The sequence below is a fragment of the Oryza brachyantha genome, chromosome 7 (assembly GCF_000231095.2).
Source record: "Oryza brachyantha chromosome 7, ObraRS2, whole genome shotgun sequence".
Taxonomy (NCBI): domain Eukaryota; kingdom Viridiplantae; phylum Streptophyta; class Magnoliopsida; order Poales; family Poaceae; genus Oryza; species Oryza brachyantha.
The window spans coordinates 7,731,757-7,875,935 of record NC_023169.2 but is presented as its reverse complement, the minus strand read 5'-3'; the positions used below and the strand labels follow the sequence as shown (position 1 = coordinate 7,875,935).

Here is a 144,179-nt window from a genome sequence, read left to right as displayed (position 1 = left end):
ACCCACTGTGGTCTGACCGGTTTCCTCGAGGAAAAAGCAGATTTTTGCAGCTTAGATTTTGCAAAAGCAATTTCTCTCTCCTTTTTCTGCTTACGAGCTAATCTGAAACAAAAACCAACAAGATGTCCATCTTTACCACAAAAAGAGCAATTATACTTTTCTTTAGATGGTTTTGAAATATTTGTTTTTGTTTCTTTTACTTTGAAGAAGGAGACTTAAAAACTGTTTTTTCATTATTTAGTTTTGTCAAGGTTTTGAAACCAACACGCCTGTTACAGCTAGTCACTTTAGATTGATCCAAAATTATGTTAAGTTGTTTCTTACTATCAGAAAATCTTTTCAAAGAGCTTTTCAAATAAGAAACCTCTTTTTCAAGACTAGCACAATTTTTGCAATCAACCTTGACACTTTTGCTATTGCGATATTTGGGGCAAGAAAGCACTTCATTAGTTTTCACAATTTCTTCCATGTACTTAACACGAGCTAAAGAAAATTTTAGCTTCATCTTGTTTGATGTGCATGTTGAGCAATCCAAAACGTCACGGTGTTGTTTTAACTTTTTAGTACAAAACATGTTAAACATCGAACTAGCATGAAAAGCAGTTTGAAACATCTTTCTAGTTAAAAACAACACATCACAAGTGTGGGTTAGCAAAGCAAAACCAAGAGCAAGAGAAGATCTAGTTTTCAAATCATGTGAAACATTGGCATCTCTAATTTTTGAAATTTCATGCATTAAAACCTCACAATTTTTGCAATCATCATCATTAGGAATCAGAGATTTTAATCTAGCAATTTCACCATTCAGAGATTCAATGATAAATTCTTATTTTTTATACATCTTCTTACACTTCTTATTTTTTGCACTCAAGACATGAAACGCTTCTTCAAAGGAACTCACCTTATTGTCGTCATACTCTGAATCTGATTCACCACGCGACATGAGGCAGACACCAGAGATGTTCTTTGCTTTATCTTCATCTTCACTCCATCTACATCGCTTAGAGGCTCAAAAGCGGCGTAGACTTGATTCAACATCTTCTTGAGGATCTCTTTGATCCTCCAACCCTAAAAAGTGCTCTTGAACTTGGGCTTTTCGTCCTTGGTCTTGTCTCCGTCATTATCTTCCTTCTTGCCTCTCCCAAGCTTAGGACAATACGAGCGGATGTGATCAAGCGCACCACACTCGAAGCAACGAGCTGGTTCTCCTCTTCTCTTGTACCTTCTCTTGTTAGCAGCCAAAGTCAAATCCTCCTCCTCAAATTGTTTGAGTTGCTCATCGGCCATGGCATTAATTAAAGCAAGAATGGTAGAGTTCGATGGTGAAGCACCAACATCAAAAGAAGTTGAGGGAGAAACCAAAGCACTAGATTTAGAATCAATTTTACGAGAGAGGATATTCATCTCGTGTATTTTGAGTTTTGTGTAAAGAGAATCCAAAGTCAAAGTAGACATATCAGCAGATTCTTGAATGGTTGTAACTTTTATCTCCCAAACAGTCATGTTGAGACCATTCAAAAAGTGGCGAGAGATCTTATATTGAGAATAATTAACATCATAAGCAGAGTCAACAGATCTAAGATTACTCAAAATTTTATTAAACCTAGCCAAATAATCATCCAGAGCTTCTTTAGGTTTCATCTCAAATTTGATATAATCTTTTTTGAAAAGATCTCGACGAAGTTCCTCAAGGTTAGTTGTTCCTTGATGAAAATTTTTCAAAACATTCCAAATCTCATTGGTAGTTTTAAGATGCAACCCCACTAGTGATCAATTCTTGCATGAATAGCTAAAGATCCAGTAAGTCCAACGTTGATTCCTTCGGACGTGTCAATTGGACAAATACGCCCATAGTGGCTCGGATGGATATCTCGGCTCCAAAAACTTGCAGTTCTCCCTGTCAATCCTCCAGGACCCAAACAACTCACTTTTTGCCCATGAACAGCTTGTGTCAATGGATTGGTTTGATCAAAAACTTGAGATAAAGGGTATGTACCAAAGAAGGTCTCATAAGTAGTTATTAATAAAATCGAGGTTGAAGTTGGAGTTACCAAAGTTTGTGGAGTCGGTTTCGATTGACGTATGAATACTCTACGGATAGTTTTTTGAACCGCATGTTGTAAATGACCAAGAGCCAGTCCGAATTGATCTTGTACGCGATCAAAATCCGAACGAGAAATCCCAGTCAATAAAATATTTCGAGCTTTGCAATTGTTGCTAAACTCGATTTTCAAAGTAGGAGTATTAATCTGTTCGGCAATCTCATATGGATGAGCAACTTTTTATCAAATATTATAATCTTCAGCTATAATATAAGATTGCATCTTATCACACCAATAAGGAAAATTCAATCCATAAAAAATATGAGGCTTTGTTGTGAATTTGTGTGCCATGGCAAGAAAACTCTAGATCGGTTGCAATAAAAAAAATCTCTAGATCGGTTAAAATCCAAAGAAGAAAACGAGGCTCTGATACCAGTTGTAGGATTGCAACAGAGTAAAACAACTACCAGTGGGGGGTGAATGGTAGGTAGATCAAAAACCCAAATCTTTTCGCGGAAATAAAAGATTACCTTCACAAAAGCCTTACCGAAGCGTCCGGTCGCACTACGAATGCACCACTGGTCAGACCACTATTATGTGGCCGGTGAGACCGCTCGCATAACCTCGGTCAGACCGACGTTGAGTGGCCGGTCAGGCCGCCAGCCTATCTGCGGTTAGACCGTCGGGAACCTTGAAAAATGCCGATCGACAAAGCTTCTAGATGTAGATTGAATCTCTTGACTTTGATTGATCAACCAGTGTTTACGAAGTGCATAGAAAGCACTCCTAACAAAAAGTTTCGATCTAATACCAAAATAGAGTCGAAACCCTAATTTTCTCTCGCAAACGACACACAAAAAAGCTCACCGGGTGCATACCCCTCGGTACCTATTTATAACGTCGATGTGGGTATGCAAGGCGCACGTATCTAGCACGAATTTGGACACCCAATCTCGTGGAAAACCAATCCTCATCCGCCACTAACCAGATCTCTATCTCTATTACAACAAATCTTCTCAAATCCGGACTCTATCCGAACTCAACTTCCATATCCCATACGCACACAATATCTCCATTGTATGCCATATGGAATCTTCACCAACCACGTGCTTTAAACTCTAGCCTAAGTATCCCGCATGATATCTTGACCGCTGATCATCACCTTATCTTCAAGTTGACAACCGATCCATCACCGGCAATACTCTCCCGAGGCATCAAGTCACCTACACATGAATTAAACAAAGAAACAATATTCCGAGACCAAGCTATCTCCAACTTGACTCATGATTAGCAAAACAACAGTACCCATACGTATAGAAACCAACTAGAAGTCGAATTCATGATGAACAAATCCGAAACCGAAAAGAAAGCTGAAAGCTGAAACTTTTGGGGCTGCCTTGTCGGTCTAACCGCCCAGATACCTGCGGTCTGACCGTAGTTATCTGAATGGTCTGACCACCCATATACCTGCGGTCTGACCACCCGGTCAATTTTCACAAAAATATTTAACTCGCAAACCACCAATTTGTTCATCACAAAAACATGTAGATCACTCGTTTATCTTATAGGTCCATCATGCCTGATGCCAACCCAAGCTTCTTCCCTGTTTGCCTCTCCTGAATAATGCAGTTCCCACGATCAACAGTGACCCGACAGTCCATATGGTCAACAAGAGAACTTATTGAGACCAAATTGACTAGAAAAGAAGGAACATATAACACTAATGGTAAAGTGATTGAAGGGGTTCATTGTACTGTACCCTCTCGCTTAATAGAGCATGACGTTCCATCAGTAGATTGAATTGTTTCTTTTCATGTTAATGGGTATGGTTTATATGATGCAAATTCTTCACACATACCAGTGACATGTCTAGATGCATCTGAATCCAATATCCAATTTGAATGTGAGCTATTGATAAACATAAATGCTTGGTTTGAGTTACTTGTGGTGGAATGAACAACATTGGCAACATTAACATTTGCAAGTCTATTAGAACCCTCTTCCAGAGTGACCACATTAGCTTTGTTATCACTTCTATAGTCATAGTTCCTTTCTTAGTTACTTCTACCTGTAAAACCTCTTCCATCTCTCACTCCACCTCTATCACCATAGCTTTCTCTCCCATATATAGCTAGGCTTGTGTGGAGCGCGACAATCACGCATAAGGTGCCCCATTTCACCACAACTAAAGCACTCCCTGGTCTCCTTACCTTGTGCAACTACATAGATGGAATTTGGTGAAGATGGTGTGGCATTAGGTAAAACTTTCTTCTTAAGCTCTTCCTATGCCATGGCTGCAATATCTTCATCCAAGATAGAAAGAGTAGTCTGATGAAACATCGCATCTCTTCTCCCTTCAAACTCCGGATTTAGGCCTTTCAAGAGCTCAATGATCCTTCTGGGCTCAATCCATTTCCTCATTTTTGCTATGCAATCAGGGTGCTCTAACCCATGAGGATCATAATGATCGAAATCAGACGACAAGTGCTTCAACTCTGCAACATATTCTGCAACAGAATACTCCCCCTGTCTCAAAGCGCTTATCTTCTCCTATGGCTCCACCACTAGCATCACATTTTCTTCTCCTGAGTAAAGATTAGTGAATGTTTTCCACATCTCACTTGCACTGGAGATGGTTTCAACAGTTGTAGCTACAGCAGGAATAAGTGAAGTTAGCAACTATGCTACCACCAACGAATTTGTAATGCTCCAATTCTTCCATTCTGCACTTGTGCTCTCAGGATCCTTCACTCCTCCTGTGACATACCCTTCTAATCCGTTAGTCTTTAAGATCAATAGTGCTCTTCTTGATCAACTCAAATTATTTTTTACACCCTCCAACTTGATAACATTTTGCATCAACTCAATTTTTTGCACTATTTCATTATGAGTAACCACTGCATTGCTTGAAGTTGGGGCCTCACCAAGTTTCTTTGCAAGCATATCCACCAATTTACCCATCGTTTGTTCAAGTCCCTGATTTTCCGCCATTTCAATCAAGTAACAGAGATGAAAACACCACTGACTGCCTCAGTTTGAGTAAGAAAACACCGCAACAGCCACAAAACAGCAGGTAAATTCCACCCAAGGATCCAATAGAACCTTCTCCTTTGTCACTGAAATACCCTTCCTCAGATGCTCTCCAGTATTGGCAGCAACAGAGATATGATTCACCGCTGGGCCGAGCTCACTCCTCTTCACCTCCCACGTCTCTCCTCTGCTCAATCCTCTTCGCTAAGAGCAGCAAACAGCAGCGCTGCCTCCTCTTCCCCACGAGCAGCAAGGAGCAACTCTGCCTCCCTTTCAGCAAGCAAGCAACATCCCTTCTGCACGAACAACAGCATGCAGCAACCGCAGCACAGCCACACTAGTTGCAGCGCGCTCTGCCACCTCTCCTCACGCCGCCTCGCTTGCTTCCGTTGGCCCCAGGCAAACCGCCGCTTTTCCTGGCCTCGCCTCTGCCTGGACTAGCCCCAAGCTGCACCGTCCTGGCCGGACCCGCATGCTACACGAGCTAGCTAGGGTTTCAGCCTAGCTCTAATACCATGAAGGTTTGTGTGAAGATTTCTGGAAGGTTGTATTTTCTCTCTTGTTTCCTCTATACATATACAAGCATATGGAAGTATGAGCCTCCTGGGCCATAACACACACTACACAGCCCAACAACATGCATTTACATTTTTTAATACATATGTTAAATTCTTAATGTATAATACCTCGTCATACAACAATGTCAGAGATATACATTATGCACAAACAAGTTACTATGTAAATTTTACAAACTTTCTATTTTCTTAGGTGGCCAAGGGTAAAAATGGTTTTTACACTTATTTAATGATTAACTAACACTAAAGGAAAAGGACAGAGAAGGAGATCAAAATCAAAATTGAGTGATCGCCCCTGTTGTCTGGGCGCGCGGGAACGTGGGATGCATAGGGAAATTTAACTATTTGTCACTTTTAGGTTTGTCACTTAACCAAATACCCCTTTTAGGTTTGAGCTTAATAATTTGTCACTGGAGAGAGGTTATTTCTTAACTATTTACCATTTTTGCCTATGTGTCGAGCCAAGGTGGCGTGTCCACAAGGAAAACGACGTGGACCCCCACCCGTCAGCCCCTCCCCTCTCCTTTTCTCCACCTCCGGCCAGCACCGGGGCCTCTCAGAACGGCATGGCAAAGAAGAGCCCCGCGGCGACCCCATACCGTCGTCTTTGACACTCTCTCCCACTTTTTTTATTTGACACATTTAATTTTTTAGATATTATTTTTCTTATTCAATATTTTTAGCAAAGGTGTAAAATTACAAGTCGTACTTAAAGTTTTTAAGTAATAAATCAAATAAAAATAATTAATATTTATATAACTTTTAAATATACCAATGATTCAAAAATCAATGATGTTAAAATAAAAAAATTAGAGGTACTCCCGTAAAATCCGTACATGTACGCATGTATATACACGGTAGCATTTGACGTTACTTTTGGAGATGCTGGCTTGGCCGAGCCGACCGATATATTGATGACAGCCACTAGCGCTTTAAGAGGAATATACTCCCTTATTTTGTAAAGTTGACTTTTGTTTTGAATATTCGTTCTATTTAAAAAATTAACATAATTATTAGTTGTTTTGTTATGATTTAATTGTTAAAAACACTTTAACGATGATTCATAACTTTGTATATTTGAAAAAAAAAGTTAAATAAAACAAATGCTTAAATATAATTCAGAAGTCAGCAAGACGAAATACATCATCCACTTTTTTCTTTGACTTTGTTTACTTTTAGATACCGTAAGTCTTTTTTTTAAAATATGTAAAACTTTAACTCATACTTAAAGTACTTTTACTAAATAAACAAAATCATAAGAAAAAACATAATAATTACTTAAAATTTTGGATTAAGACGAACGCTGAAAAGTAATGCCAATAAAGAAACCGAGGGAGTTGAAAAAAATATAATGGATCATATCGACGGTGCCGTTCATACATACGTACATATGTGACTGTGCATGCACGCGCGCGCGCGAGAGAGTAATCGATATTCAGAAACTCGCGTTCAATAGGGCTAGGCGTGAGAATGTGAGGTCAATCAGTCGCTATACATTCAATATTTTTTCGAGAAGGATTTTTTTATCCGTTCTCTATATCTACTCACATATATTTAGCTATTTTTTTATTTTGAAAACTTTGAAAACATAGCCCAAGCAGGGAGATTTAACCCCTCGAATACCTAATCTAAAATTTATTTTGCTACGAAGATTTAAACTCACAACCTTACAACCACTAGGCTACCGGATACATGCCGGGCCCGTTTGGTAGAGCTCTGAACCTATATCCTAGCTCCAAACTCCAACTCCAGTGAGTGTTGCTTCTGTGAGAGCTAGAGAGTACATCAAAACTGTTTGGCTAGCTTGTGTCACGCCCAGAAATTCCTCACACGAATTTCTGAACTTAATTGTGTACTAAATCCCTGTCTAGGACCAGCCAGGGTACACAAAAAGACAATATTGATTACATAACCATCGTTCTTAGAAACAACTGAAAATTACACTTAATCTAGCGGAAATGCAGCGGAAAGAAAAAACAAAGGGGTAGACTAGCTCCAGCGGGTACGGCTCCAGTCCACAGGCAACGCTTCAACGGCGGAACAGCTCACTCCTGAGAGGCACCTCCATCGGACTCGACTTCTAGCTCTGGGGTGGGAAAGTTAAGCAAGGCTGAGTACAAACCACCGTACTCAACAAGTAACACGGACAAGGGGAAGAAGTAAATGATGCATAGGGATTAACAAGGACAGGCTAGGGTTAGTTGCGATAAAGCAGCAGTTTAAACAAATAACAGAGCTTAAAAGAACAAAGGTAATTAAGTACAGTAAAGCATAAATAAATAGGCAGTTGTAAAATACCAAAACACTGTCCAACGTTACACCACGTTGCAACAGGCCCAACCACTACTCAACGTTACACCACGTCGCAGTAGTCCCGAGTGATAACCAGTTTACTCAAATTATTAAGGTTCACTAATCACAGTGAAGCTGGGAGTTCGCCCGTAACCGTGGGCATGGCTATTCGAATAGTTTATACTCTGATTAGAGGTGTACTACTGTACCCACAAGACACGACTCCACTACACTTGAACGTGCGCCGACATACCACCATGGTATACCGGAAAGGAGACCGTGATAGGACCCGTTACACAACCCTCCCTATTTAATCGTACCACACTTCAGGTTTCACCCCCTCCTTTACACCAAGTCGGGCAGTACCCTCTTGTGCCTTGATAGATCCGGAAGCAGGAGAAGCTTTCGTTACACCACGATTGCCCGTCCATACTCCATCACGCCTACCCTTGCCTGGGTACGTCAAATAGTTCGAAGTCATGCTCCAAATCCCACCTTACCCATTTCGGCATGTGGTTAGCACTTATTTACTTCCAGGGTTTCCTGTGAACCGGTCCTTAATCGCCATGGGTGAGACTCTCAAAACCATGCACCCACAGCCCACCATTATCAATATTTTAGTTGGCATTAACCCGAACCGGGTAATGAGTCATTATCTCAGCTATCCAGAACTAAGCATGATTAAATGTGATCCCATGAGCTATTTGTTCTAAGCATGGCTAAGCATTAACCTAGGCCTAACTCTAATCAAGTTACCCCTGGTCCAGCAATGAATAAAGTTGGATAAACAACGGCATAATAATAAGGTTTACCCGAAAATAACATAAAGTAAGTACTTTGATTAAAACAATGCATATTTGAAACAAATAAGCGGGGAATTTGCAATAATGGGTTCAATATGTTCAAGGATGAGTGTCACTTGCCTTGCTCTGGCCCTTGGGGAACTTCGGCGACGATCTCGAAGTAAACCGACTCTTCTGCGGGGTCCGAATCTAAGCGACAAAGCACAAAAATAAATAAAACAGACACAAACTCTACTGAAACAGCAAAAGAAACTATTTTTAATGGATTCTTGACAATTTTATGAATTTAATGAAATTTGAATGGACCTAAACGGAGACTAGATGAATTACTTATGAATTTTAGAAGTTTTCTGGGTTTTTAGCTAAACACAAAAGTCCTAAATCAATTATTGCGCAATTAATGGGGCTGCTGACGTCAGCGAGGAGAGAGGAAGCTGACGGCTGACAGGTGGGGACCACCTGTCGGTGAGAGAGGGGAAGAGGGAGAGACTGACACGCGGGTCCGGGGAGGAGAGAGAGGAGGCGGGCACGGGAGACGACTGACGGGTGGGGCCCACTCGTCAGCGGGAGGGGAACAGAGAGGAGCAGAGCGCGCGGGCTCGGGCGGACGGTGGCGACCGGCGGGAGCGGCGGGCGACGCGGCGGCGGAGGCGCACGGCGATGGCGGCGCGACGGCGACGACCGGCGAGCGGCGACGGCGCGACGGCGACGACGGCCGAGGCGGCGACGCACGGGCGCAACCCGGCAGAACAGCGGCGACGGCGACTGGCGAGCGGCGACGGCGACTGGCGAGCGGCGACGGCGCGGCACGCGCGGCGCAAGCGACGGCGGCTGGAAGACGGCGACGTGAAGGCGACGACGACCGCGGCGGCCGGCGGGAGCGGCGAGCTTCGCACTCGTCCGGCGACGGCGCGCGACTCGGCGGCGGTCGGCCGGAAAGGGGGAAAGAGAGGGGAGGAGGGTGCGGGTGCTCACCGGCGGCGGCGAGAGCGCGGGCGGGTCGGCGAGACCGAGGCGGAGGTGGCGACGCGAGTGGGAGCGGGAGATCGGCAACGGCGGCGGAGATCGACGGATGACGGCGACGTGCGAGACACGGCGGCGGCCGGGCGGCGAGGGAACGCGCGGCACCGAGGACGCTCCCTGGCGACGGCGAGGGCGGCAGCAAGTCGGCGACAGCGGGACGGAGGTGGTGACGCAATAGGGCGGCGGCGAGAGGCGGCAGCGCGGCGGCGGCACAAGCGACGGCGGAAAGTGGGCGACGGCGCGCGGCGGCTCGGGATTTATAGGGTGGCGGCACCGGCTAGGGCGGGCGGAGGTTGGAGACCGAGTCGGGGACGACGCGGTCTCGGCGGCGGCCGTTGCGGCGGCGGCGGTTGCGGCGGCGGCGCAGAGTCGGACTCGGCCGGTGCGGCGCGGGCTGGCGAAACGGTCACTGACAGGTGGGCCCCCTGTCAGTGGCGCGAGAGGGGAGGGAGTGGCGATGGACTTCGCGGCGCGAGTGAGCGGGCGATCGGCGAGCTGGGCCGGAGCTGCGGCCCAGGCGGGGGCGCGCGAAGAGGGGGAGGGAGGCCGGTCGGCTGGGCCGGCCGAGGAGGAGGCGGTGGGCCGGCTCGGCTGGGCCGGCCCGGGAAGAAAAAGAAAAAGAAAAAGAAAGAGGGAGGAAAATTGGACTTCGGCCCAATTTGAGAAGGAAGGGAAAAAGAAAGGAAAAAGGAGGGAAAAAGGAAAACCTCACTTTTGCCGAGTTTTAAATTAGTTTGTTTGGCCAAATTTTATACTTCTGCAATTTAAATTTAAATCCTGTTAGTCGATTTGCGAGCCTCGATTTAATTGAATTAATTCCTTTTAGAGGGATTTTTCCTGAGTTAATTAAGCCAATTGTTGCTTACGAATTTCTTTTTACGATTTAAGGCTTAGGACGGACTCCGGGTGTGACAGCTTGTCTGCTCAGAATTCCTAAAAAAGAGGATGCAGACTATATTGATAATAATACCCTTGTGGATCATATGGAGTCACAATTAAGCCACAATTTAATTAAGTTTCTTTTCATATAATTAAATACCAATTATTTTTTAATTTAAACAACATAACTATATGGTTACAAAATCTTACGTGACAGTTAATATATAATATAAGTTTAGTAATAATATATAGTACTACATGAGTGGCAAGTTCGAGTAATTATAACAAAATAACAGAGGGTAGTGGGTCTTTTGACGTAGAGTGGAGCTGTGGAGCAGCAAAAACCTACCTCAACCCCTAAAGTTTATTTTTTAGTAGCAGCTCCACCAGCTCTGCTTTAAAAAAAGTAGAATCTATACAGTTTGGCACCATTCTGGCTGTAGGTAAGTTGGAGTTAGAAGTTGAAGCTTTGTCAAACAGGCCTACCATTTCACTGTATACATTCAATATAGCTGCATCTGTATGCGGATCGATCAGCTGAGGTTGCGTACGGGGCTAATTAATGAAGTACATATACGTATATTATATACACGACGTGGTAGTACAACGATAGGAACCAATCAATCCAAGCGCGCGCGTTCGTAACATGCACGTATATATATACACACACGTACGAGCCGAACGACCGAACCTGGTCGTCGTGGGGCGGCCGGCATGCGAGCGAGAATGGATCCAAACAGGCTGGACTGGTGGAGTTGATCTCGATCGGACGCCGGACCGCGGGCTTGGTCGAATACTCTGTGAGTCCTAAATATTTGACACTCCTAATATTTTTTATATAGGTTTGACCGTTTGTTTTATTTATATATATGCATAAAAATATATTGAACAATAAATAAAATGATATAAAAATAATTAAAAATAATGTAAATTTTTAAGTAAGAGAATAATAAAACGTGTATAAAAAATTTAACGGCGTTAAATATTTAAGTACGGAGGGTACAGCTGCATATGCAGCGTTAACGTCAATTATGCGGCTGCTCCTTTACGACCTTTTCCAATTATGGGGTTGTTTAGTTTGAAATTTTTTTTTGCAAAAACATCACATCAAAACTTTAAACACACATTTAAAGTATTAAACTTAGTCTAATTACAAAGCAAATTTCAGATTCTGCCTGAAAATCACGAGACTAATCTTTTGAGTCTAATTAATCCGTCATTAGCACATGTTGGTTACTGTAGCACTTATGGCTAATAACGTCCTAATTAGACTCAAAAGATTCGTCTCACTATTTACTCTATAACTGTGTAATTAGTTTTTATAGTTATATATATTTAATACTTCATTTAGATGTCCAAAGATTCGATGTTATATTTTTACAAAAAATCTTAGGAACTAAATAGCCCCTATATTTCAATGCCTCCTGGGAGTTAGGACTTTTGGTCTGGCACTCTATGAGGGCTACCTGTGCCCGGTCTGATGTGAGAGTAATGGCTACTCCGTCTATACCACAATAAATAACTATTTATTTATATAGTTTTGTTTTAAAATAGGCATTTACTTTGGTACCTTAAAGAAAACGAAAAGAAACCAGCGATCTATATAATTATTGTACATATTTTCATCACCAAAATGACAAATAAATAGAAATATATAAGTTATTTTTACTAAAGCACTAATTTATCTAAAATTGGTTAGAGTGGCTATTTCTTTTGGGACAGAGGAAGGACAATATGTGTTGACTTCACCATGGCATTAGTATTTTCTCCGTTGCAAAGATATGGTAAAAACGGAAGGCGATGCGTTTACGATGGAGACTTTGGGGTAAGGCTGATGTTTTCCAAAAGTGTGTCTCACATGAATTTGGAATGCTGATTTGCACATGGGAAGGTGTCTGGAAAAAAAAATTGGCGGTTTGTAAATCAGATACATAATATGTTTCTTAAGAGCAAGTTTAATAGTATAGCCAACTACTGGCTCCAATTTATCTATAGTCAATCTAATAGTCAATTCATATAACAGTTAGCTACAAAACATCAATACATGGTCCCACATGTCATACACACATTTTGTCTTAGAGCCCGTGTGCAGCTGGTTACAAATTAGTAGCCCACATCTCTTCTCTCCCCTCTTATCTCTTTAAAATATACTTATAACTGGCTTATAGTCTACTATTATACCTGCTCTAATAGCTTTAGTTTCTATTTCTTTTATAGATAGAATTCTGGTCACTTGCCTATAACAAAGTTAGACTCTAGTACAATTGAATTCTGATCACTTGCCTATAACCAAGTTAGACTCTACCTCTGCCCGATGGTATAAAGGACAGATTAATCTCAATATACATTTGGCGTATCACCAACTTAATTATATTTTCTGTCGGAGCGAGCTCTTGGCCGAGCTGTATTCGTTTAAGTTTGATAAGTTTTCGATGATGTATAGTAGTTGTATCCTTTAGATCAAGTCTTTTTTTAGTCCAGTCTAATATTTTGGTCAGTCTTATACAACTGATGTGAATCAGATTAGTTTTAATCCAAGTTATCTTTATCTTTTTAATCTTTATACTTGGTTGATGTGTGATTTTATAGGTTAGATTAAGACTTTCTTGGTTATCTTATGTTTTAATTAAAGCCTATATTATTTCTATTAATCTTATTTGTTCAATTTAAGTTATACTTATTCCATAGATTGTACTTATCAATCACTTTGACTATTTGTCATTCTCAGTCCTATACTATCTCGGTAGGTCTGATCTATAGGATTGTTTTGATCAAATAGTAGTTATCGGATTGCTTTTTCTTACTACATAAACACTCTTCATTGATGGATAAATATACAACTACTCATGTTATCTATCTGTTTTGATTAAGTATGATATTGTATAGTCTCGGTTTAGTTCGATCGATCAAAATTGTATTTCATCACACAATTGATTACTACAATAGTTATATATTTATAATAGGCCATAACCAATGATTACCAGTGTAGTTTCATTAACTAATCTTGTCTTATTGAATTGCTGGTGTATCATTACTATCATAATCTTATAATCTCGACTCAATCCGATCTATCAAGATTATCAAGATTATTCATAGTAAAGTAGATTGGGTATTTAATATGTTGAAGTCAATTACTAATTGGTCGTACCGACTCAATCCGATCTATCAAGATTATTTATTATTACTATTTCTGCAATAAAACTGATCAATCTATGACATGTGAGTTTAATGGCAAATCTGTTATGAACATCTGTAAGAGTGACAAAAAGTTAAATGCCACTTGAACCAAAGATTTAAGGACCTTCACTGAAGTTAAGCAATTCTCCTAGACCTTCGCGTGTGCTCCTACCGTAATTTTCGCATCACACTGGTGAAAATTTTGCCTAAACACGCTTTTTGGCACACCACGTAGGGTCATCATGTCACAAACAACATTCGTCGGTTTTTCAGGTGACTCTTTTTAATCAGTCCTTGTCATGTCCTACTGAAAGATTCTAAACATAGCCTCCAGTAGTCAATGACACTTTTGTGTCAATTTCTCAAAATTCATTCATTTACGTATGGGACACACACACACACACACACATATATATATATATATATATATATATATATATATATATATATATATATGCGCGTGTAGATATATATGTATGTATGTATGTGTGTGTATATATAGAACTAATATACAACGCTTTGAGCGCTACGTAATAAACAACACGTGATATAATAACCATATCCCCGACCCCACACACTGTCTATTGGCCTCCCTCTTCACCTCCACACCTCCAGTTAAATTTTATCTTTTTGAACAACACATCGCATATATCGATTCGGGCACACCAAAAGTCTAAACAAACTCGAGTTAATTTTTAACTTCTTCTTTTACAACGCAGACATTCACATTAAGTGCAGTTAAAAACTACGGAAGAACACACAGACAGTAAGCAAAAGCGCATCATCTAACTATAACCTACAGTTAAATTTTAACTAACACACAAGCATCAATTAACATTTTTCGCTTGTGTCCAGTTAATTTTTAACTCTTAGGTGCATCCTGCAAGCGGAGTATAAGTTAAATTTAACTCAACAACATCGTGGGGGTATTAAAATATAGCTATTTTGATATGTCAGTTACCGTGATTCGTGGCAACGAATCTTCCGGTGGTTGGCACATCAATACTGGCGCGGTTATTGTCGTACATGCTTTTCCTGGCCTACTCATTTTCCATTTTTCCGTTGTGTGAGATTGACTCCCCTATTTTTCTCACGGCGTTTGTTCTTGAAGCGATTTCCGACGACGGTGTAGCGCTTTCCTGGCGATGTTTTTCTCCTCAATCTCACGTGGCCAGTAGGTAAGTCCAAACATCATTGTCTTCACAATATATTACACATATCATCCCGTCCATAATACATAGGGTTCATCGCTAACTGTATTTTACATAGCATACAAGCCCGATCATGAAGGTCTCCAGAAAAATGTCTAAAAGGTTAAGAAGATTAGGCTCTCAGACTCCCAAAACCGGTGCGGTTATCACCGTGCACACCTTTCCTAGTCTGTTCATTTTCCATTTTTTCGTTGTGTGAGAACGACTCCCCTATTTTTCTCACAGCCTTTGATCTTGAAGTGATATCCGGCAACGGCGCAACGCTTTCCGGATGATCTTTTTCTCCTCAATCTCAGGTGGCTAGCAGGTAAGTACAAGCATCATCGTCCTCACAATATAATACACATATTATCCTGTCCATAATACCTAGGGTTTATTGCTAACTGCATTTTACACAGCGCACAGGCCCAATCATGGAGGTCTCCGAAATAATGCCGTCAAATGTGGTCATCTGGTGGGTTTAGGTCGTCGACGACCAACGATGGAGAAGGGCATAGTGTAGAAACGTAGCACATATCCTCGGCTGTGACAACAACGTCCTCTTTCATTGACGGTGATAGCGGGAATAGATTTGACGACGTCGGAGGAAGAGGACCCAACACACGAAACTCTTCTGGCATCTCATAATACATTCTAAACTCTTTCAGCAACTCAACTTCAGACACAGCATCAGCGACCACAACGGGTTTTTCACACACCTCGCTAGGGTTCTTGGTGGTACATGTTTGAGTTTTTTGGTCAATGAATCTGATTGGTGTAGATGAAACCGACTATAATGCGTGTTTTTTGTGAAATGTCTAATGTGTCATAAACATCTGGAAGAAATGTTCGGACTCAATAGTATACTACGCGTGTGCACAGTAACAATTAGGTTTATGTGTATTTTGTAATGTAAGATAAATGTATATATTTTTACTATTAATTATAGGGGTGATAAACTTCATATTATGCGATGTGATAAGTGAATGGTCTATCATATTTTGATGTTTTTTGCTTACTTGATGTTTTCCAGCTATGTTTGTAATCAAACACGGCATAGGGACAGTATGACTTATTTTTTAACTCAAATATGTTGATAAGGTTTCGGTCATCATTGACAATAGCATATTTTTTTACTTATCACCTACTAAGCTATGTAATTGTTGATTTGGTGCCGAGTGGCATGTATGTTAGTTATTTTTTTTAACTCAAATAGATGTTAAGCGTGGACAAAAGTACTTTTGCCATTACCATCAGCAAGTTATTTTTTAACTTAACAAGTACAACATCGCAATAACTACATCATTTTCGAAGGTAGCAAACTCACGTAGACATTCTGAATGATAGTTAAAATTTAACTACACATCGAACGACTACAAATGAACAGTAAAAGAACACATTCTTTTCGCGTTGTCATTAGTTAATTTTTAACTCCGTAAACCTTCGTGGGAGCTAAAAGCTATGGAGGTCATGAATTAATTTTTAACTCCTCAACCAGTAAACGTACACATTCCTTTCATATTGTTATCAGTTAAATTTTAACTCCATAACATATCGTTAAATCATATAATGGTATTTTAATTAGATGGACGTACGGCCCTCGTGTCTGGATATATTTTTTATAAGGTCTATCAGACCGTTATTTTGATTGAATCATCAATTTGCTATGTGGTGATGACTATATATTGGCACTCCTAAGAGCAGGTACAATAGTAGGCTAAGCCAACTATAAGCATATTTTAAAGAGATAAGAAAGAGAAAGAAGAGAAATTTGCTACTAATTTGTTGACAGCTGCAACACGTGCTCCAAGACACAATGTATGTATGACATGTGGGACCATAATGTTTTATAGGCAACTATTCTATAAATTGGCTATTAGATTGACTATAGATAAATTGGAGCTAGTAGGTGGCTATACTATTAAACTTGCTCTAAGATACTATTGAACTTGCTCTAAGTCCAGTGATTATGCGTGCGCGCACGAAATATCGGTTTATTTTACACGCCTAATTAATTGTCATGGGGACAAGCGCATGAATTATATCACAGTGTATACCTCACATATTTTATTTTGTACTAGCAAATATACAAGACTTTTTCTTATTTCTCAACTGATGACCTGCATATATATTTCAAATACAAGATTTTATGTATTGGGTCTGGCTTATATATTATATAGTCGACATATTTTCCTCCTTTTATCGTAGCATACTATTATACATAGGGATATCAACTATTACTCAATATATATTATATATATATTATGATTCTATGCGTCGATGATATTTCGGTGAAGATCTTTTTTTAATTGTTTATATAGCAATCGTGTACTGCACAATTTTACCTGCACCGTGAAGATTTCGGTGCAAGTATTTCACACCATCCAGATAGATTTTAATATATTTCACGACCACTTCTTTTTCGACGTTATTTTACTTATCATTTCAATCATTTCTATTATTTAGTATGGATTATTATTTGATTATTAATTTCACAGTGCATCTACGATTATATATTATTTTATTATAGTATATCAGGACATGAACTCAATGAGCTAATTTATAGTTGGCCCTTTTACTTAGAAGTACTGCTATTAATGAATGAACATGGTAATCATGCATGCATGCAGTGGAAAAAATTACAAGTGGACCCTTATAATATTTTGAATGAACGTGCTAGCTAGCTAGCTAATCATGCATGCATGGTGTTAATGGGTGAAGACTTGACGCTGTGGAGTCGGTCCTTACTACATTCATTCAGGAAAGCATTTCCCCCATGTGTTCTTCCCATTATTCGTTTTTTTATTGACTCAAACATATGGGATATTTTTTATTTGACAACAGCTGACCTACATATATGTTTCAAACAGATGATTTTATTTATTAGGTCACCCTTGGGCACATATATTACTCAGTCCTCGTATTCTCCCCTTTTAATCATAGCGTGCCGAATACTTTATTATATGTAGGGATTCCACCGGTGGCACAATATTATGATTCTATTGACTTGTGAGATTATTAATTCAAGACACATGTAGTGCACATTTTTATGCACACCGTGGATATTTTGGTGCAATAATTTCACACCAGCAAGATAGATTTTAATATATTAATTTCATGACCACTTTTGTTGATGTTATTTTATTTATCCTTACAAATATTTCTACTATTTAGACCAAATTATTAGTTGATTATTAATTTCACAGTATATCTAGGATTATACATATTAATTTATGGTCTATTAAAATACGAGCACAAATTCATGTCAATAGAAGATGATTAGATGGCATGCTAAAGATCATAAGAATGGGAAGCTTCGTCACCCGACTGATGTTGCTCAATGAAGAAACATCGATAGAAAGTACACTTGGTTTGCGTCAGATGTAAGAAATGTAAGGTTTGCGCTGAGTATATATAGACAAAATGAACACATTCGGTTATACGAGCTATTGTCATAGCACTTGGGCAATGTCATTTTGTATCTACAACTTTACTTCAGGGTTATGTATGAAGTGGAAGTACATTATGCTCCCACTGATAATCCACGGGCCAAAGCCATCTAGAAATGATATCGATGTGTTCTTGAAGCCAGTGGTGAAAGATGTGGTCAAGCTATTGTTTCGATTCCTACAACAAAACCTATTTTGATCTACGCGCAATGCTTCTCGTTACAATCAATGATTATTCTATGCTCAGCGACCTCTCTGGATAAAGTTTTAAAGATATTAAGGCATGCATGTGGTGCTTAGATGGCACTGCGCACCTCTAACCACCAAACTCAAGAAAGATGGTGTACCATTGGTATATGTCATGACATAATTGACAACTACAAGCAAATCTAATCAGTTACACATGTCAGCAGCTTTCCTTGGCTTCTCCTTATCATCCATCTCTAGGAAAGGCATAGCACCGTGATGGATTCCCATCTCAAGAAATAAGAAAAAAATTTAGGAAGTCATAGATGTCCTAATTATGGTGATCAATAGCCATAGCAAAACATCATCATATCAGGAGTTCACTCATACAACCCAATTTCCTTGATACATCCAACCATGCACCAGGTAACAACCGATGCATATATTATGCGATGAAGTACGTCATGTACTTCAATGATTGTCGATTAACATTTATCGATGATAAAGAGCTATATGCGCACTAATGCTTCCGTAAATATGTCATCGGTGCATTAACTTTGCATCCTTCCTGTTGTGTAAGTGGGCCGGCCCGGCAACCCATTTATAGACGAATTATCGGGTTACCCACTTAATTGGTTTATAAGCGGGCTCGCGGGTTAGCCCACTTACATCCCTACTGTTGTGCAGATATGCCAGTTGGACACAAGTCCTCTAACCGATCTTTAAATATGAGCCGTTCAGGAGGAACTCATTGGTTTTATCCTAAGTGAAGTAATTTTCACATAAGGCAAGTAATTTGTCGAGCGACTTGCAAGCAACCTATAGCAATGCTCCGCCACCATGAAAAGATATTGGAAACTACATGCATTATACTGGAATAACTATTTTTGACACCAGTAGTGTATGATAAAGCTAGCTAGCATCCGGTCTAGCTTGCACTGCATTCAGAGCAGGTACCGTTTATATATAAATTTTATTGAATCGTTCCTTCTATAACCAAAACCGCATAATTTTGTACATGAATTAATTGATCAGACATGGAAGCCATGGGAAAATGAGAGACATGGGTAGGGCTGGATAACGAGCCGGCTCGGCTCGGTCTAGCTCGTTAAGATAACGAGCTGGCTCGGCTCCGCTCGTTATCGTAACGAGCTAAAAACCCAGCTCGGCTCGGCTCATTATAAAGCTCGAGCTAGCTCGTTAGGCTCGTGAGCCATGCATAAAAAGTTAACCTAAATAATTTTTCAATAGGTTATACAAGCAAATTTTTATTTCAAACATGCAAATCATATGAAATTGTATTTAAATATTAAAGTTTGAACCAACAAATCACATGGTGAACCTATGAAATACTGAACACATGCATTCCAGGGTGAAATCAATGAACGTCAATGAATTTTGTGTCTTTGGACTAGCTCGTTAGGCTCGCGAGCAGCTCACGAGCCAGCTTGAGCTGGCTCATTATCTCTAACGAGCTAAAATACTAGCTCGGCTCGTTAGAAAAATGAAACGAGCCGAGTCGAGCCGAACCGAGTTTGTCACCAGTCGAGCGAGCTAACGAGCCACGAGCTTTCTGTCCACCCCTAGACATGGGCTTTATGATTAGAGGTGGTGGTGAAGTGAATGCCTTTGATCTGCTTGGCAACACTTCTTCCATTGCAATCACCAATATTAGCACTAGCACAGGATCCCTTATCTCTAACGGGCTAAAAGCATCATCTGTGTCGGGTAGTGCCTCCGTCAGTCAGCAAAGGTCACTGATGTGTGCTAACATCTCAATCGGGCACAAGCCCGTCACGGATGGATATTATCTCAATCGGGCCAAGTTATATGCCCGTCAGAGATAAGCTTGACCAAACCATGCGAGTCAAACCTAGCCCGTCACGGATATCCTATCTCTATCGGGCTAACACACAAGCCCGTCAATGATAAGTACCTGTCTCTATCGGGCCGAGGAAGGAGCCCGTCACAGATAGATTTGACCCACGTGAGGAATCAAAATTGACCTGGCTCGTATGACCTGATCTCTATTGGGCTCAAGCTTTAAGCCCGTCACATATGACTATATCTCTATTGGCCTATTCTATAGCCCGTTACAGATGACTTTATCTCTAACGGGCTTAGGTTGTATGCCCGTCAGTGATCGGTAGGTTAGTAAAAAGATAAGATTTGTATTTTTGACTAGCCTCAGGCCTTTGTTAACCATGCCCGCTGTGAAAATACAAATTATATACAGATTTATCGATCCCAGCAACCCAGATTTCAGTCCATTCCCATCACATATATATACACATTTCAGTCCACTCACATAATCCATCACGGCAAAAGCAATTCACAAAATATTATACAAATACATTCACATTCTTTATGGCCCATCAAAGCAGAGTTATGAACTAAAACAAGTTAAGATGTAATCAATTAGTAACCGAAACATTATACAATCTAGAAAAACAAATAATACATATTAGATCAACTTAAGTGTAGTAATTGTCAAAGCATTGTAAATTTATGTCGCAAGTATGGACTTAATTACAACTCTTGTTCAACACAATTCAATGATTATATAATTACACAAATAGATGTTTGTCTCAAGCATTGGAAATGTGGAAGTATTCATGGACGAGCTAGCTAGCACTTAACTCTAAACATTCCCTTGCTTGACAAGATATCATCAAGTATGAATCGTGCTATCTCTTCTTGAATGATATCCAAGTTGTTTTTCGGCATCTTTGAAAGTTTATCCTGTATGCGAGGCGTGAAGTTAGTCTACATACGTTGCGAGTTGCCGTCCTACGTACATAATAAACAATCGAAGCACACACCTCAAGGTCGAGCAAGGCCACCTTGTCTGCGAAGCTTCTCATGTTATGGCAGACATGGAACCCACACTGGTCACCGACTTGTTGATGTATTGGGAAGTCTTTCTTGTGACCGAGTGTGCAATGCCCGTCCTTATGCCTTCCGCCTTTTGCCATGTACTTGACCCAGGCGTCATTCAAGGCAGCTTCGATCGCCGTCCAATCATATATATTTTTTGATGTTGGAGTTAAGGTAGTAAACCAAACTCCACTTTGGCACTATGACCAGAAGAATCCAATGACCCCTACGACGTAAATAAATTGATAGTTAAGTACTTAGAGATATGCATGTCATCTCCATTCATAGTAAGTAGGGTGCACGCTTACTGTTGATTGTAGTGCACATAAGAAAGTCCTTGTCTTGACAGGACCATAAGCAATCATAATAATACTCTACCAAGCTAGCTCGATCGGTCTTCATAGTGGTCTCGTTGACGACAAACGGATCAAGCAAGGCAACATGGGGTGCATGACGATGGACATGCTTCCAAGTCAACCTATATGCAAGAAAAGGATCCGAGTAAGCGTAATATATAGTTTGTTATTACCATATTTCATATGCAACAATACTTACAAGGAGTAGCACTTAAGGAGGTTGGTGTCGATCAACCGCAACCTGTAGAGGTCCCATAGATCTCTGAAGTCTACAACGATGAAGCCCGGAGGCCCGGGGAATGGCTGTATATCATATTGCCCCGTCATCGAGGTTTCTCTATTCTTCCTCCTTGCATTAGTTTTCTCCATGTAGTACCCGTGCTACTCCTTGCATGCGTCGCCCATCTTCGGTAACACGTGGTCCCTGACCAATGGCAGGCCTAACGTGAATTCGGTTGGAGGGTTCTAACGAGCCGGCGCCTTGCCGAGATCTAGCTTCTTAGGAGCTAGGAGCGTCCCTTCCACCTTGTCTCTTGCTTTCCCCCTTGATGTCCCTTTTTTGCGGGTATCAACCAGCGCGGGGGAAGATTTCGTCCTCCTGAGCTTCTTGGCAGGCGGGGAAAGTTGTGCAAGACTGTCTACCTCTGGACCCTCTCCACCAAAATCAGTATCGTACTGCAACTGCGGATCTTCAACAGCAGTAGGGGTAGATAAAAGAGTTGAGCAGGGAGGTAGCGACGGCGGATGAGTACTTGGAGCTAGCCTAGGAGTTCCACTTGCAAATCCAAGTGTTAGAATCTCGTCATTCGGTGGGTGCGGGAGAATGAAGATAACCCAATCGGGCTTCACTAAGTCCACCTGAACTTTGGCATGCCCAGCTAGCAGCTGGGCCCCATGCACTCGGGTCTCTGGCGTAGGTTTGAACACACGACCCTCCGCGGCAGGAATTGCCACTCCTTGTGCCACCTTAACGACTAGGGTGCACGGGTGGGTTCCTACAATACATTTCATACGCACTATTAGAATATGACATAGTGCATTATACTGCTAAGACACCAAAAGAAATGTATGTTGGTTGTACCGTTATGTTGTCCACCGCCGTGACAGGCGGTGGTGGTTCTGCCGCTGCCTTAGTTGAAGCGCAGCTACTACGCCTCTGCGTGGGGCTCATCCCTAGTAAGGGGCCGGGAGCGGGCTTGCTTTACCTTAAGCGTGCCTCGACCCGAGCCTACACTTGTAGGAGTTTCGAGTTGAACTCTTCTCTAAGCTCGTTTCTAATCTCTTCCCGAAGCTGTTCCTTCAGATGTGCTGCTTTCTCTGCCTTGGAGGTCTTGAGCTTCCTATATTGCCACCTTTATTCAGGAAACCCGAACTTCCATGGAATGGTGGTGCCAATGCTCCATGTCCTTCCACGGTGTTCTTCCATTCCCAACGCTTTACTAAGGATGTCATCCTCGCGTCGTTGTGAGGACGTCGATTGAGAGGATTGCCGTTCAGCACACAAGTCCACCTGTAGTAATGTTGGTTCTAATTAAATCAAGAGGACAATACAATGAAATTTAACTGTAGTTATGTCTGAAACTTACGATCTTTTGGTAGACCGCCTGATCTTCGGCATTTGGGAATGTACGTGTTCCATCCCTATTCTTCTTCACCCTAGCCCTTGCCCAGTTCCTGGCTTGGGTACTCGGGATATCACCAAAAATAGGAGGGGTGTTAGCTTGTGCAGCAGCTCCATCCTCCTTGATCCATTCTGCCGTTTTCCCGGCATACCCTGTAGTCCCGAGCCGATGCGGGTGAATGTTTCTTGCTTGTAGATTCCTATAGGACGTACTTTTCCCCAGAGACTCAGGCGTGGTGGATTGGAACTGTTCCCACGCTTCCTTGGTGATGAACGGGTACTTCGCGTACGGTTCGACCTTGGTGGGGTTCATGACGTACTCGGTCACCAACGTGGTCTTGAAGTTTTTCCACAAGTTGCCCATCTTGCGAATCGCCTGCTTCTTGAGTCTAGCCTCGGCCTCACCGGGGTACTCAAAGCTTTCCTTGAATTGCCTCCAGGCCTCCTCTTTTTCCGACTGTGGGACCTGGTCAATGTGGTCCTTCGTAATTGTGAAGTTTCGCCTACCTAGTACTCCGCATATAGTTGAGAACCTCTTGACCGCTTTTGGAGGAGCTGTGGGAAATCCGAGATCATCCACATCCGTTATGGTGTAGACTTCCTTAGGAATCCTATTCTGGCTCCTACGAGCCTGGCTCGATGTTGTACTGGATGATTCTTGCTGCGTCATTTTCTGTTTACCTGTTGTACGATAGGAATGTTAAAAACTATTGGACCATTGTGTGATAAGACCTAGATACCTTACTAGGCAATGTTAAAACTTCTTAAGTATTATCTCGCGACATACACACACCTAAAATCCAAAATGATTCATATACATTGTGTATGGTAGTTATTACAGGGTAACTAATGATGTCTCCGTGATGGAAATTCAGACTGTGCACTACTAGGACGTAAATATCATGTCCACCTCACGCGACGGGTGCACACATTTCTTGACACTTGTTTGATTTGTTTTATTTGTATGTCCCTCAAGACACTTGTCCACCGCAGAAGTGGACGTGATATTTACGTACTACCAGCGCAAGGTCATATTTTCCACCACGGAGTGTACATTAACTAGCCTATAGTAACTGCCGTTACAACGCTCTCTACTTGACATCTCGACATATGAACAACGAAGTAAGCAAACGGCAGATTTTTCTTTGGCCTTAGCATGCCAGTCAACTTCGGCCTAAGACGTGCCCGTCAAACCGCATGAAGGCAGCAACCAAATGTGTTACACATCTTAGGAGACTAGACGAGATGAGCTTAAGGCTAACCAAAAATTCTCGTTTGCTCACGACATCATCAATTGGACACAACCACTATTTGTATTTTCATATATTTCAATCTGAGAACAAGCATCCATATGCATACTTACATCAATTTTTTCATATATATTCTTTATTTAAAGACAGCATCATAAGTGGTAAATAGATGTGCGGCAACTATCAAGTGCATAAAACGAGCTCCACGTCCACGACCGTATCGATCTTATTAGCATAATTAAATTGTTAACAAGTTCAAATCTAACAAACATGGTGACTAACATACTAACAAAACAAACAAATAAATCTACTTTCGACACGGGATGAGCGAGCAGGAGGAGGAGGGAGGTGGCTCACCTGCGGTGGCGCCGGCGTCGGGGACGGCGGCGGCGTGGGGAGGGCTCGGGGACGGTGGCACCAAAATCGGGGAGGGCGTCGGCGGCCTCGGGAAGGCGGTTGCCGGCGTCGGGGACGGTGGTGGCGTGGGGAGGGGTTGGGGACAGCGGCACCGGAGTCAGGGAGGGCGTCGGCGGCCTCGAGGAGGCGGTCGCCGGCGTCATGGACGGCGGCAGCGTGGGGAGGGGTCGGGGACGGCGGTGCCGGCATCGGGGAGGGCGTCGGCGGCCTCGGGAAGCAGGTGGCCGGCGTCGGGGACGGCGGCAGCGTGGGGTGGCCTCGGGGACAGCGGCGCCATGGGGAGGGCTCGGTGGCGGTGGCGTGAGGGGGCTGGATCCGGATCAGTGAGAGTGAGCATGCGAGGAGGGGTAGCCTGGCACCTAAACCCTAAATCAGCCTATCTCTGACGGGCATTGAGCCTAAGCCCGTTAGAGCCTTGCCTATCTCTGACGGGTGTCGAGCCAAGCCCGTTAGAGCCTAAGTCATTTCTGACGAGCTTAGCTACACGGCCCGTCAGAGATGACCAAACCTCAAACGGGCTTTTTGTCAATGCCTGTTAGAGATAGAGTAACTATTACAATTGATATCATACAAATTGTTAAAATTGCTGTTACATGAAAAACAGTTTGTAGAAAAACATTTCTAGCAAAAGTGCTATTAAATTTGTATTAAATTTTACTAACAAAAACAATTTGTTTTAATTTTAGAAAATCATACCTAGACTAAATTTGCTATTAAATTTTTATAAATCACAGAACGATAATATTTCGTATGTCATATATAGTTTGAAGTTGCTATTACTTTACCGAATTCATATCATTAACACACAGATGCAAGGTATATTACACATAGAGTTCATTTACAAAGATATGCCTTCTGAATGGTCCGAACGAGCGTACGTCACATCGTCTTCGGGATTGTCTTCGATGTTGATTTGAGGTCTCACATGAAGGTTCTTGTTGTATTCTTCCTCATCCACGACGTTGTCAATCCTAACAATTCTTCGCTTGCTATCCCTAACAACATGAAGCTTCTTGTTTGCAGGGTCTTGTACGTAGAAATCTATTGGACTTGCTTGGCTAACACGAATGGTTCATCGGCGTATCCAATTTTGGCCAGATCGACCAACATGAATCCTTCCTTGTCGACTTTCACTCCTGTGCGGATATTGACCCAGGTACAATGAAACAAAGGCACTTTGAAGTTTACGTAGTTCAGTTCCCAAATTTGTTGAATGCGGCCAAAGTATGTTTTTGATCCAGATTAATCCTGATATGCATTTATACAGACGCCGCTGTTTTGCACAGTGTTTTTCTCATCTTGTATAGTGGTGTAGAATGTGTAACCATTGATATCGTTGCCTTGCCATGTATCAACATCCCAACAAGGGCCCCTTGCTAACCTTTGCAATAGCTCACTTGGGCCATCGGTCGACTGTGGGATAATTCTTGAACCATTCATTGAAGCGAGTACTATGCTCTCTGTTGATCCACGTGTCTGACCGACCCATATTCTCTAGTTGGACCTTCTCTAGGTGCTCCTCAAAGTATGGGTTCACTTCAGCCATGTGTTGAAGCACGGCGAAATGAGCCTACACGTAGGAATCTTGATCGGGAACAATCCTTTTCCTGCCTATTATGCCAACACCTAACAACCGTCTCTCATGACGAGACGCTGGAACTCCGATAGGATCAGCCTCAGACATGTAATCAACACAAAACTCGATAGCCTCCTCGGTCGTGTAACCTTCAATGATGCTTTCCTCTGGTTTTGCTCTTTTTCTGACATATGACTTCAGAACCCCCATGTACCTCTCGAACGACCACATTTCATTTAGAAATACAGGGCCACATAGTTTTGTTTGCTTCACCAGATGAACAGGCAGATGGATCACGATATCAAAGAAAGAGAGTGGAAGGTACATCTCCATGTGACAAAGGGTATTGACAATTTCAGACTGCAACCCATCTAGGTCTTTGGGATCTATAATCTTCTGACCGATTGCATTGAAGAAGGCGCACACCCGTTGGATCGTGTGGCGGAGTTTTGGTGGCAGAATCCCTCTGATAGCAACTGGCAAGAGCTGTGTGATTAGCACATGACAATCATGAGACTTCATCCCTACTAGTTTTAGATTGTCCAATTTTACGTACTTGTTGATCCACGCTGAATACCCGGATGGAACTTTAATATTTGCCAAACATGATAGCATGGCGATCTTCTAATCCTTCAGGTGGGAGATACACTCTACCCGTCGCTTCATTCATAACAGGCTAGAGTTCACTATGAATGTTCATCTCCTGAAGGTCTAGTCGTGCGTTCAGCTCGTCCTTCATCTTCCCAGGCATATTGAGCAGCAGACCATCCAAACTCTCGCACACATTCTTTTCTACATGCATAAGATCAATGAATGACAGACCTCAAGGTCTTTCTAGTACGGTAGACGCCAAAATATTGATTTTTTCTTCCACATACACTTGTCCTTTGTCTGACCACTTTTCTTTTCTTTCCAAACTCATTAGTTTTGTCCTTCACCATGTTGTGGACCTCTTCTTCGGACAAATCCCTTGGAGCAGATTGAAGTTCCCTCTTCCCGTTGAAAATTTTCTTCTTTGTTCTAAATGTGTGACTTAGAGGGAGCCACCTCTGATGACCCATGTAGACCATCTTTCATGATTTCTTCAGCCACCGGCTCCGTGTATGTTCCATGCAATCTGAGCAAGCCTTCTTTCCTTTCATAGTTTGATCGGAAAGATTACCAAGTGCGGGGTAGTCATTAATGGTGCCGAATAGAAGAACTCTTAGATTGAAGTTTTCCTGACTATATGCATCCCATGTTTCCACGCCTTCTTTCCAAAGAATCTCAAGATCATCGACAACAGGCTCCAAGAACACATCGATATCATTGCCGGGTTGCTTCGGACCTTAGATTAACAAGCACAACATAATATATTTTCTTTTGAAGCATAACCATGGAGCGAGGTTATAGTTCGCAATAAGAACTGGCCAAGTGATGTGCGAACTGCTCATGTCTCCGAAAGGATTCATCCCATCCGTACACAAAACTATCCTCATGTTTCTAGGGTCGGAAGCAAAGTCTTTGTGGTTTCGATCGACATTCCTCCATTGCATTGAATCAGCTGGGTGTCTTAGTAATCCATCATTCCTTCTCTCTGTGGCATGCCAACGTGTTATCTCCGCTTTCTTGGGGTTGGCAAACATTCGTTTGAAACGATCAGCGATGGGTAGATACCACACAACCTTCGCTGGCCCACCCCGCTTTGACATCTTTCCCTCCGTCGCACCTTTCTTTCTCTTGTACCGAGATGCCTTGCAGACATGACAAGCATCTAAGTCCGCGTATTGCTTGTAGTACCATACACAGTCGTTTGGACAAGCGTGAATCCTATGAACCTCTAACCCCAAGGGACATAGAACACGCTTTGCTTCATATGTCGTCTCGGGTAATGTGTTCTCTTCGTGAAGCATCGCCTTCATTATTCCTAGTAGTTCTGTAAAACTCTTGTCGGTCCATCCACTACTAGCTTTCAGCTTCATTAGCTCTAAGGTAGCTGACAATTTGGTATGTTTTGGTTTGCATCCGGCGTACAAAGGTGTCGCCGAGTCACTGACCAACTTATTGAACTTCATAGAATCTCTCTCATTGTATGATCGGTACTCAACGTCACGTAACATGTCTTGCAACAGATCCGGTTCCACATCAACAATTTCACCACCCAATGGAGATGGTATAAACATATCATTCTCATCTTCATCTTCATCTCCTTCTTTATGATTGTCTGCACCACTGCTGTCAGGAACTGCACCACTTCCTGATTCTTCCTCTCCATGCTTCACCCAACGTGTGTATCCCTTCATGAATCCTCGACGTATCAAATGAGAGTGTACGTCCACTCTGCTTTCAAACTTAGACTCATTCTTGCAATCGCTACATGGACACCACATGTATTTGCTGTTTCTTCTTTTTCTATCCCCGTCCGCGGCGTTCAAAAAACTTAATACACCATCTCTGTACTCCTTGCAATGCCGCTTCAAATTAGTCGCATACATCCAACTTCGAACCATCGCTAAAAAAGCAAAATATTAGTTAATATTTATTTGCATGCTTTAAATTTTAGAGTGCTTATAATTAAAGAAGGTATTAGTTAACCTTTATACTTACTTTATGATTTTTAGATCCTCTTTAGAAAACAATTACAAAAATTCACCCCCTTACACCTCCCACCAAAATTGTGAACAGTGGGATAGCTTCAGACAGCAGCCGGGTCAAGTATTTATAGAGTGCAAATAATTATCTCAATCGGGGCACATTCCGAGATCTCTTACGGGCCACCGATTATCTCAATCGGGCCCAGCAAAGGAAACCGCCACTAATAGAAACCATCAGTGACGGGTGCATGATCATCTCAATCGGGCAATCTCCCGGGCCCGTCAGAGATGATGGTCATCTGTGACGGGCCTGGTAACTCGGCCTGATTAACATGACTTGTACAATCTCAATCGGGCTTACCTTTGAGCCCATCAGAGATAAGTACCATCTCTGACGGGCTCTAACCATACGCACCTGACTTACGGCTGTGCGATTACATCTACGACGGGCTTATTTTAGGCCCGATTGAGATGCCTATGTTCTGATGGCCCAAGTAATTCAGACATGTTTTAGACCGTCACAGATGGGAGGATCTGTACTCGTGTAGGTTAGTATACTCCACATTATTAATTAATTTTGGTATATATATATATATTGTAATTCTTATAGCATAGAATTCTGACCATGATTAGTATATGTCCGCTGATCGTTCTGTTTCCTCTGTTTTCATGAGGTTGAAGAGGTTGGAGAATACCAAGGTGTGTTATAAATATCAACAAGAGATAGAAATACTTCCACCATTATATAATCAATTAATGAGTGTTGTCAGCAGTTTGTATCAGTAATAATATTTAGGATGGCACATGACACAGATAGTACGATGGTACGTAGCATACAAGGATTACCCTAGTTGGGAGTCCCAAGGATGAGATAATATCCTACACGTACTTGATTATAGATTGGTTTTCTAAAACCCTAATACGAGTTAAATACATAATATGCTATATCGTGGTCCTTGAGGGACCTCATACATCTCCTTGTATAGTGGATGATAGGGTTACACGAGATAGATAACTAACTGAATATGGCGAAGCATCTACCATACCTATATTTAAACCAACCGTGCCCGACCAGTCAAGAAAATCCGGACACTGAAAACTGAGAATTACCATATATCTAGTCAATTATTATACTGTCGCTATCTTTACATCTTCTTTACTTATTCAAATCCTCTTGTCTATAAAAATATGTATAGTACATGTGTACACCCCTAATCCGGTTTCCCACAAGTGTGCTGTAATATTTTTGATCTTGTAATTTACACAATAAGCATTGCAGAGAATGTTTAATTTTGTTGCGAAGACCATGGGTTGAGTATTTATTTCTAACAGTCAAAATTCAAATCCTGCAAAACAAATATGAAACATATGTACAGCCCTTTTATTTTTCCGAATGACCAAACTTCAAACTAAAATTTGATATTAGCAAATTTATATCTATATTAAGAAACTTCAAACGGATTGAGCAAACTACAACTTTTTAATTTCACCTTTGCATGGTTCGATCGAGCAGGAAGATTTCATGTTTTTTGAGTGAGAAAAGGATTTGGTTGAAATTCATAGGAATATTTAAATTTTTATATGAATCTGGTTGAGTGTTGAAACGTCGTTCATTTGGGTTGGCCTCATTTTAGAGAAATTCTTGTAGTAAAAATGTTTCCTTGATGTACTGTGTATCAAATCGGGAGAAAAGTTGTCAATTTTATACGGAGTCATCGAAGATAATACAGGATAACATTATAACTAACCAAATCTATGTGAACGATATTCATATCAAAACTCAAAGCCATATAATGATGCAAAGCATAGCTGCATATACAGAAGCAATTGAAAACTTAGGGACACCTAATTAATTTTCTCAATAGCCAAATGAAAAATTATGATGTGCCTAAGAATCCTACGCTCGTGACTAAAATGGAGTGCAAATATATACGATGATAGTGGTAATAACTTTCTTTAGTTTCATTTTTCTGTCTTGCTTTTGCATTTACTCTGACCCAATTTTATTAAGCTCTAAGCATGTGATTATATTGGGAGTGCTCCATGACAATCTGACGGTCAACCACATAACTTTCTTGGTGGGACCGTGGGACAGCACTCTGCTTCAGTGCTGGTGTTTTTTTTTAATTATTGCAAGTGGTTATTACATTAAATCTCTGATTATTCTCGCTGTTTGGTTCTGCGTATGTGCATGGCTAGGGACTGTATGGAGATAACACGACTTACTGCAAGTGGTTAATTATTTGGTAATTTTCTACTGCCAACTGTTTGTTTTCTAAGCTAAACTTAATTACTGCAAGTGGTTCAGAGTAGTATCGCCATCATGGTCAGGAAATGAATTGGGCCTTCTCTCCTCAACTTTAACCTTTTATAGATTCATGGAAGGTTGACCTGTCTCCTTATCAGGTCATACCCTTAAAACCTTCCCCTAGTGGGTAGTGGCATTGGTGTTGGTACCGCTTACCATGGTTTTACTGTAATGAAAGTTTATGAAATCTGAAGTCTCTGCATTGTATATTTTGTTGTGTACATATGGATGATCAGTGTTAAATATGTTGATCCTTTTGTATCTATGTTTATAGGTTACTGAGAATTATTATTTGTGTCAGTTCTACGTTCCAGCCAAAAGAAACGCTCAGCACAAATAAGGTCATTGCAGTATATCCTTTTTGTGCGAGCAATTTTATCATCCTTAAGAAGGTACCAGGAGGTACCACTGTTTTCTACGTAAAATTTAGTAACTCTTGATATCTTAGATATTAGAATTAGATATTATAAGGTATTAAATTTTATAAGAAAATAGTGGTACCTCGTGTTACCTCCTCAAGGATGGAAAAATTGCTCTTTTTTATGCTGGGACACATATGAGGTCATTTGTTCCGGTTCTATATCCTATTTTGTGCTTGTTCATTTAAATACCGGCACAAACCATGCCGGTTATTTATTATATTTATATATTTTGTGCTGTTTAATTTAAACACCTGGCACAACTACCCGATTATCGGTAACGGATGAGACGTAGTATTGCAAAACCATGCCAGTTATTTGGATGCGGCACTCATGACCTACCTCGTAAGTATCACGGGATTTGTGCCGGGTATACCCATTAGAGCAAGACTAATAATATAGCCAACAAGGTAGCTATAAGACTCCTTGTAGTCTTCTTATAGCCCACTTATATAATGATTAGCTATTCATCTTTAATGCTAGACCCACATGTCTCTCTCACATGGTGTCTTGGTTCTTGTGCCTGAGCTGGCTATAAGCTTATAGCCAGCTTCAACTCTCTCTCCTCCCTTCTCTCTTCCACATCAGCATTTAGCTGACTTATAGCCTGCTATTATTCTTGCTCTTAGAAGCGTGTGGAGCATGTTTAAATTAGAGCAGGTAGAATAGAAGGCTATAAGCCAGCTGTAAACATATTTTAAGAAGATAAGATAGAAAAGAGAAGAGAAGTGAGCTACTAATTTGAAGCCAGCTGTAGTACGGACTCTAATACACAATACGTGTATGACATGTGGGACATGGTGGTATATGTTTTGTAGATAGCTATTGTATGAGTTGGCTACTAGATTGGCTATACATAAATTGAAGCTAGTAGTTGGCTATACTATTGAACTTGCTCTTAGTTGATTCTTACAAATATGTTGGTTTTCATTAGAATAGATCAAAATGAAAGAATTAGTTCATCAGTAGTCAGATAATAATCATACGGATTCAAGGTCCGTGGTCCACCCTGTGAGCTCATGCAGTTGACTCAAAGGGAGAAAAAGCTTCAGAGATTTTTTAGATGGCCAATTATACCATATTTGAAAAAGTATAAGTAGGTATAGAAAATCTACACTTAAAAATTTGGTACTTAAATTACAAAATTAGAATTACCAGAATTTATACTACAAAATATAATACCTAGCTCCTAGTAAAGAATCAAGAATGATAAAACTGCTTTTTTGAGAAGTTTGACGGAGTCTGAGAGTCCTCCAAGGCTGCTGCTAGCTTCTAAGTTGTTCCAATCCTTATCATTACCGAAAAAAAAAAAAAGCAACAAGACACACACATTACCATCCATTTCAGGCGTTCCCATGCGTGCAAATTAAGTTGGCAGAAACACGCACACTATCTCACTATATATACAAGCTCAAGTTTGGGCGTCCTACTCCATCCACTGCCACTGATCAAGCAAAGAAGCCAACCGTTACAGGTAAACCTAGCTAGTTGTAACCTTCGATCGATCCACCAGTAATACTACGTCGTGTAACCATGGTGACTTTCACGGCACGCCGGAGCGAGCCGGAGCTAGTGGCGCCGGCGAGGCCGACGCCACGCGAGACCAAGGCGCTCTCCGACCTCGACGACCAGTGGACGCTGCGCTACTACGAGACCGTCGTCGGGTTCTTCCGCGTGAGCCCCAGGATGGCCGGCGGCCTGTCGTGGGCCGGCGGCAACAACGTCGCCGCGATGGTGATCAGGGCGGCCGTCGCCGAGGCGCTCGTATACTACTACCCTGTGGCCGGTCGCCTGCGGGCTCTCCGCCCCGGCGGGAACAAGCTGGCCGTGGACTGCACCGCGGAAGGGGTGGTGTTCGTCGAGGCCACCGCCGACGTGCGGCTGGACGAGCTCGGCCAGCCGCTGCTGCCGCCTTATCCATGCGTGGAGGAGTTCCTCGGTGATGCCGGCGACACTAGGGCTATTCTAGACAAGCCTCTGCTCTTCCTGCAGGTATATATATATATACTTCCCATTTTGATTTATAATCGTCTGCTCTGCTCACATATTTCCAATTCAATCAGAACTAATTAATGCATTCGCTATTGTATAAGGCTTTTTTTTACCATACTTGAAAGTATCTTTAGTATCAAAAATTAATGTAGGTAACACAGCTGAAATGCGGCGGGTTTGTGATCGGTCTCCACATGTGCCACTGCATTTTTGACGCCTTCGGACTGCTCCAGTTCATCAAGACTATTGCCGGTTTCGCCGGCGGTGAGCCCGTCCCGTCCACCATGCCCGTGTGGGGAAGAGACCATCAGCTCTTCACAGCGCGGACGCCACCATCCGTCGCCCATGTCTACCCGGCGTACAAGCCGATCCTTGACGGCCTGGACCGCACAGGCGACGACGTGATGCTGACAACTCCGCCGGAGAGCATGGTGATGAGGTACTTCAGGTTTGGGCCGGAGGAAATCTCGCTTCTCCGGGGCCTCATCCCGCCGCACCTCGTCAGATCCACCACGTCCTTCGAGCTGCTCACCGCCGTGATGTGGCGGTGCCGCACGGTGGCGCTCGGCTACGAGCCCCACCACCGGGTGCGCCTCACGTTCACCCTGAATCTGCGCGGGAGATTGAGCAGCCGCGACGGGGCTGGCGGCGCCGCCGTCCAGCGGGGTTACTACGGGAACGCCCATTTCTCCCCCATGGCGGTGGCCACCGTCGGCGAGCTCACCCGGCGGCCCCTCGCGGACACGGTGGAGCTCATGTCCCGCGCCAAGGGCAGCACCACTAGCGAGTGCATGGCGTCCATGGTCGATCTGCTCGCGTCGTGGCGGGAGCAGCCTGCGTTCCCCGTGGACAGAACCTACGAGGTCTCCGATACAAAGTGGGCCGCCGGCGGCGGCGCGTTGCGGTGTGGGGTGGCGGAGATGGTCGGCGGCGGCACGCCTTTCGCGGGAGATCTCACCTCGAAGCTGATAAGCTATCACATGCAGTGCAAGGACGAAAACGGCGAGGACATGACCGTGGTGTCGATGTTATTGCCGGAGCCGGCGATGGAGAGGTTCACCAAGGAGATGTCGTTTTGGTTGAAGAGCTATTAATTAAGGGATATGTGGGTATAGAGTGTGTTGTTTTATGTTGGAGTATTATATATGGGAGAATTAAACTTTGCTTTCAATAAGTGGATGAAGATAAGTTGGCTTCTGCATACTTTCGTAAGTAGGAGAAAGGTTGTGTACTCTTATAGAAATAATCATATGTGTCCATATAAGACCTCCATGTTGTTGATGATGTGTTACTAATAAATAAACAAGCTAAGCTAGGTCCTTCATTTTCGGATATATATGCTGCAATAATTTTGATGAAAATTATCTTAAACATAAAATCTGTACACATCTTGACTTGGATCGACCAGCCCCACGCAAGGATGTTAGGGCTTGTTTGATAGGGATCCTGATTCTGAGATTCAATGTTTCCGATTTTGATTCTTTATGAATCATATTTAGGACAGAATCAAAATGAGTTTGATTAGAAACAATAATCTTGGATTCTAATATGAGTTTTCAAAAAAATTATCATTATCATCCCTCGCATAGCAAGATAGTTGAATTTTTATATATTTATTCACGTGGCCTAGCTAATATAAACTTCAATAATTATTATTAGTAGACATTACTATGTGCAAACTTTTGTACATTTACAATTTTCGGAAAAGAGTATCCGGATAAGGTTAAACCACATAAAAATGCATTACATTTGCATGACATAACATATCTATTATATTAGATTGGTCCGCTCATAAATGAAGTTACTCAAAAAATAAATCATTATTATATTCTTACAAAAATATGGTAAAGACAGTGATATGAGCAGGGTTGCTTAAACCGTGGGAAGGTCTCCTAACACCCGCCAGTGGACGTGCAGTTATTGCGCGCTAACCGTGAAAACCGTAGAACCGACGCAAATTTGAATTTGAAATTTTGAGTTTAAATTACACGGTTATGGTAGCTTCTCGGTCAAAACCGTGCCATAAACTGTCAAAACGATGCCACCCCCAACAAAGCTAGTGGAGTTAAAAAATAATTAACAGATACGAGTCTTTACTATGATACTCTATTGTTAATGCCAAAATTTAGTGAAATTTCTTTATGGATTATGATAAGGAAAGGTGCAATCACCTATGGAAATTTTGTCCGAAAGAGTTCGAATTCAACAAGGAATCGTGACGACCAAGGCATGGTAGCAATATTTCATCTATTAACTAGATTTAGTTTAGTGTTTTAAGAGAGGTAGAGGCCGATCAAGACTCATTATTTCATTTAAGGAATGTGTTGTATTTATTAGGAATTAGAGATAGAGTCTACATATGATTTGTTATTTCCTTTTATCTATTAGGAATCGTGTGTCGTATCCGACATGGACTACTATCCACCCGAGAGTATAAATATGTGTGCCCAGGATTATTGTAAGTCTACATCTCAATACATAGATCAATTACTCTAAGTGCATTGCCACCCTCCTCACCGAGGTTTCATCACCAGCGGAACTTGGCACCTGACGCAGGGCCGCATCGTCTCGATCTTAGGCAGAGGGGAAAGTCTTACGTTCCGCCGGCCACGGTAATCATATTGGCTATATTAGAACTGTCTCGGTTCGATCCGATCTTCTGATCTACTTGTACAATTGCTAGTTATTCTATCAGCTTATGTTACTTTCGTATCTTGAGTTGATCTGGTCAACCACTTTGAGTACTTTATGTTGATTTGACATTTGCTGCTTGACATATTTAATCTCGTACTATCTCAGGTCAATCCAATCTATTAGGTTGTATTTATCAAATAGTTTATATCATGTTGATGTATATTGCTCATTGTTTTATCGGAGTACTAGCCGATAAGTTATCGGTCAACAGTTCATTGGCTTGATGGCGATCTAGATCTATTTAGTATCTAGCCTAACATTGCTAGGCGTAGTCCTGAACTGTCTCGGTTTGATCCGATCTTATAAGATTATTCCTAGTAAGCTAGGCTAGATATTTTATAGATCTTGATTTATCGTTAGTCATTTATAGCCGATGATCTTTGTTGATCTACATGCTCATTATATTTATATCAATAGAGTAGTCGATTGCCTTACTGTATTATGTTCACACCAATCGGCTTTATTTATTTAGATTGGTAGTTATTATGTTGCATCGGCTTATGAGGATTCCATGCTAGTTGGCTTTGGCTGATCGTAACACATAATTCATTGTTTATTTAATTATCCAAGTATATATGTAGCAGATTCTCGGCTAATCCAAGCTTTCAATAGCCGATTGTTCAGCCTATCAGCTAGATTCTTCTACAACAACGTCCGATCGTCTGAGTTATTTGTTACCTATCGGCTCGATAATCGATCGGCTTATTTTACTATTTATCTTGTCAGTTGCAAGATCAAACTGACTCGCACTCCTGTGCATTATATGAATTTAGGTCTTGCACTAGAACGTTCTAAGAAGTGACTCCTAGGCCTTCGTGTGTGACACGTCATCGAGTCCACTTTTAACGTCAACAACTGTGGAGTTGAAATTTAACTGTTAAGAACATGAAAGGAATGTGTGTGTTTACTGGTTGAGGAGTTAAAAATAAACTGATGACCCCTACAGGTTTTAGTCCCTATGAAGGTTTGCGGAGTTAAAAATTAAGTAATAAATACGTCAAAGGAATGTGTTCGTTTACTGGTTTATTTATAGCTATTCGATGTGTAGTTAAAATTTAACTATCATTCAAAATGTCTGCGTGAGATTGCTACCTTGGAAAATGACCTAGTTATTGCGATGTTGTACTTGTTGAGTTAAAAAAAAACTTGCTGATGGTCATGACAAAAATACTTTCGTCCATGCTTAACATTTGTTTTGAGTTAAAAGAAATAACTACCACACACGCCCCTCGGCACCAAATCAAGAATTAATTACATGCCACAGTAGGTGATAAATTAAAAGTCCGCGGTTGTGTAAGATAGTTATCTATTAACTGTAGTCAATGATGACCAAAACCTTATCGGTATGTTTGAGTTAAAAAAATAACTCATACTGGCCTCGTGGCGTGTTTTATTATAGACATAGCCGGAAAACATCAAGTAAGTTGAAAACCTCATAATATGATAGACCATCTACTTATCACATCGCATAATATAAAGTTTACCACCCCAATCAGTAATACTAAAAATATATACATTCATCTTGCCTGACAAAAGACACAAAAACCTAATTGTTACTACTCGCACGCGCAATATGCTGTTGGGTTCAGACATTGCTTCCAAATGTTTATAGCACATTAGACATTTCATAGAAACCACAGCATAGTCGATTTGTTTGCAGCTATTATGCCGAATGATCGTCTGCCGCATGAATTCGGAACTTTTCAATCTCTTGGTGTAGCGGCACGACCTGGTTTAGCGGATAATCGTTCAATCGGCCTGTAACGTGGAAAATATGATTATGAATTTGGATAAAAAAAGGGTGTCGATATGGTTTAGCACTAAAATGTGAGTGAAGCTATAGCTTGTTACCAGAATAAATAGGCTATCGATGGGTTTCCTGTTGGCATCATAGGCCTCCATGAACCTTATGACAAAGAACACGCAGTCGCTAGAGCAAATTTGCATCTTTTGGCAATCCATGAAGTTCTTCCTAAATCTGCCAAACCTATAAAAAATCTAGCGCTGTCGTTTGTAAAGCATTAATCAGACGCTTCATGATCCTTTTAGACAGAGCACTATGGTGATCATTGACGGCAGTTTTGATTAGCTAGTAATTGTTTGAATCCATGATGTGACATACTTGTGGTCATTGTTAACTGCATATAACGACCAGTGACTGTTTTGCAACACAAGTACAATATTATGATGATGCGATAAGTCAAAACGTGAAGCATATCATTATATTTCATATTGGTTATCTCCAGAAAAATCAACATCCAATAAAAACATGAAGCATGTCAATACATATGTCAAAAATGAAGCTTGTGGTTGGTGCTATCCATCAGCCATCGCATGAGGTAAGGCTTCCCAAGGCTACCTTGGCTCATGGACGCCACGGTGTCAAGTCCAATCTCCTCTAGTTTATCATAGTGCATGACAGATAACGCATGACAAGCGTCGTACGCTACCGCAGTGCTACAACGTGTCAAGTTGGGCTACTTTGACTCCGATACCTTCATAAGAAATGAAAGACCTTCCGGTTGAATACAATCATATATAACAAAATAAAAAAGGTAACAGTGCATCGCAAAAATCACGCTACCCAAAAAACCGACATCGCAAAAGGTAGTTGTGTATGTTACTAACGATTAATAATCATAAGAGTTAGCAGCTTGTGAAAGAAAAAAAGGCACATGCACAATGGTTTAGAATATGAACATCTCATACACTGCTACACAGATGAGGTTGAGTTGCAGTGATTATTAATCTTGGGCAAATTAATCACTATTACATATAGACTATCAATTGTTCAGTAAACTATTAACTATCAAATACGTGTGCATCATATGGACTCTGTACAAATGGGATAACATTTCACAGTTAAAATTTAATTGAATGCACTGTGGCCTCATAGCAAAACAAAGCGCTAAAAATACAATCATCCGAAAAAAGGAGAGATGAGGGGAATGTTTCTTACGTCATATCTGCTTCGCCGTCTCTCTGTTTGGGCTTCCTCTGTGCTGTTCGATAACTGAAATTTTAACTACATAGTATAACAGCTTGATGTGCACGCTTGCTGGCGGGCATGTCAGTTAAAAAATAATTGAATTTGTGTGCAACATGTTTAAGTTAAATTTTTTACGTAAGACATACGGTTTGGAGGGGATATTCAGAATATAAGTTAAATATTAACTGCCACATATTAACAGGTGGGATGCACACGTGACGGGGGGTGTGTGGGGTTGGCGGTTGATGGTGGTGTGTCATGCCCATATATTGGACACGAGACACGACTTCTAATAGATAAAAAGAAAGAAACAAACAAATCCTATTTGGACTCAAACTCTAATCCCTATTGGATACGACACGGTTTCTAATAGATAAAAGGAAACAAAAAAGTTCTGATCGGACTCTAATCTCTTAGAGGTAAAATAAAAGTCCTAACTAACTCTAATTAATAGATAAATTTACGCCGCCATGCCTTGGTCTTCACGATTCCCTATTGAATTTGAACTCTTCCAGACAAAATTTCTATCGGCGATTGCAGCTTTCCTTATCCGAATCCAATACGGAAATTTACCAAATTTTGGTGTTAACACAGTTCTATACACACACACAAGTATTACTAATACTACTGTTAGATACAAGAGTCAGCGCAACTGTAGTAGTAGCATTCACATGGAAGTAGTGTTCACCACATAATAGAAATATAAGTAGTTCCATATTTCAATATAAAACTATGACAATGACAACTAGAATGGTTGGTATTCATACAATTATTACCATATTCCTAAAATAACCACTGTCGAAGATGTGGGCCTGGGGTATCCCCTGCGTGCAATTGGCACGCGGTGACTCTGGGCCCAACACCCGAGCCCCCAAAAAGAGGGGGTAAGGGGGTCGGCTCCGTTAAGACTGCGCGCCCCCACAATCGGGTCCAAAAGGTAGCCCACAACCAAGAGCGGGGACGGTCAGGGCGCCCCAACCCCCTCAGGCGCATGAGTAGCGGCCTATGGGCCCACCAGGCGTCGGCCCTGGCCTCGGCACCGCATGGTCGCATTTATTGCAACAGAGGGGTGCCTGGCACTTCGCGCTGCCCTCATGATGGGCACGGGCACGCGCCAGCGCTACATTAAATATGGCGTAGGCATGCGCCTCTTCTCTATTCCACATGGATAAAAGGCGTGTTGGGACAGGCCATCCTAAAAGCACGATGACATCCCTGTGTTACTTCGAGGGTGACCTGTCCTCCCACCGTCGTCGTCACATTAAATGCGATGGATGACTTCAAGGAGGTAGGGGCGGCTAATCGCCTTAAGATGGCGAGTTCCAAGGAGTGCCTCCCCCCTCCTCTCACACCTACCCGCTGACAGACATGACCAAAGAGAGAGGATGTGGCTGCCATGCCTAACCCACTCCCTAGCAAACGGGACCGGGGGAAAGGACGTGACTGCCATGACTTGCCCACTCCTTGACAGATGGACCGGATGGAGGGTAGGACAGCGTCAGCAAGGCCTTGCTGCATATCTTGGGGAGAGAGAGATCTACTTCTTGCAGGCAGAATCATTACCTACGTAGCTGCAGTGAGTAGGGGTGACAGCCGTTGTGGTGTCTCCTTGCCCATATAAAAGGAGGCCCTGGCTAACGTAGGAGGGAGGACTGGAGAAACAAAAAAAACTTGTACACATTCATTCACGTATTGCCCAAACAACAGGAGTAGGGTATTACGCCTTATGGCGGTCTGAACCTGTATAATTCACTTTGTCTCCCGGAAGCCCACCAGTGAAGGGCCAATTCCTGCATTTACTCCCACATTCGCATTGAGGCTTTTAGGCCCTAGATCTGCACCCCTAGGCCGAACTCACAAAGGGGTCCTACGGATCCCCGCTTGAGGAGCTCACGCTCTGATAGCTAGCGCCCAGATAGGAGGCGTGTTGTTTGGGGTTCGAAACCATTTCTTCCAGCGCTCTGGGAGTTTCCGACTTCTTGATCATCACCCTCTTCGGCCAACAATGGCCGAAGGGCCAGAGAAGGGCGTTCCACGCCCACCACCTCGCTAGTTGGTGGAAAATTTGGTGGTGGAGGACATGGTGGACACTAGAGATACCGCAGATGGTGCCATCGTGAGTCTCCTCTAGCTGCTACCGCCGTCGGCCGACGCCCCAGGGGCAGTGGGAGGCCCCACAGTAGAGCAGGCTGCCGTCACCGTGGCCGCCTCTGGATCCCACCCCAACGGGCGTATCGGCAGACGATGCGGGGGAGGAGAGCGCCGCCGCCTGGAGTTTTGTACCCTAGAAGGCGCCCTCCAGGGCACCGAGGCGCTCCTACGACATCCCCCGGTCACACCTGACCTAGGGGCTAACGCTCAACGTTGGCTGGACGATATGGCCAAGTTTGTCACAACAGCGCAGCAGCAATTGGCCACCCCTGGCTGCTCGTCCACGGCGATATCTCGCAGCACACCGTCCATCTCGTCACCTGCACGACGACGGGAGCGAGGGACCGCCTTGGTGGTGTGAGGCTGTCAAGCGTCGCCAGAATCGGCAGGTGACGACGTGCGGGTGACCGAGCTGTATATCGAGAGCAATGCTTGTCTGAGCATCGAAAGGCAGCACGACGCACGGCGCAATGCGAGGGTCATAGAAAGTTCCCCTCCTTCGGGAGGAGCGCGTGCCCGCCAACCGGTGGTGCGCACCCCACCACTTTCGTCCGTGCAAGCCACGGGCGGTGTCTTCCCCTCAAAGGATGTGCACTCCCGACAGGTGGCCACGCGCCCCCGCCGTCGCCCTCCTCCAAAAGTGGGTGCCAGGCTTTTGTTGTGAGCCTACGGAGCATCTGCTGGCCCCTCAAGTTCTGGCCCCACTTGACGAAGAAGTAAGATGGCAGGATCAACCCTGCCGAACTCCTCCAGATCTATGCCACAATCATCGAAGCGGTGGGGGCGAATATCATGTCATGGCGAACTTTTTCCCCATGACATTGAAAGGACAGGCCCGTGCTTGGCTAATGAATCTCCCGGCCGCATCCATTCACTCCTGGGAGGACCTGTGCCAATAGTTCATCACGAACATCCAAGGCACCTACCCGCGCACCGGGGAGGAGGCGAACCTCCATGTAGTACAATGTCGGGACGACGAGTCCCTCCGCCAGTACATCCAGCGGTTCTGCCAGGTACACAACATGACCCCTCATATTCCCGCTCACGCGGTGATCTATGCATTCAGGAATGGCGTGTGACACAACCACATGCTAGAGAAGATCGGCTCCAAGGAGCCTGGGACCATGGGCAAGCTCTTCGAGATTGTGGACCGTGTGGCCAGAAGGGAGGAAGCTTGGTCCTGGAACCCGTTCGGCCCAACCGTTTCCACCCCTGCCACAGCTACGTCCGAGTCCCGCGAGAACCGACGAATCAAGCGGTGGAAGAAGAATTCTTGACAAAATTATTGATCCACTACAATTTCAATGGGCTTAAATGGACTTCAGATTAATTAATTTTGATTTTTAGAAGTTATGATGTTTTCTTGCTTATCCTGCAGAAAAACGAGTTAAGGACTTTTTAATGGCGTCCTGAACGAAACAGGGAAACGATCCGAAAAACGACTCACGAACGAATCACGGATTCGTATGACAAATTCGTTAACGGGATGGCTAGAAAACACAGGACAAAACAAGAATCCATATGATAGGACAAAAATGTGCACGAATCAAGGACTCGCGCGACAAATCAGTATCAAATATGGGTCGTGGAAATATGGCCAAAAACAACGATAGGGTTAGCGACATGATTTAACGACCCATTAAAATAAAGTTTAATGACCCGCTAAACCGCAAAGATAACGACTCGATAATGGCTTTAATGAAAGATCAACTTATGCATACGAAACGGAGAATCTGTAGTGCAGATTGACGATCCGTTGAACAACTCACTAAAATCCTAAGCGGCAAACATATCTAATAGATTAGATCGGTTTCACACGGCTACGATCCACGCGAAACAGCAACTACGCACAGCGATCTATGCAACTAGCAGCAATCTAGCAAAGACACGCATGAACAGCAGCAAACAGCGCACTAACAGCGCCCGAACAGGATGTTTATGCGGTGTGCGGGACTGCAGCGAGGGCGCACGGCAGCACGGCCTACGGCAGCAGCAGAAGCAATTCCACGGCATGAAATGAGGTTTCATGCGGCGCGAGAAGCGATCTAGCAGCTAGTAGCAATGCAGCAGGGCAGCAGCTACACGGCAAGGAGCAGAGGTGCGGCTAGCAGTATGCGCACAGCAAAAGGGCAGCAGCTCGCAAAGGCAGCGACGGCGACAGGCGGCTGCAGCAGGGCGCACAGCACCAGAGCTGCAGAGGCAGGGGCGCACAGCAGCAGGGAGGAGCTGGCTGTGGTGGAAAAATAGAGGGGAGGGTCTGTCTATTTATAGCGGATTAGAGATCAAATTTTAGGGGATTAGAGATCGAATTTTAGTAGGAGTGCATCCTCTATAAAAAGAAAAAAGGAAGGATAAGAGTCCAAATGATAGATTAGATAGAGTTCTAGCGAATATAGGATTCGTATAGGAGATGCCTTCTCCGAGAAGGAGCAGAGGGAGAGGTGGGGTGCGGCCAGGAGGATGAGGAGGGGGAAGGCAGAGTCGCGCACACAGGAGGGAAGGGGAGAGGGTGTGCAACACGGAGGGAGAGAGAGTGTGGCAAATTTTTGAATTTTTGAATTTATTTATTAAATATTTTAAATTTTAAATTTTGTATTTTAAAAAATCATAAAACTAACCTTCTGCCGCCCTTTAGGAGGGTGGAAAGGTGACGTGGCAAACGGCCGCCTGGACGCTAGGGACGGCCGCAGACAACGGCCTAGGCTTTTTTTGCATTTAGCCCCTTACCGTCCTCTGTAAGGGTGGCAAGGGGGAGCCAGGAGGTGAGGGAGGCAGTGGTGGCCATTTTGCAAACCCCCTCTGTCCTTATAGAGGGTGGAAAGGGGCTAAACACAAAATCGCCGAACCGTCATCATCGCACGTTCCTACCGTCCGCCCCGCCGTACGCCACGTAGGTTTTCCACCCTCTAACAGGGCAGTAGGAGGTTAGATCTGGGATTTTTCGAAACGCAAAATCAAATTTATAAATTATTTAATAAATAAAATCAAAAATTTAAAAATTCGAAGTGTGGCCAGGAGGGATATGGGCTGCAGCCAGCCTAGGCCCAATGCCTGCGAACCAGCTTTCTGTCCACAAAGCGAAAACCTACGGCTAAAAAGAGAAAAAAAACAAAATGAATGGGTTGTCGACTTCCGTTAAAATTTGAATAACTTTTTTCGGTGAATTTTTAATTCGATTTTTCTAAAATTTCAAGTGTGCGTCCAATTAATCGAATTGGACTCAACGAAATACGAAAACTCATATTTGCAGCCTTTTGGATGCATTAGTTAAATAATTTATTTTGGTTAATTAACTTCTGGCTAAACCAACCTGATTTCTTGTAATTCGATTTAGGAAAATGATTTATTGGCTTTGGGAAAAACTCGGGATGTGACAATATGGAAGTTTAATTTAGTTCATTTCTTGCTTTAAAGGTCATAGGTTTGTTACGTAAGTAAGAGATATGTGTCCATTGTTGTGGAATCGACATTACGAATAGAAATTATCATTTTGCTACTACCATGTGAGGGTCTGTCTCATCACCCGTTCTTCCTATAAATTGGTACAACCACATAGAGCAGAATATGTTGTTCGTACCAAGTTTGTGCTTCGTTTTTGCTATGTATTAAGAGTTCCATAGTTATCTTTCGCATGTTGTGGCTTGCGATGGTAGGATGAAAGGTGGGGAAATTAATTCCATGTTCTTGTCCACTTTGTCGGTTGTATGGTGTTCCTAATCCTATGTCAAGATGGCCAAGCAGTCCAATGGTGTATTAGCTTAGATCAAAGCTGAAAATAGATTCGGATTTAATGAGGTACACAACTTGTTTTGACAATACTGTATTGCTCAGAATAAATTTTGATGTGAAACCATCTTTCCAAGAAGTACTCTAATTTTTTATGGTGGAGATTACATATTTGTTTGAAAAGTCCTTGCTGCGACTGTTCGACATATCTTTGGGAAGTCCTTGCCAGACAAATTGCTTATACGATGTATTCTACTTCAAAAGATCTACCAGTCGGTCAAATGTTTCCTTTTAAGTTAACGTGGTTATTTTAAAAGTAGATTTTTTAATTAATGTGAGAATTGATAGCTTTTTAAGGTTATAATATTAATGTCTGAGCTTTAAGAAGAGCCTGTAATTAGTATGTATAAGGATACGGCAGACATGGTGTGATATATTGATCTAGTGATATGCATGACATTTAAAATTCATATGAAGGCATTCAGGCCGCGTTCCGCAGGACATGCATAAGTTAATTATGTATGGTACACAAAACGTAGTAATAGATTAGTACATGATTAATTAATTATTAATTATTAAAAAAATATAAAATAGATTAATATGATTTTTTAAAATAACTTTTCTATAGAAAATTTTTATAAAAATTAAATCGTTTAGCAGTTCGGTAAGCATGCGCGTTGAAAACGAGGAAGCTACTAAGAAGGCCTCCCAAATGTGGCCCGAGTTGGGTCAGTTCCGTGGATCGGAAAGCTCAATAGCATTGCATGGGAGCCTACCATCGGTCGTAACAACATTTTTCAGTTCAATAAAAAGTAATACAAAGTACGTCGAAGTATCGGTACCTCGCAGTACCAAATCGTTTATAAATGTTGGATCTAACAGTACATATAATACTCAGCTAGATTCAATGGGGGAAAACGAGAGGTATTTTTTGTTGAACAGGAGCAAATCACTTTGTTAAACGTCCGTCTTGCGCTCCTCCACGGCTTACAGTTCTGGTCAAACATTGCTTTCCTCATACGGTACGTTGAGCTTCCATCACGCCTCGCCATACTCTGCCATGACTCGCTGTCCTCAATGTTAAAGCCATGCAACTCAAGTCTCATCGGCCGGGTATTTTGATGTCGATTCATACTCACTGGACAGTAGGAAGAGCCAAATCTGAAACAGTACTCTTTTTGCTTTTTTTTATTTCAGTCAACATTTTTTCATCTTTCCTTCTATTAAATCAAAATGTTGGTGCGGCCTTTTCTTGGTGATGTTTGAGTAAAACATGCTGAAAAACTCAATGTTTCATAGATGGAAATGTTTTAGAGTGTGCTAGCTTCAATTACGTTTCACCATTTCAATAGATGGAACATTTTTTTACTGAACAATGAAACATTTTCTTCGTATTTCTCAACTTCAAATTGTTCCACGCAAACTCCAACAGACATGGCCATGACAAAAATGAACAAGCATTTCCGTTTTTCTCTGATCACCTTGGTTCCACTAAACCATGATTGTCGGGCCTACATTGGGAGATGCTAAATCTGCAACCTGTTGAACTATTGGACTTAGGCCTGGTTTAGTTTTCAAAATGTTTTTTCAAAAATATCACATCGAATTTTTAGACACCTAAATAAAACATTAAACATAGATGAACCAAAAAACTAATTGTACAGTTATGGAAAAACTCTTGAGACGAATCTTTTGAGTCTAATTAGTCCACGATTAGTCATAAGTGCTACAGTAACCAACATGTGCTAACGGCGGATTAATTAGGCTTAAAAGATTTGTCTCGCGCTTTCTAGCCTAGGTGTGAAATTCGTTTTCTTATTCGTGTCCGAAAACACCTTACGACATGCGGTCAAACGTTCCATACGATGTTTTTGTCAAAAAAATTTAGCAACTAAACACCGCCTCATAAGTGAACATCTCTAAAACTGCATAAAGTTGTGACATCACTTCTGTCAGAGCCAACCTGCTCCTCCGAAGAGTCGGATGGTTTATGACCTTAAACATATACAACTTACAGGAACTCAACTAGGCAGACATCCGCATACTGCCGAAGAAGGTTACGTCTAGTGTCGGATATTTTCGTCCGGCTAGCCTAGTCACCAAGACTTCCAACCTAGTCACTAAAACCTACAGCTCAAAATGAAAAAAAAAAAGAAAGAGTGGGTTACTAACTTTAATTACAACTTTGAATGACATTTAATCGTTCAAACTCTAAGCCTATTTTTTTTTATTTCTACTGTATATTCAATTAAATGATTTTGACACAACAAATACGTACGAAAACACGTATTCATGGTCTTTGGGTCGAATTAATCAAATAATTTCTTTCACTTATTTAACTCAACATGATTTTTTAATTCCTTTTAGGATTTCAATTTCTTAGCTTAAAGAAAAACTCAGGATCAGGATGTTACATATATGAAAGTACAACACATGAACAGATCAGATCTACATACGCAGGTTTTGAACCGGGGAGTTCGCAGTTGTGGTTGCATGAGCACTGTGCAATATCACTCATGGATGGCGTCGTACCATAGCCAAGAAAGAAGATGTGCTGTGGCGGACGAGGAACAAGAAATCACGCGTAGCACTTCCCAAAGATTTATTCGCCTTATGCCATGGGCGGAGCCACAAATTTATTAAGTCTAAGGCTTAACACTAAAATATAATTTTTTTAAGATAAATTTTAACTTAAAAAATAGTAATTTCCAATGAATTATTTGACCAGGCGTGGGGCTCCAGCCCAAACTACCCCACACCTAGTACCGCCCCTGCTTATGCCGGTGTAGGATGTTGAAGGTGACATTTCCGAATACATGCTCTCTAGTCCTACTAGTGCACATAACGTGCGAGGCCGCAATGCATCACATTATATCATTCTATACATGTGTCGATGATTTGGATCGGTAATAAATAAGGTGGCTAAAAGGTGGTGATGTCGATGGTTAGGATGAAGATAAATGTTTACCTAGGTTGATAATACACTAGTCCTGCTGAGATTGTATTGGAGATATATGATTGTGTGTTTGTCACGCCCAGAAATTTACACCAATTTCTGAACAATAGCATATATTAAATCTCGGTCCAGGAATCAGCCCGAGTATACACTATGACAAATTAATACACAGTTTCACGACTTAAAAACAAATAAAAACAATTATCTATCGAAATGCAGCGGAAAAGAAAACAAACTAAGCCATCTAATCTTCAGCTTTAGCTGGCGATGACGGCTCCACACCACAGGCATTCTCGACGACGGACTGAACCTCACTTCAACCTTAGAAACAACCTTCTTCTGACTTCTGACTCAGGCTCTGGCACTTGCTCTGGTGGGGGAAAAAATAAGCAAGGCTGAATACAAACTACCGTACTCAACAAGTAACACCCAAGAGAGGGGAAAGAATGAATGCAATAGGGTATGAAGGATAGGCTGAGGTTAATTTTGCACCAAAGCAGCAGTTTAGCAAAACAGTAAATAGAATAGACTGAATAAAAGTAAAGTAAACATTTAAAAATAAACATCCACTGTCCAACGTTACACCACGTTGCAACAGACCCGCTGTCTAACGTTACACCACGTAGCAACAGGGTCAACCCTCTGCCCAATGTTAAACCATGTTACGGCAGACCCAAACCACTGCCAATGTTACACCACATTGCGCAGGGTCAAATCAGTTCCAAGATTAATCAAATTATAAAAGGTTCAACTAATACCAGTGAATATGTCAGTTCACCTAATAACCGCAGGCACGGCTATTCAAATAGATTTACTCTGCAGAGGTGTATAATTTTACCCACAAGACATGGCTTCCAAGCATGTTACCATGCCCCAACGTATCACCACGATGCCTCAGTACGGAAACCATGATAAGACCTTTTACCTAACCCTCCCTAGACAATCGCACCACACTTCAGGTTTCACTCCCTCCTTTACACCAAGTCGGGCAGTCCCCTCTTGTGCCTTGGTGAATCCAGAAGCAGCAGAGGCTTTCGGTACACCACGATTGCCCGTCCATACTCCATCACGCTCACCTTTGCCTTGGTACGTCGAATAGGGACAGGCTAGATTATGAGTCTCACCGTTGCCCATTCTAGCTTGTGGTTCGTACGTGTAAGACTTTCAGGGTTTCATGAAAACCGGTCCTTAATTGCTATGGGCACGACTCTCAAAACCATGCACCCATTGCCCACCATAAGCAATATTTTAGTTATATTAATCCGCATCGGGAGATTAATAATGATCACAACCATTAAAGATCTATCAAAGTTTAATCAATAATTAAATAATTGGTGAGCTAGTTGAATTAAGCATGGCTAAGCATTGACTAACCCTAATTCTAGTCAAATTTACCCTTGGATGTCAATAATAATAAGTGGGGATCAACGGGTACAAAGATAATTGCCTAATAGATAAATAAAATAAATACATTTGAATACAATACATGTTTGAATGTAAAAGCGAGAGATTTTATAATCATAGGTTCAATATTATCAAAGAAGGGTGCCACTTGCCTTGCTCAGACCCACGAGAAACTTCGGCGACGACTTCCAGAACAAACGGCGCTTCGACAGGGTCAAAAGCTACGACAAACATAGCAAAACAAGAAAAACAGGCTATAAAACTACTGAAACAAAGAAAGAAACTATTTTTAATGGATTCTTGGCTTTTTTCTGGATTTAATGAAACTTGAATAGACCTAAACGGAGACTAGATGAATTAGATATGAATTTTAGAAGATTAACTGTGTTTTTAAACTAAACAGAAAACCTTAATTGATTTATTGCGCAATTAATTTGGAGTGGTGACGTCAGCGAGGAGAGAGGGAGGCTGACGGCTGAACGGCCGGGCCCACTTGGCAGTGGCACAGCAGAGAGGTCGGAGTATGACACGTGGGGCCGACAGATCAGAAGCGGGCCCACTAGCCAGGTGTGAGAGAGGAGAGGGGAGCTGCTGAGCGGGGCCCACTGGTCAACAGGGCAAGGAGAGAGAACAGAGGAGGGACGGAGGAGATAGCTCGGTCGAGCAGTAGCGAGCAGCTGGCGGCGGATGCAGGCCGGCGGTGGTGGGCGGCAGCCGGCTTCGGCGTCGCGAGGGCGACGGAGACGATGGAGACGACAAGCAGGGGGTCGACGAGCAATGGCTTCGGGCAGCGCGGGGACGGCGTGCGATGCGGCTGCGTGCGCACGGCGACAATGGCAAGCGGCAGGGGCGGCGCACGGGCGCGGCTACGCAACCAGCGGGCGGCGGCACACTGAGGGCGGCGACCAACCGGCGGCGCGGAGGGGAGGATATCGGCTGACGGCGCGGGGCGGAGACGACAACGACGCGGCGACTGCGGGCGCACCCTAGCGACGGCGGGGTCACGTCGGCGATGGTGAGGCCAAGGGAGACGGCGCCGGGACGGATGATGGTGACGGCCAGAGCGCGTGAGGGCACGGTGGTGGCACCGACTTGACATGGCGGAGAGGAAAAGAGAGGGAGAGGGAGGACGGCGACGGCTTACCGGCGATGGGGACGGCGATGACAAGTCGGCGAGGGCCAGGAACAGGTGGTGATGGCCGGTGGCGAGGTAGATCGTTGGTGGCGGCGGAGATCGCTCGGCGGTGCTAGCACGGCGGCGCGATCGCGAGCCGAAAGGGAGCGAGCGGTGGTCGAGGGGAGTATTTTATAGGGAGGCGACGTGGAGGCGGCACGCTTAGGGCGGAGGGGCGGTTGGCGCGAGAAGGCGAGGGCGGCAAAATGACGGCGTGACGGCGATGACATTGGGCAGCGACCCGGCGGCGGCGGTGCGCGGCCCTATGGCGCCTGCCGACGGCATAGGGAGCCTGACGGCGGTGGCGAAGAGGATAGAGAGGGCGAGATGGGAGAGGAATTTCTCACCGGTGGCAGTGAAGGCGGGGGCGCGTCGGCGAGGCAGTGGCACATGCGGTGACGGCCGGCGGTGAGCGAAAGCGGCGGTGGCACGCGAGATTGATCGGTGGCGTCGAAACATGGGCGCGGCGGCGGTGGCATGGCAGAGTCGGACTCGGCCGGCGCGGGGAGGTGGCGATGCCGGTTGACGGCGGCGGATTCGGCGGAGGGTGGTGAACGAGGACCGACGCGAAGGCGAGCACCGATGGGGTGTGCGCACACGGCGGCGGCGCAACAACACGAGGGAGGCGGCGCTAGGCCGGTGGCACGAGCAACGGCCGGCGATGGCCGGGGAGAGTGGAGGGAGGAGGAAGCAGAGAATGGGCTCACCGGGGCTGAGGAAGAAGGGGAAGCGGCGGCGCGACCCCCGGTGGAGTGGCGACGCGGCATGACGCGCTGGCGAGGTCGAGCACGAGGAAGAGGCGAAGGGGGAGCGAGCGGCGGCCAGGGGAATTAAGTAGGTGCGGGAGGAGGCGGTGCTCGCGGGAAGGGTGGGGAGGTGGTTGGCGGCGGGCACGGGAAAGGGGACAGCGCCGGGAGAGGCGGAGAGGTGGTTACGTTGGGCTGCGGATTTGGCGGTGGCCGGTGCGGGAAAAACGGCGTTGGCCGTTGCACCGGCGCGGGAGGCGGGGTTGCAGGAGGCGGCGCGCATTGCGCTGGTGAGCAAGCATGCTGATGCGATGGCCTGGCGTGGTGGCACGGACGATGGCGCGGCGGTGGCAGAGGGGGCAACGCGACGGAGGTGGCGCGGGCGGAGGGCGGCCGACAGCAAGGCCTAGCAGCGGGCGGATGCGGTGCTCACGCGGCACGGACGCGAGGCACGGCGCATGGCGCACGGCGAGTTGAGCGAGGGGCGGCCGGCGCGGCTTGGCGGCAAGCCGTGGGCGGTGGCTAGAGGAGGAAGACGGGGCTGACAGGTGGCCCTCACCTGTCAGTGGCCCGGAGGAGGAGAGGGAGGCGACCCAGACTTGGCGTGAGTGAGGTGGTGTCTAGGCCGTGGCCTTCGGCCGGCCCAGAGTGCGAAGGGAGGAGAGGAGAGCAGGCCGAGCGGAGGGAGCGGGCTGGACGGCTGGGCCGGCGGCCTGCTAGCCTGGAGTAGAGGGAAAAGGAGGAGTGGGCCGAGGTAGGCGATGGGGACTTCGGGCGCGGGTTGGGCCGCGGCTCGGAAAATTACGAACAGCACGTGCATTCGCACGACACAACCGAAATGTGCACGAATCAGAGATTCGTACGACGAGTCAGAACCGCAACGCGAACCTATGAACTGTTAGCAGATCGACGATAGGATTAACGACTCGTTAAATTGAGATTTAACGACTCGCTAAACTAGAATTAGATGACTTTAATGTAAAATCAACCTACACTTACGAAATTGAATTTCATACTGTAGATCAATTTCACGCTAGGTAATTAGATTAGAAAATCTAAGCAATTAAAGCGTAGATCAAAAATAGATTGATTCGCATGAGTAAAACGTATGCAAACCTGAGATTTGGTGTTAAGATTAGTGACGGATTGCGGTTGTTCCTCGCTGTCCGGCTAGAAAACCTAAACAATTAAATGGTAGATTAATTTAGATTGATTCGCAAGAATAAAATATATGCAAACCTAAGATAAGGTGGAGAGATCGGCGAAGGGCTGCTGCGTTCAGCGAACAGCAAAGGAGCAGTAAGGCCATGGCCAAACAGGGACAATGCTTGGAAGGAGCAGTGGCTCAGTTAGCACAAGGCAGGGGCAAAAACCCATGCGAAAACGGGGTTTCGCACAGCTGCAGGGGCTGGTGGCAGGGGCGGCTAGCAGCAGCAGCAGGGGTGACGAATTGTGTGGGGGAATTGGCCGGTGGCTACTTGCTGGATAGGAGGTGGCGCCGGCGTGGGCGTAGCGCGGCTGAAAAGAAAAACGGGTAAAAGTGGGGGCTCGGGGGTCTATTTATAGGAGAAAAGTGAGAGATAAATATAGGAATCCATCTCCTATTAAAAAAAAAGAAGTAAATAAAGTTTCAAAGGGATAAAAATTAAGTCCTAATAGATTAGGAATTGATTTTACTGTGAGAGAGAGGTGGAGATGGGGCTGCCCATGGTAGAGGACAGGGGAGGGGTGCGATCTAGAGGGGAGTTGAGGTGGAGATCGTACACAGGGGAAGGGGGAGGCGGAGTGCGGCTAGGGTTGAGGAGGGGAGAGATCGCAGGGAGGAGGGACAGGAGTACGACAGGGGGAGAGGTGGAGGTGGAGTGCGATCACGGGCAGGGGGAGGAGATCGTGCTAGGGAGAGGGGGAACTGCTGTGTGCAGCCAGGGAGAGGAGAGGTGAGATGGGCCGTGGCCTTTTGTGCCCAAAACACGAGCGAAATTCAGATTTTGATCCAAAAACAAAAACCTACGGCTAAACAAAGAACGAAAGGATGACCGGGTGAAGGGAAAGAAAAAAAAGAAAGGAGGGAAAAAAGAAATTGCCTCCAATTTTGCCGATTTTTATTAGGTTTATTTGAGCAAATTTTATTGACTGCAATTCAAATATAAATACTGTTAATAATTTAAAATGCTTTCGGGACATTTTAGAATATCCCAAAAAAACTTTCAATTAAATTAAATTAATTTACACTGGGTTTTCTCTTGACCTTTAATTAACAAATTATTTTTAATATATTATTTAATTAATTCTTGGCTAGGATAAAATTCTGGGCGTGACAGTGTCCCCTATACCCCTTATATAGTGGGTTATAGGGCAATGGTAGATTTCTAATTCAATAAAACTAGGATTTATCCTATGGATACGGTCAGGTCTGGTACGTGCGGCATGCAATTCTGTACTTACCAAACTTGTAACCGATTTGCACATATATGTTCACCTTCCTATTCGGTAACCCTATGACTGTACATATATATACGTGTAGTCTACGGATACCAACTAGACTGGTGATCTTATATTAATTTGATGCTTGTTGTAAGCAGATGGAGTTGTTTGTGATTCATAAATAATTAACATAGAACGAAGAAGGTACTACTGCTTCATTCCTTAATAGCATCATTAATCATGTGAAGTATTATGTTGAGATTTCCTACTATTGTGATGCACGTAACTTAAAAGAGATAGCACAACAATATATACCCTGAACAATCGAAGAGCAAATTTGCTTAAACAACAGCGAGCAACGGGTTAAATTTTACGGTGGACTGAAATTTCAGATTAATTATTTTACAACAAAGGTTTAAATTTTAAACATATTTTGACGGAGTAGGAATCAATTTGACTAAATTCATAATAATTTGAATTTTCGGTCCAAATAATTTAATACCCGGAGGGGACTTTCAGAAATTCTCAAAAATCAGAAGCAAAGTTGCAAACCCTGCCGGTGATATAAAAAGAATAAAATTAGGCAGGAAAAAAAATCGGAAGAAGATGGAATTGCGAGATCAAAAGCAAGCATCAGTCGATCTTGCCAAACGGAACGGGAGGTAATTAAAAAGAAAGAAAACAGCAACGAGTGTCAACAAAGTCACAACTGTGTCATCACGCATTTGCGCGACTAACCACGCCACATTCACTCCCTATACTACTAATATAATGGAAAAAATAATCATATCTTATACTGTCTCCGTTTCTAAATATTTGATGTCGCTCTGACTATTTATCTTATTTAAAAAGTTTACATAATTATTAATTATTTTTATATCATTTTATTTATTGGTAAATATATTTTGATGCATATATATATACTTTACATATTTGATAAAGAAAATTGAATGAGACAAAAAGTTAAATGTGTATAAAAATATGAACGACGTTAAATATTTATTAACGGAGGGTAAGACATAAGCGAAATGTGTGTGGGAGCAAATTAATCAGTCGTGCACTGCCCAAACCACAAAATTGCAATCAATTAGCGTCAGCTCTATCCCAACCAACCACCACCATGGTTACCTTCACGGCGCGCCGGAGCACGCCGGAGCTGGTGACTCCCGCCCGGCCGACGCCCCACGAGCTCAAGACGCTCTCCGACATCGACGACCAGAAGGCGCTGCGGTACTACCAGCCGTTCGTCGAGTTCTTCCGCCCTCGCCACGGCGCGCCGCCGCAGGCTCCGGCGGCGGCCATCAGGGCGGCGCTCGCCGAGGCTCTGGTCCACTACTACCCGATGGCCGGCCGGCTGCGGAAGCTCCCCGGAGGCAAGCTCGCGGTTGAGTGCACCGGGGAAGGGGTGGTGTTCGTCGAGGCGGAGGCGGACGTGCGGCTGGAGGAGCTCGGCGACCCGGTGGCGCCGCCGTTCCCGTGCGGCGAGGAGCTCCTGTGCGAGGTGGACGACACGGAGGACGTGCTCGGGAGGCCGCTCTTCTTCTTGCAGGTACGTGCGTGTCTGCACACCAGCATCAGCACCTGCTCTTCCATTGATTTAGTAAATTTCCGTTTGTATTTCATATGCACGCAGTTAATAATGCTGCAACTAAGGCGGTGTTCTTTCTCCTGAATTTTTCCTTTATTTTGTGCGTACACTTTCTAAATGGTTAATTTAAAAGATTAAAAATTAGTATATATTGTTTTTAAAGTAAATTAATAACCTTGTAGCTGTTAATTTTATTGTTTGCATTATGAGATAGGTATGACAAAATACAGCTATTTTTTTATCTTCGACCAAGAAAGAAACGCAAGTTACCTTCTAGTTTTTCTCGGAGTATACAATATCAATCATTCATGGATTAGTGCGAGTCTAATTGTGGAGCAACGTTGCATTTTTTATAGTTTGATTCCAAGAATGATTCGTGTTCAAATACTCATTTTATCCCAAAATAAGTTTATTTTTTTGTTTCTTAGATACGATGTTTGACTCTTCGTCTTACTTGATTTTTTTTATTAATATTTTTTTATCAGATGATAAAATATAAATAACATTTTATGCGTGACTAATTCTTTTAGTTTCTTATAAATCTTTCAAAAAATATAGATGGTCAATCACTCAACACAGAAATAAAAAATAAAGTTTTTTTGGATGGAGGTAGTATTATACAATGCTACTATAAGTCTATTTGAATATATTGCCGTTGTTAGCTTTTTATGCAACTTTAACCCCAATTTTTATTAGAAAATAAAAACACTTCCTTTTATTTTTGTTATAGTTCTGATATTCTTCTCTATCATGTCTTTTATTTTGTCTTTTATTTTGGTTATTTCTTTCCATACTTTCATGAACCAAACACTTTTTTAAAATAAAACAAGCTAGACAGCTTTACTAAACGTGAGATATTAGTGAAACAACTTTAAGATTTTCTCTATTATTATAGTTAACTCTATATTATTATAGTTAACTACGGTATTGAATCTGATACCTATCAACAACTAGGTCTGTTATGACACCTCAAATACCATGCATGGTATATGTTATTATCTAAGTGTAATAGTTGTTAGCTTTGATAAGCGTGGATACTATAATTATAGATGTCCAAACAGAGCACCTATGCTTAGGTCACTCGATAAGGTATGACACCAATAGCAACCCTTACAATATTAGCCCACGTGCCAACACCTGCATGGCCTATGGCCAAGCAAGGAGTTAGGCCATGCTATGTTGGCCTGAGCATGGTAGAGGCCTATACGTCAATTGCGACACTGACACGAATAACCCATATATTTGAAATATGTGCTAAAAAAGAAAGAAAATATGAAATGGAAAAAAATAAAAATGATAGAAATTACTTTGTAAAAATAGGAGTAGCAAGTGGGAAATACAAAAAATATAATAAATATAGAAAGAATGTGGGGAAAGTCAAAATAGGAGAATTGGAAAAATACAGAGGAAAAAAAAATAGATGGGTCGGACAGGTCATGTCGAGCCTTGCCAAGCTAACCGGCCTACCATGTTTTGTCCTCGCTCTCCAGTCTCCATGCACGTGGATAAAAGGACGGTGCCTCTGGTGGGCCATGCACAGCTCCACAATGTTCGGGCTGGTCCACTCTTGCACGGCTAAGGTGGTGTTTACTCGTTAAAATTTTTTACAAAAACATCATATCAAATGTTTGACCAAATGTCGAAAGGGGTTTTTGGACACGAATGAAAAAACGGATTTCACGGCTAGCCTAGAAACCGCGAGACGAATCTTGTGAGCCTAATTAATCCGTCATCAGCACATGTTGGCTACTGTAGCACTTATGGCTAATCATGGACTAATTAGGCTCAAAAGATTCGTCTCAAGATTTCTTACACAACTATGCAATTAGTTTTTTGGTTCATCTATGTTTAATGCTTTATTTAGGTGTCCAAAAATTCGATGTGATGTTTTTGGAAAAAATTTTTGGCAACTAAACAAAGCCTAATTTGGCCTATGTATCGAGGTTTTTTTTTCTGACAAAGATGGGTACTCCATCTGATACATGTATATATGCTACACAAAACACTCCAGTTCCAAGCTTATCTACCAATATCCAAAAGATGACAGAGGTGCAGCATCGATATTTGATGACAATGCTACCGTGCATCTTCAAATATGCCCGATATTTATAAGTGTGTCATAACATTTTAGAGGTACCATATAAAACACTTCCGGCTCCAAGCTTATCTACCAATATCTAAGATGACAGAGGTGCACCATCGATATTTGATAACAATGCTACCATGCATCTTTAAATATGATCAATATTTATAAGTGTATCATAATATTTTAGAGGTACCATGCATCGAAAGTTTCATGGTACGATACTTCACTACACCACGTACTTGAATTATTGCTCGACCTAATGGCAGTAAGAGCCCATACAATCGCCTAGACTAACGTGCATCCTATAAATGGGCATAGTCGATGCACGCTAACTCCCCGATTTGTTGCGCTTATACTTATTCTTATTATATGAATTATAAAACTTAATTTTGGAGTTAAATTTAATATTTTTATCGCCATTTATTTTGGAAAACTATAGCACGGTGTTTCGTCCTTACTATTTGAAACACGACGCCGTTAGCTCTTATGAAAACGTACAAAGTGACGTTGTGTGTGGCTTAATACAGTTACCCAATATTCTTTTATTTTTTATTTATGCTTCATAAATATTACCAATAGTCTATCAGTAGTACCGACCGAGTATTAGTTAGTATTACTCTAGTATCAGTTTGTACTAACTAATTATTCAGCTGTTACCACATAAGTATCGGCTGATATCACATCGAATATCAATGAGGTATCATGTTAGTTACCTAATAGGAATTATTCTGTTCTAAAACGAGATATCATGCCTCCTTAATTTTTTAGTCTTTGGTTTTAGATTGCTAAGAACATATATATATATATATAATTTTACCGTAATAAAACACCGGTGCCCATAGGAAAAAAGTTAAGTTACAGATGAGGTACACACGTTGAAGCAAAACATGGTATGTAATCGGCACATATTGCATAGCAGTACGAAAACGATTCTTGTGGGCGGCCGCCTTATCAAATTCGAGGCGAAATGTTTGAGAATTCAGTGTGATGTGGTCAATCGCGAGGGATGGATATAGCCTGCCTACGTAAACTTATTATTGTTGTGGAACAATAATGAAGACTGTTGGAGAGAATAAAAACATTATTGAAGGTGGGCCATAAAGAGACCCGCATTTCACAATCCAAACTTATTACACAATCCAAATTTCAGTATAATCCATATTTGCACCTAGTTTCTTCATACGAAGTCAGATAAAGATGAACTTTATACAAAAGTTGTTGGTCTTGATGAGATCAAAAACTTCGTAATTGACATTTGTTTCATTTGAGACTTCTTACCGGCTTAGATATTCTCTATAATATCTCTTTTTAATAAAATCACAGATCTACATTTTAAGTGACCTCAAATGAAGATATGATCTGTATAAAAGTTACACACCTCGATTAGATCTAGAACATCGTAATTGATTATATTTTTATTTATCATCATTTTGTAAATATTACAAGTATGAAATATATGAAGTCAAAATAATAGCATCTTGCTTCTAAGCAACAAGTGCTTGGTAGTGCAGCAGTTTGGATGGTTGTGCATGAATATAATGTTTTGGGTGTGAATGCTATAAATAACACATGTGCATACGTTGATTAAAATACTACTGATAATATAGGAGTACGCGGGTGTATAAGATAATATATGGGGGTCTTTGACTGTGTGTAAGGTGTCTACTAAAAAATTAAAAAAATAGGAAGATTCATGCATTAAGTGGGCCCCGCCTGCTAGTAACTCACAATTGTAGATAGAAAGAGCTAAGCGGACCAAGTAGCTCGTATGCGAAAATATGTTTTGATCATTTGGAAAAATATTGTCGGCATTAGCGTAATCTTGTGACTTGTCTCTTTAAACACATGATATTGTCGATTAAATACTATCATACTTTTAAAACATTTTCTATAAATAGTCTTGAAATATTTAGATTGAAAACATTAAAAATTGTCAGTGAGGAAGGAGCCATTCTGTCATTGGGTGGTAGATATATTAGGAGATATTTAATAAATCTCACGCTTGGGTTCAAAGGCCAAGAATTTCCTGGCCATTCAATTGATAGCTACGTCCCAACTAAAGAAACGGAGTAGAGCGACGTAGCAGGCTTTCCCTGTCGTCCTAGCACACGTCTGACGCGACTCGCCACCAAGCTGCTAGCTGCTCGCTAACCATCATTGAGAAGCAAGTATGGTCAGCATACATACTCGGTAATTGTTGATCCGTAGTCTTCAACATTACCTTCTACATTTAGTCAAGAGTAGAGGGATTGGTAACATGAATTTCCACCGGGTAATACATTCCGGTCGTTGTTCGCATGTGTGAAAAGAACGCCCCGTAGCTAGGTAGGGCCAGGTGTTAGGCTAGTCCTAATAGAAGAATCTATGAGAAATCATGTATAGAAACGATTTTTTACGATGGAGGTATCTTCTAGTTAGAGATGGTAATGGGTAAATACCCATCGAGTATTGCTATCCCATACCTATACCCACTAATAAAATTTCATACCATTAAAATATCCATACCTGTCACGGATAAGAAAATTTTCTCACACCCATACCCGCTTGGGTAAATCTTACCCATCGGATCACCCATAAACCCGCGAAAGTTCAAAACAATCTAAATATCACGATTTCCATATAGTATATTGCATAGACGCTAGATACTTAGAACATCACACATTCATATAGTGTGGTGGAAAAGGTATGGATGATTTAAATACCTATGGTTTTGGTTAATTAGGCTAGGCTAATTTGATATTAGGCCATGACATGCATTTAAACTTACGAGTATTTATTACCCATGGGTAAACAGATATGGGGATCATAAGAACGTTTCCATACCCGCGTACCCATCGGGTGAAAATATTTGCCCAATTACTTACCCACGGATAACATATTTAGCTCATACCCATATCCTAATGGAGTAAATACCCATCGGGTCTCGGGTCGCGGGTCCCCGTTGCCATCTCTACTTCTAGTAATAAATGTTTTCTGTTCCTCTCTACTATTTCTATATTATTTCCTCAATGGTGAGTATGACACATGTCCAGTACAAACTAGTAGTTTCTTTCCGATGGTAAATTTATAGTTTCTTAGTGTATTGGGTGAAGAGAAGACTAAGACTTGGTTTTTTTATGGAAACCATTTCTAAGTTTTCCTTCTCTTTCTTCATTAATTATGTTGCAATGTCACTATTTTTGGTTATGCAACAAGCTATTTAATAAAGATAGAAACCATCATTAATATACTATTGGGACTGTCCTTAGTAGCACAAGGGTCCTAAAGAAAAATTCATTATCTTTTTGTTTTTGTTTATACTTATAAGCCAAACATTTTATTTCAACCTTAAATTTACAGTTGATTTTAAGGGTTTCCACCGAAATTCATTTTCCAGCATTGAAGAATGCGTATATAAAAAATTTATTTATAAATTATTAAGTTATATTCATAAATTATTTTTTGTTTGCAAATATATCGTTAGCCAAACAATCCCCAAATCAGTGCTTAATACGGGTTATTGACCATATGTGCGCACCTCCTCACTCTAGCTGTAGCTCAGTGCACGTGTAGCCCGGTACCCCCGCCCCCCCCCCCCCCCCCCCCCCCCCCCCCCCCCCCCCCCGGGCGCCCTTTAGCCCACGGAGGCATGAATGAACCATAGCCACAGCATGAGCTGTGTCCAGGCCTGACCTAGCATGTGTATAGAAGCAATTCTCCTAATTGGTGAACACTCCAAATAGTACATTAGGCCACTAGAACAGTAAAATAAACTATTTTTAATGGGCTTAAACCAAATTAGAATTCTTGACAAAATTATTGATTCACAACAATTTAAATGGGTTTAAACCAAATTGGAGTTAGATATGAATTTTAGAAGTTTTACTGAATTCTTAGGTAAACCTAGAAACGAGTTACTGACTTTTAAATGGCGACGCAAATGAAACCAGGAAAATGTTCTTCCGCTGCACAAGACGTCATGTGGTAACGATATATGATCCTTTACTTGCATGGTTCCGGTTTACGTGGTAAAAATTTTTGTTTACGCTATTGTAGCCTACACGTACTACTGCATATCTTGCCGCCATGCTCCACCTCCACCAACCACTGCCTCCTCCTCCATTGAGTTCGGGCGCTATCAGTTCCTTACTGTCCAGATGGGCAGTAGCTAATGGCATGTAATGGTGTAAGTAGACTAGCCCGTAAATCTAATTATAGAGTAGACATGCTCTCTTTAAGGGTTGGAGAAATAGAGAGAGAAGGATGAGGACGGAGCAGAAGTAAAATATCTAGGCCTTATGATAATTTCTTTTAATATATTTTTCTGAATAGACTAGCACGGAGAACGACATAGACAAAACCATCGCCATTACTACCAGAGTGTAAATTGTATGGTTTGAAGAGCTTATAAGCAGTATAATACCTATTATTGGAGTTAACTGGTGCTATATGAGCTAGAGTGATAATTGAGATAGGCAATATGAACTTATTCCTTTTTGATGAAATATTATTCTGATCTTGTGTGTCGAAACCTATATCATGGATTTTGTGATTCCCACAGGCCCTCTTATCTAAACAGAAAGTTCTAGACAATTATATATTTAATAAAATGTGTCATTTTTGACGTGCCTCAATTTTTATTGCTGAAAAGATGTAAATTTTATTAGCATAAAAAGCGTGACATTTCTGCATTTTCTGTGACAAAAACCTCAAACCAGAATGCCCTTTATAGATTTTATTATGGCACAAGGAAAACATTCAATATAACGATTTCAACCACTGTACTTGTCAAAAACCTCGGTCTTCGTAGAACTAATGTGACCCAAAAGTTCATATTTCTTACCTATGGTTTTGAATTCCTATATTTTCATTGTTATAACAGGTTACTCGACTTAAATGTGGGGGATTTGTAACCGGCTTCTACACATGCCACAACATCGCTGATGGTTTTGGCATGATCCAATTCATGAAAGCCATCGCTGATCTCGCACACACGGATAAACTTCCAATTGTACCACCGGTGTGGGAGAGAGAGATTCTCATGGCACGGGCACCTCCCTGCGTCACATACCTGAACCCAGCAATCACGTCACTCCTCAGCAACGGACCAGATGGTGATGATTCTAGCAAGGACATCATGCTGTCGACACCACCCGAAGCCATGGTAACCCGGGTCTTCTTCTTCAGCGCAACAGACATAGCCTCTCTAAGAACCCACGTCCCTCTGCACCTGGCGCAATCGACAACCACGTTTGATGTTCTAACAGCAGCGGCATGGCGGTGCCGCACATCGGCGATCGGCTACCAGAAGGGCGAGAGGGTGTACCTGGCATTTACACTGAACGCGCGTGGGAGGTGCGGCAGCGGCGTGCTGCCCGTACCACGAGGGTACTTTGGCAACGCGCTCTTCTACGCTGTCATAGATTGCGCCGTCGATGAGCTGTGTGGGAAGCCACTCGGGCATGCCGTTGAGCTCGTGCACAACGCCAAGATTGGCATGGCTTCGGAGGAGGAGCACATGAGGTCGATGGTTGATGCCATGGCGGTGCAGAGAGAGCTGCCCCCTGTCGTCCTGGAGAGGACGTACATAGTCTCTGACACGAGGTATCTTGGTGAGGATGAGCTGGACTTTGGGTGGGCGGAGCGGGTCGGTGGCGGCATACCCCTGCCCATGTTGGCGGGATCAATCGGGGTAAGTGAATACACCAAGTGTAAGAACTCCGATGGCGACTACTCAACCGCAATGCGGATGCACTTACCAAGGCCGGCAATGGATTACTTTGCAAAGGAAATGGATATGTTATTGAACAATTAATTTTGAATAGATCAAATCTGCATCTGCTCGCTTGCATGGTTCATATGTACCTCATGTAAAATACTAAATAAGATTTACGTACTGTATGTCAAATTTAGCTTTGATTGTTTCTTTTTCTCTTAATAAAGAAGTGACTGTCCAGTTTCCATATCGGATTGTACAAGCTCAATTGACATGGGGATTAGAAGAGACAAAAAGTAATATATATGAGAACACAAGAGATTTTACAGCATCCACAAGTGCTTATATTCCCGTAACCCACTAGTACAGATCCTCTCATTTGTGGCGGTCCAAAAAATGCCTGGATTACTTGGGTCGTCAGAACATAGGCATCTTGATCGGGCCAAAAATAAACCTGTTGTAGATGTAATCGCACAGCCGTAAGTCTAGGTGTGTATAGTTAGAGCCCGTCAGAGATGATACTTATCTCTGACGGGCACAAAGATAAGCCCGATTGAGATTGTGCAAGTCATGTGGATAATAAGCACATCCATATAATTACCTTTAATTATGGAGGCAAAATTACATCCAGATAATGATTTTATCTATGTTTAAGTTTCAAGTTTAAATTCAACATCTTAAATACATCTACATAAACGTGAGATTAATCTAGTTTTTGTATATAGGCAATACAATTTTTGATCTATTTAATTTCCTTTATCTCTACTACGTTTACGAGAAAATTCGTTGTGCATCTAATTTTATTCTCTTACATGTACACAAGTTTTGACTTATCTGATACAAGCCACCCAATTTTCAGTTTTATCCCCTCCATCTATTTCATTTGTTGACAATTAGATTTTTCTTGAAATGAATATATAGGCCCTCTCGCCTGTTCTCAATGAAAGAGCATCAAGACCGTGATCCTGAACCAGCCCCCATTTGTGTTCAACCTAGCAGGTTAAACGATAACTGTTAGCACTAATCATGACTTGTACATATATTAAAATATTTTGCATGTGTTGCCGTGCATAGAGTAGAGTTGCATGCGTGTGGTGCATGTAGGAGTTAGTTTAATTAGTGGAATAATTAGATGCGTAGAGTTAGCAAGTACTCCATCCATACCTAAATATTTGACGCTGTTGATCTTTTTATACATGTTTGACCATCCGTCTTATTCAAAAAATTACTTAATTATTAATTATTCTTATATCATTTAGTGTATTGTTAAATATATTTTTATGCATATATATAACTTTACATATTTGACAAAAAATTTAAATAAGACGAATAGTCAAACGTGTATAAAAAAGTCAACGGCGTTAAATATTTAGGGACGGAGGTAGTAGTTAGCTAGTTGCATGTGGGATTAATTAGTTGATCACGTCTTGGACATGGATTGTGGTCAGGCTCTTAAGACTGCTTGATGTGGATCATGGAGTTGGTGAGTGTGTTGTGCATGAGTTAGTGGCTCATGCAGGCCGTGCGTACGTGCGCGTATGACCAAGGGAGTATGTGCTGCCATATATATATATATATATATATATATATGCATGTGAGGAAGACTAGCTCGCTATATAAGCTACATACTCATCTGTTTAATTGCTGAGTTGATTAACAGAGAAGAGAAGAAAGGCATTAGTTGCCGCAAGAAGCCAGTGTGTCTGCTTTCTTTGTGTTCATCCAACGAGCCCCCGCGTGAGTTTGCTGCTTGTGTGAGTGTGAGTTAGTTATTTTCTTGGGCCAAAGCCAACAATGACCAGCGTATCTAACCCAAGAACTCTGCTAGATTACTGCAGCGATGCATGCATAATACCCTAATTATGTTTGCTTTGATGTTTGGTCTACAACAGTGGTTAATTCACCGGAAATCCCTTCACTTGGTGTAGGTATACACTGTACTATTCACAACCCAACTAAAAAATTACACTGTCAAAGAGATAAGTACATAACAATGGGAGAAGCCCCACAACCCCCGTTCAAAGCTTTTGGTATGTGTAGTCTTCTCCGTAGCTGCTAATGGGTGGCTAGCGGCACAACTAGAAAAAGCATTAATTATCGCAAATGGCCGAAAATGATCTTCGCAGGCGGAGCGGCCGTCCGCCTGTACGTAAAGGACTGTGAAGATCGCCGATCTTCGTAGGCGGGGTGACAATCCGCCTGCAAAGATAATTTTCGCAGACGGGCGTTGGCTAGTCTGGTCCGCCTATGAAAATAGGAAACTGCCGTCGGCGAAGATAGGTAGAAATTTTTAATATTTAATAGTAATTTGCCTGTTAATAGAAATTTTTGCAAGTAGATTATTATGTACATATATTGGAAGATTATCAAGCATTTGGTACTGAGAAATTTACGTATATTGCATAACTCAAAAGTGTTGCCAAAATATATATATTACAATATTTTTGTACATTGTTACTTCAAATACATGTGTAACAACATGGAACCCTTCGTCCTTTTTATTCACGCTTCTCTCGCCCTTCTTTTTCCTCGTCTTTGCTGACTATTCGCTTTTCTTGGAGCCGGTTGTGTCAGCTGGGACCTCGTCGTCTTTGGATGAATCTTTTTTCTTCGGCTCCCGTTTTGATCGTCGTGGCGCTGTTTCCTACAAGAAGTTATACATCAAAGTTTCGAATTAGCTCGGCTAATAGTACACGGTGATCAGTTTACATATGATGTTCACTTACCCCTTCTTTAGGGGCAATGTAGTCCTTGTCGCCTTCTTCACCGTCGCCCTTTCTCCTTCTCTTCGGGCTTGGGCTTGGACAAGGATCGTTTGGCAACGAGTACATGCATAATTATAGAATGTTTTAATAAAAACTTATGTTGGTTCCTATTTTAATATAAACTCCTACCCACATGATATTGGTTCTTGACGGCCCTTCGATTACTAGTACTACAAAAGATGAAATAAAGCAAGCAGTGGCGTACGCAGGATTTAGAGGTTGGGTATTCGAAATGTTAATGATTAAGGAAGAAATTTTATACCTAAAATCTCAATGATTGACTTGTATAACATCAACCATTTAGTGATGTTACGATATATCATATCTAACACAAATTGTAGTCAATATCATAATTTACTGAATTGGTAAAGAGATTGAATTTATGTAATGAAACAACAGCAAAGGTTTCAAACAATGCATTGGATGAAGCTTACCTGCAGCGGACAATTACGGCAACAGGCTCCAAGGCTTTTGGCTCATTCCTCAGTCCATTCTTGTACTTTGAAACTTGAAACACATGAGATGGAATGCAACACTCATCAATAACAGGCAGTGGCAACTAACAAGGACCCAGAATACTGCTTTGCAGGATGAGCTCATAGCTTAAAGCTGAGACAACATATATCCACTGATACTCTGATCAGTATATTAAAATCAAAAAGATGAGAATTTATGTTACCACCTTAAACCACTGCAACAAGAGGCATCAAGTATTACACATACATCTAACATCAACATATCAAAAGAAAGTAAATTTAAAAACATGGAGTTTTTCCTTTACAATTTTGCATGCATAAATCCAACACAAATTGAGGTCTATAAGCTTAAAATTTACATACCTAGTGTGGAAATGAGTAGATCTAAGCACCGTAGAAACGTCCCTCGAAGATTTGAAGATCAAAACCCCCCTATATTTAAGTCACTTTAGGAGAGAGAAACTTCGGGAGAATGAACTTGACTCGGGGAGGAAGAAGACTATGTAGGGGCATCTTTGCACGCGGGCCATATAAGTGGCGCCTGCGAAGATTGATCTTCGCAGGCGAACGACGCCTGCCGCCTGTGAAGATCGATATTCGCATGTGACGTTTATATGGCCCGCCTGTAAAGATCTATCTTCGCAGGCGGGCCTTCCCCTCCACCCCGGCTACTTTTTTGTCGGCGGGGTTTTGGCTCTGAAGGTCATGCCCGCCTGTGAAAATCGAACCCCTACGACGCTCAAAATGAGTTTTCTAGTACTGCGGTGTACTCACCGACTAGGGCCAATTGGCAAGTATAATGAAGGCGGATCGGATGAGGGGAGTGGCTTGCAGGATAGGCACTCAAGCTTCAGTCTCCCATCAATATGGGAGAATTATCTATCTTGTCGAGGTTTTCCTAGTCAAACCAACTTCCCATCCATGCTGTTGTCTTGACAAAGAATGTCCATGAACGTGCCTCGCCCATCATAAAAGGTAAGTTATAGTATGGAATAAAACATTAATGCCAAACTCTCCCGTTTGTCAATGGAAGGAACCTCCAAAGCACCGTGCAGTTTATTTTGTACATTACGATCAAGTCAGACCATCATTGTAGTACATATTGGATGAAGAATAGTACACAAAAACAGGGAATGACAAGTCAATTGATGAAGAATATTACACATTGCTTATTATACACAAATTACATATAGACAATCAATTCTAGAATTAACAAAATTTCCCTCTCATGTATAAATATTACCGGCCTATCACCCTTCCATCTATAGCCCATGTTCTTGTTAGTGATATGTCCTATAGGCAATTATAGAGATGATCGTATCACACACTATATTTACATATTTGTCACATATTGTTCTTTGAGATAGATAACTTATTAACCTACATGTATATTGTAACACAATTTTATACTACAAAAAGATGTGTGTTACAAGAACACTTTATAGGAACACTTTACTTTGTGTTACAAGGTGCATTGTAACATATATTCAATATGTTAGAATTGTAGTACCACTAGTAACTTATATCTGTGTGTTACGAGCTCTATAGTAACACAATACATAAAAAGAAAGAAATATAGTTTATTCTTGCCAAAACAATAATATACGAGTTGAAAACCTCACCTCAGGTTATATGTGCACCTTCACAGACCAAGTGCACAAACAAAACCTAACTCTTTCGTTGACTAATTATCAAATTTAGGTTAAGAGGTCAAATAATCTATTGGTACACATGTTTAATTTTTGAAGACCCATTAAATTAGCTTTCTAAAGGCCTATTGAATTATAGTAAATTATTTTTTAAAATACAAAATTAGTTTAAGAGATGTAATGATCTATTGGTAAAACCATTTATATTTGCAAATGCCCATTGAATTAATATTAAATTAGTCCTCTTAGACCCGTTAAATCAATAAAGCTAAAAAATTGTTGATCTTGCGAAACAGCCCAAGATGTTTTATTAAAAGATGGTGAGAATATATGGCACAAGGACGGATCGAAGTTGGGCTGCCAACATGGAAACCAAGCGCTACTGCCAACAACCTAGTGAGAAGATGCTGACTTGGAGCAGATATTCATGTTAAAATAAATATTCCTGCTCAGCAGGTGAAATTATTATAAACCATACATGTATGTCGATACAAAATAATTTAGTGGTAGAAAATACAAGAGATCAGTAGGGTGGTAGCATTAAAATCTAATGTGCCGAAAACAAGGCACCATACAAGGCATAGAGTTAATGACATTATTCCATGACTTTTTATTTAATAGTACAAAAACCACAAGTTCAGTACACAACGAACAATTTCCTCAATGCTACCTACAGAACTAAACAAAATTATAACTGACATATCCAAAGAGATTGGTAAAGCAAGTGTTCACTTGGATTTTCCACCTTAACAATCGGATGGACCTAAAAGTAAACATAATAAATTAGATATAAGAATATTTTTACTTTTTGAGACAACATAAGGATTTTTTTTATTTTGATGCGTGCATTCTGCACTCAATTATCTTGGTAAAGCTACACAAGATGATCCATATCAACAGATAGAGCAAGGAAATATTAAGCCAAGTCAAAAGCAAGATTATACTGAGTTATATCACAAACTCATAATTTAACAAGACATGAAATAATTACAAGAACAACATATTGGACACACCTGCCTAGAACTACTAGTACATTTCGTAATGGAACTAATCAACTAAAGTGTTTGAGAGCACCAAGCAGAAAATGCACAAACCATGAAGAGGGAAATTGATGTGACCACGGCTACTACGGATACAACCAATTGCTCACATCAGGATCCAGATGATCAAGTTCTGGAATCCGATTCGGTCACACGCTACATTGCTAAGTTCAAACGGCCGCCAATTCTTAATACGAGCTCCGTTTTAGGCCCATGAGTACTTGATGGAAAGGTTTCGGAGTACTCTTTCCAACGGATCCAGCCTCATCATCAAATTCTATCCAAGTCATCCGCAAATAAAGAAACATAGTGCTGCGTCACCTATCATGGGCCTTTGGCTTGTAACTTTGTTTGGGACTCCGGCCCAAGAGGGGTCCAAGTGGAGTGCGCCCTAATTTGGTGGAGTATGACCCTAGCGCACCCTTGGTCATCCTCCCACCCCTATAAATATCTAGGTACCCCTTCAGGGTTTCGCGGGTTTCGTTAGATTAAAGTTTAGCCTTTGCTACTTGCTTGTACACGTGTCTGTTGGCGCAACCACTCGGATACTTGTTCTTCGGAACCCCAACTTGTCATTTGTATTCAATTCTTATTTGCAATATCATATTGATTTTATCTTGTTCTTGCTTGTTTCTTCGATTTGCTCGCAGGAATAAAGTTGATTTGCACCGGCAAGATCAACAACCCAAGTAGAGGTGTATCGATCACTAAGGCGCAACACAACATCTTGTATAGTTGTAGTCGGATCGTCAACGTTTTTCTCAAATCGTAGTTATCACAACTCACCGAAAGATCAGGCCACCCTCGTGCACATCAGAAATAAACGAGGAAAGAAAGTAATTCCCTTCCACTATGGTATATTATTCAAAGCACTATTATTGAAATTCATTGTCATTCCTTCAACATCTGTTCTAACCTATTGTTCATAATTGTTTGTACCACTCAAATGTTGCATGACATGTCCATTCTTCCTCACCAATGTCATATATATCCCTTGGTTTGTTCTTCCTTATCACAGAACCCAGGATTCAATGGGTCATCAATATAAAATAGTTGATCTACTTGATTCGGCAATATGAAAGGCTTGTGATCAATTTGTTCTCCCATATGTATGAGATGGGAGAAGTTAACAAGTGTGTAACCATACTTATTTTATAATCTCTTTTGCAGAAACAACATAAACTCATTCACATTATGAAGTACCACTAAAAAATATCCAAAGTAATTGAGCTTAATAATATCAAAGATCCTACCATAGTTTGTCAAATCGCCTAAAACAGGTTTTGTGTCACTTGATTACTTTAGTGTAGCCAGATGTTTTTGCAATTAGAACAACTCCACTAATTTTTTCACCCTAACCAAACATTTGGGCCTAAAACGAAAGCCTCGAGTATTAAAAGGATAATATCATCTTGTTGGTCCAATTGGGCCACGGGCTAGACATTTAAGGTCATTATTTACATTGCAGATGCCATATTTTAACTCCAAGTACGTCATCTGTATAGTTAAAATTAATTTAGGCATGATTACAATTGACATAAATCATGTGGAAATGACACTTACAAGAGCTTTAAATCATTCATGGAATTTCTCATTTTGTGTACGCTCCATGATATTTGGAGTGATATGGCCCCGCCAATATGTTTTTCTAATCTCCTCAACATGCATTCTATGAAAGAAAAAAATAAATTCTTATTTCAAAAGCAGTAAAGCTAACCATGTATATGAGCTTGAGATAATACTGAAGATCTGGATTGAAATCTAGGCAATTGAAAAGCCACATATCTATGTGCCTAGATTTTAGCCAAACCCCTTATAACTTCTAGTCTTACCGAGAGTTATTCTAGTATGAGAAAAAATATTTAGTTGATTGTTGATGGAGACCCATGAGGGTTTCTTTTTGGTGTCCGATATTTCGATGAGAGGATAACTCGATTGAAGTGGGGATGACGTTCATGGCTCGACTACAGCTGTCCAAGAACGCTGCGCCTTAGCAACTGATACACCACCTCCAATGGCCGCCGCGATCTTGCGGTGCGCGACGCCGGCCACGAGGGCACCTGTCCTGCGAGCAATCGAAGAACTAGCAAGAACAAGTAAATAAGCAACTTAATAGGGAGATGAATATGACGCACAAAGATGAATATTATTATGGTGGGGTTCTGTGAACAAGTATTCGAGTGGTTGCGCCAACACACACGTGTACAAGGAAGTAGCAAAAGCTAACTTGCAGAAACAAAACCTGTCGTTCTTGACCGCGGCTAGGGTATAAATAGGGGGATAGAAGAAGCACGGGGCATGCTCTAACCTAGGTCGTGCCCCTAATGGGCCCCAACTTGATACACAACCCATTGGGCAAAAAAGAGGTGACACAGCACCCATGGACAAAGAACAATCTGAAGTAAAACAACAATAGTGGCTGCTCTAGAACAGATAATGATGTGTAGTTGGATCCATTTGAAAATAGACTTGATAAGCTTTCCACGAAGTACTTCTACGCCCAAATCTGAGTTCGCATGAAGTTGTGGCGGCCGTCAGAAGTTGCCACTGTCCTGCAGTCCGAATCCACCCTGTGCGAATCCTTGCCCCTTTGGCTCCTCTCCATCATTCCTGAGCAAAACTTTAGTGTACGCGTCTCCGGGGTATAAAGAAGAGGAACATGAAATCAAGAAAGAACTCACCTGATAGTTGAGTTGCGTGCATGAGCGTGGGTAATAGCACCATGAAGTTGTACTTGTGGGGTTATGGATGTATCAATGGCGTTGATGTCCTCATCAATTGTGCTTTTTCTCAAAACTTTCAATATGTATTAAACTCATCGTTATCGTCATTTCATGAAGGTTGTTTGTGCTCTATGTCAAAACCTTCAATATATCTTGAACAAAATGTCATACATTCATCTGCTAAATATGCTTGAGTTATACATCCCTCAAGATGTGCTTTTTTATGTGCATATGACTTCAACACACACGAATATGTACATACACATGGAAATGAGAAAAAATGGTAAGAAATATACATTGGATAACAAATTCAATTGTACTTGTTATATAAACATGTCTTTCCACAAAGTACATCGATCGTGACAGACAAGACCTGCTATTTTAGCCTCAGTTGCTAAATGAGCAACGAAATGCACCATGATAGTAAAAATTCCAAGAGGAAATATCATTTTCATACGGCATAATGTCATTTTAATTTTTTCATCCAACTTATGAGCACGTCTATGTATATGACTTTTGCACTTAATTCTCTAAAATAACCACATAGGTCAAATAATACATATCTAACATTGTTTGGAAGCACACCTCGCAAAGCAATAGGAATAAATTGTTGGATTAGAACATGGCAGTCATGACTTTTAAGTCTTGAAATTTTTCCCTAACCAATATTTACACATCTTGATATATTTCTTGATTAGCCATCCGAACTTTAATATCATGGAGATTTTTGCAAAATTGTTCCTTCTCATTTTTAAACATAGTATAGGTAGCAGGATGCAAGTAATACTTATTATTAACTTTTTTTAGAGGATGCAACCCTGGCCTAATTGTGCCTGTAAATTATCCTCTTATTTGCCTTCTACTCTAGAAGTGTCCCATATATATTATCGCATACATTCTCCTCTATCTGCATTAGATGAAGATTGTGGCATGGTAAATTGGATTCCCAATAAGGCAAAGAAAATAGTCCATTGACATGTTTCCATGTTTTCGACTCCACGAAATCATTAATTTCCTTTATTTTACTAAGAATTGGAGTTTCATAATATGCATTAGGCTCTGGTCTATGTTCTTTAGTTCTATCAAAACGAATACGATTGTACCGGAACTCATGGTCTGGTAGTAGAAAACAACTATATCCCTTGAAACAGTACTTCTTACCACGTGCCAAATGTTTTGAACATGTTTCATCTCGACATGTAATACATGCAAATTCACCAGTTAGATTATATCTTGCAAAGATCCCAATTCCAGAGTAGTCACTAATTGTGTACAATCATATAGCACGGAGTTCAAACATCTCATCTTGATATGCATCGTATGTGGGGGTTCCAACATTAAACAAATCAATCAACTCTTCATAACTGGCTCTATAAATACATGAAAAACCTTTCTAGGATAAGATGGCACTGGAATTATTAGAGCAAGCATAAGAGATGATTCTACTATGGAGGTAGGTTATACGGAACTAAGATGATTGGCCAACAACTATAAGTTGAACTGATCGTTCCAAATGAATTAAACCCGTCACTGGCCATTGGAAACCTAATATTTGAAGATATCTAGAATAAATGTTTTTCCAAACCTCTAAATTACCCGGATGACATGATACATCATCCTTTGCACGACCCTCATCAGTTGATTCCTTATACATAAATAACATCGGAAGCCTTTGCTTAATTGGGAAGTATAGTAAAATTTTCCACAGGGTTTCTCGTCTTGTTTCCTTCTCTGTTAAAGTAGTTTTATCTTCTTTGTTTTTCCACCTAGAAGTTCAACATTTCGAACGAAAGTCATAATTTATCATGTCTTTCCGTTAAAGCTGACAAATCTTTGGAGAAACATGAATGTTGACATAATTAAGTCCAAGATTTCCTATTTTCTTCCTGACCTCAACGAAGGTCATAGGAAAACTCTTACAATTTGGAATTTCTTGTTGTAGGATCGCTAGCAAATTATTTAAAGATTTATTACTACACCGGTTAATGGATTTTATGTGAAACATGACCACAATTAACAAGGGGTTGTTTGGTTGTTACCCTCAGCAACATGCCTGAGCAGTGGCAAAGCTGGAAAAGAATTAAGGGAGGTGCACCACTTCTCTATATACATAGAGACACATGACTCTAAATAATGGTATTTGATCATATTCATAGTCTCATAGGCAGTATTTTAATACCATGTCACGAACGGTACTGAGTAGTGAGCAAAAATGCTTACCGACGTAATATAGTAGCAAAATCCAATTAGCTATGGAGGAAAACATTAAATAACAGTAAAAGATAATGCATAATCCATCTTGGCAAAAATGATCTCCAAAGTCACCAACCTCATTGTTGTCATTAGTCAATAGCCTACAATAAAACCATAATAGAAATATCTTAGTTTCTAAGTACAATTTATATGTCCAATAAACATTTAAAATGTGTAAACAAATACATTACCTTTTAGTATACTCGTGACTTCATATTCATAAAGCGATCAACGACAGCCTTGTTGGTAACTTTTTTCATTTCTTCCTTCTCAATATAGGAAATAAGGCTATGGCTTAGATAGTCATCACCCATATGATTGCGCAATTGTGTTTTAACGATCTTCATGGCTGAAAAACATCTCTCAACTGTAGCAGTGGCGACAGGCAATACTAACACTAGCTTCAAAAGACGATAAACCAAAGGATAACAAACATGTTTTCTTGTCTCTACCATTTTCTGAGAAAGCTCGCTAATTGTTTCTATTTGAGAAAATTTGTCATCCTCTCGCACATCGGCGATGTAGAGACTAAGATGATGGCTAAGATCTATCAACTCTCCAGAACTAAAATCATTAGGATAGAATTTTGCTAGATTCATCAAACTCTCCACATTAAAATCATGAAAAGATTCTATTGGATTAAAAGCAGCCGAGCAAACAAGCAATTCAGATGTTGTCTCATTGAAGCGATTATCTAGCTCTTCAAGTAACCAATCAATAACATCATTAAAACAATCCACTTCATAATGATGCTTGTTTGTAATTCCTGTTTTTTGCCTTGGCCTTTTTGGATTGATGTATACTTCTTCCATCTCTAATTTTATAATATCATACTTGTCACAAAAAGTATACACATCAGCCTCTAATTTTTCCCATCCATCTCTTCTGAGCTCATCCAAATGACCTCTGGTAGATCTCACACATTTAACTGCATTCACAATGTGTTGATCCTTTCGTTGAAGTGCTAATGACAAGGTGTTTGGATCAAATTCAATTTCCTTCTCCCAACTATGGTCCTCTGGTTCTAGAGATGAATTCCCCATTGTTGCACTATCTGGCGCTTTCCTTTTGAGATACTTATCCATAACCTATCAAATAAAAAGTTTTATCATGTTAATAAAATATAATGTATCACTGATTACTACAGCAATGTAAAATATGCCCAAAGAAAATGATAGATTGACAAGTGATCTTACTATTTTATAAGTGATGGACTAGTATGTGATGTCTGCAAGATTTCGTTCAAAAGTCCAAGACAAAGTTCAATATAAACAAACTTCAACCCTAGCTTATAATCTGGATAAATAAACTTCTGATAATTATGCTTGGAAAAAATCAAAGTAATTGGATATTTGGATTATAAAGAAGATGAAAAAAATTCAAGACAGATAAATAAATACCTGAATAAAGAGGATGAGAAGGCAGGCAAGCAGCAATGACGGAAGGAGTTGCGGACGCCGTCGGTGGTGGGCCACCGGCTGCCCGGCCCCGCAGGCGCGTGGCGCACGCGCGGTTGATGCCGGAATCGCATGACGACACGGCGTTGATGTCTCTGTCCCTGTCCAGTCAGCAGTGCAAACCTGCACCTGTGCGTGCGATGCAGAACAGAAGGAGAAACAGAAGCGCGTGCGCGGTGTGCAAATTGAAAAAAGAATACGATCCGTCGGCATCCAGGAGAAGTAATCTGACTGTCCACCTCCTTTCTCTTGGGCCTTTCAGCTTGGTGGATAATGGGCTGGGTGGTGCATGAACTTGGGCCAAAGAGGGTTCCCATGTGGTAAAAATAGGGGGTTAAGCACTAAAATTAAAAATTGGGCCGGGTGCCTGTGCACCCCCCAGCCCATTGCGCTTCGCCCCTGCACCTAAGATTTTTTCATGCCTGAGGGTAGCCTGAATTGGCATACCGAAGCTACTTGATCAGGCATATATCAACATTTAACTTGTGTTTGGTTGATGTCCTAAAATCATGCCTGAGAGACACAACAACCAGGTAGTGTTTGGTTCATTTGTTTGTCTAAGATTACACTCACCACATGTTAGAAATGTGAAGCTATTACCCTGGCATATATTTGATTTGTTTATTCGTAGATGTGCAAATACAAATTTACATAGCATCATAAATGTATGTACATATAGTTGCAAATTGCAATATAGAAGCACTGAAGTGATATATTTAGCGTTAAACATCTAAACGGAATCATTGTACATCCTGTTATGCCAATTAACAATGTTATGTAATTTACCAACACAAAAATAAAGGGCAAAAGAGCTATCGGGTATCAACTTGAACAAAAGTTAGGGATCATCACTACTAGCATATTAGCATGTCACAACATGCAACACCATAGTACCTAAGTTAATATTAGCAATTGTTTAAACATAAATAGTGCAGCAATTGCTTAACCACAAGGATGCAACAAAAATTAGACCCTCATCAACCACGAATAGCTTTTGCCACCATATGCACGACTTACTAGAAACTTGAATCATCACCTAATAAGAACATGTAGACCAACTCTCATCTTGTCATCAGGTTCTATAGCTATCGTCTTGAGCATGTCCCATAGATGAGCATTTGGATCTTAGGGGGCTGCAGTTTGTACCGATTTTTTAAGATTATTTTTTATTCTAACCAAGGTACTAATGATCAACACATCAACATCAATATCACCGTGCAATGTAGGTGCTAATTTAGCCTTAAGCTTGTTACCTTCTCTTTATGTGATTGGGGCAAGGTCTTTGGCTTCCCACATCTTTTGAAACCTTTTTAGTTTGGTTTCAGACCAGTTACATTAGATGATGAATCTTGACTAGCTGTTGGAGCTGTACTAAAGGCTGCCATCACCTTGCAATCATCCCTATTTGTCTCTAGTTTGTCTGAATCTTCCCCTGTTGGATATTTCGTTTCAGCATAGGTTGACAAATCATTGAAAATATCAAATTCATTAGTTTCATCCTCAAAATCAGCAACACTGGAAGGATCATGCATAAATGTTCTGTCGACTGAAGAACCATTCAGCAATCCTTGCAACTTGTCAACAAACTAAATTGGTAATTCCATGGTCTCTCTGTGATTAAAAAAACATTAGTAACTCTTTAAGAATTAATAAACATCTTATATCGTAAGTAATAGGTTATTACTGATAGTCCATCCAAAGTAGATTAAGAGAGACAAAATTTTGCTGACTTCATCCCCCAACCATTACCACACTGTCATTTAGATGGTGAGCTACAAGTCCCCAGTTCTATTTATGACGCTTATAGTGACGCTGAACTTGATCAATAGTATAGGTAGTGCCATGTTTTGCATTCATAGCTAAAATGCAAACAGTGTGATGTATCTTTTTGATTACTCCTTTTGGTGGCAGCTCTATTTTTTTCAACGTACCAATCGAGAAGAAATTTAGAGAGTGTTGTAGGCCAATTTATAGGTTTTTCCCTCGCACCTGATCCCCCCAAGTCCTTTGCTTGCCTTGCATGTACCCTTGCCATTGCTCTTGCCAGTATTGCTGCTTTCTCCCATATCCATAGTACTAACTACAAAAGTAATGCATGAGATAGGCAAAAATAGAATAAAATAAAAGAACTGACAGAACTATTAATAGTTAAATAACTAATAGCCAATGACATACAACACCAAGCACTGGTGGAATACATTAGTTGATAACGGTTTCTTGCCGTACTACTATTACACTAATGTTCCACATAATATTAGCTACATTATGCTACGTACCCACTATCTATTCTCCTCTGCTTGATATGTAGCTATTCTAGCTGATCTGGGTAGTTCATGAAACCAATGAACTTCATCATATATGAGTTTGTCAGGACCATTATCAAGGATCCAATTACGCAGTATACAACATGCTATATCGTTATCTTCACTTGGAACTTATACAGAAAGAAAGGCCTGCTATCAAGAATTTTCAAACAGTTTATTAAGGTTCCAAATGCTCGCTCAACAGATGTGCGAAGGGAGGAATGCCTAAGACTGAATAATTCTTGGGGCGTTTTCGGTGCTCTCCCGCCTTTCTTTCAGATGGTACCAAACACCTCTATATAGTGGCAGTATACCAGGTTTTGCTGCATACCTTGCATTGGCTAAATAGTATTTTCGTACAACACATAAGATGAATGGGTTTATTGTGTTGTCACAAGAAACTGTACACCAAAAAAATACTAGGACCTCATGTACACCTTCTAGAATTTGGATTCCATTCGATCTTTCAAGGCAAACCTTGAAAACTACTGAGTCATTTGTTGAACCCTCGGATCCAGCAAGCACATAAGTAATCCTCAAATCAAAGTCAACTACAGCAAGTACATTCTGAGTTGGATAGGATTTGTGGCTGCTAAACATGTAACTATATTCTCACGGACAAATACAGGGATGTGGGTACAATCAAGTGCCCTAATGCAATCCTAAGCTAAAAGAAAAATATTATTACACCAACGATAGACGACTTATGTTAAATATATTTAACATGATATACCTCAAAATATGAGTAGAAACGGCCAAGATTACTATTTATCTTTGAATGTATATCTATTGGCCTAATCTTTATCATATCTGTTGCAAGAAAACAAAAAGCTCTCAGCACCTTGTTGAAGTAACGACTCACTCTCTCACATGATCTTTTGATAAAAAATCCAAACACCCGATTTCTCAAATTGTGGCTGTCACGCCCGGAGTTTTATCCCAAGCCTAAATATGTAAAAGAAATTCGTAAATAACAATTGGCTTAATTAACTCAGGAAAAATCCCTCTAAAAGAACCTAATTTAATTAAATCGTGGCTCGCAAATCGACTAACTGGATTTAAATTCAAATTGCAGAAGTTTAAAATTTGGCCAAACAAATTAATTTAAAACTCGGCAAAAGCGGGGCTTTCCTTTTCCCCTCCTTTTTCCTTTCTTTTTCCCTTCCTTCTCAAATTGGGCCAAAGTCCAATTTTCCTCCCTTCCTTTTCTTTTTCCTTTTTCTTTTCCCTCTCCTTCTTCCCGGGCCAGCCCAGCCGAGCCGGCCCATCTTCCCGCTCGGCTGGCCCAGCCGAGCCGGCCTCTCCCGCGCGCGCCGCCTCCCTCCTAGGCCGCCGCTCGGCCCAGCTGTCCGGAGCCGCCAGCCCAGCTTCGCCAGTCCGCGCCCACGCCGCGGCGAAGTCCGCCTCGCCTCCCTCCTCCCTTGCACCACTGACAGGCGGGCCCTGCCTGTCAGCGACCGAACCCGGGCGCCAGCCGAGTCCTCCTCCGCCCCGACTCCTCCGGACGCCACGCCGCCGCCGCGCCGCAACCGCCGCCGGCGAGTCCACCGCGTCGCCGACTCGGTCTCCAACCTCCGTCCCGCCCTAGCCGGCGCCGCCCCTATAAAATCCCCGTGCCTCTGCCCCGCCGCTCACCTTTTTCCTCCACCCGCCCGAGCCGCCGTCGTGCTGCCCCGTCGCCGCCGCCGTTCGATTTCGCTGCCGGACGCCGATTCCCGCTGTCCAGCCGCGCCGTCGCCTCCGCCTCGACGTCGCCAAGCTTCCTCCGGCTTCCGTCGCCGCCGGTGGGCACCCCGCACCCTTCGCCGCCCCTTCATCCTCTCCATCGCCGCGTCCCGTCGCTCCGCCGCCGTCGGCCGGTCTCGCCATCGAACGTCGCAAGCCGCCGCTCGTCCGCGTCTCCACCTCCGCCCCATCCTCGCCGACTTGCTGCCGTCCTCCGTCGCCGTCGGTGAGCCCTCCCCTCCTCTCTTCCTCTCTTTTTTCCACCGTCGCTGGGTCCCCTCGCCGCCGCGCCGTTGCCAGGTGCCGTGCGCTGCCGCCGCGTCGCCGCCGCATCTCTGCCCGGCGTCACCGTCACCACGCGGTCGCCAAGCCATCGCTGCCGGCGCCCGCCATCGCCTCCACCTCCCGGCGCCATCGCCATCACCCCGGACCGTGCGATGCCGCTCGTCGCCTTGCGTCGCTCGTCGCCGTCGCCGCCGCGCGCGTGCGCGCCTTGGGCGTCGCCGTCGCCCCTCCACCTGCCGTCTTGGTCGCCTCGCCGTCGCCGTTGTGCTCGTCGCGTCGTGGCCGTGGCCGAGCCGCGCCATCGCCGCCCGCCACTGCCGTTCGCTCGTCGCCGGTGTCGCCTTCCCCTCTCGGCCGAGGCTGCCTCCCCCTCCTCTCTGTTCCAAGGTTGCCGACAGACGGGCCCCACTCGTCGGCCGGTCCCCTCCCTCTCTCCTCCCCGGGCCCCACTCGTCAGCCTCTCCTCTCCCCTCTCTCCCACCGACAAGTGGCCCCCACCCGTCAATGCCTCCTCTCTCCTCGCTGACGTCAGCAGCCCCATTAATTGCGCAATAATTGATTTAGGACTATTCTGTTTAGCTAAAAAAACCCAGAAAACTTCTAAAATTCATAAGTAATTCATTTAGTCTTCGTTTAGGTCCATTCAAGTTTCATTAAATCCAGAAAAATGCCAAGAATCCATTAAAAATAGTTTCTTTCTCTGTTTCAGTAGTTTTATAGCCTGTTTTGTTTGTTTTTCCTTGTTTGTCGTAGGTTTTGACCCCGTCGCAGCGCCGTTCGTTCTCGAAGTCGTCGCCGAAGTTCCTCGTGGGTCTAAGCAAGGCAAGTGGCACCCTTCTTTGATCATATTGAAGCTATGATTATAAAATTCCTCGCTTTTCATTCAAACATGCATTGTTTTATGCAAATCTATTTATTGTATTTATCCATTGGGCTATTACCTTTATATCCGTTGTTTCCCACACATCATTATTGCCATCCCAGGGTTAATTTGACTAGATTTAGGGTTAGTCAATGCGTAGCCATGCTTAGTTCAACTAGCTCACCAATTATTATTTAATTGCTGTTACACTTTGATAGACCTTTAATGGTTGTAATCATTATTAATATCCCGTTGAGGATTAATATAACTAAAATATTGCTTATGGTGGGCTGTGGGTGCATGGTTTTTAGAGTCGTGCCCATGGCAATTAAGGACCGGTTCTCAGGAAACCCTGAAGGTCTTATACGTACTAACCACAAGCCAGAATGAGCAACGGTGAGACTCATAATCTAGCTTGTCCCTATTCGACGTACCGAGGCAAGGGTAGGCGTGATGGAGTATGGACGGGCAATCGTGGTGTAACGAAAGCCTCGCTGCTTTCGGATCTACCAAGGCACAAGAGGGGACTGCCCGACTTGGTGTAAAGGAGGGGGTGAAACTTGAAGTGTGGTGCGATTGTCTAGGGAGGGTTAGGTGAAAGGTCTTATCATGGTTTCCGTACTGAGGTATCGTGGTGATACGTCAGGGCATGGTAACATGCTTGGGAGCCATGTCTTGTGGGTAAAGTTGTACACCTCTACAGAGTAAAACTATTCGAATAGCCGTGCCCGCGGTTATTGGGCGAACTGACAGACTCACTGGGATTAGTTGAACCCCCTTTAATAATTTTATTAATCTTGGAACTGGTTTGACCCTGTGCAATGTGGTGTAACGTTGGCAGTGGTTTGGGTCTGTCGCAACGTGGTTTAACGTTACACAGAGGGTTGACCCTGTCGCTACGTGGTGTAACGTTCGACAGCGGTCTAGGCCTGTTGCAACGTGGTGTAACGTTGGACAGTGGATGATTATCTTAAATGTTTACTTTACTTTTATTTCAGTCTGTTTTATCTTCTGTTTTGCTAAATCACTGCAGCTTTTGTGCAATTTAACCTTAGCCTATCCTTGATACCCTATTGCATTCATTATTCTCCTCTCTTGGGTGTTACTTGTTGAGTACGGTGGTTTGTACTCAGCCTTGCTTAATTTTTCCCCCACCAGAGCAAGTGCCAGAGCCTGAGTCAGAAGGTTGTTCCGAAGGTTGAAGTGAGGTTCAGTCCGCCGTCGAGAATGCCTGTGGTGTGGAGCCGTCATCGCCAGTTGAAGCTGAAGATTAGATGGTTTAGTCTTGTTTTCCTTTTTCGCTGCATTTCGATAGATAATTGTTTTTATTTGTTTTTAGGTCGTGGAATTGTGTACTGATTTGTCATAGTGTGTACCCAGGCTGATTCCTGGACCGAGATTTAATGCATGCTATTGTTCAGAAATTTGGTGTAAATCTCTGGGCGTGACAGTGGCCAACTGTGTGTAGGTTTATAGATAATTGTTCTTCCACTAAGACATGAATAGTGTCACATAGTAGACCATTATCACGTAAATTGGAGGCAAGCTTCCAAAACACCAGTTTCCTCTTCCGAAATTGATTGATGCAATTTATGTCACTTCTGAAAGTGCCTCTAGCCCCTAAAGCGGGTTTTGGATGATTAATGACAATCCTAGTCAAAGCATGTGTGAGCTAACAAATTTGTGGATGCAGAGAAGTTAGAGAAGTTTGACTCATGCACGGAATGTGCAAAATTGATTAAAGCAAGAAGTGATCCAAAAGGCGAAAAGCGAACGGAGTCAACACGATTGAAGGCATTTTTTCCCTTTGAGTCGTAGGACAATCCATACTGTTAAGAGGGGTCACCAAGTCGCTACAAGCATCCGTGAGAAGAGTGATGAGTGTTGAGGCTTGTAGGAGAGCATTTCTAGAGAGCCAAGACCAGACAGTACGGCCCCAGGCTGTAGCTAGAGCATAAGTGCTGGCCGGTCGGTCCACCCCATGCAACTTTATCCAACGGCTAGCTGACATTTGATAGCCCTATATAAGTCACCTCGGGATTCTAGCCATTGATGAGGCTTCCAGTTCAAACTCTAGGGTTCCTAGTTGTGTTCTAGCCCCTACCAAGCCTCCCCAACTAATCCTAACACTTTCTAGAGTGATTAAGGCAAGGATTAAGCCTATGTTGTGAGATTAGGGATTAGTGAGTGATCATGAGTGTTGTTGAGTGTTCATGAGAGTTGTTGAGTGATCTTGAGCGACCAATGGATGCACGTGGAGACGTGGAGGTCTATTACTCTTGGAGCTCATGCTCCTAGACGGATAGACGTCGCCCGTGAGCCTCCAATCATTGTGGATCGCCCGAGATCAAGTTTGTGAAGGTTGGTACCTAGCCTCTGCAAGGAAATAGGTAAGTTTTCTAGTGGATTCTTGTGCTTCTTCTTAGAAGGCTACCGAGTAGAGTGGGTTGCACCTTAGGGCTAGGCAAAGCGCTTTGATCTTGACCTTGGTGGTCGATCAATGGCTCCCTAGCGCCTAGGGGTGAATCCTACGAACTTCACCAAGAAAGGAGGACTTAAAAGTCCCTCCTTTCTCTGACCGGGCAGTCCGGTGTTCATAGCTGGACGGTCTAGCCAGAGCTCTCGGCCTAACCCAAGAGCCCCGATTGGACGGTCCGGCCCCTGAGCCTGGACGGTCCGAACCTACTGACCGCTGCGAATTGAAGAAATTTTCAGGACACCTATTCAACCCCCCTCTAGGCTGTCTCCCAGGGAATTCAACTTCAATTGTAAAAATCATCTAATCTTGTTGTCCTGACCAGATCCCTATCTACCAATGGACCATCCTTTCTTGGATGTCGTCTCTTTTTTGTATGGCACCGCCACCAAATAATTGCCAACACAACAAATGAAACACCCAACCTTCTAGTTCGTTGTTGGATAATATACTGATGAGTTGAATTTAGATTCATTGATCTGAGTATATATGACAAAACAACAAATAGGTAAAAAAAATACACATTTATGCATATATAGTATAAGACTACAGTTCCCTGGCAAGCCTTGTAGTACCAAAAAGGGAAAAAAAGAGAGGGAGATACATGCAACAGGAAGAACAAGAGACGAAACAAAGTAAGAAGAAGAATGGAAAGCAACAAAAGAGACTTGTATTCGCACTTTACAGTACCAAATCTGACAACACTTAGAGACTTTCCAGATAACTCACGCAAAGAGGGGAAGACAAAACGTAGCCTTGAGGATCTGGAACAAACATTCCCCCTTCAAGCTGCATCCATGAGCATAGGGATCAGATCTGTGAGCTAGCTAGCTCAAAGAGGTTTCATCTAGGATGATTTTTTGCTCGGGAAGAAGGAGCATACCATTGGATCTACAAGATGGAATGGTTCCTCCATCATCACTGATGCAACCATGGGATAGATAGGAAGGGATCTATGATTATATGAAATAAGAAGAGGGGAAGTGGCTCATGTATAATATGTGGAGGGGTTTCAGGCACACTTGGACTGGCTCTCTCAGAAGTCCTCAGGCGACTGATTTCCATCACCTAGACCAAGCACCTGAACCCAGACATGTTTTATCAGGCTGGCATTGCAAAGACGCCAACCAAACACTACTTAGGCAAATCACAGGCTCAAGCTCAGGTCAGGCTTCTTACCTCGGGGAAAAAACCAAAAAGCCCATAAAAACCTAGTACGTTCATACCCTTCCCATAAAGGTTCATAAGCATATCGGAGCAAGTCATAGAATGCTTTTGTTTCAGAGTCTAACCCACTGTTAGAAGAATTTGTTACATCACAATCATTTAGAGGAGGGCTGTTGCATATTATTATCCATTCTATTTTGTGATTGTGTTTCACTGTTAGCATAGATGAATGATGCAATTTGACCATGACAACCCCAATGATAATAACCAAGTAATATTCCATTACACACTAAATGATCATACACCTTATCATGCCTTAGTAACCACTTATTAACACATTTCTTGCACGAATATCGGATCTTATCATTAGGATTCTTTCCCCTATATGCAAACTAGAGAAAACCCAATATTCCAGCAAGGTACTCATCACTTGGTCTAAGGAAAAGTAGTAACTTCTTAATAGCATTTAAATCTAGTTTTTTGTTTGATATAAGAAACATGGTTACTACCGGAGTGTTTCTAATTTGAAAACCACCCACTAAATTTATTTGATTTGCTCAACTCAAAATTAGTCTATCTACAAAATATATGATGTGTAGTTAACCGCACCTAGAAGCTTGACGTATGGATATAGTAGATTTGGTAGTTATATCAGACAAATTGTAGAGCAACAAATGGGTAGATAAGACATCGATGAAGAGGTTGGGCCAAACAAAATAACTCTAGATATATGAATATAGTCTGTAGCAACATGAATAGCCACAAGACAATGACATTACATGACAATTGAAATCTCAAAATGATTTTTTTGTTAGCCATCAAAAAACCAAATAGTAATTGGTGATGGTAACAAAGATTAAGAGAACAAAACTACTATTATGTAATAGGCTACGTATACTAGCTAGCAGTAAGGATTTGTAGTACTGTACTTATAGAGGAACATCATCAATTTTAGTATTTGACAAAACAACATGTAATTCCCAAACTAATCCTACAATCCATGCTTAACATGCATCTGGAATATTTCCTTCATGCTTTTTCCCCTTTTCATTTAGGTTTCCATTTAGGCCAAAAACTCTCAACAAGATCATGAAGAATTGAGAGAAAAATGATGGTCTTAACAAGACTACACATCCCATGGATTCAAACAGGATGCATTCTTCTGTAATGAAGATGGATAAAAACTATGTATTCAAAAAGTTCTGTTGGATTCTTGTTTATGCAATTAACTAGTGATTTTTATTCAATCCTATTGTAGGTCGGTACCACAATAATTTTATTGACTGCAAAATATCCTAACAAAGAACATGTGGCATATGCTTATTTTTTGAGTACTAATCCAAGAGAGAAAGTGGGTGGTGTTGAGATAGGTAATAAGTTCACAAAAGTGGTTTTTATTCATCCGTTTTGAAGAATACAAGGAAATAGTAAGGCATATGAAACATTGCAAGACAATTGGTGATGTTTATGCTGAATTAATGTCCATTGCTTGGCCTTCAATTGTGTAAGCATGCATATACAATATCTTATACATTTTGATTAATCATTGATATCATATTATGACTGTGCTATCATGACAAGTTATTCTTTTTTGTGCAGATTCAAAAGACCAATGGTTAAATGGTCATGATTCAGTGGCCTACTCAATATCTAACCAAGCATCATGTGCGAATTCATAGAGATTTGATAGGCATAGATATATTTTCTATATTTTGCATTTTTCATGCAATTAGTTGCCTAAAATATGAGCTCTTTTAAAAAAAACTTCAAATTCGTTATGGATGTTATGGAATGATGTAAATTGTAGCTATATTTAAATTTTCTTATTGAAATTTAGTATTCTATCTACTCATTTGTAGCCACTCTCCTCATGTGATGTCTTGTTAATTCCTTTCCAAAGTGAAAATAATTTGGAACATTTTACTATTATAATAATATCTAATTAATGGTACTATTAGTCCTATAGTATTATTACTATGTTGCAGTATATAGAAAGATGTTACAACTTTGTTGCTACAACCAGAAAAAAACATGTTACTAATAGTCCTGTTATAAGTGCACAAATGTATTGCAATGATCAATTGTAACAAAATAAGATAAGTTACAATAACTTTTTGGTAACATATTTACTTATTTTTAACAATATCTACATGTGTTACGGTATACCTAGCTATAGTAACATAGGCTATAGATGTTAGTATCTCAATTGTTACTCTCATTGGTGAGAGGATGACACTCAAACTTGGGGCAATTTCCTGTTTACTTATCACCAAATGTCATATCTTCCTGGGGAGGCTTGGATACATATTTATAGCTGCCTACTAGTCCAAAAGATGCTATCCTAGAGCATCTCAACAACCAGTCCTAAAGCATCCTAACCACCTGTCCTAGAGCATCCTAACAACCTGTCCTAGTAACTGAAAGCAGAAAAAACAAGGGTAGGACACCACAAGACCAAGACCAAACAGCCCAAGACTTATTCCTTCATTCTCCCCCTAAGTCTTGTGCGTCGTCTTGTGGGAAAGTTGAGCCATCCTAATCTGGGAGCAAAGCTCAAGGAACTTGATCCTCCCAAGGGGCTTGGTAAGCAGATCTGCAAGCTGGTCCTTGGTGTTGATGTGGCTCGCCATGATGCTCCCTTCCTCCAAGCAGCCTCGGATAAAGTGGTACCTCACCAGGATGTGCTTGCTCCGTTCGTGAAAAAGGGGATTCCTTGCTAGGGCCAGAGCGGACTTGTTGTCCACCCTAAGCTCCACCACTCCAGTGTCTCTGCCGAGGAGATCATCGAGTAGTCGAGCAAGCCAGAGTGCCTGGGTCGAAGCAGTGGAGGCCGCTATGTACTCGGCCTCGCAGCTGGATAGGGCTACCACCTGCTACTTGACCGACTGCCAGCTAACGAGGCACTTGCAAAGGAAGAAGAGAATCCCGCTTATGCTCTTGCTAGTGTCGATGTCGCCGGCGTGGTCGCTGTTGGTTTACCCAATGAACTGTGCCTTTCCAGGGCACCTCGGGTAGTAGAGGCCGTAGTCGAGAGTCCCGCAACGTAGCGGATGATCCTCTTCATAGCTTGCTGGTGCTCCATCGTCGGCAGCTGCATGAACCGACTAACGTAGTCGACGGAGAACGCCAAGTCCGGCCGTGTGTGGGTAAGATAGCGAAGGCTCCCCACAAGACGCCGGTACTGCGTAGCATCCACCTCCTCCGCCGTGCTGTCCCGGCTCAGCTTCAGCCTCTCCTCCATCGGGGTGAGGGCTGGGTTGCAATCGTTGAGCCCAGCTAGCTCAACGACGCGCTTGGCGTAGGCAGTCTGGCGAAGTGTGATCCGAAGTCAACTTGGTGCACCTCGATCCCCGGATAGAAGGAGAGGGGCCCCAAGTCACTCATCTGGAAAGTGGCCTTCATGTCTTCCTTGAACGCTACCACCTCTGTATCCTTGGTGCCGGTGATCACCAAGTCGTCAACATAAACACCCACCAGCAGGTTATTTCCTCTATTTCCCCGCCGGTAGAGAGCCGCCTCGTGCGGGCTTGGCTCGAAGCCCATCCTCTTGAGCGTGGAATCCAACTTGGCATTCCACGCCCTCGGTGCCTACCGCAGGCTGTACAAAGCCTTGTGCAGGCGTAGCACCTTGCCCTCCTTGCCGGGGATCGCAAAACCCGGCGGCTGGTGCACGTAAACCTCCTCCTTCAAGTCATCGTTGAGGAACGCCGACTTGACGTCCACGTGATGGACACGCCAGCCTTCCTGAGCTGCTAGCACAAGAAGGAGTTGCACGGATTCCATCAGTGCCACGGGGGTGAAGGCATCGTCGAAGTTGATCCCCTCCTGCTGCACGAAACCACGTGCCACCAAGCGAGCCTTGTGCTTTACGATGGCTCCGGCTTCATCCCTCTTCAGCTTGAACACCCACTTAAGGGAGATCGCACGATGACCATGAGAGGTCAGCAAGCTCCCAGGTGCGGTTCTCCTTAACCGCGTCCAATTCCGCCTTCATCGTGGCGCGCCATGCCGCGTGTCTCTCGGCCTCTACGAAGGACCGAGGCTCACCGTCGTCACATGCAAGGTGCAACTGTTCCTCCAGGTCATGAGGCACCAGTCCCGGCACCAGCTAGTCACCGAGGAGGTCCTCCATCGTACGGTGCCGCAAGGGCTCTCCATCATGGTAGGCGTCGATGCGCTCCTCATCATGTGAGAGCGGAGTAGCGAACTGCACCGGGCTGCGCTCGACATGAGCTGGTGTTGGTGTGGACGTGCCCTGAGGGGTGGCAGTTGGCGCCAGAGTGCGTGGGGTCACCGGCTGTGGTGGTGTCGGCGAAGAGCTCGGCGCAGCCGAAGTCGTGGCTCGATAGCGTGGTGCTGCCGAAGTGGCAGGTGCCGGAGTTGGTGGAGACTTGGAGACTGGGGTAGGCACGCTCGGTGAAGCGGAGCTGCCCACTCCCCCAACTTCCTTGAAGTGGATCTACTCGACAATGAAGACGTCGTACGTCGTAGTAGAGCCGTTGTCCACCGTCTTGACCCATGTCCATCCTCGCCCTTTGTCGAACACGACATCACGCGCTGTGCGCACACGCTGTGTCTCCGGGTCGAGGATGCGGTAGGCCTTCGAGCCCTCCATGTAACCGATGAACACCCCTGGGGTGCTCGTGTCGTCGAGCTTGCCGATGTGGCCAAGCTCCTTGGCGAACGCGAGGCAGCCGAAGACTCGTAGGTGGGAGACCGATGGCTTGCGCCATGCCAAGCCTCGTACGGCGTCCTGCCATCGAGAGCCTTGGTAGGTGAGTGGTTGAGGATGTAGACGGCAGTCACCACCGCCTCCCCCCAGAAGAGAGCCGGCATCCCTCTCTACTTGAGGAGGGCTCGAGCCATCCCCACAACCGTCTGGTTGCGCTGTTCAATGACGCCGTTCTGCTGCGGGCTGTACGGCACGGAGTAGTGGCGGTGAATACCTTCATCGGCACAGTACAACGCGAATTCAGCCGCCATGAATTCGCCGCCGTTGTCGGCGCACAGGACACGCAACTTGCGGCCGCACTCCGCCTCCGCAGCAGCCTGCGTGCGCCTGATGGCGTCTGCAGCCTCTCCCTTGCTACCGAGGACCGTCACCCACATGTAGCGGGAGAGGTCACCGACGAGCAGCAAGAAGAAGCATCATCCTCCTGGTGTGGCCGGAGTCACCGGGCCACACAAATCCCCGTGCACAAGCTCGAGCCGCTCCTTGGCTCGGAAGCTCGTCTGATGGGGAAAGGGGAGTCGCCTCTGGTTCGTCAACACGCAGACGTCACATAACTGCTCCACGTGGTCAAGGCATGGCATGCCTCGTACCATCTCCTTCGTACTGAGCCGCTTCAGGGCCTCGAAGTGGAGATGGCCGAAGCGCTCGTGCCACTGCCACGCCTCGTCGTCCCGGTGGGCGGCGAGGCACACGAGTTGTGCTACCTGCACGTTGAGGATGTAGAGTCAGTTGTTGCCTCTAGTTACCTTGACAAGCAGGTCACCACGGCGCTCCCCGATCTTGCGCCGATCCCAAATCCTCATGACTCTATTCTTGATCACCACGCATGAGCCTTCCTCTTCTTCCGGCTGTCCAATGCTGATGATGGAGTTCCTCAGCGCGGGGATGTAGTAGACTCCAGTGAGCAGCCTGTGCTCGCCGGACTTGGTGGTGAAGATGACGGAGCCGGTGCCCTTGATATCCACGCCAGAGGCATCCCTAAACTTGACGAAGCCTCAGACGCTGGGATCAAGCTCGGTGAAGAATTTCCGTCGGCCGGTCATGTGATGGGTGGCCCCGGTGTCGAGGACCCACCCATCAGTCTTGGAGCCGTCGCCAAGAAGGACGCGTGCCTTCGAATCTTCTAGGTGGAGGAAAGTCGATGCAGCCGGTGCCGCTGGAGATAGCTCGATGCTTGCGTGTGCCAGGAGCAGGGCCGGTTCTTCCTCCTCCACTTGTGCAGCGTTGGCTTGGCCTTGTTGTGGTTGTCGGCAGTCCTTGGCCCAATGGCCAGACTTGCCACAGTTGCGGCAGGCGTCGTCTCGCGTCGGCCTGCGGTTGCCGGTGGTGTCGCCCTGGATGCCTCCACCCCGGATGCGTCCTCGCAGCCTGACCTGGACGCCTCCGCACCCCTTGCGCAGATTGCCGTGCTTGCGGCCGCCTACCGAGGAGGACTCTCCCTTTTTCCCATCACCCTGGCAGGCCTCCCACTGCTCCCGAGTGAGATGGAGCTTCCTGCCAATGGTGATGGGCCCGGAGAGGGGTTGTGGCTCATCGCCGTCGATGACCTTGAGGCGACCAATCACCTCCTCGATCATCATCATGGACAGGTCCAGCAGAGACTCGATGGAGCGGGCGATCTGCTTGTACTTCTCTGGGATGCAGCGGAAGAGCTTCTCGACAGCTCTCTCCTCGTTGTAGGTGTCGTCGCCGTACTGCACCATCTTCTGCAATAGAGTGTTGAGACGGAGGGCAAAATCATCGATGTCCTCACCTGGCTTGAAGGCCAGGTTCTCCCACTCCTTGCGGAGTGCTTGCAGCGTGCTCTTGCGGGCGCGGTCACTGCCAATGCGTGCCGCAGCGATGGCGTCCCAGGCCTCCTTGGCAGTATGCTTTTGCGAAAGCGAGAACTGCATCTCGAACGGAACTATAGCGATGAGGGCATCCAGTGCCCGTCGGTCTTCATCGTAGTCCACGTCGCCATACCGAACTGCCTCCCACATGTGCCGCACCTGGAGCCTCACCCTCATCACCGCGGCCCACTCGATGTAGTTGGTCTTGGTGAGGGTAGGCCACCCACCTCCGGGTCCAAAGTCTCTGACCACCGCTTGGATGCCGTGGTAGCCATGGCGCCGGTCAGGGGAGGGACAGTCACGCTGCCTGTGAGGGCCGCGCTCTCCGTAGACCCGGCCGCCATCACCGGGAGCGCCGTCGCCGCGCGCGTGCTCTAGGCTGCCGCCGGCACGCCTGCGCCCGTCTGGGCTACCGTTGCCGCATGCGCCCCCGCCTGGAGCGCCGTCGGTGGGTGCGCGGCCCCCTGGACCACGGCCGCCGTGGCGTTGGGCTGCTATCCACCATGCTGTCCGCTCCCTCGCCCTTCCTCTTGCCAGCTCCTCAAGGTCCCTGTCGGCGGTGATGTCGCCGGCGATGGAGCCGTTGATGCTGCTGCGCAAGGTCTCAACCTCAGCCTCCGCCGCACGTGCTACATTTTCCGCCTCCTCTGCTTCCGCCTCCGCCCTGATCGCCGCCAACTCCGCTGCCGCCAGCCTTGCTGCCCTTGCTACTGCTGCTGCGGTCTATGTCGCTGCTCGCCTGCGCTCTTGCGCTGCAGCGAGCTCGGCGTCCTGCTGACGCTGTGTGCTCGAGGCGCCCGAACGCTGAGACTGTCCGTCAGACATGGCGCGCCTCTGGGGAGCTGCTGCGTGGAGAAGGCAAAGGGGAAGGGGAAGCAGGAGCAGCCGGTGTTGCTGCTGGTGGCTGAGTGCTCACTCGAGCTTGGGAAGGGGAGGAGCAAGAGATGTTCAACCTACAGGAAAGTGTGGCTCTAATACCAGATGTTAGTATCTCAATTGTTACTCTCATTGGTGAGAGGATGACACTCAAACTTGGGGCAATTTTCTATTTATTTATCACCAAATGTCATATCTTCCCGGAGGAGGGTTGGATACATATTTATAGCTGCCTACTAGTCTAAAAGATGTTGTCCTAGAGTATCTCAACAACCTGTTCTAGAGCATCCTAACCACCTGTCCTAGAGCATCCTAACAACCTGTCCTAGATGCTGTCCTAGTAACTAAAAGCTGAAAAAATAAGGGTAGGACACCACAAGACCAAGACCAAACAGCCCAAGACTTATTCCTTGAATAGTAACAATACATTAAACTGTTACTGTAGACCCTACTAATACATTTGCAAGGTTATAGTAACACAAAAATGTGATACTATAAACTTGTCCTGACGAAGTATATGTTGATTAATGAATATGTGATTCGTTTATCAAATTTGTTATGTTGTAAGTTACTATTTCTTCAATGGTTCCCTGATTAAATATCACATATGGAACAATTATGATTAGATGATTGATAATCATGTCTTATTGATCATGGTATGGATATGCCAAGTCTATCATATGGACATATGTTGGAGAACATAATGTTTATTAGATCTGACCTAAGACTCTGCAAGAGCTATATTTGATGTGTCATTAGTGTTCTCATTGAGTCTTGCTGTATAATCCTTAGACTTGAGATTATCACGGTTTTCGACATGTGTAGTGGATTGCTTACGGACTACTGAATGCTACATCATGACCAGGTACTTATAAAAGTAGTCTCCGGACTAATTGCTACACATGTAGTGGGATAAGAATAATCAAGATAAAATTTGTCCCTCCATTAGAGAAGTATCTATGGGTCACTCAGTGTTATAGATTACAGAAGTGCATGGACATGCCAGAGATAATTGTGGAGTCAATCAGGAAGTAAAATATTACATGATGGAGTGAATGATTGCTTGGGGATCAATCGATAGGTTCAGTCGATCCAATCTTTATGTTTGCTTGGGGATCAATATATTCTGCTATGAGCAGCTATTGGCACATGGATTGAAAAGGAGTTTTTGGGTTGCAGTTGAGTACTCATGAACCTTTGGGTAACACACTTAATGTGCTGGAATACAAGAATTGGACGTTGATCTAATACATGCTTAGATTGGATAGGGATACGAGTAGGACTCCTACCAGACTTGGAGGCTCGATTTTGAGTCTAATATATACTAGATGATACCCCACGCTTTGTTGCAGGATATATGGATGAATGTATGTCAAATATGTTGAAATAATACGTGAAATACTTACTGTAGGATACATGGATGAATCTAGGTTAAATAAGCTGAAATAATGGATGAATATACATTGAAATATTATCAAAAGGTATTATGAAAATAGTAAAGATGATGATGATTTGACATTGTTGCATATTAATCTTTAGAATCTAATAAATTATATATGATGTATTACGATTACGTGAACTTTAAATATAGTTGCTAATGGGTTATGGCATGTCATATTTGTATGTTGAGCTTATGTAGTATGCTTGCAAGAGTTTTAAATATAATAGTCAATAGTGGGTGATAACATGGCATGTTTGCATGTTGACCATTAAAGCTAGTGGGTAAAACTATATAGGAAGAATAGATATAGGAGCAAAAAGGCTGGTGATGAGGACACAACTAACTCGGGTATAACCATGACTACGTTATGTATTAATCAACCAAAGATGCATATGTTCTATATTAGATTTACTTGTTATATATTTGAACAAACGTTGCTACACATTAAGTTTCGTGAGTTTTCGTTCGCAGAGGTACTTGCTTGAGCGAAAGAGAAGAGACCGAGCGTAAGAAATGCATGGATGATTGAAGAAGTTGATTGGGGGTCAAACCAAGACCTTCTCCAAGTCCACTTCCATCTCACCACGTTACTTTTGTTTTTATAGAAGATAAGAGATAAAGTTCTACATGTTTTGGATTTAGATTCGGGCTTCCCAACAGCATCAACTTCAAAAGGAACTAGCCGCTGATCTAGAAGGAATTTTTGGGACCATGAGTATTTGTTAGAAAGCTTATAGAGTCTACTTTCAGATGGTTTTGGTCCCACATCAAAATTCTTTTCGAGCTGCCGAGAATCTGCAAAACAAGCCACAAATCTCATTCAGTCCGAACTATATTTGGGTTTTGGGCCTTGTAATTGTGTCGTGGGCTCAGCCCAAGGGGTTGTGCATCGTAGGGCAACCCTAGGACGCCCCTAATCTTATTTATTCAGTAGCCATCATTGGTTATTGTCAGATTTTGCTTAGATTATTTCTGTCAAAAATAGTTTCATCGCTAGCTCGGTTTGTAAGACTCCAACTTGTGAGCTTAATCATTCATCTATAATTTTGGTTGTTTTCTTTCTTGTTCTTATTTGTGTTCTTTGATTAGCAGGGCTCAAGAAGTCAGATCGACGTGTGTCGCGAGTCTGCCCAAATCAACTGTTTATCAGAACCTTTCGGAAGATCAGAAACCCTAGTTTACATCAGTTGGTTCATTGCATGAGCAAATCCTAGTTGTCCGGCCTCCTCCGAGCCAAACCTAGCCGCACACGGATGCTAGCACATCAACGCACGGTGTTCCTTCCTGTACGTATAGATATGAGAAGAGGCACTGTTGGATTGTGGTGCTGATCGTCACAGTTGTATCATGAGATCTATGCACGTGGAGAACAAGATCAAGCTACAGTGATCGACTACTTCCTCTACATTGACACACGTCAGATCACCGACACTACTTTTGACTTTTAGTACCTTCTTCCATTGCATAGCGCGTTGTGTGGTAACGATCTATGATCCTTTACTTACCCAGTTTCTGGTTTACCTAATGTAGCTTACCCATATCCCTGCAATTCGCACATATCATCATTTCAAGAAAAAACACCTTCCTCTGTTCCTTTTTACAGGTCCCACTCTCATAATAGCATATCGATCGTTATTGGGTCTTGCTCAGTCCATGTAATTTTGGCCTAGTAAACAATGAGATTTGGTCTAGAATAAATTACACACAAAAGCTTTATATAGAATTATATATGTATAAACATTATACTTAGATGTCATTTTTTATATATATTAGTTTTCTAAATATTAACTATACACATATAAACTTTATACATGAAAATTTATGGATGATGAGTTTCAAGAAGAATTGAAAATATGATGAACTAGCCCAAATAGAATGTGAAGTAATATTTCTACTATAATTTTTTATGGTATTTTTGATAACATGTTTTGATTTCAAAAACTAAAAAGAATCATAATCTCACCGGATAATCAAAAGTAAAGAAAGAGGAAGAAGCGAGTTCCCCCACGTAAACAAAATTACTACTAATCACAAAAGTGCTATTATTCAGATCTCAACTTAGGAACCAGAAAAGGAAAGAACCAAGTTCACACAATGTTAAGAAAAAGAGCAATTTTATCATCCTTAAAAAGGTACCACTGTTTTCTATGTAAAATTCGATACATAGAAAACAGTGGTACCTCCTGGTACCTTCGGGCATCCACAATGTGGTCCGAAAGTGGTTCATAAGCAATATAATATGTGATTCAGCCACCTAGTAACATTGTGGAACTAGTACATAACAACAAAATAACAAAAGCTAGCCATAAGTATATGGGCTACCCATAGAGAATAAAATATATGATTTGTCTCTATCTATTCTTTCCTACTAATGCCATTTACTATTCATATACATTATAAATGTTACAATATTTAAAATTTATATACGTGGGTTCCATCTATATGGACGCTTTTGCTATATACATTGTTGTTGCCCTTAAGGATGTGAAAAAAATGCTCTAAGCGAAAAGTTAAAGCAGCGGCATATACGCCAAGACATCACGTGCACGTTCGCGCAACAGACTTTCTGGTTGGGGTGCGTATGTATCATTTTTTACAGCAGAAGAAATCACAGTTCTCTCATAAATAAATGGGTGATTAATTCTAATGTATATTGGTCGGAGACCAAACAATCCTCTGCTACATGTATCTATCGATCTAGATCGCCTAAGAATCCATCGGAATTCGCACTTCGCCATTACTGGTTGCATCGGTGGTTTTAGTCCGATCCGCATCATTAGCCTCACGATCTTGCTGCTGCTGCTGCTGCTGCTGTATCTCGTTCCCTTTCCCCCACAGAAAGGCATACAGGCCTACGATTATCATGAATGCCCCTAGCAAGCTGCAGGCAAACAAACATTGTCAAGATCCATCACTGACTGACTGCATTGCCGGATTTGCTACAGTAAACACAAAAAAGAAAAAAAACAGTACCTTCCCAATGCTGAATATACAGATCTTGCAGTTGCTCTCACCTCCCAACAGAGACGTCGGTTCCAAGCAGCACGGAGTCGAGGACGACAGTGAGGACCAGCGAAAGGGAGTTGAACATGGAGGGATACGTCGGCCCTCGCCGCGCCACCGCCCATGTGATCATGCAGAAGCTGGCTGTCGTGTTGAACACCCCCTGCCAATGTCGAATTGTGCAAGAAATTAAGACGGAAAAAACACATCAGCTAGCCTGATCAAGCAAGCAGTCTGGAGAGAACAACAATGGAGCCTCGACAAGTTTTACCGAATGTGTTCTTGAAAAAGTATCTTGAGGTACCTTATTTTTCAACGTAAAATTTAGAGAAAATCTAACAAATGCCATCGACAAACACTTAATTTTAAGAAATGCTATCGACGAATGCGAGTTCTAAGAAATGGCATTGTACAAACGAATTTGTCTGAGAAAAGCTATCGCCGTTAAGGTTCCGTCCAAATTTTCCGTTAAGTACTATAGCATGAAAAGTGTATTTAACGGTAGAAACGGACGGAACCCTAACGACGATGGCATTTCTCAGATAAATTCGTTTGTACAATGGCATTTTTCTCTAAAATTTAATACCTTACAGTACAGTGTACCTCGAGATACTCATAATTTTATACTAAAATTTGTGGTACCGTAAGGTGGTAAAATAAATTCTTACCGAATATATCACAGTGAGCAGCTACAGATCCCAGTGGAGCGCCCACGCCGACAGCTCTCGGTCGACGGCGATGCCCAGCACCGCCGCCTGGACCGTGCCCAGCAGGCATGCGAGCATCGTCGACAAGTATTTCGATGGGAACTCCCTGGACACCTTGGCCTGCATCGCCAAAGATCAGTGTGCACATGGGAACTTAATTAGAGTATTTTTGAGGAGATACCATGAGTTATCACTGTTTTCTATGTAAAATTTGGTATCTTCTAATATCTAAAATATCAAGAGTTATCAAATTTTATATAGAAAAACAGTGATACCACCTGATATCTCCTCAAGAATAATAAAATTGCTCACTTAATTAACTGCGGAAACAGTTCATGGATGCTGTACGTACGTACGTACCTGGACGATGAACCAGAAGGCGTAGCTGAGGCAGCTGCCGCAGAGGAAGAGCGTGCCGACGAGCATGCTGTGGTGGTCGGGGGAGCCGCCCGGGGCGTCGCCGGCGCCGATGGACCGCAGCTGCGCCGGCGTCAGCCGGTGGGTCGGCCAGAGGTGCAGCAGCCTGCCCTTGTAGAGGCCGATCACCATGGTTCCCCCCACGCAGATCACCGTGCCGATCACCTTCGTCATGCCAGGGCGCGTCCTCAGCTTCAGCTTCTCCATTCTAAGCAGGACAGTTCACTCCAGCAGTTCATGCGTTAAGCGAATAATTCTTTTCTTTTCTTTCTGGATATGTGGAAATTCTTGCAGGAGACGTACGTACCGAAGGATCACGGCAATGAGGAAGGTGACGATGGGGATCAGGTTCAGGAAATTGACGGTGTATGCTGCGTAGGTGGCACGGAGGCCGTAGTAGTGCAGCCCCGTAGCCAAAACAATTCTGAAATAATAAAAAGGGCCAAATCAGATTTACTTTCTTCTTTCTTTTTTTTTTTGCAAGGGATTCTTTAAGCAATTCGATATTTTTTACCTTATGTTAGGAGGCCTATGACACCGTGTAGCATAGTACTACCTCCTTTTCATAATATAAGATTTTTTATTGACTAGATTTGTAGGGATGCTAATGATTGTAGACATATATGTAAACAATATATGTTAATCAATAGATAAATCTAGTCATAGGGCAAAACGTCTTACAATACGGAAGGGGGAGAGTATAACAACACTGACCCGAACAAAGCATTGATGGATATCCAGCCCAGTATTTTCAAGGTCACCTTTTTCATCATCTCCCTGCAATTACGACTTATTATCTAGGGCATGTACCAAAAAAAAATGCAAGTCATCAAAAGCACTGGATTGAACTGAAGGTACAGTGCAAAATAGATATTGTTCAAGCAAATTTCACTTTGCATTGATTTGCTTGGAGTTTCAGTTTGCAGCAGTTTTCGCAAAAACTTCACCCTACACCATTGTCAATCAATTATCTTATTGTGATAATCAAAATTTGTTTTGCTTTTACACCACCCATCACTTTGCTCCAAACAGATAAGTGCAAAATGGTTTCTACGCAAATCAAAACTCACCTGACATGTGGCTTCCATACAGACATGATCATAGTACTTGAACCAATAAATAAGATGCCAATTTGATCCCAATTTTTTTGGGTTTTGATATTTCCTATTTGTTTTTCCTTAGTCTATACCCAGGTACGACACGTTGAAAGAAATTTTACTTTCGTTAAGAACAGAAAGGAGCTAATAGATTCCGTTTTAATCCCTACATTTCTATTCTGTTCGTGGGTAGATTTTCCTACAAATAAATATGAGAATCTCTACTCTCTCCTAACTGCAACTTCCAGCCTTTTCCAAATTGTATTCCACATTCGAGAAGACGAGGGCGGAAATATTTATTCACCCTTTATTTGAGAACCAAAATTTATTTTACTTTTTGAACAAATTCGAATCAGATCTAGATTTTTCTTTATGTACCCAATGGTGTTTTGGTGTCCACACATCATTCACATCTATATTTTTCAATTTGTGAAATTCCGTATGGTTTGCTCAATAAACACGAGCTGATATCACCCCCTTCCGCCGTGAAAATGATTAAAACACTGAAGATTTGGGCTAGATAAACTTGGTTTCATGGAGATTATTTATTTCATTCGTATTTTTAAATCTAAACTAAATTATCAACATACTATTAATTAATTAGCGCTAACTGACTAGTAAGGTACATAGACCGTACCAGTTGTAGTTATTTATTTCTCGTCTAAGGTAAAAAAAACCACCTCCATACTGTTTCTGCTCTTACCTAGCAGAAAATGCATACAATTAAATTTCATATAAATAATGTAACTATGTATGTTGTTTTCTGCTGGGAGAGAGCATAAACATATATGAGGGTGTTTCCATACATTGTAGGTGAAGAAAGTGACTACACCTGATAGTAGAATACAGGCTTCTACTTATATCTATGTATATCCTCAACCCATCTCTCTATGATGGTAGAAAACAAATTGTGTAAGTTGAAAGTGATTTGCAAGGAATACTACATGCAGTATTAAGGGGAAAACTGATGTCCAATATAATTTCATTGTTGACATCATTAATGGGGTTCATATTTAATACCAGCAAGGAAAGGAAAGCATGCGCTCTCAACTTTGTCTGCTGCTTGTCTTGCTGAGCTGAGAAACAACAAATCAAATTTGTAGCTACTACCTTCGTTTTATATTGTAAGACTTTTTAGCTTTGTCTAAATTCACCAATTGATAAATATATATAATTTATATATATGTCTAGATTCATTAGTATCCATAAGAACCTAGGTAAGACTAAATCATAAAACGGGGGGAGTATATTATTCTCGTTATTTAAACGTTACATCATAGTTTTGCAATTTGCATGTCACGCCTACCAGGGCGACAGAAGACGAACTGGAAATAGAGGAACAGATGGCGGAAGTAACAGGGGAAGCAGAAACTGAAAGTGTGTGTTTTGGGCTGTGAAAACGCATTGTGAGATTAAAGGGAAAAAAGAGACCAACTTGTGGTCCCTAACCATGTGCGTGTGTTAAAAAGGATGGAACCCAACTATTCCAGATGAGGTTTGTTACAGGCCAACAAAAAGTATCTCGAGATACTAGTATCTCGCGGTACCAAATCGTTTCTGATCGTTGGATCTAATAGTACACATCCTACTTTACTTAACTAGATCCAATGGTGATAAACGATTTGGTATATTGAGGTATTTTTTGTTGGACCGGAGCAAATCTTATTCCAGAGAGACAAGGATGAAATAAGAAATCCCTTTCTTTTTTTTAAGATAATGGATTATGTTAAACCCGGCCTCTGCACCTTATCAGGTGTACGCAGCCAAAAGAATCCCTTACTCTGTTCGGTGCCTTCCTATCTCTGTCTCTCTCCTTCCCAATCTGTCTTCCTCTCCTACGCCGGCGGCGAAGCTAGGTCGTCGGCATCGGCTTACATTGCATTTCATTTTGGATTAAGGCAGTGGTTTTATTCCTGTTAGGTGTACGTATGCGTGGCGTCAAGGTGAGCTGATCAGGAAGTTGAGTGAATCCGCATGCACGCACGGTAATTGGAATTAGTTAGCCATGCATGTAGCTGATTAAAGGCCATTCATGGTGATATATATATATATATATATATATATATATTTTGTAGTGTGTATGGTTGCATGTAGTAGCAAATTGTAAGTTTTTAACCAATATGTTTAGTTGACAAGAAAAATCAGAAAAAGGCATTACGTTGTGTGTGGTGCATGCCACCAATCCTTTGTATTGTGCTGTTTTTTTTCCTTGCGATTTGATGTGTAAGTCAGAGTTATGTCCAATACAACCGCGTTAATGTTTAGATTCCTAACATTAGGTTGTCCAGAGAAAGATCATTCGTTTATAATGAAACATCTATTATCTACAAATTGTCCACCAATTAGCCTTGTGTTCTACATAATTAAATAACGCGGCATGCTCAACATATGTTAAGTTCACCATTTTAGTTTACATATATTAATTCCTCATGGGAACACAACTGGAGTGGTCACTCTGAATCCCTAGGGGATCATTCTAGGCAAATGATGCAAGAGCGCAACACTCGGAGAACTTGGAGAAAGATAAAATAGGAGGTGATCAGGTTAGGATAAATTTGGGTCATAATAAGTCCAAGGGGGGATTTTTCCTCCGATGCAAATTCCTAAGGGTATGAAGGACTAGGAAAGAAAGAGGGTATGGGGGAGCAGCAGGGACAACCTCCCCAAGGAAGGAGAACCCTAAGAGTAGTCAAAAATTCATGCTAGAGGTACGGTATCCTTTGTTAGGATTGGAAGGTCAAGCAATTAAATCAGAGATATGTTACGATGGTTTTCCCCTAGTTTTGACTAGATTTCCTAGTTTTGAGTGCAAGTACTTATCTATCAAAGCTAGTGGGTAGCTTCTAGTATGATTGAGAAGACTACAGATGAGCTGGTGCCAATTTAGGTTAAAATGAGAGGTTTGCCATAAATTGCAAGAAATGAATATGTTGTTAGAGCTATTGCTGAGATGATGGGTGAATTTGAAGACAGATAACTTTATCGCCGATATGATGTGTGGGCCAGACAGTATGGCCCCTGTAACTTTATCCAACCGCCCGCTGACATTTGACAGTCTTATATAATCCACCTCGGGATTCTATCCGTTGGTGAGGCTTTCAGTTCAAACTCTAGTGTTCCTAGGTCAGTTCTAGCCCCTACCAAGCCTTCTCCACTAATCCAAACACCTACTAGAGTGATTAACGTGAAGATCAAGCCTAGGCAGCAGCGGAGGTGGCATGGGGGCTGGGGGGTCTTCAGCCCCCACTACCGGCGCCGATCCCATGGAGATCCCCTAAGCCCCCCTACAAATTTTCTCCATGGTTTCGTGGGATGGGGATGGAGTTCTTCGGTTCGTGGTTGAAGGTAGAAGATAAAATTAGTTGGACCGTTACGAAAAGAAGCCTAGCAAATTTGTTTCCTTGGCCTAGCCCACTTAGAACATAGCCATCAACATTTAACCATCCATTTTCATCTGTTTTCATCCAAACCGTTCATTCGCATCCCAATCCACACCCCTCCCTACCACAATACCCTAATCCTCACTCACACCCACCCAATCCCAGGCGGCTGGCGATGGACGACATATGCACGGAGCGGCGAAGGCGGTCGTCAGCTGGCAGCCGACGGCGAGTGCGTAGGAGCGGGCCGAGCAGTGAGTGGCCTACGCACGCGGTAGGGGTCGGCAGTGGCGCGTGGAATGGCAGGGAGCCCAGCACACGTGGCACGGCAGAGGGCGACAGGGGCGCACGCGCACATGGCGGCCGGTTTGGTCAGCCCCCTGTGATTTTTTCCTGGATCCGCCCCTGAGCCTAGGTTGTGAGATTAGGGATTAGTGAATGATCTTGAGTGAAGGATGGATGCATCTGGAGTCGTGGTAGCCTATTACTGTTGGAGTTCATGCTACTTGACGAATAGGCATCGCCCGCGAGCCCCCAAGCTTTGTGGATCGTCCGGGATCAACTTTGTGAAGGTTGGTGCCTAAGCTCCGTAAGAAAATAGGTAAGTTTTCTCGTGGATTCTTGTGCTTCTTCATAGAAGGTTGCCGGATAGAGCAGGTTACAACCTAGGGCTAGGCAAGGCGCCTTGATCTTAACCTTGGTAGTCGATCAAGGGCTTGCTAGTGCCTAGGGGTGAATCCAGAGACCCATGTTGTCCTTGTGGGAGGAAGCCAAGAGAGGGAAAGGATCGAGAGAGATCCCGCTCAGAGGAGCACCTCAACGGAGAGTAGAATTGAAAGATCCAAACTTCGGGATAAAATCTCTTGTGTCCATCTTTGCGTTCATGTGAGTTTCTCGGTTTCTCACTGTTCGTGTGATCTTTTCGTGTTCATCTTTTTCCCACATACACTACACGTTTCTAGGAACTCCAATAAGAACGGAGGACTTTAAAGTCTCTCTTTTCACTGACCGGACAGTCCAGTGTTCATAGCCGAACGGTCTGGCCAGAGCTCTCGGCCCAACCCGAGAGCGCCGACCAGACAGTACGGCCCCTGAGCCCGGACGGTCTAGCGTTACTGACTGCTGCATTTCGAAGAATTTTTTAGGACACCTATTCATCCCACCATCTAGGCTGTCTCCCTAGGACTTCACCTTTGAGTAATGTACCCTCAGATGTTAAAGAGCCTATGGAGATTGAAATAAGGTGTATAGAGCTATCTCAGGAACAGAAGTGTGACATCTCCTTAGATTTAGAATTTAAGAGGTTGAGGCAAGAAGGAGTTGTAAAAGGTATCACAATTGCATGAAGTTATCTCTACGAAAAAATAACTGTAGAAGAAGAAGATCCCTCAGGTGGATTCCAGAATGAGCTTAAGGCAAACAGGGAAAGAGATACTAGTGCTTCTGAAAGTTGAGCTGTTTACACAGAGGAAAACACATGGACGATCTAGGTACTTCTAATCCTTTTTATGTTTTTTCTCTTCTAGATAATGACACTTTGAACCCCATAGTTGTGTTTGCTAAATATTTGCTCGAGAAAAAATTCTAGAGTTGGCTTGAAACAACAAACAAAAACCTGCTAAGAATATTACTAATTCCACTAATTCCAATGTGGACAAACAAGGGGACCAAGTCCGGGCACATGAGACCCTCGTTCCAAAAAAGAGGGGTGCTAGTCAATAAGAACAAGAAAAGAAAAGGACAATTTTTTTATGTTGGAATGCTATAGGTTTAGGAAACGATGAAAGCTGAAACAACTTATTATTCAGAATAGAGTTGATATATCTTGCATCTAGGAGACTAAGAAAGTGAGTTTTACTAATGGAGAGTTGTCAGCTCTGTATAAAGGTCATTTTATTTAGGCCTAGAAGCATTCTCGTTGATGTGGCTAAGGGAAATACCAATGGCAAGAGTTTTTTTATTAGATATCTATCTTGTTGAATATTATTTGAGTTTCTTGTAAGCGTCATGACATGCTTAGAAATGCTAAACTTGAGAATGTCAAAAAAGCAGTTAATTGTGGTGAAATTAAATCTAGAAGTGGATTACATCAAGAGATGAGTTTGCCTAGGCCTAGAGATACTTGATGGGGATTTCATCACAAAATTGTATTCAATATCACTATTATGTTTGATTTTTGTCACGATACTTCACAAAAGAATGATTGGAACAAAATACATTTTGTGCTTGGAGCATTTGAGACCTTTGAGTTTAATTTCTTTGCGCACTTGACGTATATTATTTTTGGATACACAATTGAGTTATCTAAGTATTTGCAAAGAAGGGAGCATGATATTCTTAATACAACATCACTTATTAATATGGCAAAGAAAAGAATGCAAGAATTAAGGTTTGATGGTTGGAATAGTATCCTTGAGAGGGTCACATCATTTGTGATTGATAAAATACTATGGATGATGCTTATGTTCCTTATGAAAAATCAATAAGTAAAGCTCGTGCTCCAAAGCAAACCAACCTCAGAAGAGAAGTATATATCGGTGTTATTGATAAAATAGGTCCAAAACATGATAATTGGTTTGATGAGATTAATATGGAGTTCTTGTATTCTATGTCGGACTTCAATCCTTCCAATTCATTTGCTTCTTTTGAGTTTTGATGCACGGAAGTTACAAAGACTAGCTGAGTTCTAGTACATAAAGTAGTTCTCAACTAATATTTTGCTCAAATTTAAATTGTAGCTACGTAATTATATTGATGACATTAATCAGGATGATAGCTTTAAAGGTCTAGATAATATTGTTGACCTCTCAGTTAAGCTTGTTGAAACAAAGAAACGCAAAGTGTATGATATGGTTCATGAAGCTTTTCAAATTGGTATTGCTTCTGCACATGGCAACAACAAGTGTTGAAAGGGTATTTTCTAAAATGGTTTTAGTGAAAACAAACTTAATAAATAAGATGGGAGATAGTTTTTTTCTAGATGATTGTTTAATCAGTTTCATTGAGTGGGATGTTTTGTTTGAAGTCAATGAAAATGATATAATAAATACATTCATGTCACTTTGAATACGTAAAAAAATAGTCATGAAAATAAAGTTGCAAGTCTCAACATGTTGCTTAGTGCATACATATTAAATTACATTATTACCGATTAATTTGCTAAAATGGATTTAACGAATTGTATACAATAATTTTGGCCGGGCGTACCCTTCGCTAAAAGCTTATATTCGCCACTGGACATCCCCAACATAACTCTATTTGTCACCATGCTTTGGTAAAAAGCAGGGCCGATGGGCCTTTTCTTCATAAAAAAAACATAATTCCTGGTATTGAATCCATTAGAACAAATTCAATTAATTACGAGTTGCCTTTGATATGATTACTGAAAGAAGAAAACAAAAATACGATGGCCCCAGCAAGGTATGCAGCTAGCTAGGTTTTTACCTCTCGAGCCACAAGCCAAAGGGCAACACGACGATGGCGCCAGCGAGGTTGCGGTATGCGAGGAGGACGAAGGGCGCCATTCCAACGTTGAAGGAAAGCTTGGCGAGGATGAGGGCGCCGATCGTGAACAGCTGCACGACCACCATGCTCGTCGGCAGCAGCACCCACTCCGCCATCCATGGCTTCCTCCTCCTCTCCGTCGTCGTCTTCATCGTCTCCGCCATCGTACTCGTATTCCTATACTCGATGATCAACAGCTCGTAGCTACTCCAACGAATGAATCCCGCTAGCTGCGTACTGGCGAGCGAGATCTGTCCACAAGGTAGCCAGAGTATTTATACACATAGCAACGACGATATATCACATATTTGTATCACATTAAGCTAATTAATTAGTGATTATTACTCAATACATAGAGAAAAAAATGATTTATAAATAAAACATTTACATACGTATTCTTATCGGTTTAAAAGACAAGACTAAAAGATAAACTTCGTAAAAAAACTCAAAATCAATTTCAAATTTAATGTTGAAAATTTAAATTTTTGCTTATAAGCGTAATCGGAGGCGAAAAGATACGCGTGCATATGCCTATAGGGAGTACTATTGATGTGTCTGTGGTGAGTCGATTATTCATAACTTTTCGATGCCAAGTTTGCTACCTGTCCTCAACAGGCATGCGGGCCGACAAGACGAAACCGAAGTTTCGTTTGAATCTGCAAACGTCTTTGGTAAGCAGGATAGATAGCTTTCGATGTAGCCTAGCTCTCACCTGCACGAGTACATACGCACACGAGTTCCAGTTACGTTTTCTTTGCGAAATGCGTCAGCAAATGTACTTGCCCAAGCTACAGCTATATACAAATGGGGAATTCTGTTTCGGTTCACGATCGATGGATGGAGCTAGCTGTTCGGGTGTGATGTGCAGTTTGTCAGTTATGGGAAGCAAGGGTCGGCAGTACCGGCGCCCATGCATTACAACAGACTTTAGATATTTTTGTCAATTAATTGTTATCAAGACAAATTGCATCTTAGTGATAGTGATTTTTTTTTGTTGATCCAGATTGCAGCAATGAATTGTGAGAGTAATTAGTTTTTACCTAGTAGTGGTAGACCATCATGTCGTTTCTGTTGATTTACTTAGTTTTGTTTTGACTACTAATAACTGTTAAGCGATTATGAATTGTAGAATACCCTATTGGTTTCACTGGTCTTGTCACTTCGCTCCGCCAAAATGTTCAAATATACAATGGATTATTTAGCTCTAGCAATGTAGTATGATTTGAAAAAAATTTAAAAAAAATCTTCTGTACCCCTTATTAATAACTGTAGGCAGGCCACCAACAAAATGGTTCAAGCCTATTATGTGAAAGAGGGGAAGTAAAGTGAGTCAAGACGCTAGTGAGGTGTCAAGATAAAATTAAAAAAGAGACTTACTAATAGTTCTGTCCAAATTTTCAAATATGTATAGTATTATTTAACTTTAGAAAAGTTTTAAAAAAAATCTTATGTATCACTTATTAAATAGCTGTAGACATATGTAATAGGATATAAGGTATTCAGGCTAACACAAGAAATTATGGACTATAATGTGTCTGTGCTAACGATACGGTACCATAATATGTTCGATAATATATTATAAAACATAGTGTTTATGGTATTATTTTTAAATATAAAGTTCTAAATTATAAAATATAATTTAACATGAGTAACTCATAAAATAATATATGAGTGATTATTAGCAGGAGTAAAACGAATAACTAACTACGTGTGATCATGGAAAATATGATATCTATATTATTATTTGCTACTAAATATAATAATATATGTTATGAGATGCCAGAATTATTTATAATGTGCTACAATCATCGGATTTATAACAAATATCACTCACCTATTTATAACACACTATAATCATCAGATTTATAACAAATGTAACAAAAGTAACCACATGTTTCACATATCTCCACCTTTTCTAAATATTAAGTATATTTAATTTTAAAATAATTTTAAATATTAAATTCACATAACCTAATAGGTTCACATAACTCACCGTCTTTTTTAACATCAATTTTTGATTTGAGTTTCAGGCCAAAAAAGGCAAGCAAGTACAGTTTAGGAAAAAAATCAATGAAATTATCAAACGCAGCACCTTGGTTGTGTTATATGTGTGTATATATAGCATAATTATAGGAGTTATATAATGTATAAATTTATATTTTATAGAAAGCTTCTGATATAGAACGATTTTGTATATACATGACATATACAAAGTTTCTTATACAAGTTTATATTTCATAGAAAGTTTCTAATATATTTTATCACTAGGGTAGATTAGATTATACATGCACATATATATTAATTAAATCATTTAATTTGGATACAAACAAATTGTTTATTTATTTTATAAATGACTTATGATATTGTATAGGTCCAAAATTTAGCGGAGTCTAAAAAACCGGACGAGGTAGTACAAATACTACCCTGTCAAAAAATAGCTCCCGCAATCACCTGTGAGTTAATCTGAACACACATGTTTATAATTTAAATAATATATGTATGTATATATTACAAAATTTATTTTATACTCGTTCCTTTTTTTATTCGACACCGTTGATTCATTCGTGTTGATATATACAAATAAAAAAACCCGAGTGAATATTACAAATACCACCATGTGAAAAATATCTCTCGTTATTTACTATTGTCAGCACAGACCGTACATATAAATATTAGATTACATATATATATATATATATATATATATATGATACATCATTAATTAATATCCGGTCTATTTTTATTTAATGTAGTTGATTTAGGGGTCTAAGGTTGACCATTTGTGTTGATATATATACCTATAAAAATTATTTATTTATGAATTTGATTCATTGTTAGTAAGTAAACTATAAAAATGATGCATAATATTCTATGTTTGCATAAAAACTTTGAAACGACGAACGATTAAATGAAGATTTGACTGAGATCTAACATGGTTGTATTTGTAATACTCCCTCCGGTCTTTTTATGACATGTTGAATTTTGGATCTATATTTGACCAAGATTTAATGTATTAAATTAGACATAGCGAGGATAGATGGAAAATGCACCTAATTTTGGGAGCCAGTAAATAGAAGGAGCAAATGGAACGTGGACCATCCGATGCTGGGCTTTTCGGCCGTCGGATTTGAGAAGGATGAATGAGGGCCTCTCCTCTCGTCGCAGGCTAGGCGGCGAAGGGGACTTGCCACGTACACCATTCTACCGTTCTACTGTTGCTATGAACGATAAGGGCGCGGTGATGTCGATGAAGTCCTCGGGAGATAGCCTAGAGGGGGGATGAATAGGTGTCCCGAAAAATTCTTCGAAACAGCAACGGTCAGTAGGGGCCGGACCGTCCGGTCGACACTCTCGGGTTGGACCGAGAGATCTGGTCGGACCGTCCTGGTTAGAACACTGGACCCGTCCTGGTTAGAACACTAAACCGTCCGGTCTGTGAAAAAGACAGACTTTGTAGTCTTCTTTTTCGTGGAGTTCCTGGGAACGTGTAGTGAGCATGAGTAGAATATAAACGCATGAGATCATAGGAACAGGCAGAACACAGAAATCACAAGAACAAACACACGAGAGATTTTATCCCGAAGTTAGGATCTTTCGATCCTACTCTCCGTTGAGGCGCTCCTGCGAGCGGGATATCTCTCGATCCTTTCCCTCTCTCGGCTTCCTCTCACAAGGCCAACATGGGTATCTGGATTCACACATAAAGGCTAGCAAGCCTTTGATCGACCACTAAGGTTAAGATCAAAGCGCCTTGCCCAACTCTAGGTTGGAACCCACTCTACCCCGCAGCCCTCTAGGAAGAAGCACAAGAATCAACTCAGAATCTTACCTTTTTGCTTGCGGAGGTAAGGCACCAACCTTCACAAACTTGCTCCCGGGTGATCCACACGAATCAGAGGCTCACGGGCGACGCCTATCCGTCTAGAAGATCACTCTCCAAGAGTAATAAGCCACCATGTCTCCGCATGCATCCATCAACACCCGAGAACGATCACAAGTTCACTCACTAGCCTAAACTCTCTCCCTAAGACATGATTTGCGGATTAATCTCACTAGGTATGGTTTAGGGTTAGTAGGAAGGCTCGAGAGGTGTTAAACTTGCCCTAGCAACTAGTGAATTCGAACAGCAAGCCTTAACAACGGCTAGATCTAAAGGGGTCTTATATAGGCTACCAGATGTCACTTAGCCGTTGGAAAAGAAACCTAACCGGACTGTCCGGTCAGGGGGCCGAATTGTCCGGCCTACACTTAACAACCCAAGTCGAGACAGGGGCCGGACCTAGGTTCGGACTGTCCGGCTACCAGACTGTCTTGTCCCTGCTTTACAGGAACAACTCTCCAAGCCTAGCCTCAATCTAAAACTCGATGCTGACGACTCTTGGTGCACGCAGAGATCAGTGTCCCCTCTTAATAGTATGGAGTACCTACGACTCAAAGAAACAAGAATAGTTTTGGCTTAGTAAGTCTTCAACCCCGTCATGATATCGCTTGGGTCACCTAGGGTTTGAAATTTATCGCGTACTCCTTCAATCTAGAAATTGATTCCTTACTTACGTGCAATCACAAGGGTTAGCGCACACATGTTTGTCTAGCATTGTCATTAATCATCCAAAACTCTGTTTAGGAGCTAGATGCACTTTCAGTGGCGAGCAGTTCCACATCGGATTCGTGCCTCCAGATTTGCTTCTAACATGCCCCTGTAGAGTGTCCCGCCTAGAAATTTACACAAATTTCTAAACAATAGCATGCATTAATCTCGGTCCAGGAATCAGCTCGAGTACACACTATGACAAATTAATACACAGTTCCACGACTTAAAAACAAATAAAAACAATTGTCTATCGAAATGCAGCGGAAAAGAAAAACAAGACCAAAACCACTTCAGCTTCAGCTGGCGATGACGGCTCCTCACCACAGGCATTCTTGACGGCGGACAGAACCTCACTTCAACCTTGGGGAACAACCTTCTGACTTATGACTCAGGCTCTGGCACTAGCTCTGGTGGGGAAAAATTAAGCAAGGCTGAATACAAACCACCGTACTCGACAAGTAACACCCAAGAGAGGAAAGATAATGAATGCAATAGGGTAACAAGGAATAGACTCAGGTTACATTGCACAAAGCAGTAGTAATTTAGCAAAACAGTAAATAAAACAGAGTAAAACGAGTAAAGTAAACATTTAAAATAAACATCCACTGTCCAACGTTACACCACGTTGCAACAGGCCTAGACCGCTGTCGAACGTTACACCACGTAGCTACAGCGTCAACCCTCTGCCCAATGTTACACTACGTTGCGACAGACCCAAACCAGTTCCAAGTTCATCAAGTTATTAAAAGGTTCACTAATCCCAATGAACCTGTAAGTTCGCCCCATAACCGCGGGCACGGCTATTCGAATAGTTTTACTCTGCAGAGGTGTACAACTTTACCCACAAGACACAACTCCACTACACTTGAATGTGCGCCGGTGTATCACCACAACACCACGGAAAGGAAACTGTGATAGGACCCATCACATAACCCTCCCAATTTAATCGCACCGCACTTCAGGTTTCACCCCCTCCTTTACACCAAGTCGGGCAGTCTCCTCTTGTGCCTTGGTAGATTCGGAAGTAGCAGAGGCTTTCGTTACACCACAATTGCCCGTCCATACTCCATCACGTCCACCCTTGCCTTGGTATGTCAAATAGTTCGAAGTCATGCTTCAAATCCCACCTTACCCATTTCGGCTTGTGGTTAGTACGGGTAAGACGTCCAGGGTTTCCCCAGAATCGGTCCTTAACTGACATGGGTGCGACTCTCAAAACCATGCACCCACAGCCCACCATAAGCAATATATTAGTTGTATTTAATCCACAACGGGAGATTAATCATGGTAACAACCATTAAAGGTCTATCAAGTTTAACAGCAATTAAGTGATAACTGGTGAGCTAGTTGAACTAAGCCAGGCTAAGCATTGCCTAATCCTAATTCTAGTCAAATTAACCCTGGGATAACAATAATAAGTAATCAACAGATATGAAGGTAATAGCCCAATAAATAAATAAAGTAAATATATTTAAATACAATGCATGTTTGAATGTAAAAGCGGGGAATTTTATAATCATAGGTTCAATATAATCAAAGAAGGGTGCCACTTGCCTTGCTCTGACTCACGAGGAACTTCGGCGACGACTTTGAGGACGATTGGCGCTTCGACGGGCGAAAAACCTACGACAAAAAGAGAAAAACAAGCAAAACAGGCTACAAAACTACTGAAACAGAGAAAGAAACTATTTTTAATGGATTCTTGATAATTTTATGAATTTAATGAAATTTGAATGGACTTAAACGGAGACTAGATGAATTAGTTATGAATTTTAGAAGTTTTCTGGGTTTTTATAACTAAACAGAAAAGACCTAAATCAATTATTACGCAATAATTGAGGCTTGCTGACATCAGCCCGAGAGGAGAGAGGGAGAGGCTGACAAGCGGGCCTGGGGAAAGGAGAGAAAGGAAGGGAGGGGGCGGCTGACACGTCGGTCCCGCGAGGAGGAGAGGGGAGAAAGGGCGGCCGGCGGCTGACGGGTGGACCCTGGCCGTCAGAGGCACAAAACAGAGGGGTAGGGGACGGTGCCGGCCGAACCGAGGAGGGCGGTGGCACGAGAGCCGGTGACGACGTTGGGAGTGCCAGCGCCGAAGGGAGGACGGTGGCGGCTCAGAGGGGACGATGACGGTGGCGTGACGGGAGGGCGGCAGCGCGCCGGCGACGGCCCGACATGCGGCATCGGCGACGGCGAGCCGAGGGAGACGGCACCAGGGCGGCACGTCGGCAGCGGCTGGCGGCACACGCGCACGGCAGCGGTGCACGGGCGACGACGGCGACGTGGCGACGTGGGGGAGGGGCGGCGCGATGCGGCCGAAAGGAGAAAGGGCGATGCGGCGGCGAAGATGGCCAACGATGTGAACATGCTCGGGCACGGTCGCCGGCAGCTCGGGGATGGCGTCGCGGTGGCGACGGCGATGGCGAAGCTCGGTGGTGGCGACGAACGTGTGCAGGGAGGACGGTCGGTGACGACGCGACCGAGAGGGAGGGGAGCGGTGTGGCGGCGAGGACAGCCATCGACGCGGACGCCCCCAGGCGCGGTAGGCGACGGCTCAAGGGCGGCGTCACGGAGGCGACGTCGATGGCGAAGAGCGACGGCAATGGCGAGCGGCGCACTCGGCCGGCGGCGATTGGCCGAGGAGGTTTACCAACGGCGACGGGGGCGTCGCTGCGTCAAAGAGGAGGCGGGACAGGGGACGATGCCCGACGGCAAGGCAATCCGGCAGCAGGCGGCGAGATGGGATGCGGCGTGATGGAGGTCAGGTTTGGGTGCGGCAGTGGCTCGGGAAAACGTGCAGCGGCTCGCGGGGAGCGGGGTTTTATGGTGCGGGGAGGCCAACTAGGGCGGGGCGGTGGTTGGAGACCGGGTCGCGCACGCGCGCGCGGCGGGTAGCGGCTGTTGCGGTGGCGGAGGCGGAGTTGGTTCCGGCGACAGCTCGGACTCCGCCTGCGCGGGGAGGCGACGCAGACTTTGGCGCGGGCGCTGGGCCGAGGCGGGGCGGCTGGGCCAAGGCGGCGGCCCAGGAGGGGGGAGAGGGAGGCACTCGACGGGGAGGAGGAAAGGGAAGTGGGCCGAGGCCGTTGGGCTGGGGGAGGAAATGAGGAGGAGATGGGCTACCAACCCAACCGGCTGGGAAAGGAAAAGATGGAAAGAAAAAGAGGAAAAGAGAGAAAGAAGGAAGGGGAAAAAGAAAAAGAAAAGGGGAAAAAAGAGATAGGAAGGAGAAAAAGGGGAAATGGGAAAAAGAAATTGCCTCCAGTTTTGCCAATTTTTATTGTTTATTTGAGCAAATTTTATTTACTGAAATTTAAATTTAAATCTTGTTAATCATTTAAAATGCTTTTGGGACATTTTAGAACATTCTGAAAAGCTTCCAATTAAATTAAATTAATTTATACGCTGCTTTTCTCCTGAACTTTAATTAAACAAATTATTTTTAATGCATTATTTAATTGAGTTTTAGCTAGGGTATAACTCAGGGCGTGACACAGAGCTCCTCGTCTCTTGTAGAGACCACATGAGCCTCAGCTCTCGTGCTCGCTCCCCAGGATTCTTTCACGCAAGTGACGATGGAAGTGATGGAGAGAAGAAATCGGCGGTGCGATGGAGAGGGAGGAGCAGATGGGCCTACCGTAGCTAGACCGCCACTGTAGCTTGACTGTCACCACTGTCGCCTGAGCTCAGACGCCACCGCTCGAGCTACACCGTCACCGCTCGTTAAACGCCAATGTCGCCCAAGCTCTGCCGCCTTCGACCAATCTGCGCCGTCGTAGCATCGTTGCCACCATCGCCGTCGCCGCCTGATTTGCGTCGTGAGGGATTCTGCTTCTTCCGGGCAATCAGCGATGGGAGGAGGGATAGGAGGGAGGGTGATTTTGTCGGTGCTAGAGATGGTAGGGTGGCGGTAGTTTTGTATTTATTTGTGTGTTTTAGGGTGTTTGGTGTAAAAGTGATAGACTTCTTCGTAGATTCAAAAAATTAGAAGGACTAAGATAAAGTTAGGGGCTAAAATGAAAAGTTAGACCACCCTTGAAGCCACTTGCACTACGTGAGAGAATATTTTTAGAGGTGCAGTCTTAGCTTAGGTGTCATCTTGAGACCACTCGTAGGGATACTGGAAGACGAACTGGTTCGACACCCGTATTCCAAACCACCCCCGCCTCCGGCTACCTGAGGGACCACTGGCGCAGAGTGCGGGCTGGCTGGAGCGGCCAACGCTCATCTCCGAGTTCGATGCCGTCCTTGACCGCCTGAAGGGACTCCGTGCCACCGGTCTCAATAGGCACATTTTCTTCGACGATTACCTACGCCACCCCATAGCTCCGCTCTAGGACCGGGTCCACCCGGTGTGGTTCTACACCGGGCTAGATGACTTCCTGCACACGCATGCTGGAGCGATCCACGACTGGGATGCAGCGTCTTACTTGGCGATGACTCAGTGGGTGCGGAGCATCTCCGACGCAACGCCAACGCTGGTCCTGGACGGCATCCTGCCGCTGTGCTACGACCTAGAGCAAACCGATCTCTTGGTGGTGTTGTAGGCGGTGGGCGCAGGCAAGGGCCGCATAGGTGTTGTCATCAGTAGGGATGAGTCTGGGAATGGCCGAGGTGGCGATGAGGCTGTCAACTCCCTGGATCGTGGCGCGGACCGCTCCTCCGACCGCAAGTGGAAGAGGAAGAGGGGTGTCGACACCCCTCCCCCATCTCCTCCTCACGGAGGAGGCAGGAAGCACGCTTCCGCCTCCCATCTGCACGGGGTTAAGTCGCCCGGGCCCACGTCCGCGGGGGGTAGCTCTGTCGCGCCAGAGTCCTAGCGGGCGGAGGCTTCATCCACCGGCGCCAGCTCGATCGCCCAAGCGGAGGGACGGAAGAAGAAATGGCTCCACAAGGTGGGGGAGACCCAACCATGCCACGAGGTTGCGGTGAAGCCATCGGAATGGAGCTTTGACCCCTCCAGGAGGTACGATCACTCATTCATGCGGTTCTCCTTCCCTCCTTCGCACTGCTCTTTTTCATTTCTATCGTTTCTCTTCAACTGTCAGTACCACAATCGCCTGGCCTTGGGTCCAACCAAGGGCATCCCTGCTCAGGGTCTCGGGCCTCCGGCAGCGGTGGCACCACCCCTCAGGAGTCAGAGCTCAGGGCGGAGCCATCGGGCCACCTGCAAGAGGCTCCCACGACGTCGGCCATGGGTGGTGACGAGCCCGTGCCGTCGCCCATGATACGCTCGAGGCGGAGGTAGTGTCGGCGTGCACGAGTTCAAGCCCTGGAGCTAAGGCCTCAAGTGAGTCGCGTCAAGAGACGCCACCGCGCCGCAGCTCGTCCCTAGCGCACAGGACACTGTGTAGGATCAAGATGTCGACTAGAGGAAGGGTGAATAGGCGATTTAAAAATAAATTACCAACAATCAAAATTAACCTAAGTTGCTAGACTCGGTAAAGGATAAGACAAAGTAAGCAACTAAGTTATGTTTTGCAATCCTAGGATGATAGTAGCTCAAGTAAGTCTCTAAGAATATAAATCACACTTCCTAAGTCTAGTTTAGCAAGCCTAGGGTGATATGATCACAAGTATGTCTTTAGAAATGTAAATTGCACAAAAGTAGATGCAACAAGTAAGGGAGACAAAGAGACAAGGAATTTTTCACCGAGGTTCGGAAACTCGTCGGTTTCCAACTCCACCGCTCAACCACAAAGCCACAGCACGCCCCCTTCGTCAAGGATGTGGGCAAGGCGGGAGCCAGCCCAAGGAGAGGACTACCCAAGCCTCGATCACTAGGGTTGTTTTTCCTCCACTCCGGCGATGGCGAACAACAAGCCACTCACAAAGCGGTGCCAGGGGTCTTCCACAATCTTCTTGGAGAGATCACCGAGCAACTCCTCCATAAGCCGTCTAGGAGACAGCAACCTCCAAGAGTAACAAGCGATGACCCAACGTGGAGATGATCAAGTGTCACCCTAGCTCTATAATGAAGTAATGCACTTGACTCTTGGCTAGAACACCCTCTAACACACTAAATGGATGAACCTAAGCTCAAGTGAGTGTGAGAGAGGTGCAAGGGATGTGAGCAAATGAAATGGCAGCCAAGAGAGCTCCCTTGCTGCTGGTGGGGGAATATTTATACCTCACCCACAAAAACTAGCCGTTGGAGTCGAAATGCCCCAATTCTGTGTATTGCCGGTCTGATTGGAGGTATGTGGCTGGTCAGACCGTGCGACTCTGCAACGACTAGAAAACTAGCCATTGAAGTGCTATCAGGTGACCTCATCGGCCTAGCCGGTCAGACCAACCCTAACTCGGTCAAACCACAGTCAACTCGGTCTAACCGACTGTGGCTTCGTTGGCTCTGTATTGGCCATCTTGAAGAGTATTAAATTGGTCTCCAGGGGGTCGGTCAAACCGCCCAAGTGCCGACGGTCAGACCGGCCAAACAAGCCGGTTAGACCGCCACTAGGTGGCCAGTCAGACCGGCCAGTGACCTGCGGTTAGACCGGTGTTACGCACTCGGTCCGACCGACCCTGGTCTGGCCGAGCTCAGTGAACTCTCGAAAAGCTCGAGAATGGCCGTTCTAGGATGGATGAGAGGTATCACGGCAACGATGATAAATGATAGCTCGAGAACTCTCGAAAAGCTGCACACGACGATCAAGAGTACCAACTTGAGAGGACAATCTGCCCATGGAGGAGGTCAAGGTGCCAACATCAGTCCTAAGTCCACACACTTCCTCATACATAGCCTATTGTCCAGTGTGCAAGTGAGCAAAATGGTCACTGAGGGTATTGAGAGCTCCTAGAACTGGGTTGAAGTAGTCATTTGGAGTCATGCCAAAGTATGCATATTGAGGAGTGAAGAAGTCATGAGAAGCAAACCCATAAGGAGGTGGCAAAAAAGGAGGCGGAGGAGGTGGAGGAGCTGCACTTGAACTAACACCTTGAGTGAATTGCCTCACTCTTGCACCCCTAGGAGTTGAAAGCTGGAGACATGGCTTGTATTGCTCATGTGGCTTCAGATTATCACCAACATTGCCCATCTTGTTCTGGATGAGCCTTATGATGTAAGGAGCATAGTATATGCCTTGACCGAAAGTCTCTTTGGAGATAGCTATTTCCTGCATCATGAGGTTGATGACATCAAACCGTCTTCCTTGCATGATGGCATCAATCACATGCCACGCCACACCATGGATGTCATCCTTGTTTCCACACCTAGGAAGAATTGTGGCTCTCACAATCCGGTTAACCACACTAGATATGGTCATCAATCCTGCCACTTTTCATAGGTGTGACGACCTCCATCTTCATAGAATTGGGCAAAATCAGTGAGTTAGATTGGATTGTGCGTGTGCTCTTCATGAAGATCATCACTATTATTGAACCTTATGTTTAGAAGATCCTTGAATTCTCTTCTGGTGATAGAACATTGCATTGTCACAAACATTCACTTTATAGAGGTTTAATCACCTGACACTCAGGCTGTGGCATAGAACTGGCAAATCAACTCTTCATCATAATCTTGTTTAAGTGTCACAATCCTATCAATGCCAACAGCTATGAAGAGGGTCTGGAGATTCTCAAACTCCGATGTTTCACCAATATTCCTCCAAGAGATCCACTTGTGATCAGCAAAGGCCTTTCCAGTGTAGATTTGCTCAAATACAGACTTTTGGAATCTGGTGTGAAACCTCGCATCATCAGTATCTCTTGGTCTCTTGAACTAATCACGATGACAAAGAATGGTGTATTGAGTAGGATTCCTTGTGTTGAGCACAAATTGGATGGAGGGATCGATAGGTCCCTCATCATCATCACTCTCTAGTGTATGACCTAAATCTTAGAAACCAGGCGTACCAGTCAGTTTGATTTCTGTGAATGACAAGATATGAAAAGACAGAAAAATTGTTAAACCTAAAGCCGCTATCGGCCGGATAGCCGATATCGCTTTAGGACCCCCTAGCTGATACGTTAAACAATCAGCTTTACATGAATTTTATGATATGACATGAAAATTTACCTTATGACTCAATTAGGAGTAGGATAACCCATAATAGTTAAACTGACCAACTTAACTTAAATGGTCGGACTTAACCGAGACATTTTTAACATTAATCAGCCGATCGGACCGATTTAGTACTTATCGCACATGCAGTCAGTAGCTGATTGGACGTAGAACATGCAAACTAAAGTAAAACTGGATTGCTAGACTAACTAACAGCATAAAACAATAATAAATGATCACATACATACTCATGTTAAACCTAGAAGATCGGACTAAACCAAGGCAGTTCGGATCTAAACATAACCGTGCATAAAATCAATATAATATTGCGATGTGCGGGGAATTAACTACCAAATCAGCGTAATCCATGAACTCACATGTTAAATCTAGTAGATCGAATAAGCTTCTATAGGCAGATCGAACCAAACTTACATAGATCGGACCAAACCGAGACAGCATGTAGTCCGATTCGATATAACTATATAAAGACATGAAGATCTATAAACTTAACATGCAAACCGATGAAATACTTAAGATAATGCTGGCTAGAACTCCAGCAATAAGACCTCACAAGTACTCAATTCAATCTGCTGATATGAACTCAGCGGACAACATTGATCGGACTAAACCGAGGCAGAATCAAGTCAACCAAGCTCATACTAACGAACTGAACAAAGAACTCTTAAGACCTTGATCGAGAACCTATTACCATTTTAAACCAAAAACAGATCAAAAGCAATTCCAATTGGGCCTAGAATGTTACAGATAGATTCAGTAATAATCAGAGTCCGTGTAATTTAATTTTATCTGTTAATTGGAATTAGTTTAGATTTTTCCTTTATCTATAAGAGAGTTAGAGTCCGATCGGGACTTGTGTGTTAGAGATAGAATCCACATAGGGGTTTATTATTTCTTTTTATCTATTAGGAGTTATTAGGAGTTGTATGTCGTGTCCAACACGTCCTAGCATCCACCCAATGGTATAAATATGTGTGCCCGGGGTCAATATTAATCATCTACTTCTCAATACATAGATCAATGATCTCCGGCGAAGGGGTAAGACCTACGTTTCGCCCGGCCATGGTAATCTCATCGACTAGATTGGAACTGTCTTGGTTCGATCCGATCTTCTAATTTGGTTGTGCGATTGCTAGTTATCGTATCAGTTTCAACTTGAATTACTTTTGTATCTTGAGTTGATCTGGTCGACCACTTTGGGCGATCTACGTTGCTTTGATATTTGCTATTTGACATATTCAATCTAATACTGTCTTGGTTCGGTCCGATCTAGTAGATTCCGTTTATTAGATGGTTTATATCAGATCGATGTATTTTGCTCATTGTTTTCTTGGAGTACCAGCCGATAAATTATCCATCATCGGCTCATTGGCTTGATAGCGATCTAGATCTGTTTAGTATCTAGCTTTACATTGCTAGGCGTAATCTTGAATTGTCTTGGTTAAGTCAGATCTTCTATGATTATTCTTAGTAATCTAGGTTAGATATTTTATAGATCTTGATCGCTTGTTAGTTGTTTATAGCCGATGATATTTGCCAATCCACATGTTCATTATATTTACATCAATAGAGTAGCCGATTGCTTTACTGCATTATATTTATACCAATCGGCCTGATTTATTTATATCGGCAGTTATTTATGTTGCATCGGCTCATGAGATTTATATCTCAATTGACTTTCGACCGATCGCAACACATAATTCATTGCTCATTTAACTATTCAAGTATATCCATATCAGATTCTCAGTCGATCCAAACTTTCAATAGTCGATCGACTAGTCTATCGGCTAAGCACTGCTACATTAACATCTGATCGGTTGGACTTTCTGTTACCTATCGACTCAATAGTTGATCGACTTGTTTTATTCTTCGTCTTATCAGTTGCAGGATCAAACTGACTGGTACGCCCGCGCATCTTCTAAGAATTTAGGTCCTGCAATGGAGCATTGTGAGAAACGACTCCTAGGCCTTCGTGTGTGAGACGTCAGATCATATTTTTCACGTCAACAGCTATATAACATTTTTTGAATAATTTAAATTTGAATTTAAAAATATGACAACTTCAAACAATATTTTCATATACTAATGATTTCAACTGAAAAATTCATCAACAACAAAGTTATATAACTCATCAATATCTATAATTTTTATTTTGTTCATTATTCTATACAACATTTTTTACAGTTTGAATTCAAATTTAAAAATATGACAAATTCAAACAACATTTTGAAATACTAAATGATTTCAACTGAAAAAGTCATCAACAACAAAGACGTATAACTCATCAAGATTTATAACTTTTACTTTGGTATTTTTGCTATATACCATTTTTTGAACAATTTGAATTTGAATTTAAAATATGACAACTTCAAACAATATTTTTCAAATACTAAATGATTTCAACTGAAAAAGTCACCAACAACAAAGTTGTATAACTCATCAGTATATATATAAATTTTATTTTGTTCATTTTTCTATACAACATGTTTTTGAATAGTTTGAATTTGAATTTGAAAATATGACAACTTCAAACAACATTTTGAAATACTAAACAATTTCAATTGAAAAAGTCATCAACAACAAAGATGTATAACTCATCAAGATCTATAACTTTTATTTTGGTTATTTCTTCATCCGATAAATGATATTAACATTATTCACAAAATTCACATATCTCTCATCTGGTTTATAAACTATAACACAAATATGTCAATTTTGTGAACAATGTTACTAACACTTTGTCGGATGAAGAAATGACAAACATAAAAGTTATAGATCTTGATGAGTTATACAACTTTGTTATTGACGACTTTTTAGTTGAAATCATTTAGTATTTAAAAGTGTTGTTTGAACTTGTCATATTTCCAAATTCAAATGCAAACTGTTTCAAAAAAGTTATATAGAAAATGAGCAAAATAAAAGTTATAGATCTTGATGAGTTATAAAACTTTGTTGTTGACGACTTTTTTAGATGAAATCATTTAGTATTTGAAAATGTTGTTTTGAAGTTGTCATATTTTCAAATTCGAATTGAAATTGTTCTAAAAACATTATATAGAAAAATGACCAAAATGAAAGTTGTAAATCTTCGTAAGTTATAGAACTTTGTTGTTGATAATTTTTCCATTTAAAATCATTTAGTATTTAAAAATATAGTTTGAAGTTGTCATATTTAAAAATAGTCATATGTGATGGGCCATAATTCAGGCCTGTCAGAGATGAGGGTCATCAGGCCCGTCAAAGATGAGAGTCATCCGTGACGGACCATAATCTAGGCCCGATTGAGATGGGTGTCATCTCTGACGGGCTTGATAGTTCGGGCTGATTGAGATGATTGAGACAATCTCAATCGGGCATACATTTGCGCCCGTCACATATGAGTATCATCTCTGACGGGCTGTAGGCATATGCACTAGGATTCAGCTATGCGACTACATCTACAACGGACTCATTTTAGGCCCGATTGAGATGACTTCGTTTCGACAATTCAATAGCCTATGCATGTGATGGGTCGTCACAAATGAGAGGATCGTTTTTCCCACATGCGGCGTGCAGGGCCTCATTCCCCTCAGGATTGTCGTGGAGGCTGCCATTAGTCAACATGTTGCCATGTCGTCATCGCCTGGTCCCATGTCACGCCCGGAGTTTCGTCCCAAGCCTAAACCGTAAAAAGAAATTCGTAAGCAACAATTGGCTTAATTAACTCAGGAAGAATCCCTCTAACAGAACCTAATTCAATTAAATCGAGGCTCGCAAATCGACTAACAGGACTTAAATTCAAATTGCAGAAGTATAAAAATTGGCCAATCAATTAATTTAAAACTCGGCAAAAGTGGGGTTTTCCTTTTTCCCTCCTTTTTCCTTTCTTTTTCCTTTCCTTCTCAAATTTGGCCCAAGTCCAATTTTCCTCCCTCTTTCTTTTTCCTTTTCTTTTTCTTTTTCTTTTCCTTCCCGGGCCGACCCAGCCGAGCCGGCCCACCGCCTCCCCCTCGGCCGGCCCAGCCGACCGGCCGCTCCGCCCGCCCGCGCGCGCCCCCGCCTGGGCCGCCGCTCGGCCCAGCTCGCCGCGTTGCCCGCGCCGTGAGTCCGCGCCGCCTCCCTCCCCTCTCGCGCCACTGACAGGTGGGGCCCACCTGTCAGTGACCGTTTCGCCGCCCCGCGCCAGCCCGCGCCGCGCCGTCTCCGTGCCGAGTCCGACTCCGCGCCGCCGCCGCAACCACCGCCGCCGCAACCGCCGCCGCCGAGACCGCGTCGTCTCCGACTCGGTCTCCAACCTCCGCCCGCCCTAGCCGGTGCCGCCACCCTATAAATCCTGAGCCGCCGCGCGCCGTCGCTCGTGTCGCCGCCGCGCTGTCGCCTCTCGCCGCCGTCGCGCAATCTTGCCACCAGTCACCGGTCGTCGCCGCCTAGCCGCGTCATCGTCTCCGCCTCGGTGTCGCCAACCTTTCCCGGGCTCTCGTCGTCGCTGGTAGACGCCTCGCGCCCGCCGCAGCTCCTCCAATCTCTCCGCCGCCGCGTCTCGCCCGTCGCCGTCACCCGTCGATCTCCGCCGCCATTGCCGATCTCCCGCTCCAACCCGCGTCGCCACCTCCGCCTCGACCTCGCCGACCCGCCCGCGCGCTCGCCGCCGCCGGTGAGCACCCGCACCCTCCTCCCCTCTCTCTCCCCTTTTCCAGCCGACCGCCGCCGAGTCGCGCGCCGTCGCCGGACGAGAGTGGAGCTCGTCCTCGCCGCCGGCCGCTGCGACCGTCGTCGTCTTCGCGTCGCCGTCGTCTAGCCGCCGTCGCTTGCGCCCACGCGTGTCCGCGCCCGCCGCTCGCCGGCCGTCGCCGTGCCAGCCATCGCCGCTGCTCTGCCGGGTTGCGCCGCGTGCGTCGCCGCCTCGGCCGTCGTCGCCGTCGCACCATCACCGCTCGCCGGTCGTCGCCGTCGCGCCGTCGCCGTCGCGCCGCCGTCGCCGTGCGCCGCCGCTGCCGCGTCGCCCGCCGCTCCCGCCGGCCGCCGCCGTGCGCCCGAGCCGCGCTCTGTCCCCTCCTCTCTGTTCCCCTCTCGCTGACGAGTGGGCCCCACCCGTCAGCCGTCCCCGCGCCACACCTCCCTCTCTCCTCCCGTGGGACCCGCGTGTCAGTCTCTCCCTCCCCCTTTCTCTCACCGACAGGTGGTCCCCACCTGTCAGCCGTCAGCTTCCTCTCTCCTCGCTGACGTCAGCAGCCCCATTAATTGCGCAATAATTGATTTAGTACTTTTCTGTTTAGCTAAAAACCCAGAAAACTTCTAAAATTCATAAGTAATTCATCTAGTCTCCGTTTAGGTCCATTCAAATTTCATTAAATTCATAAAATTGTCAAGAATACTTTCTTTTGCTGTTTCAGTAGAGTTTGTGCCTGTTTTATTTATTTTTGTGCTTTGTCGCTTAGATTCGGACCCCGCCGAAGAGCCGGTTTACTTCGAGATCGTCGCCGAAGTTCCTCAAGGGCCAGAGCAAGGCAAGTGACACTCATCCTTGAACATATTGAACCCATTATTGCAAACTCCTTGCTTTATTATTTCAAATGTGCATCGTTTTAATTAAAGTATTTACTTTATGTTATTTTCGGGTAAACCTTATTGTTATGCCGTTGTTTATCCAACTTTATTCATTGCTGGACGAGGGGTAATTTGATTAGAGTTAGGCTTAGGTTAATGCTTAGCCATGCTTAGAACAAATAGCTCATGGGAACACAGTTAATCATGCTTAGTTCTGAATAGCTGAGACATCGATTCACTACCCGGTTCGGGTTAATGTCAACTAAAATATTGATAATGGTGGGTTGTGGGTGCATGGTTTTGAGAGTCGCACCCATGGCGATTAAGGACCGGTTCACGGGAAACCCTAGAAGTAATTAAGTGCTAACCACATGCCGAAATGGGTAAGGTGGGATTTGAAGCATGACTTCGAACTATTTGACGTACCCAGGCAAGGGTAGGCGTGATGGAGTATGGACGGGCAATCGTGGTGTAACGAAAGCTTCTCCTGCTTCCGGATCTACCAAGGCATAAGAGGGGACTGCCCGACTTGGTGTAAAGGAGGGGGTGAAACCTGAAGTGTGGTACGATTAAATAGGGAGGGTTGTGTAACGGGTCCTATCACGGTCTCCTTTCCGGTATACCATGGTGGTATGTCGGCGCACGTTCAAGTGTAGTGGAGTCGTGTCTTGTGGGTACAGTAGTACACCTCTGATCAGAGTATAAACTATTCGAATAGCCGTGCCCACGGTTACGGGCTGTCACGCCCGGAGTTTCATCCCAAGCCTAAATCGTAAAAAGAAATTCGTAAATAACAATTGGCTTAATTAACTCAGGAAAAATCCCTCTAAAAGGAATTAATTCAATTAAATCGAGGCTCGCAAATCAATTAACTAGATTTAAACTCAAATTGCAGAAGTATAAAATTTGGCCAAACAAAATAATTTAAAATTCGGCAAAAATGGGGTTTTTCTTTTTCCCTCCTTTTTCCTTTCTTTTTCCCTTCCTTCTCAAATTGGGCCGAACTCCAATTTTCCTCCCTTCCTTTTCTTTTTCCTTTTTCTTTTTCCTCTCCTCCTTCCCGGGCCGGCCCAGCCGAGCCGGCCCACCTTTCCCCGCCCGGCCGGCCCAGCCGAGCCGGCCTTCCGCTCCGTCCCCGCGCGCGCGCGCGCCTCCTCCCGGCCGGGCCGCCTCGGCCCAGCTCGCCCGCTCGCGCGTCCGCGCCCACGCCGCCACGAAGTCCGCCTCGCCTCCCTTGCGCCACTGACAGGCGGGCCCTGCCTGTCAGCGACCAAGCTTCGTCCGCGCCGCGCCGCGCCGCGCCAGCCGCCTCCGCCCGACTCCTCCGGACGCCGCGCCGCCGCCGCAACCGCCGCCGCCGAGTTCGCCGCGTCGTCGACTCGGTCTCCACCGGCCGCTCTGCCCTAGCCGGCGCCACCGCCTATAAAATCCTCGCGCCGCCGCCCCGCCGCCACTTTCCCCTCTCCGCCCGAAGCTCCCCTCCGTCGTCGTCAGCTGCCGATTTCCCCGTCGGCCGTTGGACGTCGTCGCCCACCCGCGTCACCACCTCCGCCTCGTCTTCGCCGACCTCCCGCCGGCCTTCGTCGCCACCGGTGGTCGCCAAGCTTCATCGCCGCCCCTTCGTCCCTTCCGCCGCCGTGCCCCGTCGTCTCGACGCCGTCGGCCGATCTCGCCCCCGAACGTCGCAAGCCGTCGCTCGTCCGCGTCTCCACCTCTGCCTCATTCTCGCCGACCTGCTGCCGCTCCCCGTCGCCACTGGTGAGCGCTCCGCTCCTCTCTCCCTCTTTCTTCCCTCTTCGCCGCCGCTGCCGACCTCCTCGTGCAATCGGTAAGTGCCGGTCGCCGTCCGCCACGTCGCCCGCTTGTCGCCTTCTCATCGTCGTCGTCACGCCGTTGTTGCCGTGCCGTTCGCCATCGCCGCCGTGCGCCACTGCTCCGGTTGCGCCGCCGCTCCGGTCGCGTCCGCCGCTCAGCCGCCAAGCTGCGTCGCTGCCTGGCCGACTCCACCTCACTCCTCCCCCGTGCTCCCGCCTAGCTCCTCTGGCCGCACCCGCTCGCGCCGCCGCTCCGCAGCGCCGTCGCGCCACCATCGCCTGGCGCCGACCGATCTCATCGCATCGGCCGTCGTCGCCGCGCCACCCCGGTGAGCCCGCTCCCCTCCCTTCCTCTGTTTCTTCGTGCGACCGCAAGTGCGCCCCGCCGCTCGCCGTCGGCCGACGTCCTCCGCCGCCACCCGATCCCGCGAGCCGTCGTTTGGTGTCGGGCGCTGCCGGCGCCCGCCGTTGCATCTCCGCCCTTCGCCACCATCGTCGCGCGGCCACCAAGCCTTCGCTGCCGGCGCCCGCCATCGCCTCCACCTTCCGGCGCCATCGCCATCGCCCCTCCACCTGCCGTCTTCATCGCCACGCCGTCGCCGTGGTGGCCTCGCCGCCGCTAGAGCGCCGCCGAACCTGGCGCGTTGTCGCCGCCTCTTCCCCGTGCCGGCGTCCGTCGCCGTCTTTCCCTCCCGCCGCTCGTCGCCGCTCCGAGCCGCGCCACCCCATCGCTGTCTCCGCCTCCTCCGCGCCGACTCGTCGTCGCCGTTCTCGTCACCACCTTCGCCATCGCCGCCGTCCCCGTCGCCTCGCGCCAGCGCTCGCCGACGCCGTCGTCGCTCTCCCGTCGCGCCGTCGTCGTCATCCTCCCCGAGCCGCCGCTGTTCTCCCTTCGTCGTCGCCAGCTCTCGCGTGGCCACCCACTGGGTCGCCGCCGTCCGCCGCATACCCGCCGGTCCGCGCCGCCGTCCGCCGGTCGCCGCCCGCCGTGCCGTCGCGCCGCGAGCCGCGAGCCGCGCGCTCTGCTCCCTTCCTCTCTGTTCCTCTCTCGCTGACAAGCGGGACCCACTCGTCAGTCGCCACCCCGCCAACCCCTTCCTCTCTCTCCTCCCCGGCCCGCGTGTCAGCCGCCCATTCCCCCTCTCTCCCACTGACAGGTGGTCCCCACCTGTCAGCCGTCAGTACCCTCTCTCCTCGCTGACGTCAGCAGCCCCATTAATTGCGCAATAATTGATTTAGGACTTTTCTGTTTAGCTAAAAAACCCAGAAAACTTCTAAAATTCATAAGTAATTCATCTAGTCTCCGTTTAGGTCCATTCAAATTTCATTAAATTCATAAAATTATCAAGAATCCATTAAAAATAGTTTCTTTCTCTGTTTCAGTAGTTTTATAGCCTGTTTTGTTTGTTTTGCCTTGTTTGTCGTAGGTTTTGACCCCGTCGCAGCGCCGTTCGTTCTCGAAGTCGTCGCCGAAGTTCCTCGTGGGTCTAAGCAAGGCAAGTGGCACCCTTCTTTGATCATATTGAACCTATGTTTATAAAATCCCCCGTTTTTACATTCAAACATGCGTTGTTTTATGCAAACCTATTTATTGTATTTATCTATTGGGCAATTACCAATATATCCGTTGATCCCCATTTATTATTGTCATCCCAGGGTTAATTTGACTAGAATTAGGGTTAGTCAATGCTTAGCCATGCTTAGTTCAACTAGCTCACCAATTATTATTTAATTATTGTTGCACTTTGGTACACCATCAATGGTTGTTATCATTATTAATCTCCCGAGGTGGATTAATACAACTAAAATATTGCTTATGGTGGGCTGTGGGTGCATGGTTTTGAGAGTCGCACCCATGGCAATTAAGGACTGGTTCTCAGGAAACCCTGAAGGTCTTACATGTACTAACCACAAGCCAGAATGGGCAACGGTGAGACTCGTAATCTAGCTTGTCCCTATTCGACGTACCCAGGCAAGGGTAGGCGTGATGGAGTATGGACGGGCAATCGTGGTGTAACGAAAGCTTCTCCTACTTTCGGATCTACCAAGGCACAAGAGGGGACTGCCCGACTTGGTGTAAAGGAGGGGGTGAAACCTGAAGTGTGGTACGATTGTCTAGGGAGGGTTAGGCGAAAGGTCTTATCATGGTTTCCGTACTGAGGTATCGTGGTGATACGTTGGGGCATGGTAACATGCTTGGCAACCATGTCTTGTGGATAAAGTTGTACACCTCTGCAGAGTAAAACTATTCGAATAGCCGTGCCCGCGGTTATTGGGCGAACCGACAGACTCACTGGGATTAGTTGAACCCCTTTAATAATTTTATTAATCTTGGAACTAGTTTGACCCTGCGCAATGTGGTGTAACGTTGGCAGTGGTTTGGGTCTGTCGCAACGTGGTTTAACGTTGGGCAGAGGGTTGATCCTGTCGCTACGTGGTGTAACGTTCGACAGTGGTTTGGGCCTGTTGCAACGTGGTGTAACGTTGGACAGTGGATGTTTATTTTAAATGTTTACTTTACTTTTACTCCAGTCTATTTTCTTTATCTACTGTTTTGCTAAATTACTGCAGCTTTTGTGCAAGTTGACCTTAGCCTATCCTTGATACCCTGTTGCATGCATTATTCTCCCTCTCTTGGGTGTTACTTGTTGAGTACGGTGGTTTGTACTCAGCCTTGCTTAATTTTCCCCCACCAGAGCAAGTGCCAGAGCCTGTGTCAGAAGAAGGTTGCTCCGAAGGTTAAAGTGAGGTTCAGTCCGCCGTCGAGAGTGCCTGTGGTGTGGAGCCGTCTTCGCCAGCTAAAGCTGAAGATTAGATGGTCTAGTCTTGTTTTCCTTTTCCGCTGCATTTCGATAGATAATTGTTTTTATTTGTTTTTAAGTCGTGGAACTGTGTATTAATTTGTCATAGTGTGTACTCGGGCTGATGCCTGGACCGAGATTTAATACATGCTATTGTTCAGAAATTTTGTGTAAATTTCTGGGCGTGACACGGGCGAGCTCCCAGCTTCACTGTGATTAGTGAACCTTAATAATTTGAGTAACTGGTTGTCACTCGGGACTACTGCAACGTGGTGTAACGTTGAGTAGTGGTTGGGCCTGTTGCAACGTGGTGTAACGTTGGACAATGTGGTGGTATTTTGCAATTGTTATTTATTTATGCTTTACTGTATTTAATTACCTTTATTCTTTTAAGCTCTGTTATTTGTTCAACTGCTGTTTTATCGCAACTAACCCTAGCCTGTCCTTGTTAATCCCTATGCATCATTTATTTTCCCCTTGTCCGTGTTACTTGTTGAGTATGGTGGTTTGTACTCAGCCTTACTTAACTTTCCCACCCCAGAGCTAGAAGTCGAGTCCGATGGAGGTGCCTCTTAGGAGTGACCTGTTCCGCCGTCGAAGCGTTGCCTGTGGACTGGAGCCGTACCCGCTGGAGCTAGTCTACCTTTTTTTTCTTTCCGCTGCATTTCCGCTAGAATAAGTGTAATTTTCAGTTGTTTCTAAGAACGATGGTTATGTAATCAACATTGTCTTTTTGTGTACCCGGCTGGTCCTGGACAGGGATTTAATACACAATTAAGTTCAGAAATTCGTGTGAGGAATTTCTGGGCGTGACAAGTTGGTATCAGAGCCACCTTTGATCGTAGGATCAGCCCAATGGAAGCCCTAAGAGCCCTCTGCTTTTCATGTTTGTGCATAGTTTGCGAAAGTTAGAGTGTTTTGAAAATGGGTCAGTGCTTTTCAAAAGCGTGAGTGATTTAAAAAGACAAAACTCCTTTGGTTGAAAAGCGTGAGTAAATCGATTTACGGGTAAAACTTTATTTACTTTGTTTCTTTTATGATTTATTTATCTTGAAATAACATTTTGCATCTATTGATTCCAAATCCTTGTGTTCTTTAGATGGCTGACCACCCCTTGTACCATCGTGGAAACGAAATGGCTGGATTCGTGGCAGAGTTGGCAAGAGTCTCGTTCACAGCAGGATACCCCTATGAGCCAGAGTACACTACGATCCATCCTCTTGAAGGCGAGTTCCCCCACCGAGTCAGATTGGAGCTACATGGGATCCCCTGTTTCCTCCCTAACTTGGAAGCAGAAGGAGCCGGAGGCACGCATGAGCATGCCTGCCAGGAAGCTGCTTACAGTTTGATGACAACGCTCAGGGCCAGGCATGACCTGAGTTTCGTCATTCGGCTTACCGGTATCACCCTGGTCGTGGACCCAATTCCATGGTCAGTAGGTTTCGGTCTGCCCGAAGTGAGCAAGACCCTACCTTCGGTAGGGTGTGCACGGTGCTGCAGGGCCTCGACCAGATGCATCACGATCTCCATGAAGCGACCAAGGCCTTGAACGACGCCAAGCTTACCCAGATCGTCCGTCTGCAAGATGAGGTCGATTGGTTGAAGAAGGAGAACGCCAGGCTTAAAGGACTCCCAGAGCCCGGTGGTGCAAGGCTTCGCACTACGGCAAGGAAGCGAACACGTGGGCCGCGAAGAGTTAAGTCTTACCCTGGTGCCCCGGATGAACCAAGACCCCTGATGCAGATGGTGCCAACCTCTCCGACCCCAGTGCCCGAGGAAGGTGTCTCCCCGTTCAACACAGCAAGGAACCGCAACAGGATTGTCTCGGTTTCTAGCAGCAGCGAGTCCGCTTCTGGTGAAGATGAAGATGGTCTCCCCAGCAACTCAAGAAGCCGCTCTGAAGACGAGGAAGAAGATACGTCTCCGGTCGTCGATCATCGCTCCCCTTCCGCGCCCTAGACGTCGCCTTTAGCTTCGTTTTAGTCGTTGTGTGCTAGTTTTGGTGTGTTAGGTTTGCTTCGCTTGGGGCTAGTGGTGAACCATAGCAGTAGTGGGGTTATGGTTGTGCCGCCAGGAGTTGTGTGGTTTTTAAGTGTGTTTCTTAAGCAAGACAACTACAGTTCACTAATTAAATAAAGCCCCTGTTTGCTTAGCCGTTTCTTTTTCTTCTTTCTCTTTCTGTTCTCCCGCTCCTGCAGATGGTGAACACCCGTCACGGCAATCGCGACACCGACCAGTCCAGCACCGGAGGACCGCCCCCACCGCCTCCACCAGAGAACCCGTCGCTCGCCCAGATTCTTGCTAGCCAGACGTAGATGCTCGCTTGGATGATGCAGCAGATGCAACAGCAACAGCAGCAACATCAACAAGTGCTACAGCAACTCTTGAATCAGAACCAGAATAACCAGCAACAGCAAGGACCACCCCCTGTGCAGTCCAAGTTACCGGAGTTTCTCCGTGTTCGTCCCCCGACCTTCTCAAGCACTACCAACCCCATGGAGGCAAGTGATTGGCTCCATGCCATCGAGAAGAAGCTCAACCTACTGCAGTGCACTGACCAAGAGAAGGTCTCCTTTGCCGCACATCAACTGATGGGTCCCGCCTCTGCTTGGTGAGATAATTTCCTGGCTACCCGCACCGCTACCACGGAAGTGACTTGGGCGGAATTCTGTCTTAATTTCCGCAAGGCCCATATCCCCGACGGGATAGTCACACAGAAGAAGCGTGAGTTCCGCGCTTTGCAGCAAGGTACCAAGACGGTGACAGAGTACCTCCATGAGTTCAATCGCCTAGCGCGATACGCTCCCGAGGATGTCCGCACTGATGCTGAAAGACAAGAAAAGTTCCTCGGAGGCTTGGATGATGAACTGAAGAAGCAGTTGCTTTCGGGCGACTATGCCGACTTTGAAAAGCTAGTGGATAAAGCCATCCGTCAAGAGGACCAGCACCTCCAGATGGATAAGAAGAGAAAGGCTTCACAGTTCAGGTCTAACCAGCCGCCTCCTCAGAAGCCCCGATTCCACACCGGCCCCTATCCTTCGAATCAGCAGCACGGGCAATCAACCTTCATTGTCCGCCAACATCGTCCTTACAATCCCAGCAACTTCTCCAGTGGTTCATCCCAGCGTGCTCCACCTCAACACGCTCTCCCTGCACCAGCTCCACGGCAGCAGAACGCTCCTACTCCGACAGCTCAACCTCCTTCAGTCAGGAAGGATATAGGTGCAAAGCCTGGGTGGTGCTACAACTGTGGCGACCCAGGTCACTTTGCCGACAAGTGCCCGAAGCCGAAGCGCAGTGGGCAAAGGTTCGTGCAAGCTCGCGTGAATCACGTCACCGCCGAAGAAGCACAGGGTGCGCCAGAAGTAATACTGGGTACGTTTCCTGTCAACTCCGTACCGGCTACAGTACTTTTTGATTCTGGTGCTACACACTCTTTTATTTCAAGAAAGTTTGTGGGATTGCTTGGGTTGAGAAGGGAAAAGTTAAGAAACCCGATGCGGGTTAATACTCCAGGGCATAGTATGTTTTCGGACCTTTATAGCCCTGATGTGCCCATAGAAATCCAAGGGACACCCTTTCTAGCCAATCTCATCCTTCTCGAATCTAAAGACCTAGATGTCATATTGGGAATGGACTGGCTTACCAGGCATCAAGGAGTGATTGATTGTGTCAAGCATACAATCACCTTGACCGGTGAAGGTGATAAAGTGGTGACTTATCAGTCGCCGGAGTCAGTATCAACCAGGACTTGTTTGAATCAGATGGAAGCCGAAGAGCAACCCTCGGAAAAAGTTAAAGACCCAAAGAAGTTGGAAGACATACCAGTGGTTTGTGAGTATCCGGAGGTGTTTCCAAATGATCTCACGACAATGCCGCCAGAAAGGGAGATCGAGTTCCGTATTGACTTGGTACTAGGAACCGCACCGATCTATAAGAGACCCTACAGGATGGCAGCCAATGAGATGGCTGAAGTGAAGAAGCAAGTGGATGAACAGCTTCAGAAAGGTTATATCCGACCGAGTACCTCACCTTGGGGTGCCCCGGTTATTTTTGTTGAGAAGAAGGACAAGACTAAGAGAATGTGTGTGGACTATCGTGCTTTGAACGATGTTACCATCAAGAATAAGTATCCTCTGCCAAGGATTGATAATCTGTTTGATCAGTTGAAGGGAGCCAAAGTTTTCTCCAAGATCGATTTGAGATCAGGGTATCATCAGTTAAGAATTCGGGAAGAAGATATTCCCAAGACGGCATTCACTACTCGCTACGGCTTGTATGAATGTACGGTAATGTCGTTTGGACTTACCAATGCCCCGGCATTCTTTATGAATCTCATGAATAAGGTGTTCATGGAATACCTGGATAAGTTTGTGGTTATCTTCATTGATGACATTCTTATCTACTCCAAGTCAAAAGAAGAGCACGAGCAACATTTGCGGATTGTGCTAGAGAAGCTAAGAGAACACCAGTTGTATGCCAAGCTCAGCAAGTGTGATTTTTGGTTGCACGAAGTGAAGTTCCTTGGCCATGTGATCAATGTCCAAGGGGTAGCAGTGGACCCCAGTAATGTGGAGTCAGTAATCAAGTGGACCCCGCCTAAGATAGTTTCCCAAATTGGGAGTTTCTTAGGACTTGCGGGCTATTACCGCTGGTTCATTGAGAATTTCTCGAAGATAGCCAAGCCAAGGACACAGTTGTTAAAAAAGGAAGAGAAGTTCAAATGGTCAAGTGAGTGCGATAGGAGTTTTGGAGAGCTCAAGCAAAGATTGGTTTTGGCACCCGTGTTGGTTTTGCCGGATCAAACGAAGGACTTCCAGGTTTACTGTGATGCATCCAGATCAGGACTAGGATGTGTGCTAATGCAAGAAGGAAAGGTGGTTGCTTACGCCTCTCGTCAGTTGAGACCACATGAGGGTAACTACCCGACTCATGATTTGGAACTAGCAGCTGTGGTGCATGCCCTAAAGATTTGGCGACACTACTTAATCGGTAACAAGTGTGAAGTATATACGGATCATAAGAGTTTAAAGTATATCTTTACACAACCGGATTTGAACCTCCGTCAGCGAAGATGGTTGGAATTGATCAAGGATTATGATTTATGTATCCATTACCATCCAGGCAAAGCAAATGTAGTTGCCGATGCTTTGAGCCGGAAGAATTACTGCAACGCTGTGATGTCAACGGAAGTTTGCGAGCAGTTACAACAGGAGTTTGAACGACTAAATTTGGGTTTAGTCGAAGAAGGTTTTGTGGCAGCCCTAGAAGCACAGCCCACTTTGGTGGATCAAGTTCGCCAATCCCAAGCAAATGACCCAGAGATAGCCGAGCTAAAGAAAAATATGCGAGTTGGTAAAGCTCGAGATTTTTCAGAAGATGAACATGGGACAATCTGGATGGGAAACAGGTTGTGCGTACTAGATAACAAGGAGTTGAAGGAGTTGATACTCCAAGAAGCTCATCAAACCCAATACTCTATTCACCCCGGGAGTACTAAGATGTATCAGGAGCTCAAACCAGACAGAAGAGTTATGCAGATAATCGTTGAAGGGACTTAGCCTTCGAAGCAGGAGACTATGTGTACCTCTGCGTTACACCTTTGCGAGGAGTACACCGGTTTCAGACCAAAGGAAAATTGGCACCACGTTTTGTGGGACCATACCGGATAGTGGAACGCCGGGGAGAAGTCGCGTACCAGTTAGAACTCCCCGCTAACATGGCCGGAATCCATGACGTGTTCCATGTGTCACAGCTCAAGAAGTGCCTACGTGTGCCTGAAGAACAGACCAACTCCGAGCACATCGATCTACAGGAAGATCTAACTTATGTGGAGAAGCCAGCACGGATTCTAGAGACCAGTGAAAGGAAGACTCGGAACCGTGTGATCAGATTCTGCCGAGTTCAGTGGAGTCACCACTCAGAAGAAGAAGCGACATGGGAAAGAGAAGATGAGCTCAAGGCCGCCCATCCGCACCTCTTTGCCAGTGCCTCCGAATCTCGGGGTCGAGATTCCGTTTAAGGGGGGTAGGTTTGTCACGCCCGGAGTTTCGTCCCTAGCCTAAACCGTAAAAGAGAAATTCGTAAGCAACAATTGGCTTAATTAACTCAGGAAGAATCCCTCTCAAAGAACCTAATTCAATTAAATCGAGGCTCGCAAATCGACTAACAGGACTTAAATTCAAATTGCAGAAGTATAAAAATTGGCCAATCAATTAATTTAAAACTCGGCAAAAGTGGGGTTTTCCTTTTTTTCCTCCTTTTTCCTTTCCTTCTCAAATTGGGCCGTAGTCCAATTTTCCTCCCCCTTTCTTTTTCCTTTTCTTTTTCTTTTCCTTTTCCTTCCCGGGCCGGCCCAGCCGAGCCGGCCCACCGCCTCCCCCTCGGCCGGCCCAGCCGACCGGCCGCTCCGCTCCGCCTAGCTCGCCGCGTCGCCCGCGCCGTGAGTCCGCGTCGCCTCCCTCCCCTCTCGCGCCACTGACAGGTGGGGCCCACCTGTCAGTGACCGTTTCGCCGCCCCGCGCCAGCCCGCGCCGCGCCGTCTCCGCGCCGAGTCCGACTCCGCGCCGCCGCCGCAACCACCGCCGCCGCAACCGCCGCCGCCGAGACCGCGTCGTCTCCGACTCGGTCTCCAACCTCCGCCCGCCCTAGCCGGTGCCGCCACCCTATAAATCCCGAGCCGCCGCGCGCCGTCGCCCACTTTCCGCCGTCGCTCGTGTCGCCGCCGCGCTGCCGCCTCTCGCCGCCGTCGCGCAATCTTGCCACCAGTCGCCGGTCGTCGCCACCTAGCCGCGTCATCGTCTCTGCCTCGGTGTCGCCAACCTTTCCCGGGCTCTCGTCGTCGCCGGTGGACGCCTCGTGTCACGCCCAGAAATTCCTCACACGAATTTCTGAACTTAATTGTGTATTAAATCCCTGTCCAGGACCAGCCAGGGTACACAAAAAGACAATGTTGATTACATAACCATCGTTCTTAGAAACAACTGAAAATTACACTTATTCTATCGGAAATGCAGCGGAAAGAAAAACAAAGGGGTAGACTAGCTCCAGCGGGTACGGCTCCAGTCCACAGGCAACACTTCGACGGCGGAACAGCTCACTCCTGAGAGGCACCTCCATCGAACTCTGCTTCTAGCTCTGGGTTGGGAAAGTTAAGCAAGGCTGAGTACAAACCACCGTACTCAACAAGCAACACGGACAAGGGGAGAATAAATGATGCAATGGAGTTTACAAGGACGGGCTAGGGTTAGTTGCGACAAAGCAGCAGTTTAAATAAATAACAGAGGTTGCAAGAATAAAGGTAATTTAAATACAGTAAAGCATAAATAAAAAAAAATGAGCAGTTGTAAAGTACCACAACACTGTCCAACGTTACACCACGTTGCAACAGGCCCAACCACTACTCAACGTTACACTACGTTGCAGTAGTCCCAAGTGATAACAGATTTTACTCAAGTTATTAGGGTTCACTAATCACAGTGAAGCTGGGAGTTCGCCCGTAACCGTGGGCACGGCTATTCGAATAGTTTATACTCTGATCAGAGGTGTACTACTGTACCCACAAGACACGACTCCACTACACTTGAACGTGCGCCGACATACCACCACGGCATACCGGAAAGGAGACCGTGATAGGACCCGTTACACAACCCTCCCTATTTAATCGTACCACACTTCAGGTTTCAACCCCTCCTTTACACCAAGTCGGGCAGTCCCCTCTTGTGCCTCGGTAGATCCGGAAGCAGGAGAAGCTTTCGTTACACCACGATTGCCCGTCCATACTCCATCACGCCTACCCTTGCCTGGGTACGTCAAATAGTTTGAAGTCATGCTCCAAATCCCACCTTACCCATTTCGGCATGTGGTTAGCACTTAACGACTTCCAGGGTTTCCCGTGAACCGGTCCTTAACCGCCATGGGTGCGACTCTCAAAACCATGCACCCATAGCCCACTATTATCAATATTTTAGTTGACATTAACCCGAACCGGGTAGTGAATCACTATCTCGGCTATTCAGAACTAAGCATAATTATATGTGATCCCATGAGCTATTTGTTCTAAGCATGGCTAAGCATTCACCTAGGCCAGACTCTAATCAAGTTACCCCTGGTCCAGCAACGAATAAAGTTGGATAAACAACGGCATAATAATAAGGTTTACCCGAAACTAGCATAAAGTAAGTACTTTGATTAAAACGATGCATATTTGAAGTCAAAACGCGGGGAATTTGCAATAATGGGTTCAATATGTTCAAGGATGAGTGTCACTTGCCTTGCTCTGGCCCTTGGGGAACTTCGGCGACGATCTCGAAGTAAACCGGCTCTTCGGCGGGGTCCGAATCTAAGCGACAAAGCACAAAAATAAATAAAACAGGCACAAACTCTACTGAAACAGCAAAAGAAACTATTTTTAATGCATTCTTGATAATTTTATGAATTTAATGAAATTTGAATGGACCTAAACGGAGACTAGATGAATTACTTATGAATTTTAGAAGTTTTCTGGGTTTTTTAACTAAACAGAAAAGTCCTAAATCAATTATTGCGCAATTAATGGGGCTGCTGACGTCAGCGAGGAGAGAGGTACTGACGGCTGACAGGTGGGGACCACCTGTCGGTGAGAGAGATAGGGAGAGAGGCGCTGACAGCTGGGCCCGGGAGGAGAGAGAGAAGGCGGGCGCGGGGAGCGACTGACGACCGGCGAGCGGCGACGGCGCGACGGCGACGACGGCCGGGGCGGCGACGCACGGGCGGCGGTGGAAGAACAGCGGCGACGGCGGCTGGCAAGCGGCGACGACGCGGCACGCGCGGGCGCAAGCGACGGCGGCCAGACGTCGGTGACGCGGAGGCGACGACGACCACGGCGGCCGGCGGGAGCGGCGGGCTTCGGCCTCGTCCGGCGATGGCACGCGACTCGGCGGCGGTCGGCCGGAAAGGGGGAGAAAGATGGGAGGAGGGTGCGGGGGCTCACCGGCGGCGGCGAGAGCGCGGACGGGTCGGCGAAACCGAGGCGAAGGTGGCGACGCGGGCGGGTGCGGGAGATCGGCGGTGGCGGTGGAGATCGATCGGCGGCGGCGACGGGCGAGACGCGGCGGCGGCCGGGCGACGAGGGAATGCGCGGCGCCGAGGAGGCTCTCTGGCAACGGCGAGGGCGGCAACAAGTCGGCGACAGAGGGACGGAGGTGGTGACGCAACAGAGCGGCGACGACCGGCGACGGGCGACGAGATTGCGCGGCGGCGGCGAGAGGCAGCAGCGCGGCGACGACACGAGCGACAGCGGAAAGTGGGCGACGGCGCGGCGGCGGAGGGGATTTATAGGGTGGCGGCGACCGGCTAGGGCGGGCGGAGGTTGTAGACCGAGTCGGCGACGACGCGGTCTCGGTGGCGGCCGTTGCGGCGGCGGCGGTTGCGGCGCGGCGGCGCAGAGTCCGGCTCGGACGCGGCGCGGCGCGGGCGAGCGGCGAAGCAGTCACTGACAGGTGGGCCCCACCTGTCAGTGGCGCGAGAGGGGAGGCAGCGGCGATGGACTTCGCGGCGCGGGCGACGGGCGAGCGGCGAGCTGGGCCGGAGCCACGGCCCAGGCGGGAGCGCGCGCGAAGGGAGGGAAGCGGCCGGCGCGGCTGGGCCGGCCGAGCGGGAAGACGGGCCGGCTCGGCTGGGCCGGCCCGGGAAGGAAAAGAAAAAGAAAAAGAAAAAGGAAAAAGAGAGAGGGAGGAAAATTGGACTTCGGCCTAATTTGAGAAGGAAGGGAAAAAGAAAGGAAAAAGGAGGGAAAAAGGAAAACCCCACTTTTGCCGAGTTTTAAATTAATTTGTTTGGCCAAATTTTATACTTCTGCAATTTGAATTTAAATTCTGTTAGTCGATTTGCGAGCCTCGATTTAATTGAATTAATTCCTTTTAGAGGGATTTTTCCTGAGTTAATTAAGCCAATTGTTATTTACGGATTTCTTTTTACGATTTAGGCTTAGGACGAAACTCCGGGTGTGACACCTCGCGCCCGCCGCAGCTCCTCCAATCTCTCCGCCGCCGCGTCTCGCCCGTCGCCGTCACCCGTCGATCTCCGCCGCCATTGCCGATCTCCCGCTCCCACCCGCGTCGCCACCTCCGCCTCGACCTCGCTGACCCGCCCTCGCTCTCGCCGCCGCCGGTGAGCACCCGCACCCTCCTCCCCTCTCTCTCCTTTCCGGCCGACCGCCGCCGAGTCGCGCGCCGTCGCCGGACGAGAGTGGAGCTCGTCCTCGCCGCCGGCCACTGCGGCCGTCGTCGTCTTGCGTCGCCGTCGTCTAGCCGCCGTCGCTTGCGCCCGCGCGTGTCCACGCCCGCCGCTCGCCGGCCGTCGCCGTGCCAGCCGTCGCCGCTGCTGTGCCGGGTTGCGCCGCGTGCGTCGCCGCCTCGGCCGTCGTCACCGTCGCACCATCGCCGCTCGCCGGTCGTCGCCGTCGCGCCATCGCCGTCGCGCCGCCGTCGCCGTGGGCCGCCGCCGCCGCGTCGCCCGCCGCTCCCGACGGCCGCCGCCGTGCGCCCGAGCCGCGCTCTGTCCCCTCCTCTCTGTTCCCCTCTCGCTGACGAGTGGGCCCCACCCGTCAGCCGTCCCCACGCCACACCTCCCTCTCTCCTCCCGTGGAACCCGCGTGTCAGTCTCTCCCTCCCCCTTTCTCTCACCGACAGGTGGTCCCCACCTGTCAGCCGTCAGCTTCCTCTCTCCTCGCTGACGTCAGCAGCCCCATTAATTGCGCAATAATTGATTTAGGACTTTTCTGTTTAGCTAAAAAACCCAGAAAACTTCTAAAATTCATAAGTAATTCATCTAGTCTCCGTTTAGGTCCATTCAAATTTCATTAAATTCATAAAATTGTCAAGAATCCATTAAAAATACTTTCTTTTGCTGTTTCAGTAGAGTTTGTGCCTGTTTTATTTATTTTTGTGCTTTGTCGCTTAGATTCGGACCCCGCCGAAGAGCCGGTTTACTTCGAGATCGTCGCCGAAGTTCCTCAAGGGCCAGAGCAAGGCAAGTGACACTCATCCTTGAACATATTGAACCCATTATTGCAAACTCCCTGCTTTATTATTTCAAATGTGCATCGTTTTAATTAAAGTATTTACTTTATGTTATTTTCGGGTAAACCTTATTGTTATGCCGTTGTTTATCCAACTTTATTCATTGCTGGACCAGGGGTAATTTGATTAGAGTTAGGCTTAGGTTAATGCTTAGCCATGCTTAGAACAAATAGCTCATGGGAACACAGTTAATCATGCTTAGTTCTGAATAGCTGAGACATCGATTCACTACCCGGTTCGGGTTAATGTCAACTAAAATATTGATAATGGTGGGCTGTGGGTGCATGGTTTTGAGAGTCGCACCCATGGCGATTAAGGACCGGTTCACGGGAAACCCTCGAAGTAATTAAGTGCTAACCACATGCCGAAATGGGTAAGGTGGGATTTGAAGCATGACTTCGAACTATTTGACGTACCCAGGCAAGGGTAGGCGTGATGGAGTATGGACGGGCAATCGTGGTGTAACGAAAGCTTCTCCTGCTTCCGGATCTACCAAGGCACAAGAGGGGACTGCCCGACTTGGTGTAAAGGAGGGGGTGAAACCTGAAGTGTGGTACGATTAAATAGGGAGGGTTGTGTAACGGGTCCTATCACGGTCTCCTTTCCGGTATACCATGGTGGTATGTCGGCGCACGTTCAAGTGTAGTGGAGTCGTGTCTTGTGGGTACAGTAGTACACCTCTGATCAGAGTATAAACTATTCGAATAGCCATGCCCACGGTTACGGGCGAGCTCCCAGCTTCACTGTGATTAGTGAACCTTAATAATTTGAGTAACTGGTTGTCACTCGGGACTACTGCAACGTGGTGTAACGTTGAGTAGTGGTTGGGCCTGTTGCAACGTGGTGTAACGTTGGACAGTGTGGTGGTATTTTGCAATTGTTATTTATTTATGCTTTACTGTATTTAATTACCTTTATTCTTTTAAGCTCTGTTATTTGTTCAACTGCTGCTTTATCGCAACTAACCCTAGCCTGTCCTTGTTAATCCCTATGCATCATTTATTTTCCCCTTGTCCGTGTTACTTGTTGAGTACGGTGGTTTGTACTCAGCCTTGCTTAACTTTCCCACCCCAGAGCTAGAAGTCGAGTCCGATGGAGGTGCCTCTCAGGAGTGAGCTGTTCCGCCGTCGAAGCATTGCCTGTGGACTGGAGCCGTACCCGCTGGAGCTAGTCTACCTTTTTTTTTTCTTTCCGCTGCATTTCCGCTAGAATAAGTGTAATTTTTAGTTGTTTCTAAGAACGATGGTTATGTAATCAACATTGTCTTTTTGTGTACCCTGGCTGGTCCTGGACAGGGATTTAATACACAATTAAGTTCAGAAATTCGTGTGAGAAATTTCTGGGCGTGACATCCCATCAACCAGTGGGTGGTGGAGAGTGTAGTCCTTTGGACCTGGAGGTCCGAACGGGAGGCCGTTTCTCCTCTCATGCGGTCACCCAACATATTTAATGTCATGGCACACGAGGAAGACAGGCCATCCATGTGGTGACAGGGCTGTCACCGCACGGTCAGAGATAGCCTGTCTCCCCTCGCTTTATCTCGGGGAGAGGCGTGGATGGAGGCATGCGCCTTTAGCCGCATTGAATGCGGCGAGGCATGTGCCTACAGTCGCATTAAATGCGCCAGCCGTCCTCCCATCGTTATAAATGCGAAGGTTAGCCACCTCTCTCTCTCACTCCCCCCACTCCACTCTTGCTTATTTGCCAAGCCAACGCGCCGGGAGGAAAGGCATACTCCCCACATCACGTTCCAAGTCCGAGCAAACGCATCCCATGACCAGAATGCCTGAAGCTCGGCCGTCTTCCCCGGCACTGGCAACTTAGACATCGTCGTTCTCCATCCCCAATGAGTCCCTCTCTCTTTCTTCCTATGGAACGTGATCTACGTATCACGTCGAGCTCATCCGTGCCTCTTTTGCCCAAGAAGCAATCTATCGAACACGTGGTGGGCGTCACCGACCTTGCCGCTGGCCACCGTCTTCGCCGCTCCCATGGACCTCGTTTCCTCCGTTTCTTCGCTTGGTGAGCACCCTAGTACCTTGAGACAGCTCTTACACTAACTCTTTTGCACTAACCGAGCCCTTGCATGCACTAACCAAGCCATTGCAAGCACATGCATAGGTATACCAAGACATACCACTGTTGTTGCTCATGTTCCATGGGTTACGGACCACCATTTTCCTCACCACCACCACTCAACGGATGCGCAAGGACCCCCTCTACATTTTATCTTTTGCGCTCGAATCGATTCGGGCCACCAATCGTCGCCGGCAAGCTAAAAATCCAACTCAGCCATGGCTGCCCCTTGTTTGAGCCTGACCAGGGACCTTTTTGGGAGAATTTGACTAAAACTAGGGTCCTATCCGAAAACTGCCTAGACATATATTACTGTAGCAAGGGAGTGCGGGTTGATTTCCCTATTTTCCGAGGGCCTTTCTACAAAATGCCCCTCACTTCTGAAAACGCCATTCACTGACATGTGGGCCCGGCTGGAATTAAATTTTGAAAACTGATTTCTATTTTTTTTAGCTGAGAATGAGCAGAACTTCAAAAATTTGTAGAAACTTCATTTTAACTCCGAAAATTGTGAAACCAGTTTTTTAGATCCATAAAGTTGTGAACTATTTTACAAAAATATAAAACTTGGTACTTTCTGTACAAACTTTTCCTTCATTTTTGTTTTGCCCAAAATGTCGTCTAGAGCTTGTTAAGTTCATAACAAATTGAATACAGGTCTAAAAATTATGAAACCACTTCTGTTAATTTTCTAAAATCATGCTCTATAACTTTATAAAAGGAATTTTCTTCACTTATGTACAGAAATATTTCTTAATAAAACTTAGCCCTTTTTAGACCTTTTTAATTATTAAATGCATATCTCTATAAAACAAAGTGATAAAATAAAAATTTCTTCACTAGAGACCACCTGAGACCAGCACACACTCACTGTATAAGTTTCATGCATTTTTGGTTTTTATGCATTTTTGTATTTATCGTATACGCGTATTTTGAATAGAGGAAGAATACGTCGAAGAAGAAGAGGGTGAGTTTGTTGAAGACCAGTTTCAGGTATTTGCGGACGAAGGCAAGTCAGTCCCTCCTTTGACCACTTTGATCCTACGTTTTATTGGGCTAAATGATTCTATTGCAAACATACATACGTTAGCTAATATTAATTTTGCTAAAAGAAATTATATAAATGTGAGAATGGTAGATATGACCTAATTGCTGCATAATCCACCTTAAAATATTGAATCCTTGTTGGTTGTAACCATTGGGTGCTCTTGGATACAATTATTGTGTTGTTTGGGATTATGCTATGCTTATATTGTTGCTATATGCTTATATTCGGTTACCGCCTTGCAAATTACTCATTTTGATAAATGTTATATGTGAAAAAGGTTATTTTGATGTTGCTGGACAGAATTTTAAATGTGTGAGTATTGTGAACTGAAAATGGAGATAACTTGTTTTTAGACTTGGGTGGCGAGTGGTGTACATATGGTGTTAGTTGTGCACCGATAGGGGGAGCGTTCGCCCGGGTCGATTAAGGACCTCACTCTATGTCACCAACTAATAAAAACAGTACAAACCACATGTGCTAAGTATGGGCTGGCCTTAATCTATTAAGTTATTTAGACTTTAGCCTAGCATCTTGGTAGGCCGAAGAGCATGGGTTACCGGGTTTTGGTAACTTATAGGAACTTTCTATGGTTTGTGATATGTTGAAATTGATTAATGACATGTGGTATGTGATGATTTGAGCAGTCAGTCTGTCCAATACAACGGTGCCGTGCCTCGTGAGGGATTTCGGGTAGGGTTCCTTACGGCGCTAGGTTAAAGCGTTGGCCTGCTACCTAGTGGCGCTACTTTGCTAGTAGCGTGGGTAAAACACACATCGTGTTGGTGCAAGGCTAGACAATAAACAATATAACGGTTTCGTTATAACCTCTAGATCACACTCAATGTGTAGAGTGTGGTGATACCGACAGGTATCGGATAAACTAGAGCGATCCATATCATGTGAGATTAAAAGTTGTATAAACTCTACAGAGTCTAAAACTAATCGATTAGCCGTCCTCACGGTCATGAGCGGCATGGTGAAGTGTCATGAGTATAGTTTGTGATTTTGATAAACTCTTGTGATCTTGGAAAATGGTTGGAATGTTTTGTTGGTGAACTTGGGTAAGTTAGGTGAATGGTGATGATATGATGATAAGTGGTGATGATCTACCTTGAGGGATAGATGAGTGTTATTTATTCATTTTAAATTGCAAGTTTTACTTACTCTATACTATTGTTATAAAATTTCCGTTGTGAAACATGTTGTAAACTAAAATTGGCATTTATGCAAAATTAACCTATACACAGCTTATCCTTAAATATGGCCAACATGTAGCATGCTAGGGTTGTCACCGACTTGCCAATATATTAATTTGATTAATGTACTGATTTCTTATTTTCTTTTACTTGTTTTTGGCTCAGACCCTGCTGCAGGTAATGACTGTTTTTGGATGAGGAGTTTGATGCAGCTT

General features: G+C 44.2%; 3 protein-coding genes and 1 pseudogene across 3 annotated transcripts; 2 read left to right on the top strand and 2 right to left on the bottom strand.

Annotated features, from left to right (window-relative positions):
* The first annotated feature begins 33,576 nt into the window (after window positions 1-33,576).
* Window positions 33,577-35,129, top strand: LOC102722923 (acyl transferase 1-like). The gene is made up of 2 exons (XM_040526483.1): window positions 33,577-34,035; window positions 34,188-35,129. The coding sequence occupies exons 1-2, from the start codon at window positions 33,577-33,579 to the stop codon at window positions 35,127-35,129; spliced, it is 1,401 nt and encodes a 466-aa protein (XP_040382417.1).
* A 20,216-nt stretch (window positions 35,130-55,345) lies between these two features.
* LOC102699367 (acyl transferase 1-like) lies at window positions 55,346-63,996 on the top strand. Its single transcript, XM_006664746.3, has 2 exons — window positions 55,346-55,848; window positions 62,835-63,996. Exons 1-2 carry the CDS (start codon window positions 55,420-55,422, stop codon window positions 63,765-63,767), a joined length of 1,362 nt encoding a protein of 453 aa, XP_006664809.1. The 5' UTR covers window positions 55,346-55,419; the 3' UTR covers window positions 63,768-63,996.
* A 23,782-nt stretch (window positions 63,997-87,778) lies between these two features.
* LOC121054923 (uncharacterized mitochondrial protein AtMg00810-like) lies at window positions 87,779-88,392 on the bottom strand. The gene is made up of 2 exons (XM_040525905.1): window positions 88,246-88,392; window positions 87,779-88,156 (listed from the first exon to the last, which is right to left on the bottom strand). The coding sequence occupies exons 1-2, from the start codon at window positions 88,390-88,392 to the stop codon at window positions 87,779-87,781; spliced, it is 525 nt and encodes a 174-aa protein (XP_040381839.1).
* A 7,717-nt stretch (window positions 88,393-96,109) lies between these two features.
* LOC102699649 lies at window positions 96,110-112,945 on the bottom strand (annotated as a pseudogene).
* Between the last annotated feature and the right edge of the window lie 31,234 nt (window positions 112,946-144,179).

Bases quoted from the DNA above. Each gene is read 5' to 3' on its own strand.
- LOC121054923 (XM_040525905.1), bottom strand. From the start codon at position 88,392: ATGGGCTTCGAGCCAAGCCCGCACGAGGCGGCTCTCTACCGGCGGGGA. The intron at 88,157-88,245 runs GCCACTTTCCAG...ACACTTCGCCAG, and splicing joins CGTTCAAGGAAGACATGAAG to ACTGCCTACGCCAAGCGCGT.
- LOC102699367 (XM_006664746.3), top strand. From the start codon at position 55,420: ATGGTTACCTTCACGGCGCGCCGGAGCACGCCGGAGCTGGTGACTCCC. The intron at 55,849-62,834 runs GTACGTGCGTGT...TTGTTATAACAG, and splicing joins GGCCGCTCTTCTTCTTGCAG to GTTACTCGACTTAAATGTGG.
- LOC102722923 (XM_040526483.1), top strand. From the start codon at position 33,577: ATGGTGACTTTCACGGCACGCCGGAGCGAGCCGGAGCTAGTGGCGCCG. The intron at 34,036-34,187 runs GTATATATATAT...AAATTAATGTAG, and splicing joins AGCCTCTGCTCTTCCTGCAG to GTAACACAGCTGAAATGCGG.